General features: G+C 36.0%; 2 protein-coding genes across 3 annotated transcripts; one reads left to right on the top strand and one right to left on the bottom strand.

Moving 5' to 3' along the window:
- Positions 1-31,374: 31,374 nt before the first annotated feature.
- On the bottom strand, positions 31,375-54,686 carry LOC149776038 (uncharacterized). 2 transcript variants are annotated; one of them, XM_089942050.1, is made up of 4 exons: positions 54,614-54,686; positions 53,321-53,570; positions 40,003-40,655; positions 31,375-33,099 (listed from the first exon to the last, which is right to left on the bottom strand). In XM_089942050.1, exons 2-4 carry the CDS (start codon positions 53,560-53,562, stop codon positions 32,909-32,911), a joined length of 1,086 nt encoding a protein of 361 aa, XP_089798176.1. In that variant the 5' UTR covers positions 53,563-53,570; positions 54,614-54,686; the 3' UTR covers positions 31,375-32,908. The 2 variants fall into 2 exon arrangements, with proteins under 2 accessions (XP_089798176.1, XP_089798177.1); XM_089942051.1 differs by lacking the exon at positions 54,614-54,686 and having other exon boundaries at positions 53,321-53,869.
- A 212-nt stretch (positions 54,687-54,898) lies between these two features.
- Positions 54,899-139,687, top strand: LOC149776037 (RNA-binding protein 45-like). The gene is made up of 13 exons (XM_089942573.1): positions 54,899-55,058; positions 65,610-65,707; positions 71,951-72,076; positions 80,261-80,387; positions 86,338-86,508; positions 87,060-87,212; positions 92,596-92,751; positions 97,905-98,064; positions 98,862-98,916; positions 101,599-101,839; positions 108,498-108,667; positions 128,726-128,850; positions 136,749-139,687. The coding sequence occupies exons 1-12, from the start codon at positions 54,905-54,907 to the stop codon at positions 128,729-128,731; spliced, it is 1,617 nt and encodes a 538-aa protein (XP_089798699.1). The 5' UTR covers positions 54,899-54,904; the 3' UTR covers positions 128,732-128,850; positions 136,749-139,687.
- Positions 139,688-144,179: the final 4,492 nt, after the last annotated feature.

Genomic DNA, 144,179 nt, shown 5'->3' with positions numbered 1-144,179 from the left:
TGATATGATCCAAGGCTTCCTTTAAAGTACCTACTCTCACGTAAGGTGGGTCAATGAATCCTCTGATTCTTTCTACTTCTTCCTCAATCATTCCCCCATTTGATCTTTTGCTTCTCCAAGACTCTTCACATTGTTCAGGCTACCTTCAAATCTTCCTTCCTTATTCAATCTTTCTAATATATAAGTCCCATCCATGATCCAAAAATAGCTGTGTCTCAAATCGTTAAATAATTTTGTCACCTCCATCTTCTTTGTTTATTCCTTAGAATGGTGCGAACGACTAATACTGTGGGTTCTTATAGTGAAAGCGCGGACGTGATGGAACACATCCCCCAAAACAAAATTGATATTACCTAGATCATAACCAAACAAAGCACGGACGTGAAGGAAAACATCCCCTACTTTTCTCATTTCATATGATCTACTATCCACATACGTAAAACAGCAATAAACAAACCCCGAATCTACTATCCACACACGCAAAGCATTAAAATGAAACCTTAATTTACTATTCACACAAACCAACTTAAGCTCTTACATAACCCAATAATCTACTATCCACACAAACGTACGTGAGCGCTTACAAACACACACACACACACACACACACACACACACACACATAAAAAACACACACTCACACAAATAAAAAGAGTCAGTGTTTATATTCACACTACCCCGGCTTTAAAGTCAAAGCGCGGACGTGAAAGAAAACATCCCTCCACGGTTTTCGAGCCGGAACGTTCAATGAGTGCCATGAGAGGGATAGTAAGAAGTCAAAGAGCATGAATCAAAATTCTTATAGCCAAACAAAAGACCAAGGCATTTTTTCAAAACACAACATTTTTTATTCAAAATCACTTAACACTAACAAACAACTCTAACATTTTTAACAATAATCCAACAATATAACATCAAACATTTTGTTTCAAATGACAAACATTTTTTTTTCCAACTCACACATTATTTTGGACATGGCTGACAACGTTGTGAATGAAATTGTGATTTCCACCGTTGGAAGTCATTAGGCCATTGATGGACACTACGTTTCCTAGCTTGAGACAAAAGATAAGCATAATGGTCACAGAACCATTGATCTACTTTCACATCGTTTCTAGAAGAAGAACGAGGATCAAAATGAGTCACTAAATGTTCTAAGGAATAAACCAGGCTGCGATGATGCAGAAAATACATACAATATTGTCCACACACCAAGGAATCTGTGCCTTGTAATTTCACATTATTGAATCGGGTGGTCTGAGCATTTCTTCTCATAAAGTCAATGATATCGTCTTCCAAAGGGGGCAATCCATACGAATCAAAATATTCCACACATCCTTCTTGAGGAAAGTAGACGGCTACCCAGTGGGTTCCTGGGAGATGACTGTCGTCCGTGTTGATCACATAAGCTAGATGGTCTTGAGGTTTGCGATGAGGGAGTTCATCTTTAGCACATACGACAGGATTCCAAGAAGCCGTGTACGAACTGTGGTTCAAAAGGTAATAAAGTTCCCAGGTATCCATGTTTTGTGTGTTTTTTTCTTCTTCACAGGTAATAATAAGTCATCAATTCGATCCTGACTTTTTGCTTGAAAATGTCTGACAAATAACCGTTTCTTCGCTTCGTCTCCCCACTCTGATTCAGGAGATCTTCGATACGATGGATCTCTTGAGTGGTTAATGGTGGACAAGAATGTTCACGCAAGTCTTTATACCACTGATGCAACACGACTTCGTCTGAGATGAGACTCCAAGCTTCCTCCAGATACTCGTTCACTTTTTCTTCTTGACTCAGCATCAGGCATTTATCGTGTTGAATTTGACTGGGATGATCGTTTTGACATCCATAGCAATCTTTCTTGATCAATTCCGTCATTTTTTCGACCAAGTGTTTGGCAAAACAGGAGACTAAATGGGCTTCTTGTTCTGGCCATCTTGACACCATCATGACAACTTCTTCGTCTTTGTCTTGGGATTCTTCCTCCACAGTTTCCTCACATTCCATCTTCAAAGTTTCTCCACTAGGTAAAGAGGGATAACAGTCTTCCATGGCTTCTAATAGTCTAGAATGACTTCTCTCAAACTGTTGATTTCTATGGTATTGTCAAATTCTGCATACAGGATGACGTTCACTGTGTGATCTGGAGGTGGATTTGCAAACTGAAGTTCCACACGAATCTGACCCGATTTTATAGGGTGGAAATGTCCCTCGTCGCTGCCTTGGTCTGGAGTGAAATCAAAACCCCACAAAGCGTAGCCTCATGCATAATCGTCGTACGAAATACCGTGACTGGTGTTGGTTCCTAACTGTCCGGTGGCTTCGTACAGGGACAAGTACGATCTCAAATAATTCTTCGCGACACCAAAGTTGGGCTCAAAAGGGTCGGGTACACAAGGTCTTGCCGTCGCGACTGACTTCGATCTTGGACACATTGTAATGTTGAAACTCAAAAGGATTTTGATCGTGGGTTCCGCTGAAGGCTGAATTCCTGACGATACCAACAATCAAACGTTTGGGTAACTGTCCTTGGAACAGATGATCTTCGATCATAGATCGTTGTCCAGCGGGAATGGTGAACGTTTTCACTTCTACGCGTCGTATCGGATACTTGGCGGTCGTTCTGCTCAACGTGTGACTGACGTCGTTTCCCACTTTAGGTAACACTTCCACACGACGCACGTAAAATCGGGCTTCTTGAATGATAGTTTTGTATTCATTGGCATGGGCCATCAAATGGAAAGCGGCACTGCTACGATTCAGTCTCAGACGGATATTCACCCCGTTCAGCAAATACTTTTCTTGTAACCACATGTCCAAATGCAAACGATCCATCAGTTCTAAACTTCGCCCTTGCAGAATTTTCTTACGACGGTCGTTAAACCCCACATTGTGAGGATTGTCATCTTCTGTCAGGACTGTGTCGCTAAACGTGCCTACATCTGCCATGTCAGGTTTCGATACCACGCAAGCATCCAGATGAGTATTCTTGGCTTCTTTTCCGTACGTCAAGAGATTTTCCAGGTAGGCACGATATGGGTAAGAATCCATGCTGCTGATGACCAGTTTGTTATTCAAGTACAAGTCCACTTCGCTGAACAAGGAATGCATGAAATTGTTGACAGGAGCTACTCTAGCATCGCCTCCTGGATTGGTGTTGTCCGTTTTGATCACTTTCACTTTCAAGTACAGGTAACTGCTATTCAGATCGATGTAATCATCGGGTTGTCCTTTGATTTCAAACTCGATGGGAGCGGACTCCGTCAAAGAGGAGACGGGATGAAATTCCACCCACTGGGATTCTTGCATCGTCATCATGGTGGGGGGCATGGCAAACACATCCAGTTCCGACTTGGAACAAGCGCAAGATTCTCGGTGCATCATTTTGTTCTGTGTCTCAATAATCGAAAACGTCTAAGTCTCGAACGGTTCTTCTTTTCTTTGCCTTTCTAGCTTTAGACGTGTGAAGTCTGGTGAAAGGGTGTTTTCTTCGTCGTCTCTTTCTACCTTGTCCTTGCTGAATGCCTGACTCGGTAGCGTGCAGGGCATTTATAGGTGTGTCTCGTCGGCCCAAAAGGTCTTTGCCCGTTTTCAGCAATACATTTTTGCCTGCCCTCATGAAGGCTTCTTTAGGATTTTGTTTGTCGATGATGACATTTTGGAGAAATTCTTTGCCTTGTGTCAGTGCCGCATCTTTCAAGGCGTGCAATCCACGTGTCACCATCGGTTTCAACACCGGGGCCACTGAACGAAAGGCCGATTTTAACATATCTCCTAAACCGTGTCCTCGTTGTCGAGCAACCGCTCGGTACACTGGATACATGACTTACGAATCGTGGGAGAACCGTTTTCAAAAATGGAGTTTCACCGTGACTTTTCCTTTGGTGAATGGAATATTTTGTCCCAGATCTCCTTTCATAGCAATGTTGACCGTGTCCAAATACGACTTGCTGACCGGCAAATAGTGAGGATGTACAAATTCGCGGTGAACGTGGTAAGTGTTTCCACCTTCCTCGTTAGTGACCGTGGCAGAATCCACTTTGAAAGGAATGACATCCAGTAACGGCACAGAGGTGTGTCCCACCACGTTATACTCCACCACATCGGAGTACACAAACATCAAATTCAGTCCTTGGTTCAGTTCTACCGGGGCACGAAATAACTTGCTAAAAGACTCGTTGTCGTAAATGACTGGCAATTCGTTTTTCTTCATCATGGCCTTTCTCATGTCCATGTCTCCGCCCAACATGTCAAACAATTCAGGACAAAATAAAATGGACACGATTTTACTCCCATCAAATTTCATCAAGAAGCGACGAGCTGCTTTGTGGTATTCCATGGTGACACTTTTTTTGACACTTTCCAAAGCTTTCAGAAACACGACATTAAACCTGGAGGCTATGGTGCTCACCAAATGTTGACCACTAAAATAAAAGCCTGGGGGAACGAACAAGTGATAGGTGGTGTACTTTTGATTTTTTGTGCCAGGGGTTTTCTTGTCATATTTGCCGTTGCAATTGTTCGTCATGAACTTCTACATCAAAAAAAATTTTGATTGGGAAGGACATTGAGGACTTGGGTCGGGTGAATGATTTCTACTAAAGCCACTTCCCAATGGGCTTCGTGATCTAATGGGATGGTCTGAGGTAATTTGGCCGTGTAACAGCACAATGTGTTCTTGGGAAACACCTCCATGGAACTGTCACTGGGTAAGGTTAAGTAAAATTGGTTTTCGTGACTCATAATTCCAGAGTTCTGTGGCTGTCCGAGGGGTTACTGGACGTCAGAGGCGAGTCTCTGCTCAAAATGGGGTTATTGTTGTTGTTGGAGTGGTGACTGGCACTGGCACTGGACACAAGGTTCCCGTGGTTCCCGTTCGAGGAGAATTTCAGGGAGGGATTGGGAAGCAGGTAACCGATGCAACTGCTCAATAAAATGGTCCACAATTGTTTGTCTCCTTGTTGCAAACTCAAATTGGCAATGGCTGCCCCGATGACACAATACACCACGAAGATTTGGCAGAAAAAGACGATTTGCGTTTTAGGCACACGTTCTCCACACCACACCCATAAGGGTTGTTTTTGTAAATCTTGCAGAGAAGAACTAGGTGAAGGAGTGGTCGACGTAGCTGCGTCTGTGTGAAAGGGCATGATGGTCACTTCTTTTTATAGTCGATGACTTGCGAAGCGTCGATCCAAGAATCAAAACTGGGTGGATATCCTTTCCAACGTACTTTGACTTCTTTGACACGTCGTTTGCCCACTTTACGGGTTCTGCGTTCGAGAATGCTTTCGATGTCGTACACGTCGTCTTCTTTTTTGGTGACACGTTGTAACTCGGGTAAGTAAAACGTTCCTTTAAGCACTTCTCCGTTCATGTCTTCCAATTTATAGACGGCAGGATGACGGCCATGCACTCGTCCAGTGACACGAAACAATTCGGTCGTCCATTTAGGTAAGTAACCTTTGTCGAAAGTGCGTTTGGTTTTGCCAATGCGTACCCACTCTCCTACGGTCAACACTCCACTTTTCTTGGGGGCAGCCCTCGTCGGGGACGCACCAAACAGGCGCTCAAACACCAGCACTTCGTTTTCGAGAGTCACTTCTTGCGGGGCACGTCCCATGCTTCGATGGTAAGATTGGTTGTACGCTTGCACCAGGTGCGGTAAGATGTAGATGTACTTCAGAGTGTGGTGATGCGTAAAATATTTCCACATGCGTTCTTTCAAAGTGCGTTGAAAACGTTCCATAATGCTGGCTTTGGTTTCGGGATTCTCAGTGGTAAAAAAATGAATGTCACGTTTCTTTAATTCTTTTTGGAAAGCTTGGTTCAGAAATTCGGTGCCTTTGTCCGTTTGCCATCGAAGAGGGTGACGACCACTTTATTTCAACACTCGTTGCAGGGCTCGCACTAACTCGCTGCTCGATATGGAAGTCAAGGGCACGACCCAGGCAAATTTGGAAAAGACGTCGATGACACAAAACAAATATTTGTAGCCACGATTGTAGCTGGCCAAATGAGAAACATCGGCTAAATCGGCTTGCCATTGATGATCGATGCCTTCCACTCGGGTGCGACTTCTGGAAAACTTGCGTCGAATGGGTTTGTGTAAAGTGAAGGTAGCTTATTCTTGTAACCATCGTTGCACTTGAGGTAAACGGAGACTTTTCAGTCGCATTTTGGCAGCACGATACAATTTTTGAACTCCTGCGTAAACTGCAGGATGAGAGGGATCGTAGTAAATGCTGGCTAACACTTTTTCCATTTTGTGTTTGTGTGTTAATAAGGCACCCACTCTTGGAAGATGCTACTCTTTTTCTCTTGGGGTACTTTCTTGGATTGCAATGCTTTGCGTGTGCGACCAGCAATAGGTGTCGCAGAGGAGGATGTCGGAACAGGGGATATCGGTTCTTGTTTCACTTCTGTCTTCACTTTCTTTTTCTCTTGTGATGAAGAAGGCGTGGTCATCATCTTTTTAATCCATCCAATTCTGGAGGTAGGTGGTGTTGTTTACTTGCGTACTTTTTCTGGTGGAGTTTGAAACCCTTCTTCTTCTTCTTTTCTGTCTTGGTCACTGGTAGTGGTGGTACTGGTACTGGTGATGGTGCTGGACTTTTCATCAAGGTCTTAAAATCTTTCAGAGTAGGTAGAGCTGTTTCGTCTAAAGCTTTCTGGTGAAAGAGTTGTAGTCGTTGCAAGAGTTGACCGTACTTTTGCGATTTTTCTGTTTCGGACAAATCTTGGCGATCCATCAAGGACTGCAATTCGTGTTGTAACTGGGACATTTCGCTCAAATGGGGATTGGGAGGTAAATGCGGGGTGTGTTGTTCTTGCCAACGATGGTATTGCATCCATCGTTTGTAAGGCACTAAAGCTAGTTTTCGTCCTTCCATGGGGTTGTCAAGGGTCGATTCTGAGATCTTGGGACTTCAGAGGGCCTTTTTATCTTGCTCCCACTAGTCCTCCCAACATGGTTCCCAAGACTCCTTTCAACAATGGGCCTCACAAAAGGGGTAAAATGCCTCCACGTTGGACCAACATCTTCTTCTTTTCACGAAGGGGGATTTTCTTTTGAACCATTTGGCGAAGAACGTGACGATGCATTGTTTCTGCTGTTTGGACAAAGGGATCGTGCCTTTCAAGACGTTCAAACAACATTCGCACACGGTATCGATGACCTCTTTCGAGGCTGATTGAATGAGTTTTTTCATAGAGGTGGAGAAGCTTTGGACAGGACAGATAACATGTCCCCATGTTTGACTAAACGAGGAGGCAGTCCTTTTCTTTTCTTTCCTTGGGGTTGTTTAGAAGAGGGATGTTTTCTGGAGGGTGACATCTTTGAGTCTTCAGGAGCACCAAAAACACTGATACCCCGACTTGATCACAGGCCCTTTTTATACTGGAACGCGTCGCCACTGATTGTCTTTACGTCGTATCAACTTCAGGACAGGCATGACACGTCGTGCAGGGGTACGCAACGGACTAAATCGAGCCCGTTCTTGCTTGGACAAATCCAGTAAACTTTGTAACATGCCCGATCTTTTTTGGACTTTGATTTTGGGAGAAGGTACTTTGTGAGCAGCAGCCACTGCCACTAAATTGGAGGGTCCTGCCACTGGGGAAGTTCTTGGGGTCATCAACGGAGAAATTCTTGGTGTGATCAACGTCTCCAAGTACTCTTCAGTTCTTGGTGTCATCAACGGAGAAGTGAATGAACGTGAGGCTGCCGGAGACGCAGTCACCGTCGTGGCAGGTCGTGGTTTGCGAGTGTAAGGTTGCGTCCTGGCCGAAGTGCCTCTCTTGCGACTAGTTTTCTTCTGTGGACTTTTCTTTTTCTGGGGGCTTCTTTTCTTTTTCCGGGGTGGTGTCTGGTAAGAGGAGGGTCCCGCCACTGAAGAAGTTCTCCTTGGGGACCTGGTCTTTTTCTTCTTCTTGGAGCTTCGTTTGACTTTTTTCTTGGGGAGAACTTTGGGGGCATTAGGATCCCATCTTAAGAGAGAGCGAATGATGACCCCTCCTAGAGTACCGCTCCCTCCAGGTTTCAAAATGATTTGTTTTTTGGTTTGAGTGTTGATGCGGGGATCGGACAGTTGGGTCAAAGCGACTTTGTTTCGATCAAAAAAGCGTTTGGTTTGATGAGGAATCTGAATGATCCCTTGGAGTAATTGACGTGCCGTCACCGTGAACCATCGTAAGACTTCTTGAGACTAGCTTCTAAGACACGAGCTCGTGTTTGTGGATTTTTTTTCTCGACTGATGCCATACAAGGCACGAATCAATTTGACGGGAAGATGCGACTGAAGGGACGTCATGTTGACGTTGTGTGAGACAGACGAAAAGGGTCTGAGGTTTTTTTAGATCTTTTTGTGGAATGAAGTTAAGTCGAGGACGGAGACGTGTACAGGACAGGCCCTCCGTCTTGGCACCAGTGGTGAAACAAGTGGGTACGAAATCGCAAATCCTCGGGGGTCGTAGGTTTCAAATCGACGAGTAAATAGGCGTGTGGCGTTTGAGTGGCATCGTCGTACGCCTGAGTCAGCCAAGGCGTTCCTAACTGTTTGGCTAAGACTTGCACTTGCGATTTATTTCGAGGGCTTTTAAACAAGACCACGTAATGCGCATTGAGACTGATGGTGCGATGGGCTTTACTTTGTTGAAACAAATTTTGAGTGATGAAACGACACTGGCATTACGATGATGCCCTTTGCGCGTAAACCACAGTTTAATTTCTTCTTCGTCTTCTCCTAACATGTCGTCGAAAACGACCAAATGGGTTTGACGGGAGTCAGAGACGATGCCATCGTCTTCTTTAGGAATGCCTTCCACAAACACGATGGAATCGCCTTGACTTTCTCGCAAGAGGCTGTACGCCGATTGCCACTCTTTGTAACACCACACGATGCGCTGAGGTGGTCGATCGATCAAATGATGTTTATGTTCGATCAAGCGTTTGACGAATTCGGTTTTGCCTGAACCGCTAGGTCCAACAATGAGCATGTTAAAGGGATGGCGAAGATACAAAGCCTCCCAACTGGCACGATCTAAGTGTTCGTCGATGACTTTGACAGTAGAGGAAGAGGGAGCAGAGACAGCAGAGGTAGCCATAATGTGAGGAATGTCACTTGTGACACGAAAACAGACAAGACAAGAGTTTATATACTTTTTTCAGGACACGTTTATTGAATGTTTCAAACATGAACACGAAAGACAAAAATACATAAAAGCCAAAGGCTTAAGTACTACGATAAAAGGCACATGAAAATCATTAACGTGGAATAAAAACAAGTGTCTGTACAACATGTTTTGGGTAATGTTCTGACCAGTTCTATAGGGGGTAAGGTCACACAAGTGTCCTCCCGAAAGGGTCTTTCAGGAATGTCCACGACAGTCCTGTCCTGGGTGACGGGTTGTTCTGTTACTGTCACTAACACAGGTTGAAAAGTCGCAATTCTCACAATCGCATTCCACTTCAGAAGCCCCAAACTTGAATTGTGCCTGTCTGAACTTGTTTTGTGTTTCTCTGAAAGTATTCATCTTGTTCACTTGGTCTTGGTAGTCACAATGAACTATCGATCTTGCCTAGGGTTCCTTTTTTATATACAGACCAACACCGGCGTGTCCATACGATAAGGTGAAATGATTGGAAGTCGGACTCGCTTCTGGTACACGATTTGATAACTTTTTCCAAGGGTCGACTGACGATGTGGTGAGTGGGTAAACGTACAATCTTGTTCGGTTGATAGGTGGTCACTTTAAAGTGTTCATCTTCTTTAGACTGCAAAGCTTCTTTCAATACGCCAAAGTTGACCACACGACTGGTACGATAATTCAGAGTCAATCCTTTCGCTTTACACTTCGTGTGCACTTCTCCTTGTTTGTCCCGGTATTCGTAGCCGTAATTTTTTGGACCGCCACTGACGAAACTTAGAATCTTGTCGTCGGGATGCTCGTCTGTCCAGGCTCCTAAACGGTCTCCTTCGATGTCAGGGTGCTGTTGACTCGGGTGATGGATGTAAATGCAACTGTCCGTGCCAAAGTACAGGACGCGTTCCCCTAACAGTTCTAAAGCTTCGTACAATTTTAGGCGAGCATGGGCTGTCACGTAAGCCGCAATGATGACATTTCCAAAGGGGTCGTCTTGTACAAAGTCCAGATCTTCTTCGTAATTGACCAAGATCAAATCCTCGCGAACGACGTCCACGTGTTTCATGTATTTGGTTTTGTCATCTGGAAGTAGCGGGAAGGTTCTGTCAAATATTCCGTCTTGGGTAAACACGGACGTTGTGCCATTTTACTCCACAAGCAATTTAACATCACTTTGGCAAACGATCGCCTGCCTTCGTTTTTCTCGATGTGGTCTAAAGAGATGCCTTCTTGTTCATAGTATTTCTCTTTGAATTTTATTTGGTCTTCGGGAGTGTGACACCAGGAAGGATAGCCGCTGGCTTCTTGCTTCAGTTTCAAAAAGGCATCCACGTAGTCGGCAAAAATGCCTTTCTGAGTGGGGTCACCTTTGTGGTATTGTTGTGTCTTGGAAAAGTGACAAATTTCGTACACTTCTAACAGTTGGTATCCCATGTCCAGAGCTTTGAACAATTCCACGCTGACCCACGTCCCCGTCAAGGCTTGTTCTTCCTGGGTGTGATGACAAGGTTGGTCTTGGTTGCACGTTTCGGCACATGTACGGCACAAAGGAAACATCAGTTTGCCTTGACAGTGGTGAGGTAAGACGGGATGGTGCAGGTTCGTGGGAGGCAAAACTTTACACTTGATCAAGCCTTCGTATTGTCGAATGTTGGCCAGGTCGATGTGTTCCGTCAACAATTGCGGATGCCCTGCAGAAAAGCGACAATATTTGCACACGTAGGGATACAGCGAACACACGTCCAAGTATTTGATTTCTTCTCCTTTCTCTTCGTCGGCTTGGTACAGCAAACAGGTGGCATTGGTCCTGCCTCCGTACAAACTATCCCTCGGGTTTAGGGGGTCCATGAACTGGTAACTTTCCACGAGGCGTTTAAACTCGGGATCGGTTTTCAAACGGTGATCGTATTCATGTTCCCACATTTCCACCACTTGGTATCCTTCCTGTTCTAACTTTAGGCGTCGCTGACAAGTGGCCTGGTACAAGTCTTCCATGGTTCGTTGTAAAAACTGATTTTTAGTGCTACGATCAGGTTAACAGACGGGACATCCGTGAAATAAGCAACCGTTAAACTCGTACACGATTTTGGGGTTTTCTAAGTCCCAACCATCGACCGAATGCATTCCGATTGTCTTTTCGCCTCCTCCGTTGCGGGCATGCTGAATCCACTTGTCTTCCTTGTCGCACAAGTAATGTAACCAGCGTAGGGCTTTGACCGAGTATTGACATTTGACATAGTTGGTCGTTTGAGGACTGATGACAGCCACGGTGTTTTCAGGCATGAATCGTTGTCGATACACTAAGGAACACGCTTTGGCAATGGTGCAAGCTTCTTTCAAAGTACGACCCCTCCGTGTTCCATGAACAGTTCTCGAAATTTTCCACAACAACGTCGTAAAATGTCCACGTCGGAACGACAATACTTTAGCATTTCTTCCTGAAAGTCGAAAGGGTCCGAGGCGTGAGCCTGGTACCAAGCGTAGAAGGCTTCTCGTTGTTCGGTACGCATGTTGTCGGGGTCGTAATAGTGAGCCTCGGGCAAATGGGGTAGAACAGCGTGTTGATTGGCTTCCGTATTGAAAAAGTGTGGAAAGTACCCTTTAGCCATTTCTGTCATTCCAAATGTTTTAGGCATTCGACTCAAAGGCATGGCCAAATAGCTCATGGATTCTTTAAACTGTACTTGTCCCACTTGCATGGAAATGATTTTGGCTCCGTTCAAAATCACTTTAGGACGTTCGATGCCTTGTTCCGTATAGTACCTCAAAAGAAACTGTCCATCGTATCCGGAGAAATTGTGAGCCATTACCGTGGCATGACAATGACAATCTCCGTAACGTTCGATGTCCTCTTGGCTCCACGTCTTGTCGATGGGGTTTAAGACCCATCGGGCGAAATCGGCTAGCGTCTTTGGTCCCCGAAAGATTTTTTCACGTCCTCCAGGAATCTTGCTGCAGTGAGGGCAATGACTGAAGATAGGTTCTTGAATGCACTTCTCGCACGCTCGATGAGCCATGCAGAAATTAGGAATGTGAATGCCGGTCTCTTGCATGCATTCGAAATCGAAAAAGATGAAATTGCCTTTCTTCTTGTGACCATCCTCTTTCTCTGGTGGGGGTTGGTATTTTTGCACATAGCATTGGTGTTCCAAGTCCACGATCTGATGACAAATGTGACATTATTTCTTTCCTCGACATACTTGTGCCTTGAGAGTATTGGTACATATGCCTTGTCCACACGTAGGGCACAATCTCAGGACTTGACAAGCACATTTCTGCTGTGAACCTTGCGTCTTCAGAAGTTGTTGGTAACAGGCAGGGCTGACAAACGTGCGCAGACAAGCTGGACATTGCACTCGTCCTTGTCCTTCGTTCAGACAGGGTGGAGAGGCCAAACATCCTGAGCATTTCGATCCACAATGTTTGTGTTGCTCTCGATTATTATAACCATGGTCACATTTCTCACAGTAATAACCGTATCCCAGGAATCCAGTGATACTGGTAATGGTATCGAAATGGTCATCGTGATAATAGACATGAATGTATTTTCCATCCTTAAAGTCTTTCCCTCGAAACAACAGAGGTCCGCCCACTTCTTGAGGGTGCACTTTCAAGGTGTAGAGTGGAGCTAGGACATCTTGCAATGTTTGCATTTCAGGAATGCCGCAGGGTGTGTCTTTGGACAGTCCGGCTTCTTGCAACAGGAGTTCTGCTTCACTTCGTTGTTTGGCTCGGTTCGATTTCGAATGTTCTCCCAGTCTCTTTTCCCTTCTACCGTGTCGTTCTTGTTGGCATAGGTTCGTCCCACCACGATGGCTCGGGCTAAACTCATCTGGTCTTGAGAATTGTGAATTTGGACGAGACTCTTTTTGGTGCTGCGAAGGTCGTTCACCAATAACACCTTATTGCGTTGTCCGGTCCCTTGAGGAGGAGAGACGTGGGTCATGTCCAGTGTGGCTTTTCCATCTGTGATGTCAAACTGGTCACTGGATTGTTGCACGTGTTGAATCTTGTCCATGCCTTTGGAAACGGTCAATTCTGCAGGGCTGCTAAACTCGATCCAAACAGGGGATTTCAAACCGTCGTGTTGTATGGAGAGTCTCAAGCGATCGTCTTCTTTGGGTTGACATTGTCGCTTGAGTGTGGTGAGCAAAGAATCCCACATCCCAGTGATGAACCCTTCTGCTTTCTCTAACGGTACTTCGGACTTGAAATCTTTAAACTTCACCGTGTATTTGTAAGCTGTGGTTCTAAATTTTCTAGAGGAGCGCTTTTCGGTCTCTCGAATGGAACAGTATTTATCAGGGTTGACTAAGGGTGGCGAACTTTGTTTAGAGGGTTTGGATTCTGGTTCACTCATGTCCTCTTCAAAATCACTGGCATGAATTTGTGCCAAGATTTCAGCCCTGGTACGAGGCGATAGATCACGTTTCTGCCTCTTACTTTCTTCTTCTTTCTTCTCAAATGAATTGGATCGTTTCATCTTGAGTGCAAAACGTCAAATGACTCAAGTTTAAACACCATAGACTAATTTATAGTCATGCCAGACTAGCGTATATAAAAGGGTGTGTGTCTTGTCCTTTCACTGTTCATTTCACTCTCAAACGAGCACAACGATGGAAGAGACTAGCCAAATCGAACGTTTCATCAGAGCTTTGCGAGGGGTCATTAGAAAATTTTCTTCAGACCAGCCGACGGACTACTCTCCTTCCTTTCGAGATAAAAGTCAAGATACTTGCTAGATCTGTCAAAAGAAAGGGCATTGGTCTTCAGAGTGTCCAGACCGTCAAAAAAGAAAAAAAAAACAGGGGCTAGAAAAGACAAAAGTCAAGATACCTGTTATTATTGTAAAGAAAAAAGACATTGGTCTCCAGATTGCCCAAAAAAGAAACAAGAGGAGTCAGAAGAAAAGAGGGATTCTTCAGAAGAAGAGAGGGATTCTTCAGAAGAAGAGAGGGATTCTTCAGAGGAAGAAAGCAGCCAGGTGAAGAAAAAGAAACAGGAGAAGAAAAGAAGAAGGGAAGAAAGTGAGGAGGAGGAGGAAAAGACTGTGACGGTGAAGAAATTTAAAAAACAGAGAGACTAAAGAATGAGACAGAAGTGTATGAACTTTTTTTAAAGTGCTCTGTTGTGAATTGTGAATTGGATTGTAACTACAGATAAAAGAATAAATTAACTATATAAGGTAAGTGTCTTTGGGTTTTGATTTTAAAATAAGAATGTACACTCTCGCACTCATACACAGACACGTACTATAGGGGTAAAATGTTGTTTTTTTTTTAGTTATTGGCAATTGAAAGTGTATCTCTTTTCGAGAGACGTGGGTGGCCCTGAAAAGGGCCTTTTTTGGTGTAGGGGTGAGTTTAAGCAATCAACTTTATCTGTCTTAAGCCTTTGCCACGGCCGAGGCCTACTTCCGATGATGATTTGGTTGAAATCACTAAGGGTGGTACGGTAGGCTTAGTCACAGGGTTGGCGTGTTGAGTTTGGGAAGGTCGTATTCTCTTCGGTCGTGATAAAGAAGTCTGATACATTTGTTTCAGACTTCTTAACTCCGCTAAAATGTCCAACAGTACCGTGACGGTTTGACTTTCACCCTCTTGTTTCTTTGCTTCTTCTTCTTCTTCTTCTTGTTTTTTTCTTACCTCTTCTTCTTGTTGTTGCTGTAAAAGAAAAGCTTGTTCCGCTTCCTTTTGCCGTTGTATAAATTTCTCCAATTCTTCTTTCTGTCTCTGTCTAAAATTCTTCACTTGCGGTGATGAAGGTGACTAAGGTTCCGGAACAAATTCTTGCGAGGTAAGAAAATCCACAAAATCCCAATTCACCTCTTCTGAAAGTAAGTCCGGTCTCAACTACTGGTGCACCCCAGTTGATCGTTTTCTGAGTTTCCGTCATGTTGAAAAAACTGTCGCATGGATTGACTACACACAGGCGCTAGCGAATCTATATAGACCACGTGACGTCACAGACTGCTCTCTTCCGATTGGACGTGGGCTGACTGAATTTTGTAACGCGTGTTTGGATTGGTCAATGAACTCAATCCGTTTCAATCCTTCCTCTACCTATAAATAAGTGCAGTTCACTGCATTAATTCACCTGTTCTCGGCGCCTCAAGATGTGGACCGATGTGCAATCTCCTACGCTTGTCTTCGATGATGTTCCGGACGGACATACCCATGTATGTCCGATCCAAGTGGACAGTTGTCCACAGGACAAACACCAGTCTGTGGATACGTAGGATCTACGTAGAAAGACAAGGATGCCTCAAAAGAGTCCTGATTTACGGTCCTACAGTGAGACGCAGCCTAAGGACAAGAAGAAGACCAATGCGCTGCCCTTTATGTTAATGGATACATTAACACAAACCCAAAGGCCCTTTTCAGGGCCACCCACATCTCTCGAAAAGAGATTGACTTTCAATTGCCTACCCCATTTTTTATTTTTTTTATTTTTTTTAAAAAAAAATAGAGTAACCCAAGACTTTTTTCCCCATGTTCAATTTCCCTTGTCCCTATATCGTCCCACGATTTTTTCCCATGTTAATTAACCTTGTCCCTAGACAGTCCCACGAACTATTCCCTAATGTTAATTCCCCCTTGTCCCTATATCGTCCCAGGGGTTTTCTCCATGTTAAATTTACATAGTCCCTATATCGTCCCAGGGGTGTTTTTAATGATAACTCCCACAGTCCCTGAATTGTCCCTATATACTACTAACCTCCCTACTGTCTTGCCTCATTTCGGCCCTCAGACTTTGTGTGGGTAGGGTGATACGCAAGTATGTAGATACGTAGATACTGGCATAAGTACGTACGTGGATACGTCAGTAGATACGTTCGTGGATACGTCATTGGATACTTCAGTGGATACATCCGTGGACGCTTCACTGGACACGTCTTGGAGCTATTTCCCTTTCAAAATAGACAGAGAAGCAACCAAAATCTTCTGTCAGATATTCTAATGGGAATAGATCATTACTCCCCTCTCGTTATGTCAGATATCGTTCTATCGGAATTCAAACAGACCAAAGGCATCTGGTCAAGCTAAACATGGCAGATCATAAACAAGCCTAGTTTCACAAGATTCATATACTTCCTAATGGCTATTTCATCACTGATTCCCATGAAAATTACACGAGACATAACAGTTCCGTTCTCGTCTCAATTGCACAAATGAACTAATGAAATTCATTACATGGCCTAAATACGTTATTTTCAGCGAATACACACATTCGAGTCTTTAGCAGACATGAAATCATCTAAGATCGGTGAATTCAAATGGATTCTCGTAACTCATATTAGCTAAAGTAAAACATGAAATTCTTAGATTCCTATAACAATCAAGACGACAGATTCAAGCAATTCGTTAAACTTTTATAAAGAAGATCATTGTACGAATTCAGATAGATGGACTCACAGTTACACACATATCAAGAATATTGATCTATGGGTTTAAACAAACAAATTCATGCGAATATAAACAATTAAATTCAAGCAAATCATTATATTGGTATCAATGAATTACATGAAATTGACACAAATACCTTGTGCTTTCAAGCTTTGTTCGCTTCTACCTCCAAAACTGTGTCCGCTGACCTTTCAGACATCCGGTCCCTTTGACCAATGTTTTACGAGAGAATTTCTTCCAGATTCAATCTCGGAGTCCCTTAAATTTTCACTCTTGCAGGAAAATTGCAGACTGATTAGATTTTTTCGGTATGGGCAATTTAACCCAAGAATTTTCGTGTGGAAACCCCGCCCCTTATTTAGCGTAACCAGTCAGGATTAAATATATATACCGCCTTTTATAATTAGGCGAAAAAGTTGCGGTCAGCATGACTTATAGAATTTCAAACAACAGATAAGAAAAAACTCAGCTTCTGACAGTCTCAATATAAAATCGAAGTTAACCTTCCATTTTCTATTCGTCTAACGGTTAAGTAAACTAAGGCTTAATTAAAAATCACTTCCTCTCCCGAAACAGACATTACAAATCATTGCGGTATATCGATTTAACAAGCACCTGTCCCCATAAATCTAATTAGTTGTTTTCTGGCCCAAATTAACGTGTTCTTCGTAGATCGACAGAAATTTGCATCCTAACATTTATGTGTATGCAATGTTTCATCCATATACATTATAAAATTGTATAAGATAAATGAGCTATACAGTATGAAGGACGATACCAAATATGACTAATGATGTAGAATCGGATACTGCTAAATGTACAAGAAGAAAACTAAGGTATACGTATTAAAACATGAATTGGATGAATACCTTTACTAAGTGTATATGTGGGGCGGATGGGGGTTACGGCCTGGTTCTACAACATGTTTCAAAATCTAGACATGAACAATAACACGATTATAAAACTAACCTCCTAGTGCAAATGATACTGTAGCAAATCAGTTTATAAGTAATAATATCAACACTCTTAAAACGAATTTCAACAACCATCTCCAAAGAGGCGATGAACAATTACAAAAATGGAAAATGGCATACCGGTTACTCTAGTGTCAGACCTGGATTTAAAAAAATAGTGTTAAGCTTGATAGTAATCAAAATACCATAAGTTTTCATGATGAAAAATGACCTACTAATAGTCTATCTTGATTATTCGTTAATAAGAACAAATGGTAACCAGACAGTTTTAATATAAATATGGGTTAAAAAAAGCAATTAAAAAACCCATCGAAGTTGAATAATTAAAAACCTGACACAACCATATGTGAATACATTTTTAGAAGAAAAACAAATAATAATAAAAAACAGGTGATTTGTTAGCATATAAATTTAACTGGGTACAAATAGGATCTCTTCATGTTATTAGCACAGGATGACGCCGATTTAACAAATAAATTATGTGTGAATTCATCAATATCTAATATAGAAAACGAGCTGCGACAATCGATACCTACCAATTTGCAACCATTTAGATTCAAAATCAAATGGGTTAAATTATACATAAATATCTTCTCATAAAAAGGTTGATAAACGTTCATGAAAGTGGGAACGGCTTTAATTAACACAGCTATTGGTTTTATCACTGATTATGTAAACATACCCTCCACCACACAAACAACATTTTATGGGCTTGTAAAGGGTGCAACAACAGTGGAAATTAATTAATCAAAATTTTATTATGAAGGAGTCAGATTTTGTGTTGGTGAAATAATTTAACCGTAGTTCTATATAAATATTCCCAAGGAAGGCTAATCCAAAGCATTTTATTCAATAAAAATTCTGATGATAAAGTCTTATTATATTTTGAAAATTATGTATATGATAATCAGTTGTAGTAAAAGTAAACAGGAAAATCAGTTGATAGGAACAAAGAACTTGAGCAAAAATTAATTTGCTTGTATGCAAACGATTTCAGGGAAGAGGAAGCAATCCCTGCTACTATTGACCATTCTGGAGAAAGGTATGACACTGTGAATTATTTGCAATTACCCGATTTCAATAAAAGAGTTAATGTATATGTTAGTGATTGGACTATATATTTTAAAAAACAAAGACATTGCAATATTCTTATGTTACGTGTTAAGGCTCTAATAAACAGTAACAAAAAAAAGTGAAAACAACAAGCTTTGAAAAATTTAACGAATAATTTATTCCCTGGAAGAAAAAGAAGAAGAAAAAAAATGAAAAAACATAGGAACTTACGGTTCTAAGAATCAAATCCAAAAATAATCCAAGAATAATCCATGAATTAAATTTTAGAAGTCCAAGTAATGAAATGTTCTAATGAATTCAAGTTCGAGTCCCGACGAATAATCCAAAATAGAAGGCGATGGCGTATAATGTAGTCAGTATACAGCTGATGTGTACAGTCCTTTGTGAACTACAGTGAACAATATTCCGGTGTTTGAATTCCGAATAAAATTTAAATAAATGTCTTTGTCCAAGAATTCTGTATGAGCACTCAAATATTTCCAGGAAAAAGAATTAATCTTTTGGAATCCAAATAATTTGAATAAAAATTAATATATAACTCCATACTGTCACAACAGACACTTTCCAGTGTAAAGTAAATGCCCCACTCCTTAGTTTCTCTATATACATCAATATAAAACCTGAATACTGCGTAATTTCGGTAAAACCCAGACTTTCGAAATTGATGCTGTTTACATATAAAATTATGTACTCCTTGTATGACCTTGATAAAAACCAATCATTTTACTCCTAGAATAAAATAAAATACAAAAGAAATTGTTTACTTGTCTCAGTGATTTCTGAATCAAGGTCAGGAACTAAGTCAAAATTAGAAACATTGTTTCTATTATTAGGCATTTAAGAAAAGATTGAGGTCAAACAGAATTTTCTGGAAAATATCAAATTCTAAGTAAACAAAATTACCTTACATTGACATGTAATGAAATTAAAAATAAAAAAAAATGTAAAACTTACAAACAGACAATTAAATTAAATCAAATATACATAAGACTGTCATTAGAAACTAAAAGGATTTTAACATCTAATTAAAAACAACTGCCTTTCGTGTAGCTATTTAGAAACCATACGGAAAAACCCCCAGATAAAATAAAGAAAACTTATTTATTCTCAAAAAACTTATTTATTCTCAAAAAACTTATTTATTCTCAAAATCATCTTTAGACAGTAGAATGATATTTGAGCAAGTGATGATACGTTTTCGTACATAGGTCAAGTCTGGTTTCAAAATAGATTCAATCTTATGAATATTTGGTTTCACAGTTTAATGCAGCATTATAATATATAATATTAGCTGATATTACAGATGTCAGTCAATTTCACGATTATCTAACATGTCTATGCAGCGCTTTTAAGAAATGCTCAAACTTTCTGATGATAATTATTCTGTTGATGCTGACATTCGCGCTAACCCTGATTTAAATCAGAGGAAAATATTACGTGGTAAATTACTCTCTCCATAAATCACAAGATTGTAAACAACATATAATAAATAGTTATATACTAAAAGTCCACGAAAGGACATACCAATGCCACCCTCAACTGAGGTTTGCACTGTGCAAATAAATGTTCTGGTGTTCCTGATATCCTTTACGATCTCTTCAAGAATGACGGCAGTTCATAAGGCTACTGTAGTTTATAACTCCAACTGCTGTCAATTTCTATCAATGAAATTTGCAAACCATTAGAGGCAAACTCCCTCAAAGCTTAATTAAAAGATGATATGTTCTAAACATATCACCATAGCTTATGTTATGTTTGGTTGTTCTTTCATGCAGTCCAATTTCTAGTATGTTTGAAATGGGCCCCGAGTGGCCGAGTGGTCTAAAGTGCTCTTTGTTATGGCTCAAGATCAAATAGTACTGGTGTGCTAAAATCAACAGTACATTTATGACATACAGAATACCATGTATTCTCAAAATCTCAACAAAAAAAAACAAGTGTCTTTTCAAATAATATTGTTATATGGCACAATCATACATTATGTATATTTGTAAAAAAATATTATTTTAACACATTTTTGTATTTCTTGTTATTACTATGCAGATTAATTAGGATTAAAACGATGGTGTTATCAATAGAACTGCTTTTATTCACACATTTATGTTATGACACAGTATTTGCAATCTCTTACTAAATCCATTTTTAATGCCGATGAAAATTTTCCATTGTTAGTTTTTGTTGCTGAGCAATACAAAATATATAATTGTATAATTGTCTGAAACTGTTTTAGGATTCACTGCTATAGTATCTTTTGTTATTCCCTCATTTCAATATCAGATCAATAAAATCAAAGCTAATCTTATTTGTTGAAACACATGCACTGTTGTTTACTTCCAATTATGATTCAGATATTCCATTACAAGTTAAAAAAATTTGAACCATCATACAATTTACACCAATTATCAGGTGTTTTGGAATCCTGTTATATTTCAAGTCCCTTTAGTGATAAATATCTTCCTCAAATATCTAACATTTGTTTGGAAGCAGCCATACACTTTAAAATATTATGATATATGTAAGTGTGTGTGTGTGAAAACTGTATATTTGAAGTCATATTTTGTTTAGTCCAACTTTATACAAGTCATGTACCCTGTATATACCATTCTTCCTCGTGGATCCCGTGGAAGGAGAATGAAAAACTTGACCACTCTTATACATGTAATAGTAGTTCAGTTTTTCTCTTACCCCACTGGCAATTTATGAATAAGGTTGGTGAATTTCTGGCAAGTAATTAGGATGAGATATAGTTACAGATAGAATGGATGGAGAGGTGGATGGATGAATAGCAGACATACATTTTAGTGGGCATTATTTAATCTCCCGACAAAGATGCATGTTGAAATTGACATTACACATGAGCATGTACATTGAGTATTTATTCCTTTTTGAGGAGGTTGTCACTGTCAATGGACAATCTCTAATCCATGATCCACCTTTTATGAGAAATCAATCAATCAATAAATAAATCAGTTTTAAAGAAAGTATAACCCATCATTCTATACAGACGGACTGAGATTGCTAGAGCAATAAATAAAAAAAACTTTTTCCTGGCAAGATAACCAGGGTTTGCAGGTGGAAATCATGGATCCATGTCTTCCATGCTTCAAAACTGATATCATACATGAGGACCCAGGACAATGGGTAATTACTGTAGTGCTGCATTAGGACAATAGATGGCATTGACTGAATTGTTCCAGTCTGCATTCTGACAATAGATTTCATTGACTGAATTGTTCCACTTTGCAATATAGCATTGACTGAATTGTTCCAGTCTGCATTATGACAACATATAGCATTGACTGAATTGTTCCAGTTTGCATTATGACAACATATAGAATTGACTGAATTGTTCCAGTTTGCATTATGACAACATATAGCATTGACTGAATTGTTCCTGCATTAGGACAATAGATGGCACTGGCTGCATTGTTCCAGCTTGCATTAGGACAATAGATGACCACTGACTGCAATGTTCCAGCTTCCATTAGGACACTAGATGGCATTGATTTAACTGTTCCAGCCTGCATTAGGACAATCGATGGCAATGACTGCATGGTTCCAGCTTGCATTGGGACAGTAGATGGCACTGACTGCATTGTTCCAACTTGCATTATGACAACCGATGGCACTGACTGCATTGTTCCAGCTTGCATTAGGACAATAGATGGCACTGATAGCATTGTTCCAGCTTGCATTAGGACAATATATGGCACTGATTGCATTGCTCTAGCTTGCATTAGGACAATAGATAGCACTGATTGCATTGTTCCAGCCTGCATTAGGACAATAGAGGGCACTGATTGCATTGTTCCAGCTTGCATTAGGACAATAGATAGTACTGATTGCATTGTTCCAGATTGCATTAGGACAATAGAGGGCACTGATTGCATTGTTCCAGCTTGCATTAGGACAATAGATAGCACTGATTGCATTGTTCCAGCTTGCATTAGGACAACAGAGGGCACTGACTGCATTGTTACAGCTTGCATTAGGACAATAGATGGCACTGACTGCATTGTTCCAGCTTGCATTAGGACAATAGATGGCACTGACTGCATTGTTCCAGCTTGCATTAGGACAATAGATGGCACTGACTGCATTGTTCCAACTTGCATTAGGACAGTAGATGGCACTGACTGCATTGTTCCAGCTTGCATTAGGACACTAGATGGCACTGATTGCATTGTTCCAGCCTGCACTGGGACAATAGATGGCACAGACTGCATTTTTTACAGCTTCATAATGCTAAAATTAAACTTGCAAATTTCACTGTGCTACACTAACATTAGCATGTCATGTATTTTTCACTGCTATGGTGATTATCACATCATCACATGGATTGTCAGACTGCAGAGAGGAGTTTTGGAGATGGAGCAATGCAATTTTGAATAGTGATATATGTACAGTATCAAATCCTGGCTTGAAATGTACAATAATGCATAACAATATAAACCCAAAGATTGGAATGATTTACAAAAAGACAAAATATAATAACAATAAAGTTTATTTAATGAGGGTAATTCACTTGGTTACAAATACATAAGGAACCTTTCTCCCCTGAGGTATTCATGAAAAAGAAAGCAAGTAAGAATACATTTAATAGAATTCATGCTAATATAATTCATTACATACATGTAAATAAAAAAGACATATATATAAATAAAAAGACATACATATAAATAAAAGTAACATGAATATAATCATAAAACATGAAAGACTGATGCAAGCTGAATGTTTTTCCCAGGTATTCAACATTTCTTCTTTTTGATTGCTGAGTGTTATAATATCATTCAGCAACACAATTTTCAAGTTAGGCACTGTGGAAGTCATATTAGCTTTAAGACTGGTAGTATTTTTCATTTAGGACAAACTGGACAGCATTAGAAGACCTTTGTGAAAGCATGATATGGGCATCCATTTAGAAGGATCAGTGACAAAATTTTCAATGTATTCACCCTATATGAGGTCAGATTAATGACATTTTCAATCAGGACAAAATGGATATCATACTTAACATTATGGTGAAAACCCCATGACTTTACATTTTGAAGAAAAGCAATTATATCAAGATTTTCAAGATGGCTGCATTGGTGGCAATACTGGCCGTCAGATTGGCACTATTTCATTTATTACCAATCAGACATCATAAGAAGTTTTCTGGTGAAAACTGAATGTTGATATGACTTTTTATCTAATAGGAGTAGCATAAAGATTTTGAAGACAGCCATATCGGAGATCATTTTGAATATCAGATCAGTACAATTTTTATTTATGACCAATTAGACTCCATCAGAAGTGAAAGCCCAATGCTGACATAACTTTCCATTCAGAAGATGTAGAATAAACACAATTCTAGGTGGCTTTCTCAGTGGCAATATCAGATGTCAGACTGGTACCATTTTCATTTAAAACCAGCAAGATTTCACACAAATGTCTTTCAGAGAAAGCCTTATGCTAATATGACTTTCCATTCAGGTGGAATAGTGGTAACAAGATTTTCAAGATGGCTGCCATGATGGCCATACTAGACTGGTACTATTTTAATCTATAATCAACTAGATATTGTACAAAGTCTTAAGTGAAGACCCCAAGTTGATGTGACAATTTTGGAGGAGAATCAATCTTGATATTACAGTATGTTTAGAAAGAGTATCAATAAAACAGTTTTCAAGATGGTCAGTGAAGTAGCCATATCGGACAATATCCATTTTCATTTAGGCCCAACTAGACAGCTAGACTTCATATGAAGCCTTTTAGTGGAATCCCCATGTTAATAAGAGCTACCATTCTGGATGAGTAACAATAGGATTTTCAAGAGAACTATTGAAGAAGCCATATTGGATGTCTGAGTGGCATAATTTTTATTTAGGACCAACTAGACCTTAAGATGAACGTGTATGTAAAGTTTTATGGCAATCCTCCAAGTAATTTAGGAGAGGCAGCAATAACAAACTTGTGCTAACAGATGGATGAAGGACAGCAGGTCATCCCATAAGCCATCATGGTCCATGGCTATTAGAGCTAATAATGAATCTATTTCAAAACTAAGAAAGTACAATATATTTAGTTTTAAACACATTTTGGACAAATTTAATTTATAACTTTAAGCAATATCCATTTGTGGCAATTAATTACATACTCAGATTTTATAAATCTGAAATAAGAAAAAATAGTTGAAGATGATGTGTCATGTGGTAAATTTATACCTAATCTTGGAGTCTTCTTCTGAAGCACATGCTCAATATTACTTTTGAAGTTTGTGGATCCTGTCAATATTTCTTTTGAAGTTTGTGGATCCTGTCAATATTTCTTTTGAAGTTTGTGGATCCTGTCAATATTAAAGTTTGTGGATCCCGTCAATATTTCTTTTGAAGTTTTTGGATCCTGACAATATTTCTTTTGAAGTTTGTGGATCCTGTCAATATTAAAGTATGTGGATCCTTTCAATATTACTTTTGAAGTTTGTGGATCCCATCAATATTTCTTTTGAAGTTTGTGGATCCTGTCAATATTACTTTTAAAGTATGTGGATACTGTCAATATTACTTTTGAAGTATGCAGATCCTGTTAATACTACCTCAGAAGAGTCCCCACACCCCAACTGTACAGCAGTAGTCCAGAAGTGGGACAATGCATATATTATGGTCTGATTTATGAGATCTGGGTGGCAAGATCCTGGAGCTTCATGTAGAACATGCATATTCAAGTTGATTCAAGTACTGTACCATATATGACTAACTGTTTTCTTATTCATATATAGTTACTCCAGGATTCAAGTACTGTACCATATATGATTAACTGTTTTCTTATTCATATATAGTTACTCCAGGATTCAAGTACTGTACCATATATGACTATCTGTTTTCATATTCATATATAGTTACTCCAGGATTCAAGTACTGTACCATATATTACTGTTTTCTTATTCATGTATAGTTACTCCAGGATTCAAGTACTGTACTATATATGACTATCTGTTTTCATATTCATAAATAGTTACTCCAGGATTCAAGGGATTGATTTCCTTTACTGTATATGTACTCACTTATAAGATGAGTCCAGCTGCGAACTGCACAGACATAAATCTGCCATCACATACTGTACAGGCTGATATAGGTCTTTGCAGTTTGTTAGGAGTAATCAGTAAAACAAACAGCAAAGACCCTGATCTGCAGATGAATTATGATATGACAGATCAGGATCTATATTCTTTGCAGTTGGACTTGACTTATAAGCAAGTATTGACAATCTGTGTGCAAATACAGTCATCAAAACATATATTTCAAGTTGTTATGTAGCTCTCTTACCTAGAGTATCAGACAAATATTGCATACATATACATTCAGTAAAATATATTTTTCAAGTTGTTTGGTAGCTCTCTTACCCAGAGTATCAGACAAATATATTTCAATCTGCTATGTAGCTCTCTTACCCAGAGTATAAGACAAATACATTTCAAGTTGTTATGCAGCTCTCTTACATAGAGTAGCAGACAAATATATTTCAAGCTGTTATGAAGCTCTATTACCCAGAGTATCAGACAAATATATTTCAAGTTGTTATGTAGCTCTCTTACCCAGAGTAGCAGACAAATATATTTCAAGTTGTTATGAAGCTCTCTTACCCAGAGTATAAGACAAATATATTTCAAGTTATGTAGCTCTCTTACTTAGAGTAGCAGACAAATATATTTCAAGTTGTTATGTAGCTTTCTTACCCAGAGTATCAGACAAATATATTTCAAGTTGTTATGTAGCTCTCTTACCTAGAGTAGCAGACAAATATATTTCAAGCTGTTATGTAGCTTTCTTACCCAGAGTATCAGCCAAATATATTTCAAGTTGTTATGTAGCTCTCTTACCTAGAATAGCAGACAAATATATTTCAAGCTGTTATGTAGCTTTCTAACCCAGAGAATCAGACAAATATATTTCAAGTTGTTATGTAGCTCTCTTACCTAGAGTAGCAGACAAATATATTTCAAACTGTTATGTAGCTTTCTTACCAAGAGTATCAGACAAATATATTTCAAGCTGTTATGTAAGCTCTCTTACCTAGAGTATCAGACAAATATATTTCAAGTTGTTATGTAGCTCTCTTACCCAGAGTATCAGACAAATATTGCACACTGATCTGGTTGCTCCTCTGACCTGAGCAATAAAATGGTCCCAAAAATCAATAATTTATATAATTTTTAAAAAGGGCTGAAATGTCTGGGGTTTCCAGACCTGCCATGTAATACTAACTCCATTAAAAAAACACCTCATAAACACAGTCACTGAACAATAATATTCACTGTCCACTAAAATCAGGCTTCACTTAACCCTTTTAATATTTTACAGAAAACCACCTTCAGTTTAATTTCTCACTTGATTTTCGTTTTTTTTGCAGCCAATACTTGAATGAATAAAAATGCCCCAAATCTACTACTTATATACCAAATTATGCAAATTCAATTATCAGAATAAGTTCAGCTTTTGATTGGATTAAACAGGACCAATGATGAAAGAAAAATTACAGAAACTCCCCAAAATCTGACTGGCTATCTTTAAAGAACAGTTTTAATCACTTTCTGACAATCAACTAATCCTGGACTAAAGTAAGCAACACAGTCTAGTAGTTTTAGGGTTGACAGTCATCTTAATAACTGAACACCAATGTTATGAACTGAACACCAATGTTATTAACTGAATACCAATATTATTAACTGAACACCAATGTTATTAACTGAATACCAATATTATTAACTGAACACCAATGTTATTAACTGAATACCAATGTTATGAACTGAATACCAATGTTATTAACTGAATACCAATATTATTAACTGAACACCAATGTTATTAACTGAATACCAATATTATTAACTGAACACCAATGTTATTAACTGAATACCAATGTTATGAACTGAACACCAATGTTATTAACTGAATACCAATATTATTAACTGAACACCAATATTCAAATAAAGTAAATCTTCATTCAGAACTTTGCTTAAACTGTTAACATTGGAATCAAACTTGTACAGAGTAGCGTCATCTGCAAAGACCAAATTTAATATGAATAGAAGCAAGGCATTTAAAAATGAAAATTTTTTAGTGCACTTATATTATTGAGGTTACAGTAGACATTATGGTAAATTAGTACAAAAGCATGTTATATAATCCAGGATTATCAACCCAAACATTTCATTTATGTCCATATCACTATCACTCACCCATTTGTCAATGAGTTTAATAAGTGCATACTAACAGATTGGGACTGATAACTTAAAGTCCTAATAGATGTGTAATTTGTTACAAATTAATAAAAATATGTTCATGTATGTATACTATATGTTGGCCAGTGTGTGTGTGTGTGTGTGTATGTATATATATACAATTAATGTTACAAAATCAAAAACTGTTGTACATTAAAAAGTAATGCATCTTAAAAATAATAACATCAATATACAATATATATATATATATATATATATATATATATATATATATATATATATATATATATATATATATATATATATATATATATATATATATATATATATATATATATATATATATATATATATGAGGTGTATGGTATTACCAGTATATAGCAATAATGCAATAATGTTCATATTGGTGTGTACCATGGTACTTTTTCACTGAAGCAGTACTTTGATAGTTTCTGTCAGTAAGGAAGGTACATAAATTCCTGAACAATCCTGGCATGAATGTAATGATACTGACAGCATATTTTTCATGGCAAAATAATAACAAAATTTATTAATTTTTTTTACAAAGTATTTCTCACCAATTAATTTGCTATAAATATAATTATAATTATGATCCTTTAATCACAGGCTTTACATGTGTTGCATATGCCAATGTGGTGGCTAGATGGGATTATCCTTTAATCACAGGCTTTACATGTGTTGCATATGCCAATGTGGTGGCTAGATGGGATTATCCTTCAATCACAGGCTTTACATGTATTGCATATGCCAATGTGGTGGCTAGATGGGATTATCCTTTAATCACAGGCTTTACATGTATTGCATATGCCAATGTGGTAGCTAGATGGGATTATCCTTTAATCACAGGCTTTACATGTGTTGCATATGCCAATGTGGTGGCTAGATGGGATTATCCTTTAATCACAGGCTTTACATGTATTGCATATGCCAATGTGGTGGCTAGATGGGATTATCCTTTAATCACAGGCTTTACATGTGTTGCATATGCCAATGTGGTGGCTAGATGGGATTATCCTTTAATCACAGGCTTTACATGTATTGCATATGCCAATGTGGTGGCTAGATGGGATTATCCTTTAATCACAGGTTTTACATGTATTGCATATGCCAATGTGGTGGCTAGATGGGATTATCCTTTAATCACAGGCTTTACATGTATTGCATATGCCAATGTGGTGGCTAGATGGGATTATCCTTTAATCACAGGCTTTACATGTATTGCATATGCCAATGTGGTGGCTAGATGGGATGCTATGACATACTCAGGCCAAACTAAAGTTTTGGAGCAATTTTGGATTTAAAAATAATTGTTTTTTAGTTATTTATTAGGCATGTTAATGTTAAGTACAAGTATTCCTTTTCAAAACTGAATGATTTTCAGGAGAGCAGATCTTTTCTATTTGAATTTTATGTAATTTCACTAGTCCAATAAATATTGTCTTATTTGTTAAATAACTGTGTTTAGTGCTTACTGGATCCCTCTTATGCCTGGTCTTGGCATTACACTCAAAGTTTACTTGCCTATTATATCAACAGAGTTACAAGTAAATTGTAGGTTTCTGTGTTGACACTTCCTATGCTTATCAACAGGTGCTCTAAAGTCAGCAGTTTTGTGTAAGCTACAGTATATTCTTAATGATTCTATTTTATTTAGTATTTTTATATTACAACTTTTATACAACAATTAACATACTCATAGCAAATCCATCTGCCAAAAGGTACTATTTAATTTTTGGCAGTGGGGTTGGTGGTTGAGCTTTTCTGTTCCACTTAGACACTCACTGTATTTTCTTTTTTCTTAATTAACATTTTAATTTCCAGTACATCAATGAATGCCTTCAGCAGATAATGCTTATAAAATTTCCAGTACATCAGTGAATGCCTATAACAGATAAGTCTTCATCATATTTCTCTCAATTTCCATTTGTTTATCCCCATGTTTTTGTAAGAGCATTGGAAATTTTGTGATTACTTCTGTCAGTCTGTCCATCCAAAATGCAATCTCCCAATGCAATTTTAGACAGACATTCATAAAATCTAGTATGGTAGTTCCCCATGCTGTAAAGTGACATGACACATTCTGCTTCCAGCTCTCCACCTTTGCGCTGGGTGTGTGTGTGTGTGTGAAAAGGTTATAAGGTCCAAAAAGTGCAATACTGCAACAATAAACTTAGTGAAATTTTGCATGTGGAACTGACAAACACAGACAGGATTTTTCAGACATAACAATCTCAAATATACAGCTAACACTGGTCATACCTATCCATACCTACAGGAACATTATCATCCACAGGGACAGAACCCCTTGATAACAACAGGGAGACAATTGAAATGTCTACATATATAACTGTAAATACACTTATTGGACATGAATAAAATATCAGTGGACCCAGAAATTATCCTTATTTTCCAGAGAATGAGTCCCTGGGAGATACAGAATGAGCTCCAGGGACTGAGACCATGGGAGATAATGTAAAAACTGCTGAGATCCGCACACTATGACTATTATACTTTTTCTGCATGAAAAATGTATGTATGTATGTATGTATGTATGAATGTACATGTATGTATGTATGCACATGTATGTATGTATGTATGTATGTATGTATGTATATCACATCAGCACAACAATGTGCCAATAAAAAGTTAAGTTTTCAAATTTTAAAGATAATGAATTGCGAAGAAGAAAATCTTTAGGAAGATAAACCCTTCCAAATAAATGTAAAATTGTAGTACTACAATATAAAAGATAAATGTAAAAATGCTATATTTTAAAAAAGGTATTGAAAATAAAAGATACAGTAGAAAAATAAAATCATTAAAAATATAGGGTTAAGAGTTGCTGTATAATTTGCCTTTGCTCAAAAAGTCCATGATTTTCTTTGGGTGTATATCATCATGAAATTTATTAAATGAGTTAACAGATCTTGTCTCGTAGGGTGGACATCAATAAAGATGACAAGAATGTGTTCCCTTGTCTGTGGACAATAGCAGGGTATACACTCTGGTCAAGGATCAGCCTTCGGTTGTCTGTGGACAATAGCAGGGTATACACTCTGGTCAAGGATCAGCCTTCAGTTGTCTGTGGACAATAGCAGTGTATACATTCTGGTCAAGGATCAGCCTTCAGTTGTTCGTGGACAATGGCAGGGTATAAACTCAGGGTATAAACTCTGGTCAAGGATCAGCCTTCGGTTGTCTATGCACAATAGCAGGGTATGCACTCTGGTCAAGGATCAGCCTTCAGTTGTCTGTGGACAATAGCAGGGTATACACTCTGGTCAAGGATCAGCCTTCAGTTGTCCATGGACAATAGCAGGGTATACACTCTGGTCAAGGATCAGCCTTCAGTTGTCTGTGGACAATAGCAGCCTTCAGTTGTCTGTGGACAATAGCAGGGTATACACTCTGGTCAAGGATTAACCTTCAGTTGTCTGTGGACAATAGCACTGTATACACTATGGTCAAGGATCAGCCTTCAGTTGTCTGTGGACAATAGCAGGGTATATACTCTGGTCAAGGATCAGCCTTCAGTTGTCTGTGGACAACAGCAGGGTATACACTCTGGTCAAGGATCAGCCTTCGGTTGTCTGTGGACAATAGCAGGGTATACACTCTGGTCAAGGATCAGCCTTCAGTTGTCTGTGGACAATAGCAGTGTATACATTCTGGTCAAGGATCAGCCTTCAGTTGTTCGTGGACAATGGCAGGGTATAAACTCAGGGTATAAACTCTGGTCAAGGATCAGCCTTCGGTTGTCTATGCACAATAGCAGGGTATGCACTCTGGTCAAGGATCAGCCTTCAGTTGTCTGTGGACAATAGCAGGGTATACACTCTGGTCAAGGATCAGCCTTCAGTTGTCCATGGACAATAGCAGGGTATACACTCTGGTCAAGGATCAGCCTTCAGTTGTCTGTGGACAATAGCAGCCTTCAGTTGTCTGTGGACAATAGCAGGGTATACACTCTGGTCAAGGATTAACCTTCAGTTGTCTGTGGACAATAGCACTGTATACACTATGGTCAAGGATCAGTCTTCAGTTGTCTGTGGACAATAGCAGGGTATATACTCTGGTCAAGGATCAGCCTTCAGTTGTCTGTGGACAACAGCAGGGTATACACTCTGGTCAAGGATCAGCCTTCAGGAGATATGCATGAGTTAGATATGCATGTACCATACAAGATCAATTCAACACCACCTCACTGCTGTTATTTTTACTACACGTATCTCAACACCATCTCATCTACTATAAGCGACTTCATGTTCTGAAACTTGTTTACAGAGTTTTCATTCCGCATATATTGCCAAATGTTCATAACTGGCTGACTTATACAATATTTGGAATCAGTATATCGAATCCTTGATGACATTTTAGAAATGTCCTAATTTTCCTAGACTTTACATTTCTTTCATGCATTCTTTAAATTTCTAAGATGATCTATGATTTAGTTTGTTCGAGGGCAGGATCTGAGTGTTTACTTGTTCATTAGATGTACTTTTAAAAAAATATGCTTGAACCAGTCAGTGGTGTTTAGTGTACTCTGCAATTTGTCCTTTGAGAAGGATTTGGGATATTTTAGTTTTGTTTAATGCCACTGTTTAGCACTTGATAGGCTATATATAGCATCAAGTATGTTCAATTGAGGAAGAACTCCTGGAAAACCCTGGAAGCTACTGACAAACTTTTTCACATACCCATGATTGTTGAGCCGATATTGAATCCATGCAGACTGAGGTAAGAAACAATTTTAGCAATCTCCCAAAACTTATGGTAAAACCTATCAATGAGCATCTCACAAGAGATGTATACAATTTTGTCCTTTGTAGACAGTTTTCCTTTCTTATAGAACTTTAACATTTTAGTGAGATTAAAAAAAACAAGTTCAGAAAAGACTCCCATGTCCTCTATATTGTGGTGTCAATAAAGCACTAATCATTTTATATAGATGAGTGATGAAAGAGGTCTTTCTTGTAAAGTCAAATTTTTTCTGGAAATTTTTTGTACTTTATCTGTGCATATTTCTCATTTGAGGAAAAAAGCTCAAATTAATGGAATTTATCACAGTCCATTATACTGCAATGAGAAGGGCCTTGACACTTTGAGGAAGCATGGTTTTCGCCCCTGGACGTGAACGCTCTGTGATTCTGAATTGGAAGCCTTCAGCTCCTTCAAGAAGGTGGCGCTCATGTTGCCAGCTAAAGAGAGCGCCATCTGTTGTCTCAAGAAATGGGTTGATTTCAATCACCCAAATCTTCTTGCCTGCAAGTGAACAGATTTTACTTGTGAAAAGAAAGATCATGGAAACCTTAAACAATATATATGTACAGTATTCTCTTTATAAATTTAAAATTAAATTTGGTGTGAAAAAAATGCTTCCACAGTATTACCACAGTTGATTTCAAAAGCACAAAAGCAAATAATTACAGTGATGATAAATTTTGTTCAGAAATTTTACAATGAACAAAAATCACAAATTATGTCACTAAATTATCGCATAGCAAGTTGAAACTTGAAGTCTGTAGCACCCACACCCTTTAACATAAATGCAGCATCCCCATTCTCAAAACTCCACAATAAAAGAATGGACCCAAACTCCAAAAAAGTTGCACACACCTGTGAACTACCCCCAGTAATATCCCAAAGTGTGAAGTCTCCATCTTTAACAATACAGGATCAGTTACAATGCAAGCATGGGCAGGATAATATTATCTCCCCTTTTCCTTGAAATGTGTGTGATAACCAACACTTCCTTCAGAAGAAATGGTAAATTAATTCAGTGTTACAAAAAATGTTAGTACACTGTAATTTTCTCTACAATGAATATTATTTTTCCACCCCACTAGTTGCTGTTTTATATTTGAATAAAGGTTTTTGGAGGCCATGGTATCTCAGTTGGTTGAGCATTGGACTCTTAATCCAAGGTTGCAGGTTCCATACCTGTCCAGGCCAGTCCAGGCCGGTCCTGACCTCTGGTGTACCCTTGGGAAGGGAACTTAGTTCCCATTTTCTTTGCATGATAAAGGCCCATAATGTATTGAACGTGGCATTAAAACAAATATAATAATACTAAATGATGGCTTACATGGCCACTTAGCAAATTATCCCCGTATCTCTACTGTATATTAAAGGGGCCCATAATGCATTGAACATGGCATTAAAACAAATATAATAATACTAAATGATGGCTTACATGGCCACTTAGCAAATTATCCCCGTATCTCTACTGTATATTAAAGGGGCCCATAATGCATTGAACATGGCATTAAAACAAATATAATAATACTAAATGATGGCTTACATGGCCACTTAGCAAATTATCCCCGTATCTCTACTGTATATTAAAGGGGCCCATAATGCATTGAACATGGCATTAAAACAAATATAATAATACTAAATGATGGCTTACATGGCCACTTAGCAAATTATCCCCGTATCTCTACTGTATATTAAAGGGGCCCATAATGCATTGAACATGGCATTAAAACAAATATAATAATACTAAATGATGGCTTACATGGCCACTTAGCAAATTATCCCCGTGTCTCTACTGTATATTAAAGGGGCCCATAATGCATTGAACATGGCATTAAAACAAATATAATAATACTAAATGATGGCTTACATGGCCACTTAGCAAATTATCCCCGTATCTCTACTGTATATTAAAGGGGCCCATAATGCATTGAACATGGCATTAAAACAAATATAATAATACTAAATGATGGCTTACATGGCCACTTAGCAAATTATCCCCGTATCTCTACTGTATATTAAAGGGGCCCATAATGCATTGAACATGGCATTAAAACAAATATAATAATACTAAATGATGGCTTACATGGCCACTTAGCAAATTATCCCCGTATCTCTACTGTATATTAAAGGGGCCCATAATGCATTGAACATGGCATTAAAACAAATATAATAATACTAAATGATGGCTTACATGGCCACTTAGCAAATTATCCCCGTATCTCTACTGTATATTAAAGGGGCACAAAATGTATTGAACATGGCATTAAAACAAATATAATAATACTAAATGATGGCTTACATGGCCACTTAGCAAAATTATCCCAGTATCTCTACTGTATATTAAAGGGGCCCATAATGCATTGAACATGGCATTAAAACAAATATAATAATACTAAATGATGGCTTACATGGCCACTTAGCAAATTATCCACACATCTCTACTGTATATTAAAGGGGCCCATAATGCATTGAACATGGCATTAAAACAAATATAATAATACTAAATGATGGCTTACATGGCCACTTAGCAAATTATCCCCGTATCTCTACTGTATATTAAAGGGGCCCATAATGCATTGAACATGGCATTAAAACAAATATAATAATACTAAATGATGGCTTACATGGCCACTTAGCAAATTATCCCCGTATCTCTACTGTATATTAAAGGGGCCCATAATGCATTGAACATGGCATTAAAACAAATATAATAATACTAAATGATGGCTTACATGGCCACTTAGCAAATTATCCCCGTATCTCTACTGTATATTAAAGGGGCCCATAATGCATTGAACATGGCATTAAAACAAATATAATAATACTAAATGATGGCTTACATGGCCACTTAGCAAATTATCCACACATCTCTACTGTATATTAAAGGGGCCCTTAATGTATTGAACATGGCATTAAAACAAATATAATAATACTAAATGATGGCTTACATGGCCACTTAGCAAATTATCCCCGTATCTCTACTGTATATTAAAGGGGCACAAAATGTATTGAACATGGCATTAAAACAAATATAATAATACTAAATGATGGCTTACATGGCCACTTAGCAAATTATCCCCGTATCTCTACTGTATATTAAAGGGGCCCATAATGCATTGAACATGGCATTAAAACAAATATAATAATACTAAATGATGGCTTACATGGCCACTTAGCAAATTATCCACACATCTCTACTGTATATTAAAGGGGCCCTTAATGTATTGAACATGGCATTAAAACAAATATAATAATACTAAATGATGGCTTACATGGCCACTTAGCAAATTATCCCCGTATCTCTACTGTATATTAAAGGGGCACAAAATGTATTGAACATGGCATTAAAACAAATATAATAATACTAAATGATGGCTTACATGGCCACTTAGCAAATTATCCCCGTATCTCTACTGTATATTAAAGGGGCACAAAATGTATTGAACATGGCATTAAAACAAATATAATAATACTAAATGATGGCTTACATGGCCACTTAGCAAATTATCCCCGTATCTCTACTGTATATTAAAGGGGCACAAAATGTATTGAACATGGCATTAAAACAAATATAATAATACTAAATGATGGCTTACATGGCCACTTAGCAAATTATCCCCGTATCTCTACTGTATATTAAAGGGGCACAAAATGTATTGAACATGGCATTAAAATGAATATAATAATACTAAATGATGGCTTACATGGCCACTTAGCAAATTATCCCCGTATCTCTACTGTATATTAAAGGGGCCCATAATGCATTGAACATGGCATTAAAACAAATATAATAATACTAAATGATGGCTTACATGACCACTTAGCAAATTATCCCCGTATCTCTACTGTATATTAAAGGGGCCCATAATGCATTGAACATGGCATTAAAACAAATATAATAACACTAAATGATGGCTTACATGGCCACTTAGCAAATTATCCACACATCTCTCCTGTATATTAAAGGGGCCCATAATGCATTGAACATGGCATTAAAACAAATATAATAATACTAAATGATGGCTTTCATGGCCACTTAGCAAATTATCCCCATATCTCTACTGTATATTAAAGAGGCATCATGAACAATTAATTTCTCATCGTGAGTACCTGATAAACTATCGTGCTTTTGTTTGTCCCAACTTTGCACAATTTTAATTCTGACTAAACTTAAGCAACATGGAATTATGCTTATGCTACTATAAATTGCATTGTTGCCATCATTAAAACATTTTGTACTTATGTTACTATAAACTGTATTGTTGCCATCATTAAAACATTTTGTACTTATGTTACTATAAACTGTATTGTTGCCATCATTAAAACATTTTGTACTTATGTTACTATAAACTGTATTGTTGCCATCATTAAAACATTTTGTACTTATGTTACTATAAACTGTATTGCTGCCATCATTAAAACATTTTGTACTTATGTTACTATAAACTGCATTGTTGCCATCATTAAAACATTTTGTACTTATGTTACTATAAACTGCATTGTTGCCATCATTAAAACATCCTTAAAACATTTTTTACTTATGCTAATTTGCATATTTGCTTAAGCTGAGATGCTTTTGCCTAATTTCAGTTTTTTTATTTCATTGAGCTAAATCTAAAACAGAACTTTGCGAAAGGTTATGGTGTTATGGTGTGGCACAATGAGTATTCAAATATAGGCCGAGTCCAACTGCAGTTGTTTATTTCTTTGTGCTAATGTAATTTACACTTAAACTAATTTTGCTAATGCTAAAACAGAATTTTGCCCAAGGTTATGGTGTGGTGTCATATGTACTTGATTATATGTTTAGTCCAACCGCAGACCAAATTAAAGGTCTACAGGGCAGTTGTACTCCCCTCACTACTGTATGCATGCGAAATGTGGACATTGTATCAATGCCACACCAGGAAGCTGAACCACTTTCACACCACAGGTCTCAGGAAAATCCTCAACATCAAGTGGCAGGACAAGGTTACAGACACTGAGGTACTCGCCCAAGCAGGTCTACCTAGCATCCACACCTTCCTGATGCAGTCCAAGCTATGCTGGGTGGGACATGTAGTATGCATGCCAGACCACTGGCTGCCTAAGATGGGACATGTTGTATGCATGCCAGACCACTGGCTGCCTAAGATGGGACATGTAGTATGCATGCCAGACCACTGGCAGCCTAAGATGGGACATGTAGTATGCATGCCAGACCACTGGCTACCTAACAGATTCTTTTATGGCAAGCTACAGAAAAGAAGTGATCCCATGGAGGTCAGAAGAAATGCTTCAAAGACAATATGAAAGTTGCATTGAAAGCATTCAACATAAGCCCTGATTCACTGGAGCCAACAGCAAGCGATCAAGTCATTTGGCATACCTCCGTGAACAAAGGCTCCAAGTTGTACAATCTATCAGGACAGCAGTTGCAGAGCTGAAGAGGCAAGCCAGAAAAGTTCATGCCATCAACCCTCCTGGAGATGTCCCACTCATCCAATGTCCCTTATGCAAATGAACATTCAATGCAAGGACTGGTCTCATCAGCCACCTGCGCACACACAGAACAGAACCTGCCTCTCCAACCCTTTGATTACTAGAGTGGTCCTTGTTGACTCGACGAACGAACAACAAACAGTCCAACTGCAGAGACAGATCTGCCAATTGTGTAATGTGCCAGTAGATCTGGGTCTATGCAGTTTGTTAGGAGTAATCAGTAGAACAAATAACACAGACCCTGTTCTGTCCACACATTATGCAATGGCAGATCTGAGTCTATTTCAGTTGCAGTAGGACTCCACTTTGTGAGTATACATGTCTAAAAAATAAGCATTTCAGCTTAATAGTGAAATTACATAGAAATAAATCTTCTGAATATCCCTAACTTAATGCATGATGTAAGCATAGTTGTGTTTAACAAAGTATGATTTTCACAATGGTTGGTGTAGGTGTTACCTGTCATAGTTGTGTTTAACAAAGTATGATTTACACAATGATTGGTGGAGGTGTTACCTGTCATAGTTGTGTTTAACACAGTATGATTTTCACAATGGTTGGTGTAGGTGTTACCTGTCATAGTTGTGTTTAACAAAGTATGATTTACACAATGATTGGTGTAGGTGTTACCTGTCATAGTTGTGTTTAACAAAGTATGATTTTCACAATGGTTGGTGTAGGTGTTACCTGTCATAGTTGTGTTTAACAAAGTATGATTTTCACAATGGTTGGTGTAGGTGTTACCTGTCATAGTTGTGTTTAACAAAGTATGATTTTCACAATGTTTGGTGTAGGTGTTACCTGTCATAGTTGTGTTTAACAAAGGTGTTTCCATGTTTACTACTGGAGTTGAATTAGTACCGTGTGTCCTACAGTGTAGGGATTATATGCAGATAGATAGAAACCACCCACCGAAAACCAACAACTACCCCCACCCACCGAAAACCAACAACTACCCCCACCCACAAAATGATAATAAGTACTGTAAAGAATGACAAGAAATGTATGAATTAAAACATAATCTTGGCATATTTTTTAACTTCTAAGTTATATTACCCTAAATGAGAAAATATTTTTAGTCAAAATCCTCAACAATAACTTTTTTAAAAAATGTTCTTATTTTAAATGGTGTATGGAGTATCCTGCCCCATTTAAATGTAACCCTTTATCTCTGAAAAATAACATATCACCATGTTCTATTTGGTATTCCTGCTGTTTTCTCTACATCATAAGTCTATAAAGCAAAGATTGTATCCCAAGGTCATTTCACTATACTATTAAAGTCATTTCACTATACTATAAAAATCATTTCACTATACTATTAAAGTCATTTCACTATACTATTAAAGTCATTTCATCATACTATTAAAGTCATTTTACCATACTATTAAAGTCATTTCACTATACTATAAACGTCATTTCACTATACTATTAAAGTCATTTCACTATACTATTAAAGTCATTTGACTATACTATTAAAGTCATTTGACTATACAATTAAAGTCATTTCACCATACTATTAAAGTCATTTCACCATACTATTAAAGTGATTTCACTATACTATTAAAGTCATTTCACTATAAAAAAAGTCATTTCATGAGCTAATGTGGGTTTACTGAATAAAATCAGTGTTTGTTACATAATACCTTTGCGTACAGAATCTTATGTCTGTGCTCATTACAAAACTCATTAAGTGAAATCAACATTTTTCTTTCCAAAAGATAGAAATCATTTCATTGATCAATTTCATTTGAAATAACAATGAGTAAGGTCCATTGTACATGATCTATGTAAATAAATTTCATTTGAAATAAGGACTTAAGGTCCATTGTACATGCTCTATGTAAATAAATTTCATTTGAAATAAGGACTTAAGGTCCATTGTACATGTTTCATGTAAACCTGTATATTATTTTAAAGTATTACCATCATCACAAATGGCGAAGTCCACTATGAAGTTGTTTGGAAATTTTGCATTCTTCAGTTTCTCTTTTACAGCGTGGTCATAGTAGGCTTTAACTGAGTCTGCAACTTTTGTCTTGCCCTTCACCAATCTCTCAGAACAGATAAGGTAATTATATTGCGAGAGTGCAACCAACTCGTAAGCAAAAACAAATCCACGAAACTCCATATCCACATCGATGTCTACAAATTTTCTGATGACAAAGTGTTCATGATACTTCTCTTTCTGATTGACAGCTGCAAGCAGTAAATCTTGATAGATCCTTTCACTCCGCAGAAACATGTCAATAACTTCATCTGCTGTTTTCACTTTCAAAGCCTGAAAGGCAGCTTCCAGAAGACACCATATTTGAATATTTTCATCCTGTCTTTTTTCTTCTGAATATGTCATTAGCCTTTCGCTATAAAGCGATTTAAATTTACTTTTAACTAATGGAGCATCTTTTGCACTTCGGGAAGAAGTTTTAACAAAGGCGTAGCTGTCATTTTGTATTAATTTGTCAATGAATGCCTGCAATCGTTTTGAAAGTGTTGCCAGACAACTCTTTTCATCATCAGTAACATGGTCTCTCCAATCTGTAGTCATCACTTCAGTGCTGTCCTTGTTCAGGTACAATCTGAGAAAGGCAATGAAATTCAAGATAACTGAATAATTGCAGGTAAATTCTGCATTTTCTCATAATAACACCATCCATGGGAGCCATACAAGTACACAGTGATATAGGTAAGGTCACCTTATACTGGGGTAACCACACTGTAATGTCCTGGCATTTTATATGATATTTAACCTGGGTTATAACAAAATTTGGATATAACAATATAATTTATAAAATCCCTTAGATTTCAGTATATCTGCAATTCACTGTATTAAAATTAAATATGTGTTGGGCTCCATACTTACCTTATAAAGTTTTTGAATATTTTTCTTTGGTTTTATCAGCAGTTTCAATATAGTATAATATGAATACAATATGCTATATTATGCCAATAATATGATTACAATATGCTATATTATGCCAATAATATGATTACAATATGCTACATTACACCAATAATATGATTACAATATGCTATATTATGCCAATATGATTACAATATGCTATATTATGCCAATAATATGATTACAATATGCTATATTATGCCAATAATATGATTACAATATGCTATATTATGCCAATATGATTACAATATGCTACATTACACCAATAATATGATTACAATATGCTATATTATGCCAATATGATTACAATATGCTATATTATGCCAATATGATTACAATATGCTACATTACACCAATAATATGATTACAATATGCTATATTATGCCAATATGATTACAATATGCTATATTATGCCAATATGATTACAATATGCTATATTACACCAATAATATGATTACAATATGCTATATTATGCCAATAATATGATTACTACAATATGCTATATTATGCCAATAATATGATTACAATATGCAATATTATGCCAATAATATGATTACAATATGCTATATTACGCCAAGGAAATAGAAACTAAGCATCTTTCCCAAGAACACACCAAGCAGCCAAACAGGGCTTGCCTGGGCAGATACGGAAGCCATGACCCCTTAATTATAAGTCTGATGCCCTACAAACTGAGTTACTGTGGCTCCCTCTTATGAATAGGATTGTGTTATACTGAGGTGCCTGATAGTGAGGGACCACTGTATGGTCATCTGTCATTACAGAAAGGGCCCACTCTATTGTGATATGTTCTTATAGCGTGGGACCATTGTATGGTCATGTCTTTAGAGTGAGGGGCCATTATATGATCATCTGTCATTACAGTGAGGGGCCATTATATGATCATCTGTCATTACAGTGAGGGGCCATTATATGGTCATCTGTCATTACAGTGAGGGACCACTGTATGGTCATCTGTCATTACAGAAAGGGCCCACTCTATTGTGATATGTTCTTATAGTGTGGGACCTTTGTATGGTCATGTCTTTAGAGTGAGGGGCCATTATATGGTCATCTGTCATTACAGTGAGGGACCATTGTATGGGCATCTGTCATTAAAGTGACGGTCCATTGTATTAGACATGATTTTGGTCCTCCATAAAAAAAATGAAAAGAATATACAGGGGTATATGGGAATCCTCAGTCAACATGGTCTCAAGGGGCAGTGTCACTGATCTATGGGTCCATGGTCTCAAGGGACAGTGCCACTGATCTATGGGTCCACGGTGCCAAAGGCCCTCAGCCCAAAATGCACTGCACACTCATACAAAACTGCTCCTGATGGATCTTAATATAATGCAATGTTGTTGCTTCATTAACAACAAAATTCATATGAAAAAAGTAACAAAACTTTCAACAATACTTGAAGAATTTCATAATGTTCATTAACTGTCACATCAACTTGTTTTCCAATAATATTAGTGCTAGGTTATTACATGTGCTTGTCAGTGTGCACACAGTACTGGTAAATAAATTCAGTCACAATAATTTGTCAATTTGTACAGCAAATATTATACTACACTTTTCTCTTTTCAAAAACAAATCTGTAAAATAACTAACACCCAGATACATCAACTATACACAAACAATCACATAAACTGACTTGACTTTTCGCCCACTGGACACAACCCATTCATATTCAAATGCAAGTCTTGTTCTTTTTGCAGCCATGGCAAAGATTGTATTTGATTTCCATTTTGTCACCACAGACTCTTTTTGGCTCAGTGTTGAATCTTTTGTTTTCCTTTTTAACAAGGGTTTTGTTCGCTTCTAGCACCTCCTTGAATTGGCTGTATTTATGCTTCTGATATTCAATTTCTCTGTATGCAGCTTCTTTTGGAGTTTCTGCTGCAAACTCTTCAACCGCAATTAATGTAATTAAAATATTATTTTGCAAAGATCATAAAATGCATGTCCTGTGGCATTCAGACTTCATATGAACAAACCAACGACTTTTCGCTTAAGCCATTCCCACACATTTTTCAAACCTTTATCCAAATATTGTATGCCCTGGTCTCTCTCAAAAACGTGAGACACCATGTTTTGCATGTTAGCTTCTTTCTTTCCATTTCCATCAGTTTCCATTATACAAAGATTCATTTGATGGGTAGAAACTTATGACCAATCAGAATAATCTTTATAAATAACATACAGAATGAATACTTTACAAGGATCAGTTTAGAATGGGACTGGATATACCACTTTTTAAAAAAACAGAAAGGAGATGATATAAATAAACAAATGGATTATATCGATGATCTGGTTTTTCAAGTCAGGAAAAAAGTGAAATTCCACTTTAAAACAAAGAAAAATCATGTCTGACTGTATGGTCATCTGTTATTAAAATGTGGCTTTTGGGAGTGTTATGCAATCATGTCTGACTGTATGGTCATCTGTTATTAAAATGTGGCTTTTGGGAGTGTTATGCAATCATGTCTGACTGTATGGTCATCTGTTATTAAAATGTGGCTTTTGGGAGTGTTATGCAATCAATGTCTTATTAACTTCTTTATTTTAAAATTGTCATTGCTCCACGTATCCTAATATGTTCTTAATCAAAACTTCACAATACACCATTCCACCAATCAAATTTCACAATCCACCAACCAATCAAACCTTAACAATTCACCCAAACCACCAATCAAACCTTCACAATTCACCAAAACCACCAATCAAACCTTCACAATTCACCAAAACCTGCAATCAAACCTTCATAATCCATTATCAATCCACCAAGCAAAATTTCATGATCCACCAACCAATCAAACCTTCGCAATTCACCAAAACCACCAATCAAATCTTCACAATTCATCAAACCACCAATCAAACCTCAAACCTTCATAATCCAACAATCAAAGCTTCACAATCCACCAAACCAAATCACTACTGAAAACCACATGCTCTCCTCTACCAACTCTGGATGATTATTTAGCTGCTAATCATGAATTGATTCAATACAGTCTTTCAAAAGTGTACCGTTTTGTATGTGATTCAATAGTCTTGCAAAAGTGTACCATTCTTTATGTGATTCAATACAATCTTGCAAAAGTGTACCGTTTTGTATGTGATTCAATACAGTCTTGCAAAAGTGTACCGTTTTGTATGTGATTCAACAGTCTTGCAAAAGTGTACTATTTTGTATGTGATTCATTACACAGTCTTGCAAAAGTGTACCGTTTTGTATGTGATTCAATACAGTCTTGCAAAAGTGTACCGTTTTGTATGTAATTCAATACAGTCTTGCAAAAGTGTACTGTTCTGTATGTGATTCAATACAGTCTTGCAAAAGTGTACTGTTTTGTATGTAATTCAATTCAGTCTTGCAAAAATTTACTGTTTTGTGTGTGATTCAATACAGTCTTGCAAAAATTTACTGTTTTGTATGTGATTCAATACAGTCTTGCAAAAGTGTACCGTTTTGTATGTAATTCAATACAGTCTTGCAAAAGTGTACTGTTCTGTATGTGATTCAATACAGTCTTGCAAAAGTGTACTGTTTTGTATGTAATTCAATTCAGTCTTGCAAAAATTTACTGTTTTGTGTGTGATTCAATACAGTCTTGCAAAAATTTACTATTTTGTATGTGATTCATTACACAGTCTTGCAAAAGTGTACCGTTTTGTATGTGATTCAATACAGTCTTGCAAATGTGTACCATTTTGTATGTGATTCAATACAGTCTTGCAAATGTGTACCATTTTGTATGTGATTCAATACAGTCTTGCAAAAGTGTACTGTTCTGTATGTGATTCAATACAGTCTTGCAAAAGTGCACTGTTTTGTATGTGATTCAATACAGTCTTGCAAAAAGTGTACCGTTTTGTATGTGATTCAATACAGTCTTGCAAATGTGTACCATTTTGTATGTAATTCAATACAGTCTTGCAAAATTGTACTGTTTTGTATATGATTTAATACAGTCTTGCAAATGTGTACCATTTTGTATCTGATTCAATACAGTCTTGCAAAAGTGTACCGTTTTGTATCTGATTTAATACAGTCTTGCAAATGTATACCATTTTGTATGTGATTCAATACAGTCTTGCAAAAGTGTACCATTTTGTATATGATTTAATACAGTCTTGCAAATGTGTACCATTTTGTATGTGATTCAATACAGTCTTGCAAAATTGTACCGTTTTTTATATGATTTAATACAGTCTTGCAAATGTATACCATTTCGTATGTGATTCAATACAGTCTTGCAAAAGTGTACCATTTTGTATATGATTTAATACAGTCTTGGAAATGTGTAGCATTTTGTATGTGATTCAATACAGTCTTGCAAAAGTGTACCGTTTTGTATATGATTTAATAGTCTTGCAAATGTATACCATTTTGTATGTGATTCAATACAGTCTTGCAAAAGTGTACCATTTTGTATATGATTTAATACAGTTTTGCAAATGTATACCATTTTGTATGTGATTCAATACAGTCTTGCAAAAGTGTACCATTTTGTATATGATTTAATACAGTCTTGCAAAAGTGTACCATTCTGTATGTGATTCAATACAGTCTTACAAAAGTGTACTGTTTTGCATGTGATTCAATACAGTCTTGCAAAAGTGGACGGTTTTGTACGTGATTCAACAATACACTAAATTACATTAGTAAGATTGTGCAAGAATGGGGTAAGCTGTAAAGAAAACATAAAATGGGTATATAATGATGTAAAACAATAATACTCTTGGATCTCATCAGTGAAGAATTTAAAAAAATCAAATGAGATAAATGAATAAATGATGATGGCCAGATAAATGAGATCCATAACATTGTACCATCCATGCATTTATCAGATGCAGAGGTAAACTGAAGGTCTCCACATACCTGTAGCACTCATGTCATAATTGTCGATAATGACAGGACCCTGTACGCATTCAAACTATGTTGGGGACAAAAAATGGATAAACTGGTTAGCCATTATTATGCAAGAAATTTGATTACATACATAACTCTGAATTTATACGTGTACCTAGGACATGAATAATATGGTGCAACATCCAAAATACTTAAATTGGATAAGCAAATTTAATCAGTTTCACCATCAGAAAATATCACACAGGTTTTGATTGGTTGAGCATGAAAATTTTTGGCATTAAAATCCACAATACATGGTTGGAAATTTTGATGTCATTGTAATATTATGACTTTTCCCACAACAAAATGTATCAGAAAGTATTGTTCCAACAACAATTTCCAAAATGTGAAAAAATGGGGACAAAGGAATTAATGATCTAAAGATTTGAAGATGTAAATGATACCTTTACTGTTACATATATCTGCATGAACATACTGTAAGTTCAATATACCTTATTGGCCAAGTGAGCTAATGAGACAATACCAAAGACAAACCAAAATGACTTGACTGCTTTACCTTTCTTTGGAATATTGATAAAGTCCCAAAAATTGGTTTTGTAATGAACATATCTTACTAGAAGATGATGACTTAGTACTCAGTGAAAATATAATTATTTGATGAGGACACCTTATTGCTGAATGAAAGTATCTTATTAGATGAGGACACCTTGGTGCTCAGTGAAAATATCTTATTTGATGAGGCCACCTTAGTGCTCAGTGAAAATATCTTATTTGATGAATTCACTTTAGTGGCCAATGAAAATGTCTTATTAGATGAGGACACCTTAGTGCTCACTGAAAATATCTTATTAGATGAATACACCTAAGTGGTCAATGAAAATATCTTATTTGATGCGGACACCTTAGTGCTCAGTGAAAATATCTTATTAGGTGAATACACCTTAGTGGTCAATGAAAATATCTTATTAGCTGAGGACACCTTAGTGGTCAGTGAAAATATCTTATTAGATGAGGACACCTTATTGCTGAATGAAAGTATCTTATTAGATGAGGACACCTTAGTGCTCAGTGAAAATAACTTATTAAATGAGGACACATTGGTGCTCAGTGAAAATATCTTATTAGATGAGGACACCTTAGTGCTCAGTGAAACTATCTTATTAGATAAATACACCTTAGTGGTCAATGAAAATATCTTATTAGATGAGGACACATTGGTGCTCAGTGGAAATATCGTATTAGGTGAATACACCTTAGTGGTCAATGAAAATATCTTATTAGATGAGGACACATTAGTGCTCATTGAAACCATCTTATTAAATCAGGACACCTTAGTGGTCAATGAAAATATCTTATTAGATGAGGCCACCTTAGTGCTCAGTGAAAATATCTTATTAGATGAATACACCTTAGTGGTCAATGAAAATATCTTATTTGATGAGGACACCTTAGTGCTCAGTGAAAATATCTTATTAGATGAGGACACCATAGTGCTCAGTGAAAATATCTTATTAGATGAATACACCTTAGTACTCAGTGAAAATATCTTATTAGATGAGGACACCTTGGTGGTCAATGAAAATATCTTATTAGCTGATGACACCTTGGTGCTCAGTGATAATCTTTGACTTCTTGCTTTGGACATTTAGCATTAGCCTTAAGATTCATGATATTAAAACAGGATTCTAAGATCAGAAAGTTTCCGATATGATAGACTTGTTAAAAAAAACCCAAAGAATCTTCACTGCTATTCAAGCATTTTCATGCACATTGTTTCATACAGATCAAGAGATATCATATTTAATTTCACTTGAGCCGCTAACAAAAATTCAGGTTGAGTTTTATTTCCTGAGACGACTGAATTTCATCTTTTATACCCAATGCACATGGTAACTGAAGGACGAAATGATTTCTTATTTAACTGCACTTGAACAGCAGATGATTCAGTAAGTAAAACTTGATTTTCTAAGCCTGCTAAAATTCACATTTTCCACAAAAGTTTCCAGTCATACAAGGCAAATAAACTTTATCCCAATGCTGCATTTTTGGTGAATTTGCTGGGAAATGACTTGAAAACATAACTGGTTTGGAGTTCCTTAGTGGCATATTTTATTCATCACAAAATATGTCAGTGATGTTAGTTACATGTGGGCATTGGCCTGATCATAAACAGATCAATAATGTAGTTGGTGTAGTTATGCGGTAAGTTTTTATCTTTTCCGGTTTTGGGAACATTCCTGACAAACAGTAAAAAATAAGGGCATTTTGGGAATTCAATTTGTCATTAATTCTCCCATCCTGGTTGGAGGTTTGTATCAAAATTCTGTAGGCTAGATGTGTGGATGGTTTAGATGTATACTAAACATATATGTGATTCTACCAGTGGTGGAACAAAAATACCATTTTAAAGATGTCTTCTGTACATATTTATAGTCGAAAACCACTACTTTTTAAATTTAAGACAATTGTTTTTTAAATATGGAAAACCCCACATATTTTTACATGATTTGCTCACCTGTTTGCAGAAACCAGTCAGAACCAGTCTACTGCAGACAGAAAATGCCCCACCATTGCAATTGCTGAGACTAATGGAAATCTCACAAACTTTTGTCGACTGGAAGAAGGAGACAGGAGGGATGTTATTTCTTATCCTCAAGACATGTGCCTTAACTTTACAGTTCTGACTTCTAGGTGGAGGTGGTGGACATTCAAATGGTGTAAAGATATGATAAAAAAATTCATTGTAGCTATAAAACTGAATTTTGTCATCTCTATGGTAAGATCAGTAGTAGGTAGCAGATCAAGGTTTTCTCTGTGGAGGTTGTCCTAGTCCAGTAAAACTCCATCTTCAACAAGCCAAGTGGCATGGAAGCTGCAGCATTATCATCCCTATGATCTGACTAGTATTTCTCCAATAGATATACCAATGATGTCCAGCCTTCCAGCTGTGCTGGAGGTCAGGCAACTGATGATATATGTTCAAATGGGTTGGAATTCCAGAAGGCTGGCTGTAAGGAAGGCTGGCTGAGTGGTTGGTTGTATAGTTCCATATACAACAGGATTGATAGCTAGCATGTGACATGGTTCATCAAAAGGGCTGCTCTTCAATCACCTGGTATGTATGGTCCACCAGAGGGCAAGAATGAAGGGTCCATAACTGGGGCTGCAGCATAAGGTAATGATGGCAGTTATGAAAAATTTACCGATATCAGTTTCGTACACAATTCATCCTGTCTTAAATGCCTGAAGGTCATGCCGAGACATGTGTTTGTGTGCGGATACTTATGTCCACTGAGATGCCTGAAGGCCATGATGAGACATTTGTTTGTGTGTGGATACTTATGTCCATTGAGATGCCAAATATTGAGAGGACACTCCACAAGCACATTTAAAGAAGCATGAAGAGGACCCATACAAAAGCAGGGTGAAAAAGTTCCCCAATCAAAAGCAGCTGTTCTCTTTAATTAACCTCCTCATTTGTTACTCCAGGAAAGTATTGGAATGTGTAGCATGAAAGTATCCAGCATCACCAAGATGTCTGCTTCTTGTTACCAGGGCAGCTGATGCCTGCTTGCTAGGAGGGTGATACACCATTGGAATGTTATCCACTACACAGATGTGGTACCCCAATGGAATGTTACCCACTACACAGATGTGGTACCCCAATGGAATGTTATCCACTACACAGATGTGGTACCCCGATGGAATGTTATCCACTACACAGATGTGGTACCCCAATGGAATGTTATCCACTACACAGATGTGGTACCCACTACACAGATGTGGTACCCCAATGGAATGTTATCCACTACACAGATGTGGTACCCCAATGGAATGTTATCCACTACACAGATGTGGTACCCCAATGGAATGTTATCCACTACACAGATGTGGTACCCCAATGGAATGTTACCCACGACACAGATGTGGTACCCCAATGGAATGTTACCCACTGTACAGATGTGGTACCCCAATGGAATGTTACCCACTACACAGATGTGGTACCCCAATGGAATGTTACCCACTACACAGATGTGGTACCCCAATAGAATGTTATCCACTACACAGATGACAATTATTAGGCGGAGGCTTGATGGGTCGCACTCTGATGATTTTGATTTTGTCTTTCCATCCTTCACCCATAGGAGTTAGAAAGACTACAAAGTGCCATTAATTTATAATTCATACAAGCATGGTAAGTGACATGATTGTCACCGCTACACTTAACCTTCTTGCATTTGGAACTTTTGGTAATAATCATGTTCTGAAAAGAGATAAATTTTAAAAAATGGGATAGCAAACAAATTCAACATACATCTATAACAAAAGCATCCATAATAACAATAATAATTAAACTGATGTAAGGTACAAATACAGTGTGTGACTTACCCAATCAACCTCAATATAAGGTACAAATACAGTGTGTGACTTACCCAATCAACCTCAATATAAGGTACAAATACAGTGTGTGACTTATCCAATCAACCTCAATGTAAGGTACAAATACAGTGTGTGACTTACCCAATCAGAAAAATGAGGTCCTCTGTTTTCAAAATATATGAAAAACTACTCATTGAATTTGTGAGGTTGCATGGCTGACATACTGATGCTAATGTAATCAGGGGATGTATTTGATGGAAAACATGTTCAAAGAAACATGCCTAAACTGTGGGGCTGTACATGTCTTCACATGTACATCTAGCTATCTGTCAACTGTTTATTATAAAATTAAATGCATGGGATTCACATGTACATCTAGCTATCTGTCAACAGTTTATTATAACATCAAATGCATGGGATTCACATGTACATCTAGCTATCTGTCAACAGTTTATTATAACATCAAATGCATGGGATTCACATGTACATCTAGCTATCTGTCAACAGTTTATTATAACATCAAATGCATGGGATTCACATGTAATAACTTTATTATCATACAGATGCTTGAATTGAGTGCAGCAGAGCATTCTCAAGAGCTTCAGTAATAGAACTGAAGAGTCTAATAAATAAAGAAAACTCTGGCATGCAGTATCATTGCAGAAAAAGACTGCCTGCAAAATCAATATCTTGAAATGTATCCCCTATTTTGTGAAATATTCTGTATAAAAAAAATTGTGATATTTGAGCAGCAACTGTTTTGATATATAGAATATCTAACATCATGAACATAATGCATCAAACTTTATTGTATAAGAGAATTGCAAAATTACACATTTCATTCTTGTCCTGAATGTCAACTAAATACCCATAATGCTGCCCCAAGTTTGCATTTCACCTAGCACTTTAATTTGACATCAGAAAATTACTTTGCCTCTATCTACACTGACACTGTATATAATTTCCAGTTTTTCTCTTCTTCATTTACTAACAGCAAAAGATTGTTTTGTCAGCAGTGAAGATAAAAAATACCAGATTGATATTATTTTTTCCACTGTAGCTGTGATTATTTTGTATTATAAGGAGTAATGAGTATTTTGTATCATGAGGAGTAATGAGTATTTTGTATTATGAGGAGTAATAAGTATTTTGTATTATGAGGAGTAATGAGTATTTTGTACCATGATGAGTAATGAGTATTTTGTATTATGAGGAGTAATGAGTATTTTGTTTCATGAAAAGTAATTAGTATATTTTATCATGAGGAGTAATGAGTATTTTGTAACATAAGGAGTAATGAATATTTTGTATCATGAGTAATGAGTATTTTGAATCATGAGTAATGATTATTTTGTATTATGAGGAGTAATGAGTATTTTGTATTATGAGGAGTAATGAATATTTTGTATCATGAGTAATGAGTATTTTGTATCATGAGTAATGATTATTTTTTATTATGAGGAGTAATGAGTATTTTGTATCATGAGGAGTAATGAATATTTTGTATCATGAGTAATGAGTATTTTGTATCATGAGGAGTACACAGTGTGTGACTAATACTATCTTTCCTGATAATGACCATAACTATGGCATATTAATCTAATATTTTATTTGGATAAATTTTCTCATCTATATCCAGCATTCACAATGACTGTACACCAATATCCCTATTTACTGTTTGTATCTGTACATTATTCATAATGGCTATAAACTGTTGTACCTATTTACTGTTTGTTGTTGTTGTTGTTGTTCTAGGGTTTAATGCCATTTTTCAGCACAAGATAGGCTATACATGGCGGCCAGTATAACTGGTGGAGGAAGAACCCTGGAAAACCCAGGGAAGAACCACCGATCCACGAGAAGCTACTGGCAGGCTTTCCCACCTACCCACCCTAGCCGAATCTTGGACTCGAACCCATGCAGACAGAGTTGAGATGGCAGTGATCCAGAACAGTGAGTGCTTTAGACCACTCGGCCACTTGGGGCCCCTATTTACTGTTTGTATCCATATCCAGTATTCACAATGAATGTACACCATTACCTATTTAATGTGTGTATCATCCACATTAAGTATTCTCAATGACTTACACCATTGCCTATATTTACTGTGTGTATCATCCACATCCAATATTGACTATGAATGTACACCATTACCTATTTACTGTGTGTATCATCCACATCCAGTATTCACAATGACTGTTCACCATTACCTATTTAATGTGTGTATCATCCACATCCAGTATTCACAATGACTGTTCACCATTACCTATTTAATGTGTGTATCATCCACATCCAGTATTCACAATGACTGTTCACCATTACCTATTTAATGTGTGTATCATCCATGACTGTTCACCATTACCTATTTAATGTGTGTATCATCCACATCCAATATTGACTATGAATGTACACCATTACCTATTTACTGTGTGTATCATCCACATCCAGTATTCACAATGACTGTACACCATTACCTATTTACCGTGTGTATCATCCACATCCAGTATTCACAATGACTGTTCACCATTACCTATTTAATGTGTGTATATTCCACATCCAATATTCACAATGACTGTTCAGCATTACCTATTTAATATGTGTATCATCCATGACTGTTCACCATTACCTATTTAATGTGTGTATCATCCACATCCAATATTGACTATGAATGTACACCATTACCTATTTACTGTGTGTATCATCCACATCCAGTATTCACAATGACTGTACACCATTACCTATTTACCGTGTGTATCATCCACATCCAGTATTCACAATGACTGTACACCATTACCTATTTACTGTGTGTATCATCCACATCCAATATTGACAATGACTACATGTCATTGTACCTATCTGTGTGGACTACACTCTAGCAAATATATCCTGAAACATCGACAGGACAGCTTTTGGAGCATTGTGCTTTACAATGGCCATAATTTTTTTTTTATGCCTACCTGCAGAATAAAAAGTACAGGCCTTTACAATTACATTTTTTAATTGTGTCACAGTCAAAACAGTGTCTGCTTTGTTTTGTACAAGTTCTAAATACTGTTATTTCATTTACAGATTGAAAAAAATACCTCTGATAAATGTCCAAGAAGACATGAGCTTCATGCAGTTCAAAAGGACAGAGAACAGTTTCAAAGGTTTCATCTCGCAGAACATCAAGCCAGTTTTCAGTGTTCACCTCCAGAACACTCTTTTCATAAGCTTTTATTTCTTCCTCTTTCAAAAACCCTGCTGTCTTTGGACTTGAGAAGTCTTTGATTGGATCTGTCACCTTTCTCAGTCTGACTGCTTTCAGTTGATCTGATAGAGACATATTTGTTCCTGTAAGAGTTAATGCTTGTGTAATTTAGTGGCATTTAAATAAAGGAAGCTATGAATAATGGAAGTATTTATGCTACTGCCATTTCCAAAACGTTGTGTGTGTGTGTGTGTTTGTGTGTGTGTATGTGGGTGTGTTTACATGCATAATCTTCATTCCTGAATCAGTTACTTCATATGAGCCAAAAGAATTCTGAAGTTTGCGAGTGAACTGAATTGTGAACTTAGCTGTGTTTTGTTAAGAGTGACAAGAAAGGGGTTGTGGTGCAAATAAAGAGGAATCAAGTGCGAATGAATTTGGAATTTCTGTTTTGCTACTTTACATACACATTGGACATGTCAATAGTCTTTTCAGATTGATCATGGCACCTGTACTGTCTTTCTCAGTTGAGGTACAGGGCAGCCGTGTAACAATGACTTTAAGACTGTTCGAAGCTGTGAAGGATTTATATGGTCCCAAGGTTCACAAATCTGAACTAATTTTGTACAAGAATTATATTTTCCAAACATATTATCCCAAAGTTCTAATGATCCACAGATTCACAAGTTCCAAGAATAGATCTATCAATAGTCTGATGGTAGTCATTCATCCAAGGGTTTATAACTTAAAAGAGAATAACTGAAAGCTCTAGAAGTTCAATGGTTCATTAGTCCCAAGGTTTTTGACAACAAGGGGTTCATTTTAAAAAAGGTTTCACAAGTCCGAAGTTATTTGAAGATGCATAGATTATTTATATCATTCAGTATTTCCATTCTCTCAGTCCATTTGAATCATAGGCTAGAACATCTTTGGACTTAACTGAACTCATACGGTACATCTATGTGAACCTTTAAGAAATTGACATTTGATAACACTACATTGAACGATTTAATGTTGGGTACGATTACGGTAACTCATCCTTGTAAACCATGATGACCATGTAGACCCTGCCTTTCCCAACACAAAACTGATACAGAAGGACGTTCGGTCGGGATCAGATCGTGATATCATCCCTTCAAGTAGCGGGGGCACACGAATAACGTTTTACAAATACAAAGTTACTCACGTTATGAGACTTGCCTAAAAATAGACGTACGCAGAAGGTTTACACGTGCTCGATGATAAAGGGTGATTTTCTACACTGTTATAAGGACCGTTCCTTACGAGTACTGTACAACATTTTTATTTTATATTTTAAATTAAATTAAAAATATATAAATAGGGTTGTTTTAATATAGTTTATAAATTATTTATGGATCATGATGGAAATATTGTGTTTAAGAAAGAGATAAAATAGCATACAAAAGTAGCAATAATTTTACACTTTAATGAGCTCCCCTTGCTGGAAGAATTCAAAATGGCGTATAATCATAACGTTCCAGAAAATTGCAGGCTCTTTATTCTTGTTGGAAAAGGAATTAAAGAAGATGCATTTCGGGAGGCTTTCGGAAAATATGGAAAGATTGAAGATATTTGGGTTGTTAAAGACAGGCGATCGAATGAAGACAAAGGTATGAATATTAAAGTTTTTTTGTTTATGGTGTAACGTCCCCTTTCTCGAAAGCTTCATACTGTAATGCAGTCCAACTGTGATACTGACTGAAGCGCGAGCCGCAGAGCTTAGATAAATAAAGTGCAGGTGAGTAGAATGCAGCCGGAAAGAAAGAGTTAAATGCGGTTGTATTTTATTTTAGTAGATATTTATACTGAAGCTCCCTGTCCTTAGTCCTACATGTAAGACCTGACGCTGATATTTATGTTTTGGGCGTCAGGGTCTTGCAGCCTAACTAACAGCGCTGTGTAGTGTGTTTTGATGTTGACTAACATGGTAAAGAAAGTCAAATTTTCAGGAATATCTTGAACAACTGGCAATTAAAATAATGGCGCTTTTCTACCAAGTAAGGTAATAATGTTTTAGTCAGACTTTACTTTCTCTGATATCTTTTCTATAATAAATTCAAATTTTCACAAACAAAATAAATGGACCTGTTTTCAAGTTTCATTGGCCTAGATTTCAGTTGATTGGAAAGCGATGAAAGCCAGGAATGCCGAAATCGGGTTAACCCTTTACCTCATACAAGCGTCTTTGGATGCCTCTACTCCATTCGCATGGAAGCGCCTTTTGACGCCTCTGCAAGATTCGCATAGAAGCGCCTTTTGACGCCAGCTGTAAACATCAGCCATTTTGAGATAGTTTTCGTAGCGCCACCTTCAGGGAAAACCCCCTATTACATACTACATTCATTTCTGCGAATGACAATTACGTCAGATCACGTGGTCGCTATTCATGCACTGGTAGATATCTGCTATTTAAAGTAACTGGGTCATAATCTCCATTCTCCAAAATGGCAGCCGCGGATTTCATTCAGTATGTACAAAGTTTTCACGATTAGAATAACAACCACGAAAGATTCAATAAATTAGGTAAAGGCTCTGATATTAATGTAGGCAGCAATTAGTTTTTATAAATTATTAAATTCAGATGACTTAGTGATATAGACGCACACGAAAACCTTGTAAATTTCAAGTATCGGAAATGGCAGCTACGGATGGTCACGCGGCCTCACTGACAGGACGGTGAACGAGTTCTCTCAAGATTTCAAAGCACATAAAAAAATTCTTCTGTGGAAAATAATTACACAGCTATAACAATCGGACATTACTCTTAAATTTTTCCACATATAATATATGTGTACCAAAAATGTAAAATGGTTAAAATTGTTGTTAAACATAACATACACTAAATTGCTTAACAGTTCACAGGCAGGATTTCATTCAGTACTTACGAAGTTTTCACGAGTAGAATCTCAACCACGAAAGATTCAATAACTTTGGTAAAGGCTATGATATTTATGTAAGCAGCAATTAGTTTTTATTGATTATCAAATTCAGATGACTTAGTGATGTAGACGCAGACGAAAAACGTGTAAATTTCGAGTATGGGAAATGGCCGCTACGGTCGGTCACACGGCCTCACTGACATGACGGTGAATGAGTTCTCTTTCGATTTTAAAGCACATTAAATATTCTTCTGTGAAAAATAATTACATAGCTATAACAATCAGACTTTACTCTTCAATTTTTCCATATATAATAGATGTCTACCTTAAACGTAAAATGGTTAAAACTGCTGTTAAACGTAACACCACTACATTGCTTAACAATTCACAGGCATGCCTATGCGGATGCGGTCTGCTAGGTAACAGGTGTTCTGTTTATAGCGTGCTGCACTTTGTCACTATGCTCTATGAGGTAAAGGGTTAAGTGGAAATATTATTCTTTAACGAAATGAATTAAAATATAATATGCCTATTGGAACTGTAAAGCAACATTTCGTTTCGTTCAAGAAACATATCCGTCACATGAACCTACTTAAACATACTTCAGCATACCTCGACTACCGTCGCATTGCAACAAATTCAAATGTATGTCAACTTAACATGAAAAGGTGTCCATTTGCTAGTGTCGTATTTTCATTGCGCCAGGATAAAGACAGCACAGTAAGTATATTAGTTATACATAAATTAATGGAAGAGGTCGATATATGCTGCCAGATATGAGATATTCCTGAAACTTTGACTACTCATTCCGATGTCAACGACATTGGAACACACTATACAAGGCCGTTATTTGGATAGTAAGACATAGCACCTAAACAAAATCAACATGTGCTTTGTCTTATACGTAGGGCTAACTAGGCCTTGGTCCTACAATTTAAGACATAGCAATTTCTTTTAGTCCTACAACATAAGACACATCATCTGATATTTTTGTTCGGGGTGGGTGGGTGATGGGTCTTTCTGCCTAACTAACGGCGCTGTGTAGCTTGTTTTGATGTCGGCTAACAGTGTAACGAAAGTAAAATTTTTAGGAATATCACACAGAACTGGCAACCAATAACGATGCTTTTCTAAAAAGTAAAGTTATAATGTTTTGCCAGACTTTACTTACCCTGATGTCTTTTCTCAAATAAATTCAAATTCTCACAAAAGAAATGGACCTGTTTTCAAGTTTTATTGGCCTACATTTCATTTGGTTGGAAAGTGATGAAAGCTGATAATGCCGAAATCGAGTTACGTTGAAATATTATTCTTTAACGAAACAAATCAAAATATATTATGCCTATTGGTACTGTAAGCAACATTTCATTTCGTTCAGGAAACATATCTACCACATGAACCTACTTAAACATATTTCATTATATGTTGACTACTATCACATTGCAACAAATTCAAATGTATGTCAACGGAACATGAAAATGTGTCCATTTGCTATTGTCATATTTTCTTTCCGTCAGGATAAAGACAGCACAGTAAGTATATTACTTACACATAAATTAGTGGAAAAGTGTCAGTATAGGCTGCCAAGTGTGAGATGTTCCTGAAACTTTGACTACTCATTCAGATGTCAACCAACATCGGAGCACGCTATACAAGGCCGTTATTTGGATAGTTAGACATAGCACTAAAACAAAAACGTGCTATGTCTTACATTGTAGGACTAAATAGTCCTTAAACCAACAAGTAGATTAGTTGTAAAAAGATGTCCCACCTGATATTTATATTTAGGTCTTACTGCCTAAATAATGGCGTTGTATAGCATGTGCCTTGGTTGACTGACAGTCGAATGAGATGCCAAATTTTCAGGAATATCTCACAAACTTAGCAGTCCATTAGCCTTACAATGTAAGACATTGACTCTGATATTTATGTTTTTAGGATATATGTATTGCTGCCTAAATAACAGCACTGTGTAGCATGTTCCAGTGTTGACTAACAGCAGAACGAGAAGTCAGATTTTCAGGAATATCTAACACTTGGCAGTGCATATCGACACTTTTCAAGAAAATAAAATGGGTATCGAAACAATTCTGCCAAAAGGCAATTCATCCCACCTTAGACTGAAGAAAAAAAAGACAATTTGGCCCAACTTGAAAGATGATTTCGACCAACTCAAAAGACCATTCGGCCCAACTCAACAACACATTTTTGACAATAGTTTTAAGAAGTAGTTTTTCTTCAGGAAATTAATTTCATACTCTACTGTATATGCATAAGTTGACTAGGACAAAATTGATCTTGTCACTAATATGTGACAAATACATTATCTCTGTTTTATAAATCCCTGTTCTGTCGAGTGTATCTAATGTGCATCATTGTTACAATGTGAATCCTAAAATGAAACATATTTGTTATAATATCTCATGGATGGTTTTAACAATCTTAGAAAAAATGTATGCTTATTCTATAGAATATTGTATAGAATATTGTACAAATCTGTTTGAACATGTATACATTTTAAGTGTGATTTTTTTATAAATCAGTATGGATAATTTGACCAGAAGACTTAAATTCAGACTGTCGTTGTGCGAGTGCAGATAACTTTTACCACAAAAAATAAATGTATAAAAATATTTAGGTTAGAGTGTGCAAGATATGTCATTTTGTATTTTCTCTCAACTACATGTACATTGTAGTGTTCAAAAATGTCAAATATGAAAAGCTTGTATGTGTGTCTGTAGATAACAATTTATTATGGAATGACAGTATTGATAAGATTTGTAAAACAGTCATCCAAAAATGACCTACTCGGCAGAATCAAGAAATATTTACCTATATTTTACAATCTATACTTTAAGTCATATATTCTTCCAACAATGGATTATTGTTCAGATGTATGGGGAAACTGCGCTAAATCTCAGCATAATAGGATATATATACTTCAGAAACAAGCAGCATGTGTAATTTTAAATGCATTTATTGATCATCCCTCAAAATCATTGTTTACAGAACTCAGATGGTTCACAATATATGACAAGATAGATTTGTATAAGGCAGTTCTTTTATATAAATGTCTACATGGAATTGCACCATAGTATCTTCAGGACTTATTCAGGTCTTTTTCAACACAATACTAGTTGAGATCAATATAACATGGCAACCTTCTAGCACCAAAACCATGAACAGAGCAATTTAAAAAGAGCTTCCAATACTCTGGTACAGTTCTGTGGAACAAGCTTCCACTATGTGTAAAATCTTGAAAATGTTAGAGTATTTAAGAAAAGATACCATGAGCATATATGTGTTTCTAATAGATAATGGAATTTAGTATTTTAATACTAAACATGTAAAATAAACAGTAATTATTACTATCTTCATATAATGTGTATTATTATAGTACAACACTGCTTTGATTATATTATTAGTAAGAAATAGTTCAGCCCTGCTTTGATAATCAGTACAAAATAGTACAGTCCTACTTTGATAGTTAGTAAGAAATGGTACAGACCTGCTTTGATAATCAATACAAAATAGTACAGTCCTGCTTTGATAATTAGTAAGAAATAGTACAGCCCTGCTTTGATAATTAATACAAAATAGTACCGCCCTACTTTGATAATTAGTAAGAAATAGTACAGCCCTGCTTTGATAATCAATACAAAATAGTACAGCCCTGCTTTGATAATCAATACAAAATAGTACAGCTCTGCTTTGATAATTAGTAATAAATAGTACAGCCCTGCTTTGATAATTAATAAGAAATAGTAGTGTCAATCAAATTAAATTTTAATAGTGTGCTCTCTCTCTCTCTCTCTCATGACAGACATATATATATATATATATATATATATATATATATATATATATATATATATATATATATAGAGATATATATATACGAGACAAGATTTGTTTACTAAATTAAAATTTAAAAAATTGAAGTTTCAGTCTCAGTGTTTGATTTCTTAATGGTATTCTCATTGAGAGTGACACTTCTTAGTAATATAGGCATCATTTTAATTTTTCTTTAACATGAGTTTTCACTAAATTTGATGAGTTTGACCTCTGTTAAGAACCTGAGAATGTCCAAATCTTGTATGTTTTGGCTGGTTAGACATTGTTATGCTTGTTCCTGGTCTTCAGACTTTTGAAGACATTTGACTGAAATGGATTACTTTTGTACAAAAGTTGGTGAAAATCACAGAGATTTTTATAAGTTGATGACATTTTTCATGTGAAAAAATAAATACTTGTAGAAATGTTTGCTGGCATGTCCTCTTTGGCATGACAGTGTAGTTATAAAGCTGCAGTCATTAAAATACCTGCATCCTGAGATGAACATAGCACTGTTAACATAGCCCCCCCAAAATCAGAAAAGTTGTACGTTTTCCCATTAACTTTTCATCTAACTCTTAAAGATGTATGGTAGTATTTTGAAAGCAAACCTGTCCTCTTAAATAGCATATAGATTACTGAAAAGTATCAATTTAAAAAATAGCGTTGACGACTATGTCATCTGAAATTTAATGATTACAGACCTTGACTCTTATTATGTATTTATAAATGGGCCATGCATTAGAAGGTTTTTAAACTTGCTGACTTTGAAGATAATATTTTGATAGTTTGAATCCCTCTTATGATGAGACTTTGTTGAGTGACTGAGAATACAAGTACATTTATGATTAATGGATAAGTATACATACTGTGCTGACCAATGGGTAGGGTAGTGATGGGATGAGTATCTGTAGGGTAGGGTAGTGATGGGATGAGTATATGTTGGGTAGGGTAGTGATGGGATGAGTATCTGTTGGGTAGGGTAGTGATGGGATGAGTATCTGTTGGGTAGGGTAGTGATGGGATGAGTATCTGTTGGGTAGGGTAGTGATGGGATGAGTATCTGTTGGGTAGGGTAGTGATGGGATGAGTATCTGTTGGGTAGGGTAGTGATGGGATGAGTATCTGTTGGGTAGGGTAGTGATGGGATGAGTATCTGTTGGGTAGGGTAGTGATGGGATGAGTATATGTTGGGTAGGGTAGTGATGGGATGAGTATCTATTGGGTAGGGTAGTGATGGGATGAGTATCTGTTGGGTAGGGTAATGATGGGATGAGTATCTGTTGGGTAGGGTAATGATGGGATGAGTATCTGTTGGGTAGGGTAGTGATGGGATGAGTATCTGTAGGGTAGGGTAGTGATGGGATGAGTATCTGTTGGGTAGGGTAGTGATGGGATGAGTATCTGTTGGGTAGGGTAGTGATGGGATGAGTATCTATTGGGTAGGGTAGTGATGGGATGAGTATCTATTGGGTAGGGTAATGATGGGATGAGTATCTGTTGGGTAGGGTAGTGATGGGATGAGTATCTGTTGGGTAGGGTAATGATGGGATGAGTATATGTTGGGTAGGGTAATGATGGGATGAGTATATGTTGGGTAGGGTAGTGATGGGATGAGTATCTGTAGGGTAGGGTAGTGATGGGACGAGTATCTGTTGGGTAGGGTAGTGATGGGATGAGTATCTGTTGGGTAGGGTAGTGATGGGATTAGTATCTGTTGGGTAGGGTAGTGATGGGACGAGTATCTGTTGGGTAGGGTAGTGATGGGATGAGTATCTGTTGGGTAGGGTGATGATGGGATGAGTATATGTTGGGTAGGGTAGTGATGGGATGAGTATCTGTTGGGTAGGGTAGTGATGGGATGAGTATCTATTGGGTAGGGTAGTGATGGGACGAGTATCTATTGGGTAGGGTAGTGATGGGATGAGTATCAGTAGGGTAGGGTAGTGATGGGATGAGTATCTGTTGGGTAGGGTAGTGATGGGATGAGTATCTGTAGGGTAGGGTAGTGATGGGACAAGTATCTATTGGGTAGGGTAGTGATGGGATGAGTATCTGTAGGGTAGGGTAGTGATGGGATGAGTATCTGTAGGGTAGGGTAGTGATGGGACGAGTATCTATTGGGTAGGGTAGTGATGGGATGAGTATCTGTTGGGTAGGGTAGTGATGGGATGAGTATCTGTTGGGTAGGGTAGTGATGGGATGAGTATCTGTTGGGTAGGGTAGTGATGGGATGAGTATCTGTTGGGTAGGGTAGTGATGGGACGAGTATCTGTTGGGTAGGGTAGTGATGGGATGAGTATCTGTTGGGTAGGGTGATGATGGGATGAGTATATGTTGGGTAGGGTAGTGATGGGATGAGTATCTGTTGGGTAGGGTAGTGATGGGATGAGTATCTATTGGGTAGGGTAGTGATGGGACGAGTATCTATTGGGTAGGGTAGTGATGGGATGAGTATCTGTAGGGTAGGGTAGTGATGGGATGAGTATCTGTTGGGTAGGGTAGTGATGGGATGAGTATCTGTAGGGTAGGGTAGTGATGGGACAAGTATCTATTGGGTAGGGTAGTGATGGGATGAGTATCTGTTGGGTAGGGTAGTGATGGGATGAGTATCTGTAGGGTAGGGTAGTGATGGGATGAGTATCTGTAGGGTAGGGTAGTGATGGGACGAGTATCTATTGGGTAGGGTAGTGATGGGATGAGTATCTGTAGGGTAGGGTAGTGATGGGATGAGTATCTGTTGGGTAGGGTAGTGATGGGATGAGTATCTGTAGGGTAGGGTAGTGATGGGATGAGTATCTGTTGGGTAGGGTAGTGATGGGACGAGTATCTGTTGGGTAGGGTAGTGATGGGATGAGTATCTGTTGGGTAGGGTGATGATGGGATGAGTATATGTTGGGTAGGGTAGTGATGGGATGAGTATCTGTTGGGTAGGGTAGTGATGGGATGAGTATCTATTGGGTAGGGTAGTGATGGGATGAGTATCTATTGGGTAGGGTAGTGATGGGATGAGTATCTGTAGGGTAGGGTAGTGATGGGATGAGTATCTGTTGGGTAGGGTAGTGATGGGATGAGTATCTGTTGGGTAGGGTAGTGATGGGACGAGTATCTATTGGGTAGGGTAGTGATGGGATGAGTATCTGTAGGGTAGGGTAGTGATGGGATGAGTATCTGTAGGGTAGGGTAGTGATGGGATGAGTATCTGTAGGGTAGGGTAGTGATGGGACGAGTATCTATTGGGTAGGGTAGTGATGGGATGAGTATCTGTAGGGTAGGGTAGTGATGGGATGAGTATCTGTTGGGTAGGGTAGTGATGGGATGAGTATCTGTTGGGTAGGGTAGTGATGGGATGAGTATATGTTGGGTAGGGTAGTGATGGGATGAGTATCTGTAGGGTAGGGTAGTGATGGGATGAGTATCTGTTGGGTAGGGTAGTGATGGGATGAGTATCTGTTGGGTAGGGTAATGATGGGATGAGTATATGTTGTAATTCATATGGGACATTTGCTATGTCCTCTACATCATTCATCCACTTGGATTTGTGTGAGATGCACTATAATTAAAAATTATCACCAACATCATTCATCCACTTGGATTTGTGTGAGATGCACTATAATTAAAAATTATAACCTACAGCATTCATCAATTTGGATTTGTGTGAGATGCAATATAATTAAAAATTATCACCTACATCATTCATCAATTTGGATTTGTGTGAGATGCACTATAATTAAAAATTATCACCTAAAGTGTTTACCAGTGCAGACAAGTAGTAGGTACAGTCATCTGGAAAGAGCATAGACCCAAATCTGTTTTCATATAATGTTGCTGCAGATCAGGATAAAAACTCATCCACCCATCAGGGTTAATACTCTTTGCCATGCCTCAGGGTCAATGTTAGCTCAGGATTATATGTAGAGCTATAAAGTTGAACCCAAATCCATCTGCTGGTGCATTTTGTATGCACTTTCATTAAAAAAAATTTCGGATTGTGTGATTGTATACCAGCTGATATCAATACAGGGGTTAAGCTAGACTTGAATTTTAGGGAGAAGTAATTTCTCCTTTTCGGACAGAACAGGGAGAAGTGAGAACTAAACGAAGTTGGACCTGAACAGGGAGAAGTATGGGCAAAGCAAGACACACAATATATATATGTGTGTGTGTATGTGTTCTTTTCATTCTCTTGAATTATGCCATCTATTTCCCAGTAAGCATATTTGCATTTAACATTGGTTTAAAGCAAAATTTTTATTTTCAAGTAAAAAAAATTTCTGAGTTCTGTCTGTTGTATACAAACATTTGGTGCTTGTTTAAAAACTATCATATTCATATTGGCAATCTGACTTAAAAAGAGAACAACAGAAGCTATCCATTGTAATGAATTTATACTGAGGAACTAGATTACAGTATTGTAATTGCAAGTTAGCACAAATGCTTAATCAACTACCCTTAATCAACAATTTTTTTCTTTTTACTTTCTGAACATAAATTATAAAATGGTATTTGAAAATATTTCTAAACTTGCTTGAAACAACCCCTGCACAATGTACGTGACAGAAAATGTACACGTCTTTCAGATCATACTGTTTGTCTTAATTTCTCAGTTGCCAATAAAACTTTACCATGCCTGTTCATAGACAATACACTGAAGAATTAAAGTCACTATATGAATGAACTAAACCTTTTTCAGCCAAATCGACACAGCCAAAACGTAAGTGCATCTATTTTTAGAAAGAGGGGTTTTCTTAATGTAACCACTCACTTTATAGCTTCATTACAACAGTTCATCAAAATGATTTTAAATGTAATATTTTATTATTTGTTTACGTACTTGTTGTAACATTAGGCATTGGTTAAATAGTATCTGCTTTGCCGTTTTGTTGTTTGTTTTTCTTTTTCTTCTTATTTTCACAAAAATTAGTAAACCAAGAATACAACCTTGATCTTACAGCATCTCATAGACTTTCACAGCATAGCATTGTCCCGTATATTTATGACTTACATAATTGCATTTTAAAGGTAAAAATCTCTAATAATGTAATATCTGGTCTATGCTTTGTTACAAATTGTATATTTTCCTGAATATATTTGCCCAATGGTCTACGAAAAGAGACAGTCTAATAAAATGGTACTTCCCAGAACAGCGATGTCTGCCATTACGATTCCAAACAGATTTTTATCAAGAAAATAATGTACATGCGGCAATTTAAATAGTCATGTTACTGATTCTATTCTTAAAAGTCAAATTGCTACATGTATTTACATAAATGTAAGTTTCGAAATACAAATTGTTATGTTTTTATCATCAAAGGATAACTTGCAAAAATCGGGCAGTAATAGTTGCTAACTTACTCAAGAAATGGTTAATGGTCAATCAGCTAACAAAACACTTTCCTGTGAATGTGCAAGAGTTTGTTTATTCAATAATGATATATTAATTTTCAGGGGTTGTGTACATCACCTTCTCCAGAGCTTCTGAAGCTGCACTAGCGATGCAGGAGATGAATGGCCGAGTTGTTCCTGGGCATCCAAAACCTATCAAGGTATATATATATGAGCTTTTATATGGTTAGAAACAAATTGTACTGTTGGTGCTTCATTGCATGCATGTATAACTAAATACTCTTGTGACTTATTATGAGGAAGGATTTTCCTATGTGATTTCACAATAAGCACAATTTTCACATCATTTAATCTCTAAGGATACCTTATGTCTAACCTCTCACATCATTTAATCTCTAAGGATACCCAATGTGTAACCTCTCACATCATTTAATCTCTAAGGATACCTTATGAGTAACCTCTCACATCATTTAATCTCTAAGGATACCTAATGTGTAACCTCTCACATCATTTAATCTCTAAGGATACCCAATGTGTAACCTCTCACATCATTTAATCTCTAAGGATACCTTATGAGTAACCTCTCACATCATTTAATCTCTAAGGATACCTAATGTGTAACCTCTCACATCATTTAATCTCTAAGGATACCTAATGTGTAACCTCTCACATCATTTAATCTCTAAGGATACCCAATGTGTAACCTCTCACATCATTTAATCTCTAAGGATACCTTATGAGTAACCTCTCACATCATTTAATCTCTAAGGATACCTAATGTGTAACCTCTCACATCATTTAATCTCTAAGGATACCTAATGTGTAACCTCTCACATCATTTAATCTCTAAGGATACCCAATGTGTAACCTCTCACATCATTTAATCTCTAAGGATACCTTATGAGTAACCTCTCACATCATTTAATCTCTAAGGATACCTGATGTGTAACCTCTCACATCATTTAATCTCTAAGGATACCTTATGTGTAACCTCTCACATCATTTAATCTCAGAGGATACCTAATGTGTAACCACTCGCACAGATGATCCATATCAGGTTATACTTGTACAGGGATGGTCCTGGCTTTTAAAAAGCTGTCGCCAAAAAAATCGCCAACCTCAATATTTTGTCACCAATTTTCAAAAAGTGTCGCCAGAACAAGTAGTGTACATTTTTTGAAGTGTTAATTTAGTCTATTAATGTAACAGGCAATGAAAATTACAAAAGATGGGTTAGTTAATACTCTAATTACAGTAAGCATTAACAAAATGTTACAAAGTGTTATATGAAGATCCGTCGCGATTTTAGGGCTGCCAACTTGTTGAATGCAGTTTCAAAGTCTAATTTTTCACATCTGTACATGCTGATTCTCATTAAATTCTCGAGAGATGAGATGCAGAGTTTATTTCTGATGTCAGTTTTTATGAGGTTCATCTTACTGAATCCACGTTCACAGTCTACAGTGCTGACAAGTGACACCAGTAGTCTCTTGGCAGCCCCCCCCCTCCCCCTTATGGCTAGCTTCACAAAGCTTGAAGTGAATTGCTTCCTAAATCCCAAGAATGATCACTGAATGCTGTATAAATTTTCTCGACAAGCAAACTAGGATCTCCATTCCCACGAATGAAACTTACACGAGTCAACACCTGGCAATATTGGACCGTATATATAAGCATAAATTCACACCCAATTTAGGGATTCTTCACTCCTGTATTTTGAGAAATAAATAAATAATTATTAATTATGCAAAACTGGGGTTTTATTTTGCTATTTCTTGTTGCAGAGTTTAAGTCTCTGCAGCCATAACACGGATTGATGGCAAAAGGAAAAGATCAATGAGTAAAATGCTGCACTGGCGACAGATGTAATTGTGATTGAGATTTTTTCCATTTGCTTTGTATTTATACGCAATAGTCGGTACTTCAAAGGTTATCAGTTTTCTATGAAGGTTCAGCAAAACTATTGTATTGGTATATGTAAAAAAAACAAAAAACAACAACAACAGAAGGATTAGCCATTCAATTAATTGTATCTGTTCTATTCGCGTCTTCAGAAGTCGGTCAGTTGTAGGTATAGTTCGGTAGCATGATTGACTGTATCACAGTATACAGTACTCAGCCCAGATGTCAACATAAGCAGATTATGATGTAACAATGCACTGTAAAGATGGGGTTGTCAGTACGAACAAAGGATCGTTTGTGTAACAGATTGATTCCAATGCATTGCTTAGTCAAGTTTGTGGCTTCCTTTCATTCTCCCTTTTAATTTATCCAGTCAAAATCCATGATTGTATGTACAAATTAAATAACCAAAAAGTCTGTCGCCAAAAAAATCACCAGATGGGATATTTTTGTCACCAATAAGGAAAAAAATCGCAATTTGCGACATTGGCGAAGCCCAGGACGATCCCTGCTTGTATATAAGTTAAGGACAAATGTTTAAAGGTATATTGGTTAATTTTTCATAGGGTAAACAAGATTACAGCCACAAACTGGCAGATTTGTCAGTATAGTTATTGTTATTCTCCATTGATAAGCCCATTCTTTATGGTTAATAAAATCTGTCAATATTTATTGACATTGGATAAGAAAATTCCAAATCAGTTTGGTTATTATTCTCCCACTCCCAGGTTCCATATCTTGGGTTGTAAAGAAAATGGTACCCAATATTAAATAGACTTTGCATCCTTTGAAAATTATTGTCTTTAAATTGTTCATTTAACATTTGGTTTAACTTAAGAATTTAGTATATATTTGAAAATTTTGTTAGACATAGAAGCTTAATTTCTAATAATAAACAAGTAGAAAAATAGAAGATTACTGTATTACCGTATATGTTGGGACACTGTATTCGTTGGGACACCATAAATTAATTTTTAAGGTAATTTTTTTGTGCACTGTATGTTCAGCGACACATCATTTTTTTTTTTATAGTCAGAAGTTGTGGGACACCTATTAAGTCATTCAAAAATGTGTGAAAAAATGCACTCCAGCTGAAATTTTATTTAAATAATATACAACTGTGTACTTGAGATAAAACTCTTTATTCCACTGCATCATCATCTCCTCAACACAATCCTTGGCTTGCACACTTATGATCCGTTCTCTCGATGCATGAATAGTTTTAGCTTTCTCATGGTGTGAAAAGATATCATTGGAGGCATCACATCGCATCTTCTGAAGTGGAAACTGCAAGGACTAAAGTAATATTTTTTTAATCCACACCAATCATGCTAATTCTCACACATTTAACCCCCTTCTTGTCCGTCAGGCCAGGAATAAGAGCAAAGTACACTAGAATTTCATCTATGCTAATGATCATATTGTTAGCAAAATCATCTTCTCTTCTGGCCTTTATGAATTCATCAAATGATTTTATTTTCTCCTAATCTTCTGTATGACACAGGGCATGCATGCCAACCATTACGCTTTTTTACACTAAATTATGCTTTACACGTATCTGTGTTCAGATTATGCATTTTCGGTATATCCTCATTCCAAATAAATTAATTTGTTTTCTCATGCAAGTGCCTTTAGATGCCTCTACTCCATTTGCATACAATCGCTTTTTGACGCCTCTAAACCATTCTCATGGAAGCGCCTTTCGATGCCTCCTGTAAACATCAGCCATTTTGAGCGGGTTTTCGTAGCGCCACCTTCGGGGAAAAACCCCTATTAGATACTACATTCATTGCTGTGAATGACCATTATGTCAGATCACGTGGTCACTGTTTATGCTTTGGTCAGAATCTGCTATTTAAAGTAACTGGGTCGTATTCTCCACTCTCCAGAATGGAGGTCACAGATTTCGTTCAGTACTTACTTGAGTTTTCACGATTAGAATCACAGCTATGAAAGCTTCAGTAACTTAGGTAAAGGATCTGGTATTGATGTAGGCAGCATTTAGTTTTTATAAATTATCAAATTCAGATGACTTAGTGATGTAGACGCAGACAAAGAACTTGTAAATTTTGTACATATGCTCATTGAATTTTTATCATGTTATATGTATATTATTACTCTTTTTCTGCTCGGATTACTCTTTTTGTCCACTTGGATTACACTTTTCCTTGCCAAGGGTTGGCGTGTATGCACTAGGTCATCGATGTCCATACATGAAGCACTTTATTGTGTCACTTTAAAAAGTATTCCATTGTTTTAATTTATTTTCAAAATTCCCTTGAATACCAGTGAAAAGGAACCAAAGTTAGCTTCCACATCTCGGCTGACTTTGTATATTCAAAAAACAGAAATCAGCACACCTAAAATAATCCAATGTCTGCTTCTGAAGTCGGCTTGCTTTGTATTAAAATGACCTTTGTATTGGTATCCTTTAAATAAATAGGCTTACAAAGTATCCAGAATTGGCTTCCGAGGGCAGTTGCTTTGTAATAAAAATGACTTTTGTCTTTGATGTCCTCTCTGTAAGTTCAAACAATTAGTTTACTGCTCGTTGTTTTTTTACCACCTGGACTTCAGTTTGCATGGCATCTGTAGTTACAGTTAATACAACCGAGCATTGATATCTGCATCATAATTGATGGATTTGTCTTTTCTGACAGAAATCCATTTAATTATTTAAACCCTCAAACTGGCTTGGGTAAAGAGGAAATTTGGTCCAGAGGCAATGTTGGTGTTCCTTTATGGCATTTAACTACACATTAATAATTTGGTCCAGAGGCAATGTTGGTGTTCCATTATGGCCTTTAACTACACATTAATAATTTGGTCCAGAGGCAATGTTGGTGTTCCATTATGGCCTTTAACTACACATTAGTAATTTGGTCCAGAGGCAATGTTGGTGTTCCTTTATGGCATTTAACTACACATTAATAATTTGGTCCAGAGGCAATGTTGGTGTTCCATTATGGCCTTTAACTACACATTAGTAATTTGGTCCAGAGGCAATGTTGGTGTTCCTTTATGGCATTTAACTACACATTAATAATTTGGTCCAGAGGCAATGTTGGTGTTCCATTATGGCCTTTAACTACACATTAATAATTTGGTCCAGAGGCAATGTTGGTGTTCCTTTATGGCATTTAACTACACATTAATAATTTGGTCCAGAGGCAATGTTGGTGTTCCATTATGGCCTTTAACTACACATTAATAATTTGGTCCAGAGGCAATGTTGGTGTTCCATTATGGCCTTTAACTACACATTAGTAATTTGGTCCAGAGGCAATGTTTGGTGTTCCATTATGGCCTTTAACTACACATTAATAATTTGGTCCAGAGGCAATGTTGGTGTTCCTTTATGGCATTTAACTACACATTAGTAATTTGGTCCAGAGGCAATGTTTGGTGTTCCATTATGGCCTTTAACTACACATTAATAATTTGGTCCAGAGGCAATGTTGGTGTTCCTTTATGGCATTTAACTACACATTAGTAATTTGGTCCAGAGGCAATGTTGGTGTTCCATTATGGCCTTTAACTACACATTAATAATTTGGTCCAGAGGCAATGTTGGTGTTCCATTATGGCCTTTAACTACACATTAATAATTTGGTCCAGAGGCAATGTTGGTGTTCCATTATGGCCTTTAACTACACATTAGTAATTTGGTCCAGAGGCAATGTTTGGTGTTCCATTATGGCCTTTAACTACACATTAATAATTTGGTCCAGAGGCAATGTTGGTGTTCCTTTATGGCATTTAACTACACATTAATAATTTGGTCCAGAGGCAATGTTGGTGTTCCATTATGGCCTTTAACTACACATTAATAATTTGGTCCAGAGGCAATGTTGGTGTTCCATTATGGCCTTTAACTACACATTAGTAATTTGGTCCAGAGGCAATGTTTGGTGTTCCATTATGGCCTTTAACTGCACATTAATAATTTGGTCCAGAGGCAATGTTGGTGTTCCTTTATGGCCTTTAACTACACTTTAATACAATTATGTGTACCAAAAGCTGAGTAAACATTTACATTTCCAAAGGTTGCTTTATTTGCTTACATCAAACCAAACTACTACTACAGTATTATTGCATTTTCAAAGCAATAGTTCTGAGACTTCTGTAACATATTTTTGAGGCATCATTGAAGTTTAGTGCAGCAGTGCCCATTATTAAAAATACCAAGAGATTTACTTCATTCATTCCAGAGTGAAATCTTCACTGTATATGTGGTAATGCCATGATGTAAACAAAGCCACTTAACTGCATTACTGCAATTACTGCATTATATTTCTTTTTTTTTACTTGGCATAGCCTGTTGTTCATGAAACATATTTTTGTGATGAAGATGATGTTGATGATGATAACAAGCATAGTCCGTAGCGGACCATGCATGGTTTTCTGATTGTGGGTATTGTGGTAATTGACGTAATCAATGGTGGACCAGACATAGTTTTGTGATAATTAGGCTGATAGTTCTGCCACCACTGATAAGATGGTTGAGACGAATAACCCAGTGTTGCAATGGTTTGTTACAGGTACTGATAGCAAACAGTAAACGAGATGGCTCTGTTCGTGATCCCCATGAGGATGAAAAGATTCTGAGATTGTTTCTCATCATTCCAAAATCAATGTCAGAAGATGAGCTGAGGAGAGAGTTTGAGGTATGGAAGCTTCTTATGATATTGCATGTTCTTTGGTATCGCAGTATTTGAGTTTTTCAGTAATTTTCTGCATAGCGCCTCCTATTGTATGTTGATCTTATATACTTTGAATGACTAAGTTACTAGTCCTGCATCACCAGGTTTATTTTAGGAAAATGTCAGAATTGCTGGCAAGTACACTATTTTAAAAATGCACCCATAAATTTCACTTTTTCAGAACATGACCATACCCCGTGTTCTCAAATAAAATCTATATCTTTTTAAATTAATATTACTAACAAATTGGTTATACATTTTGTTGTCTGATATGTCCAGTGATTGTATGCGAGAGTGAAATCACATGATTATCATATTTGTGAAGAAGAAAGAGATCGAATCTATGGTAGCAAATCACAGTAAAAAATATGAAAGATTTTCCAGTTGTTTTTCTCTGCTGGCTTTCACAACTGACAATTGTTGACTTATTATTTATTACTTTTCATTGTAACACTGATTTTGTTTAAATATTCCATGATCGAAATGTACTTTTATACTCATGTTGGTGTGTCCATTCTCACTGACAATCCTGGTGCTCCCTCCCCTCCCCCATTGTTTTAATTCTCTTTGATAAGTTTCTGTTCTTGGAAGGTACAGGTGACAGAATGAGAGGCATTGAAGTAGCATCCAGTTTTTAAATTACAATTTGTGCATCATATACATATACATTAGAACAAGAATATGCCATCATAAAATTATTTTTTGGGTATTATCATAGTAACACCCCTTGCATAACCTGGAATCTACATGGAGATTGGTTATCGATCATTTCCCACAATCATCTGATTTACACTGGAAAGGTTTAATAATATAGAGCAAAGAACACTAAACTGACCTATATAGTATCTTGAAGGTCATTGTCTTTATGTACCTATTCACCAATCACTAACTTTAAGACCCATGACACCATAGCACATCAGTATACACAGTTTTCTGTGCATACTTCTCAATTTTTGTCCCAGATTTCATGGCAGTTACCTTTTACAGATATGTTTACAGGGTCTGCCATTTTTGATCTCTGATGTCATATGCCATAAATAATGATGTGCTGTAAGCGATCATGTTGTAAAAATCAAAACAAAACACTAGCCCTGCACCTCATGATGTAATTGAGTGATGGTGTGCTGACTGAGCTACTAAACTGACTCAATTTGAAATAAGTTTGCCATGTGCAGAACACATGCTGTATATATGGGTAAGTTCAAGTAATAAATAGAAGAACTGTGTGTTGTGTTTGTCAAAAGATGTTGGCACAGTGGCAGTTGTGTCGTCATAAGTTGTACTGATGGTGGGAACATTGCCATAGTTTTGTGTACCTGTCACAGTAATTGAAAATAAAAAGACTCAAAATGGTATGCTTATGGCCTTGTTGCTTCTAATATCATTTAAAGCAGTAGAAAATTACTTGTTGAATGCAAGGTTACTTTTGAAATAAATTGGTAATTAAAATTAAAAAGTCTAAAAATGGTACGTTTCTGATCCTGTAGCTCCTAATATCATTTGGGGCATGTAGAAAAATGAAAATTACTTGTTGAATACAGGGTTACTCTTTATTAGTTTAACTCTGTGAAGAGGTACTGCAGATCTACTACCAAGTGCAAACTAGCCAGGATTTGGCAGTGTTGGTGAAAATGTTTTATCATTCTACCGTAGCTCAAAAAATTACCCATTCTAGGTATAATTTCCGAGGGACTTACAGATCAAAAGTAGCCTCAGCTGGATCAGTAAGTAAAGTCCTTTGAAGTCTCAAGGCAAGAGTGAAAAGGATAAAAAGAATAAGACATTGACAATATGTATAAATTTGTCTTTCGCCAAACCTGAAAAACACAAAGATTTTGAAACTGGCAGAAAAGATTGCTAACTCTCTATCCCCATGTTAAACAATTTTAACTGAGTAACTAGATTATAATAACTGAGTAACTAGATTATAATAACTGAGTAACTAGATTATAATATTGTAATTGCAGGTTAGTAAAAATGCTTAATCAGCTACACTTAATCATGAATTTTTATTTTTTCACTTTCTAAGTACAGTCTAAAATGGCAGTTGAAAAGATTTCTAAACTTGTTTGAAACAACCCATGTATCATATACATGAGAGCAAATGCACATGTCTTTCAGATCATATTGTTCATCCTAATTTCTTTGTTGATGATAAAACTTTACTGTAACTGTTCTTAGACAATACATTGAAGAATTAAAGTCAGTACATGAATGAACTGAACTCTTTTCAACCGAATCAACACAGCTAACATGTAAGTGTATCTGTTTTTAGAAAGACGATTTTCTTAATGTAACCACTCACTTTATAGCTTTGTCACAACATTCCTTTGATGGGATTGCAGATGTAAGGTTTTATTATTTGTCTGCATACCTGTAGTAACATGAGGCTTTGGTTAAATAGTATTTGATTTGCTGGTTTTGTTTCTTGTATTTTTTCAAAAATGAGTGAACTCAGAATACAACCTTGACCATACATTGTCTCTCGAATTCCACAACATAGCATTGTCCCGTATGTTTCTGACCTACATAATTGCATTTTAAAGCTAAATCTTCAATAACTTAAAATTTAGACTCATCCTTCAATGAACAGTATATTTGCTTGAATATATTTGCCCAATGGTTTATGAAAATGTATTAAAGAGGTGCTTCCTAACACCAGATATAGCAGTGTCTGCTTTTTTTGTTTTTGAAAATTCACAGGATTGTGCTTGAATTTTTTGATGAAATATCTATATAACCTTATTTTAGATTGCAATTCTACAGGTAAGCAGCTTATTTGCATACAGAGCTCAAGTAGATGGACTAAAAATGTATAATAAATGGACTTAAAATGCATAGAATATGGACTGAAAATGTATTGTAAATGGACTTAAAATGCATAGTGTATGGACTGAAAATGTATTGTAAATGGACTAAATGCATAGTATATGGACTGAAAATGTATTGTAAATGGACTAAATGCATAGTAGATGGACTAAAAAATGTATAATAAATGGACTTAAAATGCATAGTATATGGACTGAAAATGTATTGTAAATGGACTAAATGCATAGTATATGGACTGAAAATGTATTGTAAATGGACTAAATGCATAGTAGACGGACTAAAAAATGTATAATAAATGGACTTAAAATGCATAGTATATGGACTGAAAATGTATTGTAAATGGACTAAATGCATAGTAGATGGACTAAAAAATGTATAATAAATGGACTTAAAATGCATAGTATATGGACTGAAAATGTATTGTAAATGGACTAAATGCATAGTATATGGACTGAAAATGTATTGTAAATGGACTAAATGCATAGTATATGGACTGAAAATGTATTGTAAATGGACTAAATGCATAGTATATGGACTGAAAATGTATTGTAAATGGGCTAAATGCATAGTATATGGACTGAAAATGTATTGTAAATGGACTAAATGCATAGTATATGGACTGAAAATGTATTGTAAATGGACTAAGTGCATAGTATATGGACTGAAAATGTATTGTAAATGGGCTAAATGCATAGTATATGGACTGAAAATGTATTGTAAATGACTTAATGCATAGTGTATGGACTGAAAATGTATTGTAAATGGACTAAATGCATAGTATATGGACTGAAAATGTATTGTAAATGGGCTAAATGCATAGTATATGTACTGAAAATGTATTGTAAATGGACTAAATGCATAGTATATGGACTGAAAATGTATTGTAAATGGACTAAATGCATAGTATATTGACTGAAAATGTATTGTAAATGGGCTAAATGCATAGTATATGGACTGAAAATGTATTGTAAATGGGCTAAATGCATAGTATATGTACTGAAAATGGACTTAATGCATAGTATATGGACTGAAAATGTATTGTAAATGGGCTAAATGCATAGTATATGGACTGAAAATGTATTGTAAATGGACTAAGTGCATAGTATATGGACTGAAAATGTATTGTAAATGGGCTAAATGCATAGTATATGGACTGAAAATGTATTGTAAATGACTTAATGCATAGTGTATGGACTGAAAATGTATTGTAAATGGACTAAATGCATAGTATATGGACTGAAAATGTATTGTAAATGGACTGAATGCCTTAAAAGTGGGTAAACAATTTAATTTTAATCATTATGTTTATAATTGCCAACATGCTTCTCCTACTTCATTAAAAGCTGTGGTATCAGAATGTTCATTTTAATAGGCTAGTACTCAATCACATTGAGGACATTCTTCAGCATGTTCATTTTAAAATCATAGTACTCAAAGAAATTGAGAACTTTCTTCAGTGTTCATTTTAAAATGATAGTATTACAATCACATTGAGAACATTCTTCATAGTGTTCATTTTAAAATCATAGACCTCAGACAGATTGAGGACATTCTTCATGTGTTAATTTTAAGATCATAGACCTCAGACAGATTGAGGACATTCTTCATGTGTTCATTTTAAAATCATAGACCTCAGACAGATTGAGGACATTCTTCAGTGTTAATTTTAAAATCATAGACCTCAGACAGATTGAGGACATTCTTCATGTGTTAATTTTAAGATCATAGACCTCAGACAGATTGAGAACATTCTTCATAGTGTTCATTTTAAAATCATAGACCTCAGACAGATTGAGGACATTCTTCATGTGTTAATTTTAAGATCATAGACCTCAGACAGATTGAGGACATTCTTCATGTGTTCATTTTAAGATCATAGACCTCAGACAGATTGAGGACATTCTTCATAGTGTTCATTTTAAGATCATAGACCTCAGACAGATTAAGGACATTCTTCATAGTGTTCATTTTAAGATCATAGACCTCAGACAGATTGAGGACATTCTTCATAGTGTTCATTTTAAGATCATAGACCTCAGACAGATTAAGGACATTCTTCATAGTGTTCATTTTAAAATCATAGTTCTCAAATAGATCGAGAACATTCATCAGATAGAGCCATATAATTGAGTTCGTCTTAAATTAATTGGGGTAAGTAAGCTGTGTTACTCTTTCTAGAGCATGATGGACATTATGACAGTAAACCCTCGGCCAGTTAAGTTTTTACATGTTCACAAAATACACACTCAAATTTTAAAAACAGTTAAACTATGTTAGTTCCAAATCATGGAGTAAAATAGCTAAACTGTTAATATTCATCTAGAGCTATGCGTTATATTTGCACTGCTTGATATTATGATTGAGACTGAAGTACAGTTGGAAAGAGCTTGCAAGCCCCATGTACTTCAGGTGAGAACAGAATATCCAACTGTTTAAACAATATAATTATTTATTCCATTGTCTGTTTGTTATGTAATAAATTGTATGTCAAAAATCCTTGAAGTTGTAAAGAATACTTGTATTCTTGCAAAAATCTTATTATTATTTTGATCACTAATGTACACATCAATACATGGTATGGTGTGACATGATTTTATATATTGTTACAGATATCTGTATCATCAATTAAATTTATAATATAGTTTTATTTATCTCATATGGGTTTATGACAGATATATTTCAAATTCTTTAATAAAGTGGCTGGCTGGTACTTGAATAAAATACATGTACAATACCTGTAGATTTCTCATAAATTGAAGTTAATTGACTAGGTCAAGTCAACAACTACTTTGGTCCATTACACCTCACATTTAGTTTGAATGGAGGTCACAGAAATATAACTTGAAACTAGGAGTGCAGTTGCAGGGGTATCATGCATACCCTAAGTAATGATTGGCTCAATAAAATAAGAATGTCAGCTAGCATGTTAACACATAAACATGTTTGAACCTTCGTTGGACAATTTCTGTATTAGTGCAATGTTTGATATTACAATTTAGGATATTCTATGAATTCAGTTTGTTTGATTTTATAATTTGGGAAAATAAATTTAGTTTAGAAAATGTAATGCTTGTTTGGTTTTACATTGTCTTGTTACTTAAGTTTAAGCCCCTAGATATAACAGTATACAGATGCTTCATTATAAGCCTGTTGTTTTGTTGTAAGCAACAAACTAACTGCATTATTGTTTGTTTAACAACATCCATTAAGTGCCTGGCAATATCCAGTATGTGTAAATTTGAAGAGTCAAGTCACAAAAATACATTTGGATAGAAAGTCTTTTGAATGGTATGTAAGCTACTTGTTTTTTGTGAATCTCAGATAATTTCTGAAGTGACCGCTCCTGTGTCCTAGTGGTTAGAGTGTCCACCTCAGATGCAGGAGGTGATGGGTTTCGAACCCTGACTGAGTCATACCAAAGACTTATAAAAAATGGTACTAATGGTTGCCTCGCTTGGTGCTCAGCATCAAGAGGTTAAGTGTTAGGACTGGTTGGCATGATATGAGGATAATACATACACACACATACACATTTCTGAAATGGTTAAGTATTATGTGAAAAGTCATTCCATGTGACTTTGTGTAAACAACCAACATGTATTAGTGATACAAACATGACATGTCACATTGATACCATCCTAATTCTCTCAGTGTTATTAACCCCGCAGTTTAAGGGGGCATATTATGATAACTCAGGCTGTTCTTCATTGATACCACCATAATGCTGTCAGTGTTATTAACCCCCCAGTTTAATGGGGGATATTATGGTAACTCAGGCTGTTCTTCATTGATACCACCATAATGCTGTCAGTGCTATTAACCCCACAGTTTAATGGGGGATATTATGGTAACTCAGGCTGTTCTTCATTGATACCACCATAATGCTGTCAGTGCTATTAACCCCACAGTTTAACTGGGGGATATTATGGTATCTCAGGCTGTTCTTCATTGATACCACCATAATGCTGTCAGTGCTATTAACCCCACAGTTTAACTGGGGGATATTATGGTATCACAGGCTGTTCTTCATTGATACCACCATAATGCTGTCAGTGCTATTAACCCCACAGTTTAACTGGGGGATATTATGGTATCTCAGGCTGTTCTTCATTGATACCACCATAATGCTGTCAGTGCTATTAACCCCACAGTTTAACTGGGGGATATTATGGTATCTCAGGCTGTTCTTCATTGATACCACCATGATGCTGTCAGTGTTATTAACCCCACAGTTTAACTGGGGGCATATTATGGTAACTCATCTGTTCTTCATGGATACCACCATAATGCTGTCAGTGTTATTAACCCCACAGTTTAACTGGGGGATATTATGGTAACTCAACTGTTCTTCATTGATACCACCATAATGCTGTCAGTGCTATTAACCCCACAGTTTAACTGGGGGATATTATGGTAACTCAGGCTGTTCTTCATTGATACCACCATAATGCTGTCAGTGCTATTAACCCCACAGTTTAACTGGGGGATATTATGGTAACTCAACTGTTCTTCATTGATACCACCATAATGATGTCAGTGTTATTAACCCCACAGTTTAACTGGGGGATATTATGGTAACTCAGGCTGTTCTTCATTGATACCACCATAATGCTGTCAGTGTTATTAACCCCCCAGTTTAATGGGGGATATTATGGTAACTCAGGCTGTTCTTCATGGATACCACCATAATGCTGTCACTGTTATTAACCCCACAGTTTAACTGGGGGATATTATGGTAACTCAGGCTGTTCTTCATTGATACATGTCATGTTTTTGTGGGCTGGGGGTATGACTACTGGGTCTGGGTCATAGGGACAGAATATGTAATTAAAAGAGTGGGGATTTACCATGGCCAGCTGTGGAATCAACTCTAGTCTTGGTTTACACATCCATCTTTGCTATACAAAATTTAATTATGTGAATTGGCTAAAGCCTGTGACTGTAATAGTACTGGTTGAACATTTTTCATTTGTTGTGCTCTTTCAGCACAGTAGGGTTGTTTGCACATTATTGTAGTTTAGAATTATAAACTGAACAGGTACCAATGAAAATGTTTTCTTCAGCAGCAGAAGTGTGTGTTTTCAAGTTGAATGTTTCAGGTTTGTATATAAGAATAAACTTTATAAAATGATTGATGATATCAAGAGATCTTTTTTAGAAAACATGCTATTTTCAGTTTATAAAGGAATGTGCTTAATAGTACATAATTCAGTCTAGTTTTGAAATAGAGCTAAGCCATATTATTATACTAATTATTTAACACTGGGTGCCATTCAGCAGATCTGGTGAAAGTATTCTGATGTTGGTTTTCATTTCCAGCAATATGGTGACATTGATTATGCGACAGTACTTCGAGATAAGAACACTGGCGAATCAAAGGGGTTTGGATATGTCAAGTTCTTTAGACCATACCATGCTGCACTGGCCTTGGAAAACTGTGACAGATGTAAGTTGTATAAATTTCATTGAGTGCTATCATTGCTTATTTATGTGTTATGTCAAATTTTGCAAGATAAAGATTGTCAGTAATTGCTTTGATATGTTTTGATATAAGGTGTTTTGTTAGTAAACTACTGAGTTTATGTAATCTCTTTGGCTTTGGTTTAGAGAGTACAATAGAATTTAGCTCTATTGATTTGTGTAGTGTAAATGAATATTAGTGTTTTATGAAGTTGTATTTGGCTTTCTTGTAGTGCCAATAAATCTGAAAAACAGAATTTCAAGATACATTCTGTCAGTGATATTCAGAACTATTCATACTTCCAAAAGTTTATAAGTATTCCTAATGGCTGTTTCTCAAATGAACTACCCTCATGGATTGAAGAATCTCAAACTGCCCACTGTGCAGGTGAAAATAAAAGCGACTTGCCCAGTCATTTGTCCACTTGCAGACATGATTTTTCTCCGTTTTAAAGTGAAATTTCACTTTTCTCCTGACTTGAATCACTTTCCTTGATATAGTCTGTTTTTTTATATCATCTTTGATTCATTTTTTAAAAAACGGTCTGTCCAGTCCCATTCTGCAATGACCCTTGTAAATTATTCATTCCATATATTATTATCACATGACTCTCATAAAGAGTACTCTGATTGGTCAAAGGTTTAAATTCATCCAATGAATCTTTGTGTAATGGAAACTGATGGCAATAGAAAAAAGAAGCATGCATGCAAAACATGGCATCCCGAGTTGTTGAGAAAGACCATGACACAAAATATTTAGATAAAGGTTTAAAAATCATATGGAAATGGGAATGATTTTAGCTCAAAGTTGATGGAAATTTAGTTGTTCAGTTTATAAGAAAACTGAATGCTAGAGGACTGGCATTTTGTGACCTCTGCAAGAAAGATCTGAATTACAAAAATTGCAGTTCATCGAGTTTGGAACGTCACTTACAAAAGAAGCTACTTACAGAAAAATTGATGCTCAGGAGGCATCTGGAGAGAGTGCATTAAATTACTATAAGAAGAAAGATTTCTTGCATGAGAGAACAGATGTAGCCCTCTATCAGAATATGCGCACTGTATGTTGCCAATACAAACACCAGCTTGAAAGGAAAAAGGCTGTCATTGAGAAGGAAGAGAAACAGTTGCACATTGAGCCAAAAAAGTCAGTGGTGACAAAAAGGAAGGCTTAACAAATCTTTACCGACACCGCAAAAAGAGCTCGCCTGGCATATCAACAGGTTTTGTCCAATGGACAAAAAGACAAGGAATGTATGGGGTTATTTGTATATAGTTGATGTACTTAGGTGTTTATTTTACAGATTTGTTATGAAAAGAGGGAAGTATAATATATTTGCTGCAAAAATTGACAAATTATTGTGACATATTTATGATGTGAACACTGACATGCACATGAAATAACTTCAGCATCAATAGTATTGGAGAACAAATTCATATGACAATAAATATTGTGAAATTATTGAAGTAAAGTTAACATTTTTGGTAAGATTATTAGTTTTTCAGATGATTATTTTGGTTTATTTTATGATCGTAAATTACACCAGGAGCAGTTTTTAAGAGGGTAAAATGAGTTTTTGGCACTGCACTTTAAGACCCTGTTGGGTGAGGATCCCCAAACCCCCATTCACATTTTTTCAACTTTTTTATGGAAGACCAAACTCATGTCTGCACTTTACCAGAGAACCATCATCAGAAATGAGAGAAACCTGAACATTGCCCAAAAGCACTAGTGTCAGCCTCAGTCTAATATCAGGAGGAATGGGCAGGTTAGAAAGAAAGGTTTATTTTCCTTGAGTCGCCTAACAAACGCCATTGACGTGCCACCCCAGCCACCTTCTGTCAGTGTGCATGTCATTGCCTGACTCCATCATTTCATCAGCCTTAGATTGATCTTTATTGGCAAAATTAATTGGGGGGATTCAGGCTTCAGATATTTATCCTGCCTCGTCCATTTTCATCTTCTCTTTATGGCAGACATTTCATTCAGTCCTGAGAAAGTAGATATTTTGCATTACTTGACAAGCTAGCAGTGTAAAAAGTGTGCTGGCCAAGCTTTTTTGGAATTATATTCAAGGCATTTCCAAGTGTCCAAAGCCACCTAAAAGTTCAGAGCGGTCATAGATTTCATCAAGGACATATGCATGCCAAGGCTCAAATGAAACTATCATGGCGAGGTTTTCCTCAAAAAGAGATCACTCAGCAATCGATCTAGATCTAGCCATCACAAGTCCCTATTTACCCAGTTTCACACAAGGTCCTTCAGTTTCTCTTCTAAGTAAATATACACCACTTTCATTTATTCCCATTTGGTTTCAGTATAGTCTAGGCATTGATGAAGACCAATGGTTGCATCATCATCTTGATCTGGTTTACTGTGTCTTCAATACCAGGTGGTAAGTTCTGTTTTGGTATGGGATAGGAACAACTTTCTCTCACCACATCCCAACATTGTATCAATCTCATTATGGAATTTTTGACCAATTTCAGCCTTGTTTGACTCCCTCCCATGCACAGGGAGTGGATCAACAAGAATCAAATCCACAACACAAACAGCATGCTGCTCTCTCACAGAAATCCAATCCTTTCCAAAAATCAGTTTGACAGTTTGAGTTGATTTTTGGAAAGGATTGGATTTCTGTGAGAGAGCAGCATGCTGTTTGTGTTGTGGATTTGATTCTTGTTAGCACTTTAATTGTCCTTTGTAAATGACCCTACTGGCCTAATGGTGCTTCTTTTCCAGATTTCAAGGTCACAAAGTTATGAAGTCATCCTTTTGGAAATTAAGGCCTTAGTGATCAGATTTCATTTTTGGAAGAATCACCTTTCTGTGAAAAAAGTTCTTGTCATGAATAAGATAGTGTTGGTACTGTACTTTGACAAATAGGAGTGGATGAAGTCACCTGACCTATACCTTCTGGTCAGGGACCTCCAACAACAATGATGCTCCCAGCTAAAGATCACAGTCGAGATCAGACACATTCTCGGCCGGCTCAGAGTCTTAGCAACTCATTGTTGAGAAGGTGCCAGACTCTTCACACAGAGTTGTCTCCTCATCGGTTAGTCTTTCAGCAGATTTGCACACTTTGAGGGTTTCCAATGATATAATCTTTTTGTGACCAGGTGTTAGCAAAAACTGCCAACCATAATATATCCAGCCTCGGATTTAAAAGCCTTGGCTGAGGATACTCATTCAATCATTTGGGATGGGGTTTGGGGCCTTGCCTACCCAAATACCATTCTGACACTGAGAAGGATTGATTTCTGCATCATGTTGTTAATTTAGGTGTAATCTAGGTCTGAAAATTAAGGGGGTCAGAATGTCCCCTCCATTTGAGAAATGGGAATTTTCTAAATAAAAGAATTTGATTCAACAAAAAGTACCACTGTAAAACATAAATTAACTGGAGATTTTATTCATGGGATTTCGCTTGTACATAGTTTAAAGACTTACAGTTAGTCACATTTGAATTTATGACATTTTTAAATCCTGGAGAATCAGATTTGCACAGTTTTGAAGCAGTTCCTACTTCCAAGTCTCTGTGTGTTTTGATGGTGTTCTTTTATCAATGGATACCTTCTTAGAAGATGAATTTTAAAAAAATTTAGTTGCAATTATAGAGCATATATTTGTTACTTTTGCTAAAGGGAACTGAAATAGTCATCTTCTATGCTCATATGTGCAACTTTAAATTGAGACTGATTTAAGTTAGGATACACAGGAAATTTAATGCAGTGATTGCAGTATGTGTCAGTCATAAATAAGCAGCCTATTCATCCAAGGATAGCCAAATGGTTTATACTGGTTTACTAACCGTATTTAATATTTAGTGTGACATTTCTTTATATGTGGCAACAAGATTAAGTCCATAAATTGAATATTCATGATTCTAAGCAAATCTGAATAGACAGATTGATAACCTTGAGATTATTTATTAAACAGTAGTAATCAAAGGCATGGCTTGCCGTTATTATGTTATTTGTACATATATGTTTGAATTTTTTGACACAGATTTTCAGAAGTTAATGAGAATCCCACAAATGGATGTCCTAGTTGATTTGGATGGGTAATAGAAATGAATTTATAAACACCAAAAAATGGATGTCCTAGTTGATTTGGATGGGGAATAGAAATGACTTTATAAACACCAAAAAATGGATGTCTTAGTTGATTTGGATGGGGAATAGAAATAACTTTATAAACACCAAAATAATGGATGGCATTGTTGATTTGGATGGGTAATAGAAATGACTTTATAAACACCAAAAATTGGATGTCCTAGTTGATTTGGATATGTAATAGAAATCACTTAATAAACACCAAAATTTGGATGTCCTAGTTGATTGGGATGGGCAATAGAAATGACTTAATAAACACCAAAAAATGGATGTCCTAGTTGATTTGGATGGGGAATAGAAATGACTTTATAAACACCAAAATAATGGATGGCATTGTTGATTTGGATGGGTAATAGAAATGACTTTATAAACACCAAAACTTGGATGGCCTAGTTGATTGGGATGGGCAATAGAAATGACTTAATAAACACCAAAAAATGGATGTCCTAGTTGATTTGGATGGGGAATAGAAATGACTTTATAAACACCAAAATAATGGATGGCATTGTTGATTTGGATGGGTAATAGAAATGACTTTATAAACACCAAAAATTGGATGTCCTAGTTGATTTGGATATGTAATAGAAATCACTTAATAAACACCAAAATATGGATGTCCTAGTTGATTGGGATGGGCAATAGAAATGACTTAATAAACACCAAAAAATGGATGTCCTAGTTGATTTGGATGGGTAATAGAAATGACTTAATAAACACAAAAAATGGATGTCCTAGTTGATTTGGATGGGTAATAGAAATGACTTTATAAACACCAAAATACTACAATGACTCATTGAGGAAAAACTATCATTACATATTTGTATTTGTTGTTGCTGAGTCTCAATAGAATATATTCTGATTTGGTTTCATTTCTGCAACACAATATTACACTCTATCTTTACATAAAAGAAAACAGTTCTTTGCTGCATACAATTTTTGTAGTTGTGTGGTTTTATGTCTGAGAAATTGTAATTTGCTATTTGTTCAGTCTGCATAATACAGATCCAGAAGGAAAGGATTACAAAAAGAAAGAATATTGTGGCATTTGTTATTTTTGCACACCTGCACGAAGTGCAGGAGAGTTTGCAGTATATATTTGTGGCAGAGCTCAAAGTTATCATCAGAAGCATCAGTGTTTGTGTTAGAAGGTGTACATTTTTGACAGTTGCCAGTCTCTCATATACCCTAGCCTCCACTGTTGTGAAGTTGATTTGTGCATGCAGCCTGGGGAGTTTTACACCACTTTACTAAAAGTAGGTCACTGATCTATTTTTTACACTCTGGTGACAGTGTATGCTGTTTTATGTTTAGGTCAGTTTCTTGGAAATCATTTTTTGTACAGTTATGAAACCTGGTATTTACATCCATCCTGATGATAACTGCATGCTGTTGTGAGGAGTACATACTAAGCTGCATACCATAAATAGGTCACAGTGAGCTACTTTTATACTTTGGTGATTCTGTTCACCATTGATGTTTAGTTGAATTTCCTGGACCCTATTTCTTGTAGATCTCAAACAAAACATAATCCTGAGAAGCCCTGCATCACATTATTAAAATAACATTAGTGTCTGAATAAACTAGTGCAGGCATGTTGTGCTGCTTCTGACAGCTTCATTTTTGTGTGCGGGGGGGGGGGGGGGGGGTATATTCAGATCAAAATTAGACAATCGCAAAACTTGCCATATATACCATCTTAAAATCTCTCTGACTGTAGCAGTTAGGTCTATTTGGAATGACTCCCTTGGCTGGCAACCCAATTTCACCAAGAAAATGCATGTCTTTTAAATGTTATAACATGTGTTTAATTCTTAAAGCTTTCAAACCCAAATTTGCTGAGCCAAAGATGCCAAGAGGTGAGCGTGACAACGACTACGAGATGGATTATCAATACAGCAGAGATACACGCCCGCCCGGGGTCTTCCCCAGAGGACCGGACAGGGGACCTGACAGAGGACTGGACAGAGGACCTGACAGACATGAAAGGGGTAGGTTTCTCTTTTGGACTTTTTATTTTTCATATATTGTCAATTGCATAGGTTCATGCTACTTGTAGAACATAACACTTTCTAGCTCAAGTCCTGTATTGTATAAATGCTTTGAGCAGGAAATTAGTCTCATGCTCTTGACCTGAAATCTTTATATGATGCTAGAGTGTCATTGAAATTTATTATTCTGGTAGAGGGACCCAGTCTTACCGAAGTTCCAGACCATCATCATTTGAGGACTTTGAGAATAAGCTTGAGTTTTGTGCTCAGAAAGTTTTGAAAATTTGACTATACTGAGAAATATGAAATCTCAAACATGAGAAAAAAATTGTTACTTTTCTGTTGGCATCTTACAGAAATGCTGTATTCAGATGTTTGGAAGTCGCAATTCTTCTGCACTGGCAAAATAATAATGTTAATCCATTTGTTAGCACTAGCATCTGCAAATATTCACATGCCACAAGCACTGACATCTGCAGATATGAAAATATTGCAAGCATTAGTTCATCTACTCTGGTGGTTTTGAATTGAACTTTTGATATCTATTTCAGGAACAAAACGAGGTTTCAGTGAATATTCTGGTCGAGATGATTATCATGATGATGGCCCGCCACGGAGTCGGTTTAGTCATGGTCCAGTAGGTCAGCATCGTTCCCCTGATGATTTGGAACAAAGAAATGATGAAATCGCAGATCACAAATTAGGTATTATAGTGTGTATCAGCTGGGTATTCACTGGTACTTCATACATTATTGAATGGACTGGTTATTCATGGGTGCAAATTACATGAAGCAGTAAAGAAAACATTTGCCGTTAGCCCTGTAAATAACAAAACACTCTGAACATAATGGAAAGTTGGCCGTCAATTTACTTAATCTAGATGAAACCTTTTTCTCCCCATACTAGTCAGTTTCTGACCTTGACATCGTATTACTTTGCCTGTATGACAGAGATGAAAGTTATTGTAATACCCCGATGTCTCTGTTGGGAACCTCACATGTAACAACATTAAACCATTGTCATAGGGAACAGTTTGAAGTGGGGTTTACCCACCCATAGGTGAAGTGGGCTAAGGTTTTGCATTTACCTTATTTGTAGGGGCCCCGAGTGGCCGAGTGGTCTAAAGCGCTCTTCGTTACGGATCACTGCCATCTCACCTATGGCTGCGGCGGTTCGAGTCTAAGATTCAGCCAATGTGGGCATGTGAGAAAGCTTGCCAGTAGCTTATCGTGGGTCGGTGGTTCTTTCCGGGGTTTTCCGGGTTCTTCCTCCACCATTAATACTGGCCGCCATGTATAGCCCTATCGTGCTGAAAAATGGCGTTAAACCCCACAACAACAACAACAACCTTATTTGTACCTGTATCAAGGGTCACACTATTGAGGCAAAAATAGTCTGTCATGAGTCTGTCACCCTAACTATACATGCCCAAAAAGAGGAGTTCACTTTGCCTGGCATTGATTTGATTTGATGCCATTCCCTACACACATTTGCTATGATGTTGTAGTTGTTATTGTTGTAGGGTTTAATGCCATTTTTCAGCACAAGATAGGGCTATACATGGTGGCCAGTATAAATGGTGGAGGAAGAACCTGGTGAAAACCCTGGAAAAAACCACTGACCCATGAGAAGCTGCTGGCAAGCTTTCTCACATACCCACATTGGCTGGACCTGAGACTCGGACAGGTGAGATGGCAGTGATCTGTAATGGTGAGCACTTTAAACCACTTGGCCACTTGAAGCCCCCCCGCCCCATTGCTATGTATGCCTCTGCTTTAGTACAGTACAATAATAATCAATGTAAAATGTTGACATGTTTGTTCATTTTCTATCAGAGAGGAAGGTGGAAAATTAGAAGAAGTTGTATTTTTTGTAGTCACTTTCGATGCAAATTTGATTATCATAAATGCCAGAAATAATATTGCAATCTACAATAATTCACACCAAAATTCACACGATTCTTGACAAAAGAAACTGTGACAAAATTTATGTAATATAGCCCAATTTAAATTAAATTTAGGCTCATTGGATATATCCAGGTTCACTGCTAATATAATTACTCTGTTTATCCAATATTTCATCCTACAAATAATTAAAAGGACTTGTACTATGGGAACAGCTACCAGTTTCTGCCTGTAACCTATTTTTGAGGTTACCTTTCATAAAGTGACTGCGTTTTAATATCTTTATATAGGTATCATGAGTAGTTTAATTATCTGACAAAAGAATATGCACAAACAGAAGACTGAAGTTACCATTTTGAACATTATACATTTTGAGCATCCTACATTGACTTATCTCTATTTTTGTCACCTTTGCCCCAGGAGGGAGAAATCAGTTAGCTCCTATATTATAGTCCAGCCTGGACTTTGCTGTCTGCATGCTGTTGCACATAGAGTCAGGAAGTTTTGTGAAGGTATGCTTGACAAGTACTACATCCTAAATACAAAAGTATGTCACTGAGACACATATTTTACACTTCACTGACTTGGGTTCAGATTTGTCTTTTATTTCTCAAGTGCTGTTCATGCTAGGATTATCAAACTAGATGAATGTATACATACCTATTTTGTACCACATCCATACAAGAAAGGTCACTGTGGCCTACATACCAGATTTTAATAGCTTGTGTTGTTTTGCATGTTGTTCATGACCACATCTGTTTTTTTGCATGATGTGTACATACTGTTTCATCCAGAATAATGAAATTTTGTGAGTAATGGGTCTTGATGAGCAGTAATCACTCATTGCAGTTGGTCTTTATGTCTATATTTTATGCTGCCCTGACCAACTTTGTGATATATAATGAAATTTGATGATGATATATGCTGATCTGTTAGTACCATACCTTTACAACAATAAAAATGCTCTTCCTGATCTGAATATCATCTTTTACCTTCTTTGATCAAGTTTTTGTATGTAGCTAATGACTTTATACATTTTTGGCATGCATTATTGATACTGTCCTACATAGAATTATGAAACTTGGTGAGGTGATGAATCTTAGCAAGTATTACACCCTTATTCCAAAAGGAGGTCTCATTGGCCTATATTGCACGCTTTTTTGACTTTTTTGAAATTTGCATATAAAGGTCATTTACAGAGTGTTGTTTATGATTGATCATGAAACTTGAGAATTGAATACATTTCTAATTGTAGTACTACACCCTTACAAGCAAGGAAGGTCACTGTGACATACATTTTATGCTTTAGTAACACTGATTCACTATTTTTAGCTCACGGCAGCCTAGATTTTTCCTTGCTGTATGCATTCTTGTTTATACATAAGGTCTTGTATGATCAATGCAGTTGAAAGCAGGACTAAATGTTTATACATTGGTAAATGATTCATATTATTAACTGTACAGTAAATATAATGGTAGGCTAGCCAATAACAAATTATCTCTGTATTGTACATGAAAATGAATACAGGAATTAGGTCTCAGCTGTAGTAGCTGTTAAGTTAATTACTGATGCAAGAACTTGGATTCAAATTGTTGTGTTGCTGGCTGTCACTCCAAAGTTACTGAAAAGCGTGTGACTTTAAACCAGTAAAATCTGGCTTCTTTTTTTAATTTTTTTGGCAATTGGAATTACAAACAAGTTACTTAGAAAAAAGACCATATCATTGTGAGGTTAACAAGTCAAAATTGGAGTGTTATCCCCGTAATTACAGTAAATGTCTGTACATATTTTACAATACATGTTATCCCCTTAATTACAGTAAATGTCTGTACATATTTTACAATACATGAGATAGAACAGGAGCAACAGTTGTGTTTATACGTTGTTGTTGTTGTAGAGTTTAACGCCATTTTTCAGCACACGATAGGCTATACATGGCGGCCAGTATTGATGGTGGAGGAAAAACTCGGTAAAACCCCAGGAAGTGCTGACATGGCCTGAAGATTATACAAGCATTCTCATGCTCATAACCCAGAATAAATGTTAATAATTTAGGGCTAAGAATTTTCGGAAATTGCATCTGTGTGAAGTGGTGACCCATCATGAAGATTATACAAGCATTTTGATGCACTGACTCAACCAAAAAATGTAACATTGGAGTGGTTAGCATAAACCAAATACTAGGTTTTTTAGTTAAGAATATTACTGTTAGAATGCAACAGAAACATGAAACTTACTGTTGAAATGCCATTTCCAAAAGAAACATGGAACTTACTGTTGAAATGTCATTTCCAAAAGAAACATGGAACTTACTGTTGAAATGCCATTTTCAAAAGAAACATGGAACTTACTGTTGAAATGCCATTTCCAAAAGAAACATGGACCTTATTGTTGAAATGCCAGTTCCAAAAGAAACATGGAACTTGCTGTTGAAATGCCATAGTAAGGGACATTCTCACATATTAATGGGTGCATTTTGATGACGTCACCAAATTTTGATATTCCTTGTGTATTTAATCACTTTTGCATCGACATTGCACATAAATTACAGAATTAGGCATTCCTTGACAATTTGTAAAAAATTTCCACACCTCTTGTTAACTTATTAATCAACCACGCCTTATTTACGTGTCAGGAGGTAGTAGCCTACTCCCAGTTCTGTAGTGTCAAGGTTATTTAAGATACACTAAAATGGGTGGTATTATAGGAAGGTAGACATATGTAGCTCTACAATGATACCAAATAATCTGGACTTTTCTACTTGTGCTACAAAATACAGAGGGAAAAACTTAATTTTTTGGACCTGATTTTTGTCCACTAAAACTTCGCCTGTGGTCAGAATCAATTTTGTGTCCAGATTTTATACTTTTTGGCCTCAAATCTAAGGCAGACTAGTCTGAACTGCACACAGACACATGAACCTTTGCAAAAAATAGGATAAGATGATCATTTGGGATGAAGTTTTGTTGGTACATAAATGTATAGATATACTCATGATAGCCGTAACATTGATTAAATTTTGTAAAGCATGTGGGTGGTATCAGGTCCACACCTTGGATTCTTGTTGGTACTTAAAATAATGAATATATCAATGACAGCAGTGACACTTATAACAAAGATATTTTGTCAGACAAGTACATGGTAACAGGCCGACTTGGTTCTTCTGTTAAATAAATACATAAATCCCAGTGTATGCCCATACAGCAGTGACCTTTTCAACATACATTTTGTAAGGAAGATGAGAAATATTAAACCCACTTGGACAAACTTTGATACTTAGCATTTGTGGATATGCTCATGATAGTAGTAATATTTATGAGGTATTCAACATAGGTGTTGACATTTTTGGCAACCATACAGTCTGTGATAATTGGCACCCATGAATAAAGTGATTTCTCAGTTAGGGCTCTTCCAGTAAAAATATACATGTGGACTCAGAGAGGGCACTTTCATCATGGAGTATGCACCAGTGGATGCAATTTAGAAGATGTGAGTCATTTTGATATAAATTCTTTGAGTAATCAGAGGACCTTGACATATATTCAAATGATAAAACAAAGTTCATTCTCTTTGCATCATGTATGTTTAAGTAGGAGAGCCCTAATGGTTGAGAGTTTGAAAGGTTTTTACAAGTGGAATTTTTAAAACTCATTTTGATACATATTTGTATTCGATTAATTATCAAGTACCAGTTACCACCCAGCTGATACTTAATGTGGCACAAGAGAAAGTGCTGGCAGGGGAAGGTCTAGCGGTGAAAATGACATCTTGAGGTAGTATAAGGAGGTATCCTATATGATAACAGTACAGATAAAGGACATCAGTTTCCACATTGTTCTCAAAATTCAGGGTTTATACCTATTCTCAGACACAACTAAATATAGCAAGGCATATTTATCTCTTTTTCTGGTAGCCACAGCAACAATGCTGGCATCTTCATCAATATCTTAACATTTTTATCATGACACCATTAAGATTATGTTTTAAACATTTCATAAATTCTATCAGTTCTATTATTACTATGTACCTAACGCTTGTACATTGATACGATAAGACTACGGTCTCACCTGCATTAGTGTGAAGTTTCATCATCACTGACAAGACACAGTGTTCTGCAGAACTGTTGTTAGTTTTTCGCCCATTTTACAATCCTTATGACACCTCATTTTTATTTTTCTCTAGTAGGAGAGGGTCCAATGGAGATGATCCAGAATTATGCCAATAATGGCTGCCAGCGACTCCACGTGACAGCCCCCCTGGGTCTGACTCAGCAGTACCTGACTCGTCTCTTCAGTCTCATACCAGGGTTGGAATATTGTGACCTTAATGAGGCTACAGGTAAAGTATTCTGTGCTACCTCACCTCAGACATTGATTAATGTGTTGCATTAAGACCATGTCAGGTCAGTAGGACACTGTAACACAAATGATGAATTTTTGTGTTAAAGCTGTTTGATGTTTCTCTTCATTGCCTCCATATGAAACCAAATGAAGAGGTAGCTAAGGACATTGAAGGAGTAAATTCATTGCATGTTTTGTTTGTGACCTTGTTTAAAGTGATACAGCCAGTAGAAAACTTACATGAGCTTGCCATGTATGTCTCACTTTGTATGTTCTATACAATCTTAGTTGCATTACAAAAGACAAGAATCATGTTACTATGACTGCCAAGTCTGTTCCATATATGTTACGTGACATGCACATAAGATATTTTGAAGTAATTAAATTATACACAATCCTTAATTGAAAATGCAGTATTTATTTCAGTTTAATTAGGTGCATGTGAATGATATCTTTAAAAAAAAAAAATACACAAGAATCACTAAACAGTATTAAATCAAGTTTTATGACTGCCATTCCATTAATGTCAGGTGATTTGCAAACTGGTTGGTCGGAAATAATTTTGAATGTACTGTAAAATGACCAAATGTCAATATTAGGGCTACTCTCAGCCATGTCACTATGATAAATTGGTATAGAATTTCAGTTACATTAGTTAACATTACAGTAATTTATGCACAACAACATAACATGTATGAACACTCCGGCCCATAAATCTTATGTGAGCAACCATTGTGAGATTGCCAAGAAAATACTAGTGTTTCCTCACTGAATTCCTACATTGTAATGGTCATCATATGTTTGTAATTAAAGATAAAGTTTATGTTAAGTCTATTTGCTGCCTGTTTAAAGACTTCTCTCATTTTGTCACATATCATGTAACTTACCAGTTCATGTCACATAACATCCTTACAGACATCCTTTGCAAGCATCCTGATCAGCTGTAAACAACCTCTGGTTGGTTCCATGATGTTTTTTGACGATAGGATACCAGTGTTCTGTGTCCATACTGAATGACATGTACAACTGTTTGGGTTTTCAGTAAAAATAGAACCCAAAATTTTACTTGCGTAACGTTGAAAGCAGACGGACATGGATGGTTTGTCTATAAATTCATAAATTTATGAAATGTTGAATGTATAAAAGTATTTAAGGTTTCGTTATTAAACACAATATAAAATGTTCAACAATGCACATCTTACTCTTTAATTTACTGATAGTGTCTTGACATGAACATCGCATGACCGGTTCGACAAACATATCGTATTTAGCAGTGGGATGGTTAAAACTAAACATTTTTACATTATTATTCCAATAAGCAAGACGATTTTTACAAGTTAGAAATCAGATTATGCAAATTCATACATCCAGACATCCATAGTTTTATGACCTCGCAATGAAAAAAAACCCCTATTTTAATGGTTTTTTATGTAGACAAGTAAAGTCCTATTTTGATCTGTCTGGAATGTAATGTTTTCAGAAATGACAGGAAATTAATAACTAACAAACACACATTTTATGTCAAAACTGTCTTCATTTTCACAGTAGCACATGGACATAAATAATAAGTAATATTTATGAACCTCTTTACAACAAACATTAGCGTCTGACAGTGGACTGTACACATATCCATCACCACTGGAAATTATTTGGAACTCTGTATTTTTGGACTTGTGATAGAACCTTTTTAGGACTGTTTGAAATTTATATCACAATATTGTAATATCTTTTTAAAAAAATTTCACTTTGTTTTCTAGGGAAATAAATTTTACAAAACTTATTTTTTTTGCTCTTTTGTGTTACTTTTTTAGTTTAAGACCATAGAGTCGTGACAGTTATCAAATTTGGTATGTTGTAGTTTCTCTAGAAATTTAGAGATAGCCTCAGTACTCAGTAGCAAGAAATAAGAAGCATTATTGTTTTGGATTCTTGGAATTTAATTTAGTCCAGTAGAGTGATGAAGAACTCTTTTTGACAAGTAAAGTGGTTGATGAACTCTTTTGACAAGTAAAGTGGTTGATGAAGAACTCTTTTTGACAAGTAAAGTGGTTGATGAAGAACTCTTTTGACAAGTAAAGTGGTTGATGAACTCTTTTGACAAGTAAAGTGGTTGATGAACTCTTTTCCTTACTAATTACACGAAGAAGAAAAAACTTCACAAAAAGGGAGTCTCATGTCTCTGGCAATTATTTTGATTGCTTGAATTCACTTAAGAATGATTTCATGCATGACTGAATTAGATTTCCAAGCATTTGTTTTGCTGTCTTTGATTACTGTATTGTGAAATTCCTGAAAGAAGTAAACATTTATTATTTTATGCCATTACATAGAGCGGTTTTATGTAATGTATATATTGTCCCTTTTTTTTAATACCTTTTCATCTGTCTTCATTAACATACACCATTTACATCCCCCATTGATCGGGAAGCTTATTTTTCACTGTTACCATCTTATCGTTTTAATTTCAACTATTTGGTTTTGATATTGATGGTTGCTATGAGACTTTTTATAATTTTTAAGCAATTTTACATATAACATTATGTATGGCACTAAATAGCCTAACGGTACAAGTGCTCCATTAAAATACAATCATATAATCAATCAGTCTTTTACTACAATTGTCAACAACAGTAGGCAGGATTGAGTAAGAGATTAAATTTGGCAAAAGATAATCATTCCACTTATTGATTGTTTTCTATGCCATGATGTTTTCTTAATTGTCTGAAGAGGGATGGACAACTGTCATGGTCAAGCAGTTAACCAGAGTTTGTGAGAGAGTGCCAAGAAACACACGAGGAAGCAGGTGCTACCATTATTGCTGTCAGCACTGCCTCAGTTGCCATCTTCCTCATGACTAAGTTACTCAAAGCAGAGAGATCACACATTTAAAAAAAGAGATCTGCCAACCTCTGCCATCCTACACAGTTACAGATCAATCATAAAACACAGACTAAAGCACACCATTACTGAACAGACTACTGAACCTATGCAGACATGGTACAACAGCTGATTTAAAATAATCTAGGACAACCAATCACAACTTGCATACCAAAATCAAAATAATCCCAGGACATCCAATCACAACTTGCATACCAAAATAGCTCCTACAGTCTGATTGAGTTGTTGACATTTACATTGCTTTGAAAGGCAGACTTGTACCTGGCTAGCAAGAACCAGAAATCTTTTCTTGCTATACAAAAACTGGTTTTCAGTGTTGTAGCAGTTTTCTTACTGGTTGGTGTTGTCTTTGGCTGTATTTCATCAGTAAGAGGAAGAGGATAGCTTAGACCCAGCCATTACAGACTCTACGAACAAACATGTTTATGCACTGGTCTTGTATGTGGATTGTGTACTTTACAGGGCAGTTCAACATTAACTCTCAGTATTGGAGTTGTATCTGTCAATCATGAGCTTGTGAAAAGAGATTGTCCATGTCTGTGCAGCTAAAGAAATCATACGGTCATCTTTGGATCACAGTAGTCTTTTTCTAAAATTCAAAGGAAGATGTATTCTCTACTTTTGGCTGCCTAGTCTCACATGTATTAAAGGTAATGAAAAGGGAGATAATCAGCGATAGCTGCTTTTGGAATGAAAGATTCCATATAGTGACTTAAATGTTGTACAAATGAGCATGTCCAGTATACTTTGCAAAATATGTGAAATGAAAATTCCACAAACAATCTTTGGAACATCATACCCATGCCCCCATAATTAGAGAATAGCATCCCTCTTGTAGAACAAATCGCAGAAAGGTGGAATCATGCATTGGACATACATAACAGATTGTGACTATATGGATTTTATTTATGTGCTTTTATCTTTTTTTTAATTGCCTTTTAAAGAAATTTAACCTCATTATATTTTTCCTTTCTTTATGATTACCTGTTGGCAAGGATTTATCTTGCTAATGGTGCTGGCAAGTTTACCTTTTCAATATTTTTATTGAATTTGTGATTGGCACTTTATATTCAGGATTGTGTTAACATGCCATTTTATACACATGCATTTGTACAGTTTGAAAAGCATTTTTTCTTCAGTTCATTCTTTGTTGAATTTAAAAATATAAGCAGTCAATCCTTAATTATATCTGAATGCAACTAAATGTCATTCCACAAAGACTTATATTAAAATAGGATAGAACTTTAAAAATAAACACAGTCCATCCATAGGTAAACCACATCCCAGGCTGGCATAGTGTGTTAGCAGACTCACTGTCTTGATGAAATAGCTGATCCGCATAGTATGATTCATTCACCCATTGGTCGTCAGTTGAGTGACTCATTGTCTTGATGAAATAGCTGATCCACATAGTATGATTCATTCACCCATTGGTCGTCAGTTGAGTGACTCACTGTCTTGATGAAATAGTTGATCCACATAGTATGATTCATTCACCCATTGGTCTTCAGTTGAGTGGCTCACTGTCGTGATGAAATCAGCTGATCCACATAGTATGATTCATTCACCCATTGGTCGTCAGTTGAGTGACTCACTGTCTTGATGAAATCAGCTGATCCACATAGTATGATTCATTCACCCATTGGTCGTCAGTTGAGTGACTCACTGTCTTGATGAAATAGCTGATCCACATAGTATGATTCATTCACCCATTGGTCGTCAGTTGAGTGACTCACTGTCTTGATGAAATCAGCTGATCCACATAGTATGATTCATTCACCCATTGGTCGCCATTGAGTCTACATCTGCTGATTATCACCTTTATGCTACATAGCTGAGTACAAAGTTCCAACATTCTTGCTGGTTCCAGATCAGAAATCCTGGGTTGTTTGTGTCCTTACCCAAACTGGACTAGTTTCAGAACATACAACTTTACCACGACCCATCAGATTCCCAGTGTTGTGGAAAGGGGGGATAACCAATTGCTGCCTAATCCTTAATTGCATCTTCTAATGGCGCACACCAAAACATCCCTCAGAATGAATTTCAGTTAGTGGATGTATCTAAATATTCTGTGATCAGGTAAGTGCTAAGGGAAAAAAAATCTTTTACTGCAAAAAAGGGTTTTACCTGTATATAAAGGATACAAGTCCATTAAATACTTTTGGTCTTGTCTTTTGAGTGCCTTTATAGACCGGTGTCACTGTATCACTTGAATAATAGATTTATTTCTTCATTCACAATGTTTTGTAGGAATAGCCTATTCGAGGTACGCTACTCCGCAGTGTGCTGCCTATGCCAAGGACAAGCTGGATGGATTTGAATATCCACTGGGTAGTAGGCTCATTGTTCGCTTTGCAGATGCTCCTAATGTGCCAGATTTGAAGACTGCTTCTGCAATGAACTTTGAAAAGCAAGTTTATTTTTGTACAAAATTAAATAATTCACTAATTAAATCATGCAAATACAGTTAATAAGTTAAAGATGTCCCGTGTACAATTATTATAGCACAGTTCATATCAGATGATGTTTTCTTATTATATAGCAGATTGATTTAATTACAGTGAAATGTGCCTTTGGAGAAACATCCATATAAACGTTTTATGGTCCCTTAAAAATCATTTTAAAATTTAAGTGATAAATTAGGTTAGAAATTTGAGTGTGTGTGTGTCATGATGGGCAGGGGGACAACAGCTTTACAAAAATTGCTTATTTTAGGTGAAACCTCTTTCCAATGACAAGGCTTTCCTTTCTGAATACATTTTGACCACAAAACATTAAGATTCCATAACATTTTAGTAAATTGAAAGTGAGATTTATTAAACTTGCTTTCCCCAAGTAACATGCTAAATTTCAGTTCTGTAGATTCATCTAAATAGAAAATATAATTTTAGGAATTTTTTTTCGTTAAATTCTTATTCTGAAAATTTGTAGGGTATAGGTCCTGGTCAGGAATGCACCCAAAACTTGGCTCAATTGTATACTCAAACTCAGTTTTAAATATGATGTAATCCAAAGACATATTATTTGAGGCTGGAGTATGCATTCAGGCTCAAAAGATTTGTAAATACAGGGATGGATATAGCTGCATTTAGTCAAGTGATGCTATATTACAAATATTTTATTTGCATTAAAAAAAATCTTATGATAAAATGTGTCAGTTTTGGAATTATTTGTGCATACTGAGATTTGTTTCATCTCTATTTACAGTTATGGTATACCTGGTTTAAGCCTTGAAAGAGATGAAACTGATACCATTAGAAAGGTAAACTAGTTTATTTAGATTGGAAGAGTTGTGGAAGTAATAGCTGTATGCTAACATCTTGTGTATTAGATGACTCCTACTTTCTCCATCAGTTAATTTGCATTCCCCAGAATATTTTCATAAAGAATGGTATTGATATCACAAACAATCGGATTGATACCCCATACAAAAGAATTGGTATTACAGACAATGGGATTAGCACCACAAACAGTGGAATAGGTATTACAAACAATGGGTTTAGTATCACAAACAATAAGTTTGGTACTACAAACAATGGAATTGATACCCCAAACAATGGGATTGGTACCCCTAACTATGAGTTAGATACCACAGACAATGGGATTGATACCCCAAAGAATGGGATTGGTACCACAGAAAATAGAATTGATACCCCAAACAATGGAATTGGTATTACAAACAATGGGATTGGTACCACAAACAGTGGAATTGGTATTGCAAACAATGGGTTTGGTACCACAAACAATAAGTTTGGTACTACAAGCAATGGAATTGATACCCCAAACAATGGGATTGGTACCCCTAACTATGGTTTAGGTACCACAAACAATGGGATTGATACCCCAAACAATGGGATTGGTACCACAGAAAACAGAATTGATACCCCAAACAATGGGATTGGTACCACAAACGATAGGATTGGTACCACAATGGAGTTGGTACCACAAACAATAGGATTGGTACCACAATGGGATTGGTACCACAAACAATAGGATTGGTACCACAATGGGATTGGTACTCCAAACAATGGAATTGGTATTACAAACAATGGGTTTGGTAACAATACTGACTATTATCATGATAGATTTGTCCTTATAATGTCATATGCATGGGGGAATATTTAGAACTTAAGTTTTCAATTGTCTGAAAGAAATTGCATCTTGCAAACCTAATGCATTTATTTCCAGGAAAAATATGAGCATTTGTATTTGGTATATTATAAGGTTTATTAAAAAGATTCATGAAAGAATTATTGACTTGCCTACCATGTTGGAGGGGGCCCCGAGTGGCTGAGTGGTCTAAAGCGCTCTCCGTTACGGATCACTGCCATCTCACCTCTGTCTGCATGGGTTCGAGTCTCGGATTCGGCCAATGTGGATATGTGAGAAAGCTTGCCAGTAGCTTCTCGAGGGTTGGTGGTTCTTTCCGGAGATTTCCCGGGTTCTTCCTCCACCATTAATACTGGCCGCCATGTATAGCCTATCGTGTGCTGAAAAATGGCGTTAAACACTACAACAACAACAACCATGTTGGAACCTTGATTTAGAGATCAGTTTGGTATCTTTATGTGTCCATCTATCCATGCATGAAACTAAAGTTCACTGTTATAGTTTTTTTTACTAATTACATCAGAAATTATACATTTTGTAGTGGCTTTGAAAATGTTTATCTCTCGTAACCAGTTGAAAACTCTTGGTATGAAAATCTAACCCAGTCTGACACTTGCTGCAACAAAAGTAACATTTCGCAAAGGAAGAATCCTTTTAGACTGGTTACTGTTTTACATTTAAGAAGAGCATAAAGTAATCTGTTCTAATCAACTTGTGAAATCTCCAATGTTAGCTTGATTATATCAAATAATTTCCTGATAAACAGCATTATGGAAGGGCGATCTTCCTCAACACAACAATTTGATTACCTCCGTTAGCTTTTAGGCTTGTAAGGCTTGTAAGACTTTATCTTATTCATCAGCATCCACAAAATAATTCAGAATTACTACTTCCATAGGAAAGAGCATAAAAATAATTGCATATGTCACTCTTTGATTACTGTGAGCAGTAGAGTGTAATCCCACAGAAAGCTGAATTTAGAAAAATAATATCATTTGGAAAAACTTAGAAAATGATAATCTCATGGATATACTCTTCTCATGTCCTTTTTAAAATCATACAACCCTGAAATATATGATAATCTCATGGATATACTCTTCTCATGTCCTTTTTAAAATCATACAAACCTGAAATATATGCTGGATCAAGGCTTCAGAATGATCCAATTTTTGGTAGACTAAATTCACAAAATTGCCTAAATATTCATCATTGTTACCATGACAATTTATTAATTCATTTCTTCAGCACCCAAGATTATTCAGTCTGTAAAGTGTTTCTTTGGATAAGTATTGATGGGAGTTTATCGACAAGGTTTACTGAAAGGGTATAATAAACAGTTCTCTTCCGAAAGGCCTGTCTGCCCATTATCTTTGCCTGAGAAATATCTGATCCATTCATGATTTCAAGATCTCCAGTAACATAGCTTCAAGGATATTGATTTTAACTCGTATGCTATATGAACTTGATAATGCTAAGAAGTTTCTATCTTGCCTGCATAAACATTCATATTTTATTATAATAATAATCATGTTCTGCAGATCCTTTTTTATAGGGTTTTTCTTTTGTCAGGTTTGCAATTTGCTATTCACCATTTTGTAAGTTAACATATATACTTGCTGATAAGATGAGTCCAACTGCAAACTGCACAGACCCAGATCTGATGTCGCATAATGAGCAAGCAGATCTGGGTCTGTGCAGTTAGGAGTAATCTATAGAATGAACAACATGGACCCTGATTGGCAGGCACATTATGCTATGGCAGATCAGAATATTTGTTGTTTGTAGTTTGACTTGTGAGTACAACAGTAAGTGAGGAAGTTTTAATTTCTTTCAGGCTGCATTAATCCTGGAAAAAGCTGGTATTAACCCAGACAGAGTCTTGGCTTCAGACAACTCCGTTGAGAGGGTTACTTATTGTAACATCATGCTTCCCCTTCCCAAGCCCCTCAGTCCTGAAGATAGTTCTCTGGCTCAGCGGCTGTTTATCGTTTGCCAGCCAGCTGCTGTTCCTGAAAGAATTCTGCGTGATGCTTTCTGTAGATTTGGAGATTTAATTGATGTTTACCTGTTGTCAGGTGAGTTGAAGTTTTATTATCTCTATGCATTTTAAATAGCATTAGGGATATTGTGATCACTTGTCTATTCTTCTGTGTATCCAGGATGCCAACCAATCTTAATATTGCAGAATTATTATGAATTTTTCAGTGACATTTCCATATAATGATTTATGTTTACTGGGTTTGAGAAAATCAATAAATGAGTTTACTAGATGGACACAGGTTGGGACAAACTACTTTAACACCAATGGACTGGTATAGAGAATTTAGTTTCTCAGTTTGTACATAGAAAGAAACAAGTCAGTTGGACTGGAATTAGTTGAAAACGGCAGCAGAGATGAAGAAAAAAGAAAGATGGATATAATTCATGAGTACTGATGCTTCCGGTTTTTGTCTAGGCCAACAGCATTTATGAAATTCAAGGATCTGGTATTTGAGGAATGGATTCATCATTTATTATCATGGTTTCTGTCCTTACATGTATGTCATGAATTTATATGAAGACGCAGTATGATTGTAAAGGTTTGTTCCTTTTAATGAAAATATCCTGGATGGGCTGCATAGATTCTGCAAAATACTCAAGGTTTGGCATCTCTGCTATTCATCAATCTCCTTATCCTACAGTTGTAGATGCAACTTCACAAAATCAGGTCCATTAGTTCCTCTTACATGACAAACGGTTTGACAAGTATTTATTTTCAATTCCTACATGACAAATGGTTTGACAAGTATTTATTTTCAACTCCTACATGTCCAATGGTTTGACAAGTATTTATTTTCAACTCCTACATGACAAATGGTTTGACAAGTATTTATTTTCAACTCTACCCTGATCTTCCTCCTCCATATCCTTTGGGAGGGTAAATTCCAGACATCAACATGTGCTATTACTGTTTCATGACTATTTTCATCAAAATTTGTATACTGTACCTTGATATTATTTTTCTATGGGGTACCATTATCTTATCAGATGTGTTATGTGTGGCACGAAACCTTATTTTCTTGCAATTGCCATGGCAACACTATTGGACATATGAGCACATTTCTTCCTTACATTACCTGATCGTAACGAGTATAATATTTCTAAATAGCATCTGTAAAATTGGATCATTTGGCTTCATGCACAATTCATGGTTTTGACCAAAGGGAATAGTTGACATGCCAACATAACTTAGCAATAACAATAAAAGGGAATAGTTGACATGCCAACATAACTTGGCAATAACAATAAAAAATATATCAGAATGTTATTAAAGTCAAGTATGGATTAAATGGAGAAAAAAATCAGGCTGAACAAAAACTGTAAAACTTTTGCTGCTTGATAAACCATTTTGGCACTGAAAATGTAGGTAGAAAAATTTGCTGTGTTTAATTCAAATCAAGATTTCAGCACAAGAAATATTCATTGAGAGATGGACATGTCTGAACAATCTTGTATTTGTATGTACAGTAAACCCATTCAAGACACAGAAAAAAAAAGTTTGCAGTGTCACAATTGGCTCTCTGTTGGATCTTATCTCTGTGTTAATCTTTCAACAAGCCATGGTTAACTTACATCTGACTAATGAGACAGACAATGGAAAGCTCAGACAAGTCATCAGCATTAGCTCACTCAAATTGGGACATACAGGCATCCAAGTTTATGATGGATCTTTTCATGGTAGGTGCAGATGTCCTCATTTTGGACTGCTTGTCTTTGAGACTGCTACAGATGATCTCAGTGGCAGGTGTAACTTTGTAGAGTAGTTCACATGATCAGAGTTTCCAATCATATGAGATTCCATCTTAGCAAATGAACCTTCTGTGCATCCTGCCTAAGAATCAGCCACCAGAAATTGCAGTTTGCTTGGTCACAAGTACCACTTGCTGGGGGTGCCCTTCTCATGCACTCTTTCAAAGAAGTGAACATGGTTTGGTTCCTTTAGAAGCAGTCTATGTACATCAACTTCCTGAAGATAAATGCCTTTTGATCATGGCAAGGGATTCGGTCTGGAAAGGGCCTTCTGATTTTCCCTTCAGCTCTTTCATCATCATTTATCTCCAAAGGCAGGGAGAACTAATCTCCCAGTTATGTGACTTTCTCATTTAGGATTTCCTCAGGTCGTGGCATCATTGACAAATCCACTTTGAAATCCACTGCATAACAGGCAGGCTTAGTGTTGAAGGAGAATCAGCTAATTCACATAGAATAGTCCATTCTGCTTACTATCTTCATTGAATTTTCTCCCATTGGAGTTTACCTCTAGTGAATATCTTTGTAATGAGATGGAATACCAAGCTTTCAGTTTTTTCTCTCCAATCCCAGATTTGACAGCCAGGGCAGTTGATGCTTTTTTCTGAATTGGAGCAGTCTTGATACATTTGCCTTTCCCGCTTTCCCTAAGTTTCCCAAGGTCATCCAATGTATCAAGGAAATCTGATTGCAGACTGATCCTGATGGCTCCATTGAGTGGGAGAAATTTATATATGTGTAAACGACTGGAGATTCCCATAAAAATCCTGCAGTCTCCATGTCTGCTGAGACAACAACCATGCATACAGTTCTTTGATCCCAATAAAGAATAGCATGGATTACTCATATCAAAGAAACCCTCAGAAAGAAACATTTAAGTAAACAGCTGGTAGACAGAACCACTCAGATGAAAAGGCTCACCACTTTGAAAGTCTACTATATAAAATAATGAGCTTTCTTCCATTGGTATAAACAGGTGAACAAAACTTGCATAAATGCATCTGTCACACAAACCACTACTCCTCACTTATTGAGGGAGAAGTTAACTCTGAGTATGATAAAGAGTTATTCTTCCATGAATTCTGCAATGTTCCACAATCATAGAAAGGACATTGTAGGTTAGAAAAAAGAATTTTCTGGCCAATTTTGACATGTCCTTTGATTGAAAATGGAACTTTTTGGGGGATTGTTATGGTTCAGATAAGAAGGGTGATTACCGTATTTACCGCATATGTTGGGACACAATAAAATATATAAAAAAATTCCCTGTCCCAGAACTTATGATGAAACATTTTTTTTTCTTTGATCATATGTCCCAAGACTTTAGAAACGAAATAAATTTGTATTATGTTTGTACTCCCCCCCCACTGCACGCTGCAATAAAATAGATAAATAAAAGGCTTAATTGGTAATAAAAAGAAAGAAACTAACTTTGTGTTGTTATCATTTATTCCTTTTTTCAACATGAGCATTAAAGAATAAAATATTCCCACGGAATCCGTATAAGTGGCTTCCACACTGTAGCATGTATCAATTGTCATGAACATGGAGAAACAATTGTGTGTTGTTGTGCTCAAAGGTTTGAACATGTTTCCGACTGAAAACTGGAGCCAACAAAATCACAAACAAGAGGAAAATATTCAACCGATATCTTGAAGACGCCATACACACATGACACGGTGTTAGGTGGAAAATAATCAAGATTGAATTATATCCAGGTCCAGTGGATGACAGTATGCCGCAAATAAAAATCGTCATTTGAAATACATTCACTTGAGTGCAAGTGACAATCTTTTCACCGGCACGGGTTAAAAAAGTATCATTACTATTTACCCACAGACATCAATGCAACTTTGTATTAATTATTACTACAGATGCCAAGCACATAGAAGCCCTGGTGGTAAATAAACACAACTGGCAGCCAGCAGTAAACTTCTTCTTTGAACTTACCGACAGGACATCAAAGACAAAAGGTTATTTTTATTACAAAGCAAGCCGATATCAGAAGCCGACTTTGGTTACTTTTGTTTTGTAAATGATATCAATACAAAGGTTATTTTATTGCAAAGCAAGCCGACATCAGAAGCTGACAATGGATTCTGTGAAGTGAGCCGATTTTTTTTTTTTTTGAATATAAAAAGATGGTCGAAATATGGAAGTAAACTTGGGTTCATTTTCAACTGTATTCAAGGGAATTTTGATAATAAATTGAAACAGTGGAACAAATTTTAAAGTGACACAATATAGTGCTTTGTGCACAGATGTCTATGAGCCAGCAATATTTGGAGAACATAGAATCATGTGATGAATTCGTGAAGGCCAGAAGAGAAGCAAATGATTATGCAAACGAGAGGAAAATAATCAACCGATATATTGAAGACAACTGCCATTCACGCATGGCACAATGTTATGTGCAAAATAGCCAAGATTAATTTATATCCAGGTCTACTGTATGACAGTGTCTCGCAAATAAAAATCATTATTTGAAAACACATTCACTTGAGTGCAAGTGACAATCTTTTCACCGGCGCGGGTTAAAAAAGTATCATTACTATTTACCCACAGACATCAGTGCAACTTTGTATTAATTATTACTACAGATGCCAAGCACATAGAAGCCCTGGTGGTAAATAAACACAACTGGCAGCCAGCAGTAAACTTCTTCTTTGAACTTACCGACAGGACATCAAAGACAAAGGTTATTTTTATTACAAAGCAAGCTGACATTGGAAGCCAACTTTGGACACGGAAGCCAATTTTTTTTTATAAAGGATATCGATACAAAGGTTATTTTATTGCAAAGCAACCTGACCTTGGAAGTCGACTATGGATTCTTTTAAGTGTGCCAATTTTTTATTTTTTTAGCTTTGAATATTCAAAGACGGCTGAGATATGGAAGCTAACTTTGGTTCCTTTTCACCACTATTCACGAAAATTTTGAAAATTAAGTGAAACAATGGAACAGTTTTTAAAGTTACACAATATAGTGCCTCTTGCGCGAACATAGATGACCCAGCATCATCCAGAAGATTTGGAGAAAATAAAATCACGTGATGAATTCATGAAGGCCAGAAGAGAAACAGATCATTTCGCTGACAATATGATCATTAACATGGATGAAACTCTAGTGTACTTTTATCTCATTCCTGGATGGACTGGCGATAAGATGGGCATCAAAAGTGTGAGAATTAGCAAGACTAGTGCAGATTTGAAAAAATCTGACTTTTGTCCTTGCAGTTTCCGCTTCAGGTGGTGTGTTGCCTCTAACAATTTTTCACGGTATAAGAAAGCTAAAAAAATATGTACCAAAAGAATAGATCGTACATGTGCAGGAGAAGGGTTGTGTTGATGAGATGCTGCTGCAGTGGATTAAAGAGTTTTATCTCAAGTACACAGTTTTATATTTTTTAAAATAAAATTTCAGCTGGAGTGCAATTTCCGACTTGAAATTTTTGAATGATTTAAAAGGTGTCCCACAACTTACGACTTGAAAAAAACGATGTGTCCCAGAACATACAGTGCACAAAAAAATTACTTTTAAAATTAATTTACGATGTCCCAACAAATACGGTGTCTCAACATATATGGTAAATACGGTAATAAAACCTTTATTTGTAAAATGTCCCACCATTTTGGTAGAGCATATTATGCTCTGATCCTGTCTCTCATCCTGACCATCTATCTGTAATGTATTCTGTCTGTAATGTATCTTGTTCCAAAGAATATTTTCATTTATGTGACATGTATCTCCACCATACTTTGTAGAAAGCAAGTTCAAATGGTGAACAAATCCAAATCACACACACACACACACACACACACACACACACACTCTGAAGGAGATCTTGCTTGAATTTACCACTTAAAGAAAATAAGGATTCTACAGAGATTCGTTTTCATCCTAGATTTTATTGGATTATATTCTCAACCTGCGTTGAGTTAGCCCAGTCTCATATGAAGTATTTATTTTTACACATATTAGCTTATGCAATCAGGGCAGTTTCTGCTAGCTTAATAATCAAGAGTAATTTCTCTGTTATTATTTGAACTGGGGGATGGAGTGCGACATATTTTCCAGCTTCTTCCTGAGAGTACTTTATCTGAAAAGGCTCAATTTGACCTGGAAGGGCCTATGTCAGCAACTTGACAGTTACCTTTGAGGTTCCTTTGATATTTCACCAGAATTTGCAGTAAGATTAGTTTCCTTTAAAACCTAATCTTTTATAATTCATCAGTGCCATTTTAGGCCCATATCTTATTCTAAACTATCCTCAGAGGTGCTGCTCATGTGTTAACAGACCGATAGGGTAAGGGGAATTAACTTCACCTCCTACCTATTTTCCTAGCTTATTATGATGGATAATGTATTTTCAGAATAAACCAATGTTTTGAAGTAAAATATGTTTCTTTGATAATATGTCCTTGATCAAAATATGGGCGCTGCCTTCCAGGATCTCCCCATAGTTCCTTTGCATGAAGAATATGCATTTCCACAGTAGTAACTGATAAATGATGGGATTCAGTGCCATCTCTAAATCCATGGAGAGATAACTCCTTATGCTTCATCTCAGTTAGCAGATTATATTCTGATACTTTTAGTGCTTAGATGAACTAAAAAAAACAAACTATTCTTTATATCGTTTTTCACATGGGAGGGATGGTTTGTGATGAAGTGGAAGAGCTTGTTATGATGAGGTAAGTGATATCTGTAAAACATTGTTTCCTTTAAAATATTGTCTGTTTTGAAATATGTCAGGTTTTCATGTTTGAAAAGTGATTATCAAAATATATTGCTTGGAGAACCATATTATTTTGTACAGGTTTTTGAGTTTTGTAAAGAATTAAGTTGTGCTTGTATAAGAAGATAAACATTCTTTTTTTACACATAAATTACCCGTTTTTGTTATTAGATTAAGTATGCTTCTGACATTGTTCTCTTTGTAGGTCGCAATTATGGTTATGCCAAATATGCATCCAAAGAGTGTGCCATGAAGGCGATATCGGTGCTACACGGGCAAAGCATTGCAGGCCAAAGATTAAAGGTCCTTGAGGCAGAACCCCCTAAAGAAGAAAATCGACGAGAGGGCAGAGACAGACACGAGTCTCATTCTGAGGTAAAATAATCAAAATTGTACATTATTAGTTAACTTGTAAACATATTTGCTGTTAAACATGCTGCATGTGAGAAGACTCAGTAAACACCAGACCCTGCAGTCATTAAAACATGTTTCCACAGAAAGTGAGCTCTGAATAAAGATTCCAGCATTAGAAACCATACTTGAAATCTTATTACTAATTAGTTTTACTTATTGGATTTTTTTAAAACAATCATCAGAGCAATATTTGAGGAGATAAAAATGGAAATAAATAATTATTAAAAACATTTTAGCAAAGGGCTGTACAAATATTTTTTGACCCACTTGTCCAGGACAAGCAACTTGTTCCATTATTGGCTGATGTATATAAATGTCTCCAACTCCAGAGTCCACTCTTGGACACCATCTTTTCCTTGTGGTTAGAAATTTTAATACTGAAAATCACAGTATAAAATCTGTAATGAAATTTAATATGAAAAAGTCTTGTTATTTATTATTTCTATTTAGATTCATCACTTGCAACCCTTCTCTTCAGAGTACTAGAATCATCTGAGAGACCACACATCAGCAATGGACTAGTCAGAATCTGTATATTTTGTTTTTGATTTTTTTAAATGGTAAAATCTATTTCAGTCATGCAACACTTCTCATGTGTTTTTCTGCGATATTTGAATTTTCCACTAATGTTCATTTTACACACTTGAGACATGTACAATCCCCTTTGTTCATGTTTATCCAGTGAGAAATAGTTCAAACAAAGTCAGCTGTTATGGTCTTTGTTGTTTCAGTCATTCATAGGCTGTCGGTATATAAATAGATTTTCAGTTTTGGATTCAGGATATTCATGTTTCAAAAGCTATGATTGCAGCCAGCTGTTTTGGGACTAATTCTGTGGTTTCATTTATTATCATGTGGTTCAGTTTTTGTGGGTAATTTAATAGGTATTTAATTATGTGAATTAACGTTGACAAATATCCTTAAAAAAAGGGGGAGGTCATTTGAATGGTTCAATAAATTCTGCCACTAGTATGAGCACAAATCAAGTGCGCTGCCAGGATAAATCACTGTTTTTTTTCTTTTCAAATGGCCCCAATGCAGCCATTATCACTTTAGTGAGGTGGTTGTTGAAGCACATCTATATGATCCTTTTTATTAAACCACCGTCCATAGAGTTGCATCACCAGTATGTTCCAGTGATCATGGGATTAACACATTGACTTAAAAATGGCAGATTTCAGGTTATTTAGACAATGTAATTATTCCCAAGGAACCAGATATGTGATCAACAGCCTCTTGCTCAGTGCATTCAGCTGGCTGTGGCAACTTTGAGGTGTAAAACCCAAATATGAAGATGATAGCTAAACTTAAAGATGATGGAATCCTTCCTTTATTTGTGTGTGCCTAGTGTATTGATAAACTTGGATCATTACACTTGGCTAGAAATAATATTTTAAAAAGAACTAAATGACACTGATATGTGAAACAGGTAACATTTGTGAAGAATACTGCACTTGATCAGTGGACATTGAAACATTAGAATTGTTGTTGTGGGGTTTAACGCCATTTTTCAGCACATGATAGGCTATACATGGCGGCCAGTATTATTGGTGGAGGAAGAACCCAGGAAAACCCCGGAAAGAACCACCGACCCACGAGAAGCTACTGGCAAGAAACATTAGAAGTTAAGCCAGTTAATGCTAGTATTTTGAATGTAACCCATTGTGATATACAATTATAATGTGACCAAGTCAGATATTAAGTAACTAGTTTATTAGTTACTGTCTTGTATTACATTAGAAAATACATAAGTGCTTGACAATTCAAAAACAAGTTAATATTGTTTATAATGGTTGTTAGATCAGTAGTGTTATTAAAAGAGAAATTTGTTATGCCCAAAGTATACCAAATAGTATATTGGATTGAAATATTTTAATATTTCTGCATATTCTCAACCTAAGGGATTCATTCATTTTTCTGAATTGTATACACAATTATTCAAACAATTAAATAATGTATATGTCAAAAATATGATTCATCTTTTATTTTATGAACAATTATTAAGGTTAATGATCAGCATGGGAAATTAATGTTACTAACCCAGTAGTTGATTATAGACTGAGTTGTGTTGTATGCTTTTTTATGGGTACAAAATGTTTACAACAATCTAACTTCATGGATTTTATAGACTGAGCTGTGTTGTAAACTTAATCATGGGTACAAAATGTTTACAACAATCTAACTTCAAGGATTTTATAGACTGAGCTGTGTTGTAAGCTTTATCATGGGTACAAAATCTTTACAACAATCTAACTTCAAGGATTTAACAGCTCTACATTATGGCATAGCTCTCTATTCTTACAGCTCAGGTCTAAGGTCAGTTATAGCTCTCTATTCTTACATCTCAGGTGTAGAGTCAGTTATAGCTCTCTATTCTTACAACTCAGGTCTAAGGTCAGTTATAGCTTTCTATTCTTAGAACTCAGGTCTAAAGCCAGTTATAGCTCTGTTCTTACAGCTGAAACATAAAGTCAGCTATGTTTAACTGGCTACATTTCAGGTTTTTGCAGGTGCTTTAAATCCAGAGGTGCTGAGGTGATTTTGTTCTTTTAATTGACTGTATAATTTTTCCCATTTAGGGGGTTCCCGTTTGGTCCCACCTTGTATACAGGACATACATTTGTCATTCTGTCCCACGTGTTGGCAGTAGATATACAATTCTGCTTTACCATTGCAAAACATGATTGATTTTTGTCCTTATTAAAATATATACTGCTTTAGGAAGCTGTCTTGTCGACATCCAATCATGTACATATACACAAAAAAACAAACAATCATGAACATGTACATAAATGTAGACACAAATGTACAAAGAAACTTTTTACTTTATGTAATAATTTGCTGTGTTACTATAATATCTTTTGGAGTGGCTGTACTTGTTCCAGACATTATATGTAATGCAAACATTTTCACACACGTTGTACCATTCATAGATAACTTTATATATTCACCAACAATGATGCAAGCTAGACTGCATGAAGATGATTTTGAATAGTAAACCACCTGAGACAAGTTATGTAATAAAAAGTCTAAAGACTTGCTGACATGTCTAAGTCAGCAAGATTGGTTCTCCCTTGTGAGGCCATACCCCTTCTTTGATGAAAAGTTGGCATTGTAAAATCGGTGGTCACTTGAATTTATGTATATGCAGGTACAGTATGGTGTGTGTGTAAAATAAACCTCATGGGTATATGATGAAGTTGTGTACCTTGGTTGGGTGGATAGCCTTTATCACGACGGGGTGGGGGACTAAAAGGCAATAAGAGGGGTTGCATCTGGTAATGGGTTGGGGATAGGGTGGAGTGGGGAAGATCCAGATATAATTCGTTAGTACATGACAAATTTGCCTCGCGTGATGGGTGATGTCAGTGTCAAAATGGATTCATATGATAAAAAATTTCTGCATGCTTTACATTTGTCTGACAGCATGTAGGAATCTTTCTGTTTATATAATCAGTAGGTGCAATAAGAAAGGATGGTACTACCTTGATTTGTATTTTAGAAAGTGTTATTTAAGATATGTGAACATATTGTTGATCTTCTTTACAGTGACTGTCAACATAAAGACTGGAGATTGAACTTCAGGACTGATGCTACAGAAAGACTGAAGAATGAACAAGAGAGGACTTGCGACAGAGATGTAGCTAAAGACAGATGATCGACATATTTAACGACATTCTTGTGTACACTAGTGTAAAACATTGACTCAATCACCACTATTAAAACAAGTATTTGATTTACATTTGTGACAGACAATTGTTTGTCATGTGACAGAATGATGTACATACAGGTATTGTTTGACAAATATACAGAAATAACTTGTACATGTCGGACACATGGATAAAATTTGTAATAGACAGATTCATTACCTTTGCAAATTTAATGTTGTGCTCATTTTATTCTTTTTGATGTGTTTATTGTCTTTGTTCAATAATAAATACCTGACGTGAAAAATTGAGACATGTCATGACAGTTACAAGCTGACATCAAGCAATCTCACATTTCTTTTATTCCAGAAATTCTTGGATGGTTGATTTCTGGCTCTTAGTCTTATGTTTAGACTCTACTCAAATACAATTTTGTATTTTTTTTTTCTCTAGCAGTACTTCTTTATTTATAAATTGATGTAAAAGTACCAGTGACAAAGTTTGTTCAGGTAAACTGCTGTAAACTTCTAAAAGAAAGTTCCATCATAATAGAGTGTAAGATTATATTGCTGACAGATTACAGTTTTAACATTTTTATATTTTTGCAGAAATTTTTTGTTTGTAAAGCAGCTACATAGTGATACAGATCATCCATGTTTCTTTTTAAAACCAGTCTCCATAACCATATTGGTCAATTTTATAACATGGTCTTTTGGTAAGGGTATAAAGGATTCCTTGTTTTCATCCATTCATCCGTCCATTCGTTTCATCTTTCTTTATATCAATGCAACCAATCTTGCAGGTTCCAGTAAATGGCTAGGAAACTAGTTACATTCACTAATCATTTTCTGATGATGTCTGAGAGTATATAAGCCTGTAGCTGCTTTATGACTTTGGTTACATTTAGACTTTGAGAATCACCGTCAGAGACAGTTTCAGACCGCATCTTGTATCTTTGTATGGATTGCTGTGAAACATGGTATACATACATCTGAAAATGCATATATTGACCGTTTACTATTGAGTGCGTTTTCTGTTATGAGTAATATTATTTTATTTTTACCTCAAGCTGTATGAAGGCTGTTAACACAATATAGTGATTTCTGCTTATCTCAAAGGCTATAAGAACTATTACCCTTTTTGACTTGTAGCTGTATATGCGATGCAGCCTCGTGACTGTGACTAACTGTTCTCATAGTTATTAACTGATTTCTGTGAAACTTGGCTCGACTCATAGTATTGTTTTAATATGAAAACATGAATATTGACCATATTCTCTTAAGAGTTATTGTCCTTTTTTCATTTTGGCAACGGGTCAGACAGTTGTTTTCACAGGAGGAAATATACTGTATAGACACACTTTTATCATGGATGTTGGGTTGCGATATAAGAAATGCCGGTCTGTATATAAGTTAGAACTTTTCATAAATCTTTTAGAAAATTGATTTTAACGGATCCTGTTATTTTGAATGGGAATTCTACCACAGGTACTCATTTAGTTTGCAAGATAAGCTGCATCCATTTTATGTCCCACCATGACAGTTTGCAAGATTAACTATATCCATTTTATGTCCAACCATGACACTGGTGGGGCGTATAGTGGTACTCTTGTCTGATCATTAATAGGTTCATTGCTCACACCTTGATTTAGCCATTGGTTTTGGTATTTGGTCATTTCAGTCATTTTGGTCCATGAACACATTTCAAGGCGTAGTAGTCATTAAATAAACAGTTAATGAATATGCATACTTCCCAATAAGAAAAGAATATTTTTGAGCATTGAATGATTTCTCAAATAAATGTTTGTTCCTTTGAACATGATCATGCTTATTGATTACTGTCAGTGAACACAAAATAGCACATGATATTGAAGCAGGTAAAACTACCTTGTCATAAATATGCTTCTGATGTCAATTCTCTATGACATCAAAGTGCTTCTGGGGTCAATTCTGTATGACATAAATATGCTTCTAATGTCAGTTCTCTATGACATAAAAGTGCTTCTGATGTCAAGTCTGTGTGACAAATATGATTCTGATGTCAGTTCTGTATGACATAAATATGTTTATGATGTCAGTTCTCTATGACATAAAAGTGCTTCTGATGTCAATTCTATGTGACATATGATTCTGATGTCAATTCTCTATGACATAAATATGCTTCTGATGTCGATTCTGTGTGACTAATATGATTCTGATGTCAGTTCTGTATGACATAAATATTCTGATGTCAGTTCTCTATGACATAAAAGTGCTTCTGATGTCAATTCTGTGTCAAATATGATTCTGATGTCAATTCTGTATGACATATATGCTTTTGATGTAAATTCTCTATGACATAAAAGTGCTTCTGATGTCAATTGTTTATGACATAAAAGTGCTTCTGATGTCAATTCTGTGTGACAGATATGCTTCTGATGTCAATTCTGTGTGACAAATATGCTTCTGCTGTCAATTCTGTATGACATAGATAGGCTTCTGATGTCAGTTCTATATGACAAATATGCTTCTGATGTCACGTCTCTATGACATAAATATGCTTCTGATATCAATTCTGTATCAGTATTAGTAGTTATTTACCAACTTAGTTTTTCTGCAGAAATGTTAAATGTTAAAAACAAATTACCCTTTGCATCTTGAATAATCATGAAAATTTTGCTTTTCAGTGATTTCTGCCTTGACTCTTGAACCTTTGCTTTTAGTTGTGGATGTATGGTAATCCCATGTTAGCGACGATCCAGCCATATTACAAACCATATGGATAATACAAAACAATATGAGACAGGTATATCACTATTGACATGTGGATTAGGCTAAAACACAATAAAATAGTTTATATAATGCATTGATAATACATATTGAGTCAATCATAACTTGTTAAACAATTTTATGATGAATGACATTAACTACACATAAGATAAAAAACTTCTTGAACAGTTGGCACTAGTTATCTTTAACAAAATTTGTCACTGGCATTTTTCTGTCATTTATTAATGTAAAGCAGTGTACTGGTAAAATAAACTTGTAGAAAAAGATATTTTGATATTGTTTAGTAAATGCTTTTATCCATTATTAGCCAGTCTAAAAGGCTATGCTCTATTTTGTTTTGGAGTTTTCTTCCTGGAGCAGTGTTTGGAATTTCCATTTGACTTATTTTTGATCATTGGAATTGCTTGATAGCAGTGATACCTTTAATTTAAAAAAAGAAAAGAAAACAACAAATTTTATATTATAGCTCTACTGGTCATACATCAGAACAACTTCTGGCATGCTCTATCATCCATCCATCCATCCACTAGCACAAGTTTGTTATTGCAAGTCTGACCACACTACTTAGAACATTTCCATGAAACTTTACATACAGTCATGTCAAGGTCCAGTTGGTCTGGTATGGCTACCACAACACCCATCTTGAAAATCTTGTTTTCACTACTTCTGAATGGATGGTTATATCAACATTGATTTTTTTATAATTGGGCCTAGTACTGACGTAATGGCTGATATGGTTCCACCACAACAGCCACCTTGATACTCTTGTTATCATTGCTGCTCCTCATTGGATGTTTATATCAGCATGGAATTTTCACAAAAAATACTTGGTTCTAAATGTAAATGGTGCCACCATAGCAGTCATCTTGTTATCTCAACTCCTGATGAACAGGAAGCTGTATCAGAATGTGGTTTTCACCAGAAGCTCTTCTTATGATGTCTAGTTGGTCCTAAATGAAAATGGTGTTAATCTGACATTGTATATGGCCACAAAAACAGCCATGTTGAAAATCTTGTTTTAGCTACTCCTGAAAGGAAAGTCATAGCAGCATTTAGTTTTCACTTGAAGAATTCTTGAGATAAGCGTTGTAGCTGCAACTAGTGCCATCTTGAAAATTTGAATGTTATTCCTCCATATTGACATTGGCTTTTCATCAGAAGAATTCTTATGGTGTCCTTCTAAAAATGATGCTGACTTGACATCCAGTATGACCACCATGGCAGATATTGTGAAAGTCATCTGATTGCTACTCCTCCTGAATGCAAATATGGAGGAACATTAGATTTTCACCATAAGACTAATTATGATATCTAGTTTTGTCCTGAATGCAAATGATGCCAAGCTAACTTCAACTTTGCCACTCAAGCAGCTATCTTGAAAATCTTCTTGTTGCTACTCTTTCAGAATGAAAAGTCATTTTGACATTTGGGTTTTCAACCCGGAAGACTTCTTATGCTACCTAATTGGTCAAGAATGAAATTGATGACAATTATTGTAACAGTGGCAGCCATCTTGAAAAACTTGGTATCACTACTCTTCCAGAGTTTATGGTCACTTCAAGTTAGAGTTTTTACAAGAATTCTTATGATATCTAGTCGGTTCTAAATGAAAATGGTGCCCTGTAGACATCCAGTGTGGGTGCCAGCAATGACATATTGACTAATTCTCCTGAATGGATAGTCATGTTAACATGGGGTTTTCAATATGGCTGCCAGAGCAGCTAATTTGAAAATCTTACCACTTTAGAATATCAGAGATGGCTTCAACACTCAGCATTTAAAATGAAGAAATATTCTTGAATTCCAGGAAATTCTTTTTAGACAATAGAGCAGTAGTCCATACAAGGAACTTATGTTTTAACATTATTGTAATCTGTTAATAAAGAGCAAAGAGATTTTCTTTACATTGTTTTCATTACCTACTCAATGAACCATGGATATTACATAAAGTATTACACATGTCCAGCCACCCATTCATTCAGCAGTTATTAGGTTTCTGTTCAATGAATTAAAAACAAGACAAACATGACCCAAGTTGTTTCAAAATGTTCCTATCATCTTTGATGGAGTTGTGTCCCTTTAATGATTTAGTCTTTTGCCCTTTAATTTATAACTATTGTTGTATATTTTTGTTGAATAGTTCATTTGTTATCCAGAGTCAGTAGTAAATGGGATGATTTTTCTCAGATGCCTATATCATCATTTTAAATTTAAATTTAACAGTAATACAATACCTGCTACTGCTGCATTGCTTTTCTTCTCTGGGACTTTAAGATCCCCCATCCAAGCTAAAGTACTCTCTCTTCCAGTTATTATTGGAGGCTTGGATCCCAGTTTGACTTCTGTACCACAGTTAATATGCAGAATATTATCATCTTTTCTTTGGATGACACACATGTTGCATGGATGCAATGTCACTTATTAAAATGTTTTGTCATTCCACCTACCTTTTTCTATCAAGTAAGTCATCCTCTCACGAGTCCTTGTTATATTTGAGAGTTATCTGTTACTTTTGTAAATTTTATTTTTTCTTCCACCTTGCTTAGCAAGTGGTGCTTCTCTAAATTGTATCCCCCTTCATTGTTCCAGTCTTAATGCAAGTATGGGGTTCTGGATATTATGTTCTTGTTGTTTTTTTTCATAAAGTTTTCTCTTTCAGATTAAAATGTTGCAAGGTGTAGAATGGGTACTCAACTCACCTGCTTAGTGCACACAGGGTGTTCATGTACAGACAAATGTCCAATGTGTTGTGTGTGAGTGTAGATGTGGGATTTGGCAAATAATTGCAACACTTGTAGAGGAACAATGATTCCCTCCATTCTATGGAGGGGTCTGAAATTTTTCCCCATTTTGGGAAAGAGTAGTGCCCTTTAAGAGCAGGAACATTATTCAGCTTGACTTTTCTAGGAGATCACCCAAGTCTAAATGACCTGGATGCTTGTTCTGATATCATCAGTGCCTATGAGGGCTTGATACTTGGCTCCTCCCATGGGAGGCAGATCACCTGTGAGCAGTGTCCTGGTGAATATGATTAGTGAATTGCACCCTCTTGAGAAGGGCAGACAGCAATTTCATTCAGATAAATCTGATGTAGGTTCGTCCATCAGATCTTCGTCACTGGACCAATCTTTGTATAGTGACCAATCAGCGATCATCCACTAGTCACCTTACTTAAAATATTGGTCTACTCCAGATGATTTAGGGAGATGAAAAATATTCTTATTTATCTGGAAGGTCCAGTTGTAAGTCAGTGCCATCACCCCCTACTGAAGGTCTCCAGATAAGGACACGACTCCATTTCCACGTCATCCTTTCTGTAGTAAGATACTTGGACAAACAGTCATGTCTTGGCTCAGGATTGGGCAAAGGACAATGGTTATTTCCATAATAGTGGACTTGAATGAGTCAGTGGAAGAACCAGTGATTTCAATGCTTCTTCTTCCTTTGGGGTCTCTTGCCCCTCCCATCTGGTAGAAGAAAGTCAGGAAGTTTGATAAGGTACCAAACTTTACTTTTGTCCTAAGCCTTTAATCATTCAGGATAAAAAGATTAAATTCAGTCTGGAGAGTCTCTCCAGGGTAGCATCACACCCCAGACTTTCTGTTGCTCCCACCGTCAACTGTGTTCCAGGAGCTTACACAAAGACAAGAGTTTGACAGGCATCAGAAGGGTTGGTCTGCCCCCCCCCCCCTCCATTATACTTCATCCATTGGTTTCTTTGTCCAGTTAAAGTATCTTCTTACGAGCTTGGCTATGAAGTCCCTCACAGTATGGATGCTGGTTCATAACAAGTGCAGATATAGGTGGGAACCATGGCTTTCCTCCCCAGTTAAAACCTTGGATAAGCCCATATTCTTGTCATGAAAGCTTCACATGCTGATCTCTTTTAAGTGGATTCCTTCAGTCTCTTGAAGGAAGAATCAATGTTTCTGGTGACACTTAAGCAACTTCTGGAAGCTGTAGCAAAGTCATTACGGCAGGCACTTTCTGTGTCCATGGTGTTGTCTACAGAGTGACTTCACCTTCACACCTGGGATCTGGTTTTCATCACTACCTGAACTATTGAACTCAGGATCAGCCACAACCTCCCCACCTTCCTCAACCCAAACTAATTTCTGTCTACCGATTAATTAGATTCAGGCAGGGGCACTTACCTTGAGTCAGAGGGCATAGTTCTTAAGAGATTCTAGAACCAAGATGGAGAGACTGATCACATAAAAATCTTGGAAATGCTGGCGGAGCTTCTAACCCAACAGCTGTGTTAACCTCATAAGGCATCATTAGCCTGATGGTTGTCTCAGATAACATGTCAGTGGTAGTGTGCCTCAGGCTGCAAGGAGGTACACATCTTCACTCATTTTGGAAGTTTGTGACATCCTGTAATGGGTACCCTCAGAGGAGTTCACTATCAAATTCTGCCCTGTTTCAGGCAGGAGGAATATCCTGGTGGACAATTTGCCTGCACATTGTCATGCAATCCTCACAGGAGAGTCTTTACACCAGTCAGTTGCAGACTATCTTTTCCAACTGCCATGGAGACCTGTGGCATACTTGTTTGTGATGAGACTTCTAAAACAATCTCCCCTATTATGTCTCTCTAGTCCAAGATCAGAGGGCCTGGGTAGTCTACACTATTAGCCTAAAGTAGGATCATCTTTGGCCTCACTAGTCATGGTTCAGTGACCTTTTAAACTTGTTGGCAGAGGAACCCAGAAGATTACAACAGAAAAAGGACCTGCTGTATCAGCTGAAGGGGTCTCTTCTCAACAACAACAGCCCCAGATTCTCCACCTTCACATCTGACTCATCTCAAGTGATCAGTCCCTTTGTACCAGTTCTCAAGTGATCAGTCCCTTTGTACCAGTTCTTAAGTGATCAGTCCCTCAGGACCAGTTCTCAAGTGATCAGTCCCTTTGAACCAGTTCTCAAGTGATCAGTCTCTTTGGACCTGTTCTCAAGTGATCAGTCCCTCTGGACCAGTTCAAGCAATTTTGCCAACTACATCATCGAGTCTAGTAGGCAATCACTTCCAAGGTCTACAATGCAAAGTATGAAATATTCTGCAGTAAAACATGTTGATCCTAGCTGCCCCCCTCCCACTTATTTTCAATTGTAGATTTACTTACCTCTCTTTTTGATGTTTTGTGTCCACTGTTTAGTGGGTGTAGGGCAGCCCTTTCTAACCCTCTAAAGTTCTCAAAGAGTCCCCACATTGTGTCAGACCCAGATATTTCTGATCTCATCAGGTATCTTGAGCGTCAGAGAACAGTATCTTGAGCATCAAAGATCAGTATCTTGCTCACTAATGCCAAGATGGAATCCTTTGTGCATTCTTTGGGCATTGTCAGATCTTCCATATGAAGTATTAAGTGAAGCTTACCCTTTAGATGGTTTCCCTGCTGACCATAGCCTCAGCAAGGAGAGGGAGGGACCTTGAAGCCTTGTCAGTAGAAAACATCTCCTTATGGTTCAGTGGTTATCATGATTTGATTTCTGTCCTTTGCTAGCCTAGGTTTCTGGCCAAGAATCAGCTACCTTCATTTTCTCAACTCCTTTTTGATATCCCTAGTCTCAGTTGTACCTCTGTTGAGGATGAGCAAGATTGACTCAATGAGAGTTTTGAAGGTTATGTTTGACCTCTTCTAAATGAAGTAGATAGGGTTGGAACAACTCTTTCTACCTGTTAAGGGTTCATTATTGTCAGGTGGATTGTCTTCACTGTCAAGAGAGCTTATCAGTCCTTAACTGTGATGGACCATTCTTTTCTGAAAATTACACCCCATTGTGTGAAGCTATCGGTACATCTTGGGCCTGTTTGAATCACTCCTCTTTGCATGATGTTATGAGAACCATCTTTTGGCAATCTCATAATACCTTCTTTTACCTTCTATCTTCGGTACATCTAAGCACAAGCATCTTCTCATTGGCCCTGAAGTGACAGTACAAGTGGCTCAACCTTTTACCAGCTTACAGTAGTGACAACTCCAACTGTAATGGTAAGTGGCAGATTTGTTGAGGCCATCCTCCTCCTTCCTTATTGGTAAATTCTGCAGTAGTAGAGGTGCTGTATTAGTACTATTAAAATGTATTGGGTGTGTGTGTGTGTGCATAAAGTAATTTTTACTATGTAATACTTAACTGCTACTATTGCAAAGATTCCCACCACACTCTGATGTCCTGTATACTCAGCATCCAAGTACAAAGAGGATAGTATTCTGTATGCTGGCTGTAATGCAGGAGCCAGACTGCGATCTGGTTCTTTTCAATTTTGGCACTCTGATACTAATTGTAGGAGGAAATAGTTTAACTTGGATGGGGGACCATGGGTTCCAGAAATGGAAAGGAATGGAATATGAGCTGTTAAGTATTATATTTTTAAAATTAGTTCCCCCAACCCCATATTTAATCTGATTCCGGAAAAGTTTTTTTTTACTAATGACTTTCATTTCACAAATTATGCTATTCCTAGGTCATAATTTCATTAGTTCACCTGTCCGTAAGGCTAATCGAACTTATGGCATGGTTCTTAGTCATATGTAATCAGTTCCAATTGTTTTCTTTAGAATTTGACCAAATGTGACAATAAGCATCTTAGCATGAAGTTTTTATTCAAAAATGACCAACAATACAAAAGACACAAAACCTTGAAAAATGTTCTCAAAAACTGCTCAATAGATTTTGACTAATTTGGAAAGGGAGCATCCTAGTTTAAATGTCTCTAAAAAATTTCAAAAGATGCTTGCCTGGCGTCAAATATGGTCACCATCGCTCATGTAGTAAACCTTTAACTGATTAATGAAAAACCACAAAGAAAAATTCAGCCATATTTGATAGATTGAATTCTAGCATGAAGGTTTTTCAAAATTTGTTCACATAATACCTTTTCACTGTCAAATATGGTCACCATTACTAAAAAAAAAAAGAAAACCTTAAAAAATGACTTTATTTTAAAAGCCAGACATAATTTTAGAAAATTTGAGAGAGATGATTCTTGTGTAGATGACTTCTAATTTTTCTTACAAATATTACTGGTCCACGTCAAATAAGGCTGCCATTACTAAAAACAGGAAATAAAAAATGAAATCTTTAAAAAAAAAGCACTGAACAAAATTTGATCATATTTGACAGAAGGTATCCTGGCATTGAGGCCTTTCAGACTGATATAACTGTTACTATAAATAACCACCATTACTAAAATTATAAAACCCCAAATAACTTCAGATTGATATAACTATTACTAAACTGCCAGCAAATATGATCACCATTACTGAAATTATAAAAACCCAAATAACTTCTTCAGAATGCTGAACAGAATTTGATTATGTTTCACAAATCATCCTGGCCTGGTATCCATTTGAATTTGTAGAAATGATCTGTAATATGATATGGCTGCTATTGCTGAACACAGAACAGCCATGAAAGATTTCTTTAAGAAAATTTAATAACGTTGAGTAGAATTTTGCCTGAACATGATGTTGGTATTTTGTAATTACGGACTATTGAGGTTTGAGCAATGGGACATTTCTTTGCCTTTTCCATTTGAATGTCCTTGTCATATTCCATTGTTTGCTGGAAAAGAATAATGGCCTCTAGTCTGTGTTGGTTGTAGTATCATAGTAGCTTAATGATCTCAAATGGACTAGATGATGTATATCAATAACATGTAATCAGTAGTCTCACATTATTGGAAGCTTAATGATCTCAAATGGACTAGATGATGTATCATCAATAACATGTAATCAGTAGTCTCACATTATTGAAAGCTTAATGATCTCAGATGGACTAGATGATGTATCATCAATAACATGTAATCAGTAGTCTCACATTATTGGAAGCTTAATGATCTCAAATGGACTAGATGATATATCATCAATAACATGTAATCAGTAGTCTCACATTATTGGAAGCTTAATGATCTCAGAGAGACTAGATGATGTATCATCAATAACATGTAAACAGTAGTCTCACATTATTGGAAGCTTAATGATCTCAAATGGACTAGATGATGTATCATCAATAACATGTAAACAGTAGTCTCACATTATTGGAAGCTTAATGATCTCAGATGGACTAGATGATGTATCATCAATAACATGTAATCAGTAGTCTTACATTATTGGAAGCTTAATGATCTCAAATGGACTAGATGATGTATCATCAATAACATGTAAACAGTAGTCTCACATTATTGGAAGCTTAATGATCTCAGATGGACTAGATGATGTATCATCAATAACATGTAAACAGTAGTCTCACATTATTGGAAGCTTAATGATCTCAGATGGACTAGATGATGTATCATCAATAACATGTAAACAGTAGTCTCAAATTATTGGAAGCTTAATGATCTCAGATGGACTAGATGATGTATCATCAATAACATGTAAACAGTAGTCTCACATTATTGGAAGCTTAATGATCTCAGATGGACTAGATGATGTATCATCAATAACATGTAAACAGTAGTCTCACATTATTGAAAGCTTAATGATCTCAAATGGACTAGATGATGTATCATCAATAACATGTAAACAGTAGTCTCACATTATTGGAAGCTTAATGATCTCAGATGGACTAGATGATGTATCATCAATAACATGTAAACAGTAGTCTCACATTATTGGAAGCTTAATGATCTCAGAGAGACTAGATGATGTATCATCAATAACATGTAAACAGTAGTCTCACATTATTGGAAGCTTAATGATCTCAGAGAGACTAGATGATGTATCATCAATAACATGTAAACAGTAGTCTCACATTATTGGAAGCTTAATGATCTCAGATGGACTAGATGATGTATCATCAATAACATGTAAACAGTAGTCTCACATTATTGGAAGCTTAATGATCTCAGATGGACTAGATGATGTATCATCAATAACATGTAAACAGTAGTCTCACATTATTGGAAGCTTAATGATCTCAGAGAGACTAGATGATGTATCATCAATAACATGTAAACAGTAGTCTCACATTATTGGAAGCTTAATGATCTCAGATGGACTAGATGATGTATCATCAATAACATGTAAACAGTAGTCTCACATTATTGGAAGCAGAAAATTTCAGTGTTACTTTTAATTCAGTGTTGCTAGGATAACGGCAAGAATTAAAAGTGCAGGTATTTTATTCATGGGTAAAATTTTAATTTTTCTGAAATCTTAGTTTTTACTAGAATCTGTCCTTTGCACATCCAGATGGATGTAAGTTCACCAAAGAATTCCCATTTTTGTGAAGTATCATTATTATTACATCGGAGACCAAAGAGTTCCCATTTTTTTGGAAGTATCATTATGATTACATCGGAGACCAAAGAGTTCCCATTTTTGGGAAGTATCGTTATGATTACATCGGAGTCTCATACAAAGCATTGACGTTACTCGACTCGCATCATAAAGAGGTGACATTCTGATTCAGGTTTGAGGTTACACAGAAATTGCCCTTATGCAAACAATTTTAGAAAATAAAAAATTTATAATATAGGATGCCAAACTTTTGATGAAACAAGTTGTATAAATCAGAAAAATTAAATTGAATCATCTGTACACTGTAATTTAAATCTGAAGACAAATATAAAATATTGCAAGGAACACTGTATGCAGATTAAATAAATTATAGATAAATTGAATCCAGATAAACAATTGAGTATGGGTGATCTGGTGATTGAATTTGCTATGTTGTATCCAGCCATCTTGCGATTGATCTAGCTTTGTTTTGTGGAGCAATCTTGTGATTGAATTTGCTCTGTTGTGTCCAACTATCTTGCAATTGAATTTACTGTATTATGCCTTTTAGTGGGCTTAGCCCAACCAAACTAGGTGTTGTTTGTGTGTCAAAGATGCACACCAATAAATAGGCCAGGCTTGCTATGTGGTGTCATTAGGCAAGACACTTTTTTCCTATTTCCCAACAAAAAACAAAGTAAAGCCACTAGTAAAAACACCTTAAAGTGGACTTTGCCCAACCAAACAGATATTTTAAAATGGTATTGCCTTATTCAAATACCTAAAATATTTGTTATTTTCATAATATCACATATATGGGATTAACTTATAAAATTTCGTATATTTAATGTTATTATTTTAAATTCATGTTTGGATCTTTAAAGCTTTTATAAATAAAATAACCCAAGTTGCTTTACTCCTTAAACACATCCAAAGTTTTTATTACTAAGAGCCTAAAAACCCATGATGTTACTGAAATTTCCTGAGATATTTATTCTTCATTCTGATCTGATCAATAGTGGAGATTTAACCCATTTTCTTCTAGTCACAATTTAGTACAATAACCACAGTGTTAACCTGACTGTTTGGGGTAAGAATCTTAGTATTTTTTAATCAGTGACCCCAGGAGTTTAGGGAAAGTGGAATCCATGCCAACTGCATAAAATGACTCCCATTATTATGCCAGGTAAATGTATATTATATTTCAAGGGTAGGGTTATGAACAGTTTTAAAGTAATCAACCAGACAGTAGTCGGCAAGTCAATGCTGTGTGCCTGAATGGTGGCTTTTAATACCAAGAAAGCTTATATTGTTGCATGCATTTCATTTATTATCCCAAAACAAGTAAACCAAAAATCCATTCTCTGGCAACTTAACATATGCTAATTAGGCTTCAACTTAAGTCAACAGCGAAGTAATACCATCATGTACATTTTATCCATTTCATTTGAGTCATGAAGAAAATGAATTATACTTACAGTTGAAAAAATGTAACAAAAGAATTTGCCACGTTTTATCTTATGTATAGTCCAAGAAAGAAGATAAGTGTTTGAAACATTAATAGAAAACATTGCAACTGAGTGTTCTAAGCAATTTTTCCCACCCCAGTTTCAGTATATGTATGAATGTACATTTATAAAACCATAGCATGTGAGTTAAGGAAGTGAGCAATTTCCTACCCACTTAGGCCTCTTTTTCTACCTTCTTTTTTATTCATGTTTTCTTTCATTAACTAATTCAATGAAGTATTTTTGAAAATTAACAAAGTAGCCACATCTGTGTATATATACATTATTACACAAATGAATCAGTTTAGTAATTAATTAGGATATAATAATTAATTGATCATTAAATACAGTTTTGTTATGTTAATAAATATCTGATTTTGATATCACTAAAAAAACTGACAGGATGTTAACTATTGCAAGAACTGTTTTATCACTCATGGACAGCTGTCAGTCACTTGATCAATCAATCTTAAATTCATTACTGAATTACTATCATTTTGAAGAAACTTTTTACATGTGATACTTTCATTTTGTGACACAACTATGTTAGAATGAAAAAGTGATGATGTTCATTAAATCAATATAAAGTATGACAGACAAACAAACAGGTATAAACAAGATGCACAATAATTTCCTTGCTAAAGGCCTTTTGAGAAATATTTGTAGTAACTTAGTAAGGTTCACATGAGTAAAACCACTGATTTGATTTTTTTCCAAGGTTAAATGGGTTCTAACTAAAATACAAGTAACTGCAGCTTTGCTATCTTTTGACAGCCATATTTTGTTTTATCATTACACTTTTCTAGGAAATGCCTAGGGTATATTGATAGTTGCCATTGTCTGTCAGTCCAGTAGCCTGCACTTTACAGTATGGCTTTATGTCTACAGTTTGGATGGCTTAAAATAAATGTGGCCCAGAAGGTGATCACTGATGGGATAACATTAACATCCATGTCTGGGATTTTTGGCAGGTGGGTTATCATAAAATGGGGATTAATATGGTATATATCCATGAAAATTGTGCAGATGTTTCGTCTAAAGTACAGCGCAGTTATTCCAAATTGTATGAAAGTGAGTCATTATGACATCATAAGGTTTGCAAACAGACATGACCTCTGCCTTGGTTTGATTTAAGCGTTCATAATTCCTTGATGAATCATAGGTACCATAAATCACATTTGGTAACTTTGCAGATGATTGGCGAGAATAGAAGGTAAAAATTTATCTGATGCAAAAATGGAAAAAGAAAATCAGATGCAGAGAAGTCAGTGAAATTAGTCACTAGTTGCATTTAGAACCAGTAACTCTCACTACCAAGAATGACAACTTAAACAAGGACCTGAATTGTGGGCATTGTCCTAAAAAATGCCTTCTGCCCCCTTCCACCTCTGCCTTAGTCATTGGAGCAAAACACTTATTATTGTCTTACTGCCACAAATAAGGTACAAAAAATGCACATTTCAGGTGACAAGTTGTTCTCCTCCTCAGTGTTAAAGTTTGTATTCAAGTCTTTGCCAGATACAGAGGGACACATTGCATAATGCAAGGGAGATACATGGAGACACATTAGTGTGATAAAGTTTTTGCAAGCCAGACACAGGGGAATACATCATTGCCTGATGCAAAAGATATAAATGGTGAGACATCCATGTGGCAAAGATTTTGCTAGCCAGATAAAGTGGAGAAACCATAATGCCCATGTACCAGAACAACAGGGTGAATCATGTTCATGTATCATTTTCAACTTTGGTGTTTATTTTACATATCTAACCTCTGATTTTGACAGAGGTATGGGTATATTTTCAAGGTAAATATGGCTTCTGTGTTTTGATCATAACATTCATTTGGTTGTTTCAGGTGTCGAGTAGCTATAATTTTTAATGCCAACATTTCCATTTTATATATTATCATGTCATGATCTAATTTGTCAATTCATCTGTCCGTCTAATGTCATCTGTTTATTTATGTCTTCTTTCCAGAAGATAATATTTGTTTTAGACCATTGAGTACAACCAAATGTGAATGGCCTGCACCTGGGGAAAGAAAGGATGATACAGATTAAATGTCAAGGTCACACTGACTACATAAACCAAGAGAATGGATAATTTCGACACTAATTTTAGTACATACCACATTGGTCAGATTTTGTAAATAGCTTGTACTATGTATAAGACAGAAAGTTTTTTGACTTTTGATCAGATTATTAAAGGTCAAAGTGATGGTTACATGACCAAATTAAAAATGGTTTTTGCACAATATCATTCATGTCCTTGAACCCTAACTAAATTTTGTAGATGGTTCACTCTTTGGATAAGGAAGGCAATGTATTGATAATAGGTCTTGATCATGTACACAGACATGTTCTGTAGAGTAAATATACTTACAGTCAACATAATTGATTTACTTTTTTGGACATGGTAAAGGTGTACATTGTATGGTACAGGTGGATAAGGTATGGAACAGGTGTATAATGTACCCTTCAAGGTGCTCTTATTACCTTGAACTGTGCCACAACTAGATATTACTTGCAGACTGTATTCAGCATTTTCTTTTGATTGATGGATTATGTATAAATCTCAGATAAAGGAAAGTTTTGTTTTCTGTAAACATGAAGTTCTAGTAAAGAAATCGTTGTTTCATTGGTTTTGGAATGCTTGATTTAGCATATAATAGTCTGAGAGAATGAAAAGTTTTGTGTATACTTAACAAGGAAGTGCTAGTAAAGAGTTAATTATTCCAGTGGCTTGTATCAGTCATTAATTAATATCAGCTTGATCAAAGAAACAATGGCAGCCACCTTGTTAGTCTTTGTACATATTTGTATCAGTTATGTGTAAATGAATATTATAATACTTTACTTTTTTGTTAGATGTGAAACTGACTTGGTACACAGTGAAGGACAGAAGTTTTAGGCGACTATCAGAGATGGGCATAGTGGAAATGATGTTAGCACAATGGCAAACAAGTGGAAGCTGGAACAAAATGGAAAACAAGGTGAGAAAATGTACCATGAGAAAATTTATTGTTTTAATGTATGTGTGCAACATTGGTGAAAAATGATGAAATGTAAGTTGGAAAGAGGTAATATTATTCTAGGCAAAAACCTAGAATCTTGGGTAAAGCAAAATCAGTAGTTATGTATGGAAGTGACCAAAGGAATTGGAAAACCTTTGTGTCTGGCTGCATAAGATTAAATCAATTTGATTTAGAGTGGCATAATAATAGGGAAGTGTGTGGGGGAAGAGCAACACAAGAATTAGGCTAGTTCATGGAGAGTCAATTAAGAATTAAAGTAGAGGGTGCAAGGCAACATAATTTTGGGGAAGTGGGTGTAGTGCAGCATGAGAATTTTCAGTTTGTTACATGCACTACATTTGCTAATAATATTGAAGACTTTACCATAGTGTACTCGTCAGACTTACCATATTGCACTCATCAAACTTACCATATAGCACCCGTCAGACTATCATATTGCACTTGTCAGACTTACCATATTGTATTCGTCAGACTTACCATATTGCACTTGTCAGACTTACCATATAGCACTCGTCAGACTATCATATTGCACTTGTCAGACTTACCATATTGTACTCGTCAGACTTACCATATTGTACTCTTCAGACTAGAGTGAATCTTGAAAAAATCTCATGTCCTCTCTCACCTTCTACTTGTATAATTGGACAAGAGAATTTTGTAGCCCTGAAAGTATAATAACATAGAAATTGGGATAAAGGTTTCAGAGTAAAAAAATAACTGGGGGAAGTAATGTTGGGCAAACAAGAATTGGAAAGTGTGTGTCTGAGACTAAGAGAACAGAGAAACTAAAGTCGTATAAATAAAGACAGAAATTCCAAGTTCAATGGAAGTATATTTGAAGTACCATCATTTATCAAATTTATCGGATATGAAGAAAAAAATTAATATTAAAATAATTAATAATTCAAAGAAATTTTTTATTTCTAATCTGATTTGAGGCGTTTGGCAAGTTTTTTGCTGGTCAGAATGAGCCTGGTGAACTAGTTTGCATTATGTTCATGCGTGCAAAATGCACACCTATATAATGATGTTATGTAATGACTCCATCCATTTTCTTTTCAAATTTGTTCAGTAAAATGCATTATTTCCTTGGCAGAGAATTTATTTATCGTTCAAAACTGCTAGTGAATATTGGTTTTATTTGTAGATTTCTGAGTGATTGGTCAGTTTTTTGTTATTATCAAAGATCTTTCATTAATAATTTGGTCACAAGCTTGTTTTATAAACACATTGTTTTTAATCCCCGAATGATTTTTTACAAAATGTAACTGATAGATTTAAGACTGTTGCATTGTGGTGCAGCTATATATTCTGCCAGTTCAATTCTTTTTTACATTTATGTTTAGAAACCAGTGTTTCAGGTTTGTGCGGGTATTTTGTAGTTAAATATGCTTAGGTTGTCCAAATTTGTTGGTTTTGTTCAATTAATTGACCATGTTTTGCTTCTTTGCTACATTCAAGAAGTTTCTTTATTGTTTTAACTTGCATAGAGAACATGCATGGGTCATTCAAACCCACATTTTCAAGTAGATCTGTGATCTTGATTTACCAAGGGTCACAGAACATACTATGAAAGTTTTATCCATAGTTTTTATATGTACATGTACTACTTTTTGTCAGCTGTCTTTTTAATATCTAATCATGCACGTTTGCACAGATTTAAACAATTATAAACATGTACACACTAGTCTGTTAGGGTGGTCCCCCTTGCAAGGCGAGACCCCTTTTGTGATGGCATAATAAAAGGTGTGTCATATATTTGCAGATGTGCAGGTAGTGTGTGCAAATATATATTTTTGGACAGTCAGACTTATCTGATAATGGAGTGTGATGAAGTTGTGTCTCATAAAGGAGTGTGAGTGGGTAGACCTTTTAGTTTTTCTAGAGATGGGGGGTTCTAACAGTAACAAGTGGGACGGTATTAGGTTTGGGGTGGGATGTGGTGGGAATGATAAATATATGAATAGTGATAATCTTTACCAAGTACCAACAACAATTTATGAATCGGTACTGCTTATCTAATTATCTGCACAAAATGGCATGTCTCTGAAACCTCACTATTAAATAAACTCAAGGGACATGAAGGTTAAGTCATTGGAGGACAGGTGTCCTCAATATGGAGGTTCATTATGTCTGTAAAATAAAGAACAAAGTCTTTATTCAGATAGCCGTTCATTAGCAAGTGTTCTTTATGTAGAGGTATCATATAAGACAGGTTATACTGTTTTTATTCAGCAAGTACTCATCATCCCACAATGGTCATGTCATTGATGAATCAACTTCCTATTATAAAATTCCAGAATGTTTTACATTTGTCTGATCAACTTCCAATTTTTTTATCATTCTATCATCATTAGTGGCAGTAAGTAAAGTTGGTGCTCGATTTGTATTTTTTTTAAAAGTTATTTGTGATATGTTGATATTGTATACAGCCACTGTCAACATAAAAACTGGACATTGAACTTGAGGACTTATGCTACAGAAAAACATTAGTGAATAAGAGAGGGCTTGTGACATAAAAAACTGGGACATCTCTTGGCTGTTACAAGCTGACACAAAGCATTCACAGATTTACTTTTATTCCATAAATTATTTGTTAGATGCTAAATATATGACTTTGCAGGGCCCGAAATTAGCGATAGTCTGCTAGCCCGAGGCGAACAGATTTCCTGTTGGACTAGTAACTTTCATAATGTTAATAGATGGGCTAGCAAGTTTTGGTTATCAATAGTCAGCGTTTGTTTACGCCATTCCCTAATAAAGACTTGACTTAGCAGATGTTCTGAAGAATCAAAGCAGTGGCTATTGTAAACAGTCATAAAATATTAGCATGAGAAGATGAAGGCAAATTTTGCCTCTGAAAGGTGTGTTTCTATAACAAGAATCCATCCGATTTTGTGCATTTCACTTAACAATGCAAATTATGGTCCCATCATTAACAACGGAAGTTTGGTAATTGATCCTAATTAATCTGATAACGAATTAAATGAAAAAATGACGTGGTATCACACTTGATTCACTCAACCACAGTAACAAACTACAAAGTGGTATACCACACAAAAGAACATGGCAAAAACTATTCAAAGAAATTAGTTTGCACTTTTTTTTGTGTAAGGGTTTTTTTTTGTTTTTTTTTACTCGCTACCCAACGCTCCAACAGTCACAAACAGGAAACTACATATTTTACATTTTTATTGAAATAATTATAAGAATTAGATCAATTTATTACGATTACGTTATTGACACATCCTTTCCATACAACTTTTTCTATGATGATAAGAATAGTTTTTATATTTTTCCCTTACTAGAATGAGCAAATAATTGAATACGCATGGATATATCCAAGCAGAATGCCGTACATTTGTTGGTAATTAAAATCTCTGAGCATGGGCATCTAAGAATTGAAAATTTTCCGCATTATTATTAATTTCAACATTACATTGAAGTTCGATTAATTAGGAACAATTACCAAACTTACGACTTATGATACCTTAATTGGAGCTGTTAAATACAACGCGCCGAGTGTCAGATGGCTTTGTTTAATGTGACAACATCTTTTCCAAGCTGAAACTAACACTATCTTCTGATGCTAATATTTTATAACAGTGTTTACAATAGCCACTGCTTTGATCATGCAGAACTTCCACTGAAGTTAAGTTTTTGTTAGGGAGAGGCCATTTAATTGTGGGAGGGGGGCAAAGACACATGTTTTGAAATGTGTTTCTTGCTCTGACTTTCTTATATAAAGGACACTGTGCCATTCCTTTGCTTGCTTTAAATAATTTGTGTCAGCTATACTATAACATCTCGTATTTCAAAACAAGGCACAGTACCCTCCTTATAAGACAGGCAAAATGTGGCATTTGATAGAACATGTTCAGCCACCGGGAAAAAAGCAAAAGTTGAATGAGAATGATAAGGAATAATTCTTATGATAGGGAAAAGCAAAATGGAAAATTTCAGAAAAAATGGACAAAAGACAGGGAATGGTTGAATTATGATGAGGAAAGGAACGTTATGTGGTGTAACTGGTGTACGCAATTCGCAAAAACAAACACTCAGAAAACATCCAGTTTTGTTGCGGGTCGTTCGAACTTTATAATTGAATCGGTAAACGTACATGAAAGCTGTGTGACTTTGTTTTGTGAACAGGACTAGTAAAGATTTGTCAGGACTAGTAAATTTCTCAATATACTAGTCCTTCTGGCTTCAAAGAAATTTGTGTTAAATTCGAGCCCTGCTTTGAGTTTTCTGTTCTATTTCTACCCTGATATGGTGTGATTTTTCTCATTTAACTTTTTAACTGACCTGGCTGTAAAGCCAAATGGGCATATGGTATGGCCCTATGTCTGTCATGCTTCATGTGTCATTAATCATCCCTTGTTAGAAGAATTTTGTAAGAGCAAGATCAGTGTATATTGATGCTGTAATCTTATATCTGATTGATTCAGTTTGTTGTTAATCTGGAGAATATTTTTTAATCAGAGTCTGCTCCACCTTAATGCTTGTTACCATTCTGGAGTCTTTCTTTTGGATCTGACTTCAGTTATATTTAGAGCATTAGTTTCTATCATCAAAATCTCAAATGAATTTGATTCAAGTGAGTGAGATACATGCATATTAATTAGGTGATCTTGGATCTGACTGGATACCATTGTCTCCGCTAAGTAGACCATATTTCTAATCCAGAGTATAGATAAAATGTGGATTGTATACTTACATTATTAAGGTCTAGAGTGAGTTTGATAATGAGTGAGATACGTGCATACTAATGAGGTGATCATGCATCTGATTGGATGAACTTGTTAAAATTCTGAATGCCACAATACTGATCATATTTGATGAAACGTGGACTAATTGCCTATATCATCCACGTCTCAGGCGTTGAGTGAGATCTATGCGTATTAATTAGATGATTTTTTATGTGATTGCCTGGGCTTGTTGTGTCTCATGTAAACATATTTCTGATCTGATTTTCATCAGACTTGAATCATTGGCTTATATCATCCAGATCATGGATGTGTTAGATAATGGGTGAGATCCTCTCATTTAATAAGTTGATCCTTCATCAGATTTGCTGATCTTATTACCACCACGGAGGCCAGATTTCTTATTCAGTTTGGATTTTGAAATTTCTAAAATGTGCTTATATCATCAAAATCTTGTAAAGTATAATTATAATGAGCATGACTCACATACGAATGAGTTGATCTTGCATCAGACTCAGCTTGTTGCCATGTGGGAAACCTTATTTATGATCAGGTTTTGATAAAACTTGAAGAACGGGCCGATCAAGATCATTGATGTGATTGATAATGAGTTTTCTTGGATATGATTGACTGAACTTGCTACAAGTCTGGAAGCGATATCAGTGGTCCAGTTTTGATAAAACTGTATGCATATATCATCAAGATCTTGGCCATTGTTAGTAGTTAGTGTATATTTGTGAGCTGATATTGCACATGAATACGTAAGATTATTACCACTCTGGAGGTCCAGGTTAAATTAAAATTGAAATACAGTCTGACATCATGAAGGTATTGGGCAATTTCAAAATAGGTAAAATCAACAAGATGGAAATAGTTTATTAAGATGTTTGATTATAATATTGCATATGATTGTTTATGAAATGGTCAACTGTTGTAAAAGTTAGGTGAGCAATATCAGACACACTTGGGCCTCTTGTTAAGTCACTCATATACAAGTTCTGTACTAAGCAAGATCAGCACATAATAATGAGATGCCATGCATCTGATTGGCTGAGCTTGTTATCGTTCTTGATTTTGAGGCCATATTTCTCATCCGACTTTATAAAAATGGGTTTCTGTTATGAAGATTGTGGAGTATTTGATCTTAATATGACAAACCAGAACCAGGATTACATGAAGTTATCTTTGTATATATGGAGGTCCCAATTCAGATTTTATTATTACATGAGCCATTATTGACTCGTCCAGAATTTTAGAGAAATCATTTTGATATTCATTCACAAGATAATACCATATTTGGTGTGTATTTTAAAAGAACTTCCTGCCACCTTCAACATTTTACAATTTCATTGGCTGAGATCAAGTTCACTTCAAGAGCAAATCCCACATTTATTAAGAGCTCATTTCCCAACGTAATTCAGTCTAACATAAATGTTAGAAACTGATGACTCACCAGACTGACAAATAAGCAGCAATGTTTGTTTACTTCCAGAAAGCATTTTTGGCAGAATTCATACTTGACAATCAAATACAAAATGCATCAAGATTCAACTCTTTGACATCTGTTGACAATGCACTGAATAGTTGATTCAGATCACATGCAAAATGGTCAACTGTTAAGTTTTACAAATCAGGTGAGCAATATCAGACACTCTTGAGCCTCTTGTATAATCAGTCATAGTCACTTTCTGTACTTAGCAAGATCAGCACATGATAACGAGAAACCTTGTACCTGGGTTGTCAAGTGCCAAGTATTTGATGAAATCAAAGAAGGGGCGAACACAGCAATCCTGTTACAGATGTACTTCATTTGTTAAAAACACTTGGATTGGCTAACAAAGATGATGTATAAAAAACTGTATCACAAGTCACTGCCTGTTAAAAGCACTTGGATTGGCTAACAAAGATGATGTATAAAAAACTATCACAAGTCACTGCCTGTTCAAAGCACTTGGATTGGCAAACAAAGATCATGTATAAAAAACTGCATCACAAGTCACTGCCTGTTTAGCCTGAGGTAGATCTTCACACTTTCATAAAATGATCTGTTATTGTAACTGGTCCCACAGACAATTAAAAACTTGTAAACATTGATCAAGAGATTACTTCTTCTATCATGGCTGCAGATTGATTGGTCCACCTGATTTAATTAATGAATATCATAGAGTTTCATCATTGGTCAGTTGCATGATTAATCAATTACAATCTGCTATACACGCAGATCTGGATCAGGTAACCTAGCAACACCCCATTTGATATAAGTTTAGCTATACTTTTCGACGGAAATTCCAGGCAACCAATTAGTTGGATTGTATTTGTCCATACTGCAGGCTTAAACACAAGACGAGCTTTTGAAAGGTAATCAGAGGCTTCATATTTATCTCAGACTGGGCAAGATAATTCACAGACATAAAATGATGTCCAAATACATCTGGATGGGTGACATATTAGATGTCAAAAATGAAATTAGAAAACAGAGATGGAATACAACTAAAAGCCATTATCTGAAAGCACAGTGCATTAAGCATCAGTGACCAATTATGCAGCTGTAATTGTAACATTCATGGATAATTATTCAAATTAGAAATGGATTTGGTCTGTGATGCTTTAATTGCAGACTTGACAACTGACTTAGAGACTGCCAAAGCAGAAAATACTGACATGATAGTAACAAAAATGACTAGACTTCCAGGTTTAGAAGTATTTAAGAATAGTCTGCAACACAGATTGGATGGTATTTTTAGAAGTATTTAAGAATAGTCTGCAACACAGATTGGATGGTATTTTTAGAAGTATTTAAGAATAGTCTGCAACACAGATTGGATGGTATTTTTAGAAGTATTTAAGAATAGTCTGCAACACAGATTGGATGGTATTGCATTGAAACCATCTCAGTCTGATCAAGAAGAATATAGAGCAATTATTGCATATTTCCATCATGTTGATAATACTCATGTATGGCCCATATTAGCATTTGAAGTGCTTCCAATGCCCCAGAAATGGATGACATTTCAACTTAGGAATTAACACCTCATGATCCTAGAAATCCTATCATGTTGTCTATCAGAATAATTTCAGCTCAGAGAAAACAGAATTTGTAAAAAATTCAAAGAAATCTAATTCAGAATTTGATTCATTTTTTTTTAGATCAAAATGGCATTAGAAAAATAAGACTGTCAAATATTCAAGAAACATCAGGCAGAAATAGAGTGGGAAGACTTAGAACATCACACAACATCTGACATACCTTACTCTGTTATCCTGTTGACAGTGATCATGCTAGTGTGAAATCAACACAGGTCATATCCATTATTCAACCAAACAAATCAATACTAGTGATGTTAAAAGACATGATGGTGCCAAAGTGAGCAAGAAGAAAGACAGGCCTCCTTGCACAGCATGGATGTTTAACTAGGTCACATAGTTCGACCAAGACTGGCACAAAATACAGTACTCAAAGTAAATTGGAATACTTGTATGGTGACCTAAATAAATCTGCTGAACAGGAAATAAGGGATTCAACTGCCTAAAAAGAATTATTAATGATAACCTGTGTATGTTGTGGTTTCTATGGAGAAAATAATTTATTCCTAGTCAGTGGGAGTTATTTTGATATGATTTTGTGCCTCATCAATGCAGGTATAATAAACCATGTCTTTGAACGGAGAAAATGAAAACCTGTCTGCCAAACCATAAATGGAACATGTGTTAGAGTGAAAACAAAGGTAATTAAACAACAGCAACAACAAAATGCTACGACATTGGTAGCTCATTCAACTACTCTTCCTCATTTGTTTATGGGAGCCAATAACATGTCAGATTTATAGCTTTACACCCTAGTGGTGTGATCTACGTCAAGGGCAAAACAAACAACTTGGCAACCTCAAGACCATGCAAGAAAAGGGTGATTAATTTGGGAAATCAGAGAATAAATTGATTTAGAAACATCGTGTCAGAAAATGTAGGATCCTGAACAGCTTTAGTTGTAAAGATCCATCAGGTGGTCCAACTACAACCGCTAGTAATGAAGAAGATGAATGGAATATGTCAGGTACAGAACCAGCCAAAATAATGGAAGTCTGCAGAAGACTTCATCTAATAAAAGAAAAGTTAAAAATCCAGAAGAAACATTGATTCCCCATTCTGTTTAACCAAAAGGGTAACATAATCCAGTTTGTGACTTCCGTATGCAGTATCATGGTAAAGTAATGAGGTTGAGACAAAATGACCCTCATGAATACAATAATTGCATCCCATGGTGAAGTAGATGACTTTGAGATAGACATGGAAATCATAAGATAAACTTTCATACTTAGTAAAGAAATATCTATACCAATAATAAAGGAACTGTTATTTATAAATACCAGTAGAACAGTAAAACATAGGTGTGTATATATGTATATATATATATTGGTAATATATTGGTATGTAGTGGACAGTTATCAACCATGAATGCAAAGTGACTCTGGCATCCACAAAGGTGATTATGTATGACTGGTGTATGGAGCAAGGCATCATTCTAACTTTTCCTAGACTTAGGCTGCTGTGTACCAAAAATCAACACCATGTACTTCCAAAAAGTGTCTAAATTCAGGGAAGACATATTGGTTTGATGCTGTATGACTGATGAAGAAGATATGTGGGTGTGTAAATATCAAGATAATGGATTTTCCATTAGACAGTTGCCTTGGAAAGACGAAACTACATGCCAATGAGTTGTCCATTGTAGATGTCATATTAGCTGACAAATGGAAAGACATTATTCTTAGAGACAGTGTGTCCATTAATAAAAAGCATAATTTGTCAGTACATCTTCCCAGAGCACCAAGTCTGATCCCCAGCAAATCCTTGATGTTTTCAAAGACAGTTCCATGCAATAAATATGCTACTGAAGAGACACTGCTCAGGACAAGACCATGTCTAAATACAGTAGACATGTTTATCTGGAATTCAATGACTGCACACAGAAATTTGCTGCCTGTTCCCATTGTGCCCCATTCTTCAGCCACAGTAGGATGTTTACTTGTTGATGATGTAGTACCTCCCATGGGTATGTTATGCAGAGTTGCCGAAGAAAACCACGTCCTGAACCAGAGACTAGACAGTGTCAGTCATTGAGCAAATAATATCTGATAAGATCAAGGGAAGTGAGAAAAATAGAACATCCTACCCAGGCAAAGAACAATAGAATAATTTAACTTCAAAGGAATGGCCTAAGTGGATCAGATGATAGATTCAGGTACTGGAATGATCAAGGGAGAATATCAAGGAGGATCAAATATGGATCAGATGATAGATTCAAGTACTGGAATGATCAAGGGAGAATATCAAGGAGGATCAAATATGGATCAGATGATAGATTCAAGTACTGGAATGATCAAGGGAGAATATCAAGGAGGATCAAAAATGGATCAGATGATAGATTCAGGTACTGGAATGATCAAGGGAGAATATCAAGGAGGATCAAAAATGGATCAGATGATAGATTCAAGTACTGGAATGATCAAGGGAGAATATCAAGGAGGATCAGATATGATCAAGATGTACAAGCACTGACAGTAATGAGGAACTTGTAAATAATGCCAGCTGCTAGACTGGACTGAACATTTTACATATCTGTTTAGTGTGGTATTTTTATGAACGGATTTATCGAATACAACTTTTTAAACAGTGTTAAATTATCAGTCATCTTAATTATACCTTTATTTTTAGAAAGAACTTTATCAGGACATAGTCAATTGGTAATATCAAGATGATATAAAAACTGGGAGATATTTTACGTAGGATCTCTTCCTACATTGCTACATAAATCTGCATAATGGTCAACTGTCAAGATAATCAAGCCTGTTGAGTGATTTTCAGGCACACTTTGACCTTGGGTTTTATTCATAATTGGTTAGAAAATTTGCCAGTTACAAAGTTTGCTCATGACTATTACTGTCAATGTCTCAAACAAAGCTCATCATATTTAGAATGTAATCTTAGAATGCTGACCGGAAAATAATTTGAATGTTGAATATTTTGAAAAAGGCTACTTGTATAACACGTTATATACCTACGCAGTTTTGAATAAATTCTATAATTTATACCCAGTTTTCCTTCATACTAATCCTAGTATGAAATCTGTCTTTCTATTTCCAGTTTTGTTTCTGTACAATAGGTTTATTTATCCACTTCCTATAGTTACCAATCTTTGTGGGTGGAGCAAGGAAGAACACTGTTGGGTTTGGTCTCAAAGGCTGGAAGATCAAGGCTACTGTGACGGAGTAGAACATATATTGTTTTGCCCATGTCCATCCATTCCATACATATGTCAGATATTAGGCCTCTGTCTGATAGTGCTTGAAGGACCTAATGAATTGGCAGCAAATGAGAAGGCTTGGATCCAGTTCAGTTTTCACAACTTCACAACAAACTTTGACAGAGTTGTGTTTCTTGTCATATTTTGGACTATGCCCTATAATTTTTGTTTCTTCTTCTAATTTTGTTTAAATAGTTTATTATTTATCCAAAGACATCAGTTCATGCATTGATGTTTCTATGTCTTATTTTTCTATGTCAGTTCCGAATTTTAAACTATTCAGCTAGTTTAATCAAAAGAATGTTTTGGGTGATTTTGGTGTCATAAGTCATGGCAGCTAGTATAGGTCATATTATTTTACACTGACTTTCAGTTTAGTAATTAATTAATTAAAAATGTAAATAATATATGAATGAATAAACTGTATTGAATTACACATTAGCTATTATGGCTATCAAAACTTTTACTTTATTCACAGTATGTTTGTGGTATCGCAAGAATTATTAAATGCAAAGGGACATAAACTAATCTTACAGTCAATATATCTGTATTTTGGTATATTTTGACACTATCAACATAAAAAAAAATAATGTATTTTGGTATATTTTGACACTATCAACATAAAAAAATAATGTATTTTGGTATATTTTGACACTATCAACATAAAAAAATAATGTATTTTGGTATATTTTGACACTATCAACATAAAAAAATAATGTATTTTGGTATATTTTGACACTATCAACATAAAAAATAATGTATTTTGGTATATTTTGATACTATCAACATAAAAAAATAATGTATTTTGGTATATTTTGACACTATCAAAACATAAAGAAAATAATGTATTTTGGTATATTTTGACACTATCAACATAAAAAAATAATGTATTTTGGTATATTTTGACACTATCAACATAAAAAAATAATGTATTTTGGTATATTTTGACACTATCAACATAAAGAAAATAATGTATTTTGGTATATTTTGACACTATCAACATAAAGAAAATAATGTATTTTGGTATATTTTGACACTATCAACATAAAAAAATAATGTATTTTGGTATATTTTGACACTATCAACATAAAAAAATAATGTATTTTGGTATATTTTGACACTATCAACATAAAAAAATAATGTATTTTGGTATATTTTGACACTATCAACATAAAGAAAATAATGTATTTTGGTATATTTTGACACTATCAACATAAAGAAAATAATGTATTTTGGTATATTTTGATACTATCAACATAAAAAAATAATGTATTTTGGTATATTTTGACACTATCAAAACATAAAGAAAATAATGTATTTTGGTATATTTTGACACTATCAACATAAAAAAATAATGTATTTTGGTATATTTTGACACTATCAACATAAAAAAATAATGTATTTTGGTATATTTTGACACTATCAACATAAAGAAAATAATGTATTTTGGTATATTTTGACACTATCAACATAAAAAAATAATGTATTTTGGTATATTTTGACACTATCAACATAAAAAAATAATGTATTTTGGTATATTTTGACACTATCAACATAAAGAAAATAATGTATTTTGGTATATTTTGACACTATAAAAATAATGTATTTTGGTATATTTTGACACTATCAACATAAAAAATAATGTATTTTGGTATATTTTGACACTATCAACATAAAGAAAATAATGTATTTTGGTATATTTTGACACTATCAACATAAAAAAAATAATGTATTTTGGTATATTTTGACACTCTCAACATAAAAAAATAATGTACTTTGATATATTTTGACACTATCAACATAAAAAAATAATGTATTTTGGTATAGTTTGACACTATCAACATAAAAAAATAATGTATTTTGGTATATTTTGACACTATCAACATAAAAAAAAATAATGTATTTTGGTATATTTTGAGACTATCAACATAAAAAAATAATGTATTTTGATATATTTTGACACTATCAACATAAAAAAATAATGTATTTTGGTATATTTTGACACTATCAACATAAAAAAATAATGTATTTTGATATATTTTGACACTATCAACATAAAAAAATAATGTATTTTGGTATAGTTTGACACTATCAACATAAAAAAAATAATGTTTACTACATACTATTTGATACAAGAAAAGTTAAAAAGGCAGCAGAAGAAAAAGAAACACAGATAACACAAACTCGTGACCCCAGCATCTGTATTATTTTTTGTCACATTATTCATTTAATTCATGGATGGAATTAATAATATAGATGCACATGAAGTGATTTTCATTAAATTAGATGTTTGCTTTGTGAAACAGATTCATGCTCTTATTTTGCATTCTTGGTGCAAGTAAAAGCATACTCACTGTCGAGGGAGTTGTGGCTGTTTTGGATTTAACACCATTTTTCAGCACATTATAGGCTATGCATGGCAGTCAGTATATCTATTAGAGGAACCTGGGAAAATCCTGGAAAGAACTATCAACACACAAGAGGCTACTGGCAAGTTTTCTCACATACCCACACTGAGACTCAAACCCACGCAGATTGAGGTGAGACATTTGTGATCTATAAAGGTGAGTGCCTTAGTCCACTCTGCTGCCTGGAGCCCCTGACATGAGAGTAAAGCATTGTATGTAAATTTCATTCTGTACAAAAATCTGAGAAACTTTTCTACATTATGTCCATCTATATTTCACACGCATCATAAACATCTAATATTGATTCAAATTACACTGTTAAATGAAAGTAACACAATGAGGGAGGAAGATGGAAAGAATTGTCATTGGCACATAATATTCACTTTGTTCAAATACAGTTACATGTATGACTCAGGCAAGGAAACACCATTTGAATCCTTGTGTAATAAGAAATAGAGACTGAAGATAATTTTCTGTGACTTGTGATGAAATATTTCAATAAAATGTTTCAGAACAAAATAATCTTTTCTTCGTTTGAAGAAGTAAAATGATTGAAAGTCATAGTGACCCTAAGAGGAAATCAAGAAAGAGAAGAATGGATGGAGAAGTTGGTGTTGCTGTTGTCGTAGGGTTTAATGCCATTTTTCAGCACACGATAGGCTATACATGGCGGCCAGTATTAATGATGGAGGAAGAACCCTGGAAATCCCCAGAAAGAGCCACCGACCCTCGAGAAGCTACTGGCACACATACCCACATTGGCCAAATCCGAGACTCGAACCTGTGAAGACAGAGGTGAGATGACAGTGATCCGTAACGGAGAGGAGAGCGCTTTAGACCACTCAGCCACTCGGGGCCCCGGACGGAGAAGTACAGACTTCAGAAACAGCAGAGAGAGCAGCAGCAGCAGAAACCAGACAGAGGTTTTGTTGACTGCCGTATAGACACCAAAGAGTTCTTCTCTTTCCAAAGAAGCAAACCCTATACTGTGGGAAAGCCTGCTGCCAGACGGGGACATAATCTTAGACAATAAAAGATTGCCATAGCTCCTCATCCACAAAAAACAGCCCTTTTCAGGTCTGCCCAATACTCTAGAAAAGAGATACTAATTCAGTTGTCAATGGTATGTTAGTAAGTTAGAAAAATAGAAGTGTGTCTATAAACACTTCCTTTCTTTAACTTTTGTTAGAAGTTAGTGTACAAGCACTTCGTTTTCAGTATCTTGTCAAATTTTTAATTATTGTTTTTAAGTAAAAAGAGTTAGTGTTTCTTTTAAGTTCGCACGTTCCGTGTTTCTTTTGGGGTGATTGATTGATTGATTAGTTGGATTATAGTGGTGTGCACACGTTGTACATGTACCACTGTTAATGGTCGCACAGCGACCTGATAATTGATCCTGGGGGAAGGAACAAGAGCCTCGTCCCCCAAGCAATTGCGTGTACAAGGTAAGCTGGTAATTATAGCCTTCAGGCGCGGATTCTTTTGTTTCCCATTGCGGTCTAATTGGAGGGATGTTTCATGAGTGGGAATGGACCCACGCACTCATGACACTAAAATAAATTTTCTGTTTACCAATCAATGTTGTGTCGACACATGCAGTTGTAACGTCAGTCGCGATGGGTTGGTGACAATGACGTCACACTGGGACACCAATTTTAGGCGGGTGAAAATCGTTCCACATCTCCGCCCTTCGTACGAATGTCCGGACAAGGGAAGTGGAGGGGAGTTCCGGCATCAGACAACCCGCCCGTACTTAGCCAAATTATGTCCAGTTGTTTGTATTTGGAGGTGAAGATATGAATGTTGTACATTTTGGTATCAGGGAATGTTTTCCTTCACATCCGTGCTTGACAAATATAAAGGGAAACC

Source organism: Sinohyriopsis cumingii, chromosome 18, assembly GCF_028554795.1.
Source record: "Sinohyriopsis cumingii isolate HCF-2022 chromosome 18, ASM2855479v2, whole genome shotgun sequence".
Taxonomy (NCBI): Eukaryota; Metazoa; Mollusca; class Bivalvia; order Unionida; family Unionidae; genus Sinohyriopsis; species Sinohyriopsis cumingii.
This window is presented reverse-complemented; position numbering and strand designations above follow the sequence as displayed.

Excerpts from the sequence above, each read along its gene's own strand:
- LOC149776037 (XM_089942573.1), top strand. The coding sequence starts at position 54,905 with ATGGCGTATAATCATAACGTTCCAGAAAATTGCAGGCTCTTTATTCTT. Across the intron at positions 55,059-65,609 it reads GCGATCGAATGAAGACAAAG|GGGTTGTGTACATCACCTTC; the intron begins GTATGAATATTA and ends ATTAATTTTCAG. Across the intron at positions 87,213-92,595 it reads AATCGCAGATCACAAATTAG|TAGGAGAGGGTCCAATGGAG; the intron begins GTATTATAGTGT and ends ATTTTTCTCTAG.
- LOC149776038 (XM_089942050.1), bottom strand. The coding sequence starts at position 53,562 with ATGTCTCTATCAGATCAACTGAAAGCAGTCAGACTGAGAAAGGTGACA. Across the intron at positions 40,656-53,320 it reads TTCTTGGACATTTATCAGAG|ATTGTACCTGAACAAGGACA; the intron begins GTATTTTTTTCA and ends TGCCTTTCTCAG. Across the intron at positions 33,100-40,002 it reads CTTCGCCATTTGTGATGATG|GCAAGAAGATTTGGGTGATT; the intron begins GTAATACTTTAA and ends GTTCACTTGCAG.